The 144179-nt window shown below is 40.7% G+C and overlaps 2 protein-coding genes across 17 annotated transcripts; both read left to right on the forward strand.

Moving 5' to 3' along the window:
- The first annotated feature begins 17383 nt into the window (after positions 1–17383).
- FMR1 (FMRP translational regulator 1) lies at positions 17384–67923 on the forward strand. Of its 16 annotated transcripts, none has more exons than XM_042973833.1 (17): positions 17386–17534; positions 27516–27568; positions 30687–30780; positions 33310–33381; positions 33652–33800; positions 34480–34573; positions 34659–34775; positions 36991–37161; positions 37252–37330; positions 40933–41042; positions 42034–42168; positions 42704–42766; positions 45060–45146; positions 47650–47845; positions 49387–49569; positions 50279–50361; positions 63609–67916. In XM_042973833.1, exons 1-17 carry the CDS (start codon positions 17484–17486, stop codon positions 63645–63647), a joined length of 1776 nt encoding a protein of 591 aa, XP_042829767.1. In that variant the 5' UTR covers positions 17386–17483; the 3' UTR covers positions 63648–67916. The 16 variants fall into 16 exon arrangements, with proteins under 16 accessions (XP_042829774.1, XP_042829775.1, XP_042829761.1 ...); XM_042973825.1 differs by lacking the exon at positions 63609–67916 and adding an exon at positions 52965–54449 and having other exon boundaries at positions 17387–17534; XM_042973828.1 differs by lacking the exon at positions 63609–67916 and adding an exon at positions 53016–54449 and having other exon boundaries at positions 17387–17534.
- Positions 67924–77087: 9164 nt separating this feature from the next.
- Positions 77088–111511, forward strand: FMR1NB (FMR1 neighbor). The gene is made up of 6 exons (XM_042973980.1): positions 77088–77829; positions 91683–91802; positions 96299–96439; positions 97815–97911; positions 109721–109872; positions 111345–111511. The coding sequence occupies exons 1-5, from the start codon at positions 77088–77090 to the stop codon at positions 109836–109838; spliced, it is 1218 nt and encodes a 405-aa protein (XP_042829914.1). The 3' UTR covers positions 109839–109872; positions 111345–111511.
- The last annotated feature ends 32668 nt before the right edge of the window (positions 111512–144179 follow it).

The raw sequence follows: 144179 nt of genomic DNA on the forward strand, positions 1-144179 counted from the left end.
TTATTGATATCTGCTCCCTTGTCCCCAATCTCAGCTCTATCACAGTCCAGCAAGATCATCTTCCCTCATACAGAAAATTATGTCTGAAGTAAAGTAAGGTGCTTAATTTGTTAAAATTACAGTCATTTTAATCCTTTACATAAAGTACCTCAAGGCCATTTCAGTGCAGTACTCTTAGCACAGAACATCATGGAAATGTCAAAACTTAAGGCACCAATTGCTCAGATCCATTAAAAGTTGCAACATTTTCTGATTTACCTGCCCAAAATGCACGCATATACTCATCTTTTGAACGAAATGTCAGATAGAACATTGTTTTTTGGGCTATTAACCAATGGACATTTTATGTCATATTTACTTATACATTTCTGGGAGGAGGGTCAAATTCCGTGTAGAAAATGATTTCTGAATCCTGGTCCTTTGACCATCACTTAAGAGCAAAAGAATTCACTTACATAAATCACAGAGGTCAAAGATTCCAGCTGCCTTTTAAGGGGAAGGGTTTGGTACACATTTTACAAGAGTTACTTTTGACAACAACAAAAAGTTTTTTTTCACTTGAAGCCCATTTCCTCCTTAGGCAGTTTTCAGGGAAGGTTAATAAAAACAGGGCTTTTTCAACTTCACTGGTATCACGATTATCCATTCCCACATTTATTTAAATCCCCTGGTTTTGTACTCTCTGAATTTCAGGCCATTTCTACAAGGAGAGCAAAGTCCAGGAAAGTTAAAGTGTTTTCATCACTGCTGTCACCACTTCCCACTTCTGAAAGCCCTGGGTACTATCAAATCCCTGCCTGAAAAGTTAGCCACTGCTCATCTGTTGGGGTCTCAAGCTGGTCTTCAAGACACCCCTAATTTCCTATGTTAACCATCTGTAGTAAAAGGACCTGGAGCATCCATTTGATATACTTCATCAGGCCCCTGCTTGAAGGTCTAATCCCCCCCATTCAGGGTTCCAACTCCCTTGTTATTAAAAAATACAAACAAGAAGTAAAATAGGCTAAAACAAAACAAAAAAGACCACAGAACCCTTAAGCTACTACCAGTTTCGTCGAATGGGAGAGAACTAGAAATTTTGGGTAAACAGCACTAATGGCTCCCATAGTACGGGAGTATATGCAGTATAATTTTCCATGGCTTTTCTTTGGCTTCTAAGTTCAACCTGGGGGTGCAGCTTCCAGTGGCACTTTCCATGCAGGCAGGGTACCCCCAGATCAGAGAAAGTAGCCAAATTACTGCACACTGCTGCCCCTTTATTCTCCAACTCACATCACATTCTGGACAATCTGAATAATCTAGGTGCTTTCCTTTAAGGCAAGGTTTACGGACACTGAGCTCTCCTGATTCTCAACTGGGACTTGACCTCAGCCAGGGCAGGGAGCAGACTCTGTGCTGCAGTGCTCCTGGGCAGTACTTCATCTCCCCCCCACCCCCTACTTTGCAGTGTCCTAGAAAGCCCATTTCTCTTCAGCAACTTTTCCCACAACCCCGGTTGGGAACCTGGTGACCTCCTTCAACCCATAGACGCTGGTCTTTCTTCTCTCATGTCTTGACAGGTCAAGAATATGGAAGCAGATAGAGTGCCAGTCCCTGGCAAGAAGGCACTGAAAGTGTCTCCGTTTTGCTCCGACCACCAAGCTTTTCCTGGGATATTTAGCATTCTCCCCCTAAGCCCAGGGCTCCTGAATGCTGGTCACCAGGTGTTGCTGTAGCCCATGGAAGAGACAGTACCATAGCAGTTCTCTCCACTGGAGCTCATGCAGAGTCCAAGACTTTACCTATACTCAATAGCCGGAAGTGTCAGGATCTGTCTCAAGAGAGGGAGAGAGGTTGGAGTTGGAATCTATATGCTCAGTGTCTCCCTCTCCAGTTACGAGACATTGTAACTCGACTAAAATGAGGAAATCTTTTATTCCAAGCTATAAGTTGAGTTTCAATTTTAAACCTCTACCTGATTTTCCTCTAGGTTTATTGCAAGCATTTTCAGAAATTCATCATGGTAAAGAAGTTTCCGATTTAAAAAAATACATTTGTAACATTTTTTTGGTGGTCTTCATACAGTGTTCTTATGAGAAGACTTAACCGCCAGTGATTAGACTGACACCAGCCCCAAACCCTGAATTAAGAATTAATTTTTCCTGAATATTATTATTCATTGAAACTGACCAATTAGTTAATCTGTTTGAAATGTAGCTTATTTTCTTTCTTACAAGACAAGATCTTGAGGAAAGTAGCATTTTCAAATACACATCTTTTAAGCCAAACTGATTTTCATTTCCTTTTTTATCATTCTGTATTTTGGTCAGCATCCATGAGTCAGATTTCATGTACTAAAAGAACCCAGCAAGTAGCAATCAGTTCTAAAGTGACGTCTTGCAAAATGCATTCTCATATAAACTGTGATTCTCAGGTCATATCAACCTCGATGTAAAAGGAAAGTCACAACGGCAGTTACGTGTTAGTATTTCTCTGCCCCTGCTCCTGTACAGTGCCAAGGAAATGTTGGCCTCTTCAGTTTCTCAAGCATACTTCTGGTGAGTACCCTGGTCCTCCTAGAACCAGCCTTCTTGGCTCCTGTGGCATTTTATATTTCTCTCTTTCCCGATACTGATATGTCTTATCACTAAAACTATGCTACCACTGCCAACGAGAAGCATCCCTCCTGATACCTCTGCCCGCCCATGAGACCACTGATGCTTGGGTCCATTGCTAAAGGTCCTGCAATGGAAACATTAATGATGCACACGCCCATTACTGCAAAAACAGCCGGTGTCGTGTCTATTGCTTGGAGAAAATCATGGGCCTGATGCAGTTGACACCTTACATCCTCTGGAGGCAAGCTTTATGAGCTCTTTCACTGCTTCTCTTACATCTAGAATTCGGACATGATGCCAGGGGTTCTAGAACTAGGATACAATCTGAATGACTGATAGCACACTATGCTTAAAATTGGTCATCCTGTCCGGTGGTGGTCTCAGTTCTTGAACCACGTTTGCTTGATCTCTCCACTCCAAACGTAAGTTCTGTCATAATAGGCTTTTCATCCCTCATGAAAACCAGACTCACGGTGGGCCTTTGTCTCATCAATTTTCTGGACATGTCCAAATTCCAGCTGTGAAAATACCTTACGCTCATACTAGTACACATGGATCCCATTCACTCTAATTACAGTTGCTGGTAATTAAATGGAAACAGTTTGCCATGTTAACAGTTTTTCCTCCAACACTGACTTAATTTTTTAATAAAATTTTTACGTTGGAATCAGTTTCAGCTTATAGAAAAGTTACAAAGGACAATACAGAGTTCCTATAAGCCCTCACTCAGTTTCCCCTAGTGTTAACATACACATTACTTTGTTACATTTGTTGCAAGCAAGAAACCAACTTCTGTGCACTACTAACTAAACTATAGATTTTATTTGGATTTCACTAGTTTTTCTGCTACTTTCTTTCATCTCTTCCAGGATCCAATCTTGGATATCAAACTGCATTTTGTCATCATGTCTTTTTAGTCACCTTTGGTCTATTACTATTCCTCAGTCTGTCCTTGTGCCGTTAATTTAAAAAAAAAAAATTTAACGTTTGTTTATTTTGAGAGAGAGAGAGGGGGGGGAGGGGCAGAAAAAGAGGGAGACACACAATCCGAAACAGGCTCCAGGCTCCTAGCTGTCAGCACAGAGTCCGATGCGGGGCTTGAACTCACAAGCTGTGAGATCATGACCTGAGCTGAAGTCAGACGCTTAACCAACTGAGCCATCCAGCCGCCCCTCCTTGTCCCGTTAATTTTTAAATGGTTGAAATATTTTTATGTCAGTTCTCCAGGAAGAGTCTGAGCCCTGCTCTGCCTGGATTCTAAAGATTATGGAAAATACTTTTTCCCATTAATTCTGAAAAGGCAGGTTTTCCAATTAAGAGAGAACCAAGAAAGCTCTAGCACGCAGCTTTGCAATATAATAATTACACATTTCTGAGGTTGGGCTTTCCTTTACTCCTTCAAAAAAACAGGCAACCTTTTCATAGAGGCCAAGCACAAACATCTCTACATTTCACTGATACCCTCTGCTCTGTCAACTAGTTTGCAATTGTCAGCTCCTCAGCTATTATTGTTCCACAGTTGACACAGTGGATGCAGAGTGTGGCACTCACAGCCAGCTGCATACCCAAGACCATTCTCATCTTCTTCCAAAAAAAACCCCTCCAGTTTTGTTTAGGGCCGCAATGTGTCTGGCTAAAAGACGGCAATCCTCAGGCTTCCTTGCAGCTATGTGTGGCCATGTAACATCAACCTGGCCACTGAGAGGTAAGCAGACGTCTATTGGAGGAGCTTTGGAAAATCTAGTATTTGCCTGAGTTTTGTTTTTAAAAGGAGCAGCTGGCATGTGCATAAAATGTAAACTCAAGGCCTGGAGAAGAAGCAGCCACCCTGCAAGCATGGGGACATCACAAACAGTAAGTGGAAAGCAGAAGGAGGCCCCATACCAAGTCCACAGTGCCTGCCTCCAGGCTTCTCATTACATGAGAATAATACGTCAAATAATATTTTTAAAACCCTTTCATTAAGTCAATATTTGTCAGGTTTAAGCGATATGTAATCAAATGTAATCGTATTGATAAATGGAGCCACACGTGCGACATGTACCGTGCCAGTACTACTGTAGACGGTGACAGCTGGTAACCTCTTCAAATAACCTCTTAGGAATCACAGGCATGAGAAAAATACCAGGAGATAGAAGATGGACGATATTTCACACTTCAGTAAGGATGTACAGACCTCCAAGCTTAGTCAATTCCTGAAGGAACTCTAAACACGATTCTTACTAAACAATCGTATGCTTCTGAAGGACTTTACTTACTGGTCTCCAGGTTAAAGTTCACTTAATTTTGCCAGCTCAGTGAGCCCAACTAAATGATCAAATCAAGGTCTACTGTAATTTAGAAACATTTCCCTGGCATTAACAGCCCTTTTTGGAATACTCCTTGACGTGTGAAGAACAAGCCGGTTATGTGTGTTGCTCTCCAGAGTGAGACAACGTTCTGTGTGAGTTTGTGACTGGTGATGGCAATATAGGCAGAGGACTACGTCCACAGCCTAGTCCTAACATTGTTGATACAATACTCATGGTATGCACACACTAGTTAAGCTTTTCTTTTTTTTTTTTTTAATGTTTATTTATTTTTGAGACAGAGAGAGACAGAGCATGAACAGGGGAGGGGCAGAGAGAGAGGGAGACACAGAATCCGAAACAGGCTGCAGGCTCTGAGCCGTCAGCACAGAGCCCGACGCGGGGCTCGAACTCACGGACTGCGAGATCATGACCTGAGCTGAAGTCAGACACTTAACCAACCGAGCCACCCAGGTGCCCCTAGTTAAGCTTTTCACATAGGTTATCTCATTTAATGCTCACAGTGCCCCCAGTGAGGTACACACTATTATTATCCCCATTTTACAGATAAGGAAACTGAAGCACAGAGAGATCAAATAACTTGCCCAAGAAGACTGGCTAAGGAAAGTTCTCTTACCCCTAATTCAGATAGTTTGAGAAATCTATCTTTTGGTTAATTTCATCTGTGCATCACTGGGACACTACCATAGCCCCACCTCCTTGAAAGTTACCCTTTTCTCATGCTACTGGTCACTGGCACTTTGAACTTACACAGAATCAACATTCCCTCCACATCTCCCACAACGTATATGTATAACAAATGACAATCGCTATTTCAACATTAAGACTAATCCTTGCTTGGGATGCCTGGGTGGCTCAGTCAGTTAAGCACCCAACTCTTGATTTTGGCTCAGGTCACGATCTCATGGTTTATGAGTTCAAGCCCTGTGTCAGGCTCTGCGCTGACAGCATGGAGCCTGGTTGAGATTCTCTCTCCTCTCTCTCTGCCCCCCCCCCACTCACGTTCTCCCTCTCTCTCTCAAATAGACATTAAAAAAAAAAAACACTAATCCTTGCTTTAGTTCTTTGAATACGTGGGTGTCAGCATTACTCTTTCATTGTAGCCAAACTTACTCATGCTCTTCCTAGTGCTTATCTATTAAATGGCTCATTTCTTAGTTTTGTACCTCAGACTTCATATAGGTTAGGTGCTCCATGAGTTAGAAGTTCATATGTCTATAGGTTATAGAAAAGCCACCTTAAGAAGGCCCAACCAAATAGAGGTTTATTTTCCTAACACAAGAAATCTGGTGGTAGGTGGCTCCTGGCATTGGTTCACTGATGCTATCTGGCCCTCCCCTCATGGTTTCCCTAGCTTTAGGTAGCAAATCCACAATCAAGGCCGATATTATGGAAGAGTCCACACCAGCCAAATGTGTCCCCTTTTCTCAAAAAAGCTAATACTTTCTCAGAAACTTCCCAATAGTCTCATGTTTGCATCTTACTAAAAAAAAAGAAATATGTCATGTGGCCATTTCAGTCTTGGGGTGGCTGGAAACATGCATACGTAGGTTTTCTGGCCTCTGAGGTGGGGCAGACAAGGGAGAATAAGGCTGGGAATGGAAGTGGAGTTAGCCAACCCGGTGCCCGCCACACATTGCACGCTTATTTGTTCTTAATGGATAAAAAGAAAATAATATAATTATCTCATAATGAAGTAGATACTGAACTGACCTTGAAAACTAATAGTTGTACTTGTGCAGGCTTATTGGTGATGTTTGGGCTATGAAGAGGGCTCCTGACATTCAGCCTCAAGGTGCAAGAGAAATCCCAACTCAAATGTCTAATATTGAGCTCTGACATATACAGAGCTTATAAGTTGTCACTCCCAGCCTGACAGCAAGAAAGATGCTAAGCAAAAAGAGAAGCATTGACTGTTATTAGACCCAGAGAACTCAGGTCACAGGGCAAACCACCAGCCCAAAATGTGGAGAGGCAGGTGAATACGGAGAATCACAGCAGAGATTACCTAAGGCAGAAGCTGCTGGAGCCAATTATCGGTAGGAGCACTGAAAAGGTGGTTTAGATGAATTGCTTGAGGCTGGGTGTAGACTTGGTTGAGAGTTAAAAACTCCTGAGGCACCAATCTTGGGGGGACGCCTATATTTTCATGGGCTTTGCCTCCAGGAACCCACCAGGTTCTCACAGTGAAGATCAGAGAAAAATTCCCTCCTGTTTCCTGCAGAAGGTGGGGAAAAGCAATCATTCTAAAATACAGTCTGTGTTCTCCATGACAAAAGCCTGCCCTCCGAAGGAAATTACTTACCAGAGCCTGTCCTGACCTGAGAGAGGGGCTATATGCCAGTACCGGTCCCCTCTAGCCTTCCTGTATCACCTAAAGGGAGAAAAAAACTAAGAAGTGCTTCTGAAGAAGACACCCCAGGGACTCAGGCCCTACTAAAATATTGGGAGGTAATGATAAGATGATATAATGCTTCCCCTCCCTAACACCTTGCCACCACACCAACAGGGCTCCAGTGTAACAGTGCAGTAGAACTGAGAGAGCTGAGAGACAGACTATGTAAGAAGGAGTTCTTAGGGAAACCCAAAGATAACAAAGGTCACACATACAAAAAACAAGGACACTAGAGGAAACTAAAGCATCTGCCACCCACAGCTGGAACAAATAGTAAGCACAGCTCAGCTCCTACCCGAATTAACATAAAACCTCAACCTAAAATCCTAATTAACTCAGTTCCTATTACCCAATATATCAGGCCTGAATTCCAACGAAAAGTTGAGAGGCATGCTAAAAGGCAAGAAAAAGTCACGGTGTGAACAGTTAAAGCAAACACAGGAGTAAGACTTAAATATGACACTGGTTTTACAATTATCAGATAGGAAATTTAAAGTAACTATGATTAGTATGTTAAATATTTAATGGGAAAAAGGAGACAACATGCAAGAACAAATCAGTGGTCAAAATCAGATACCATATGCTCAACTGGTTTCCAGCTTACAATTATTGCAATTGTCTCTAATCCTGTTTTTCCTGCCCTTATACTTTAAAAGTTCCAGCATTACAGTTTTAGTGTAAATTTGAGGAGCAAAAATATTTTCATGAACATCAACAGTAATGTAACAAGCAGGAACGGAATGCAGTAAGAAAAACACAGCATCAGGGGGGCCTGGGTGGCTCAGTCAATTAAGCATCTGACTCTTGATTTTGGATCAGGCCATGGTCTCACGGTTGAGATTGAGCCCCATATTGGGCTCTGTGCTGGGCATGGAGTCTGCTTAAGATTCTCTCTCTCTCCCTCTCCCTCTCCCTCCCCTTCTCTCTCTCCCTCTGCCCCTGCTCCTGCCCCTGCTCAGTGTGAGCACACTCTTTCTCAAAAAAACATTTTTTAAAGGAAGAAAATATTGCAATCACTTCAATATTACTACCAAAGATGTATAAAACTAAATCTAATATTGGCAACATATAACATAAACTCAATTTGAGTAACACTGTACAAAACAAGTATCCTATAATCTTGAAATGTGTTAAAGGCATGAAAATCAAGGCAAAACCAAGTAACTATTGTAGATACACAGCAATTGAACGTAAAAATATTATTGTAGAACTGGACCCTTTGGCTATAAATAGCTTTACTGAGATAACTGGCCAAACTTGAAAAGAATACCAGGATTAGACAGTAGTATTTTTATTGTAGCATTTTATTCATATTTTATTATCAATGCTAATTCCTGATTTTGATGGTGGTATTCTCTATGTAAGTATTTGGAAGTAATGGGCATCAGCTCAGCAGCTTACCTCCTAATAGCTCAGGGAAAAAAGGACTCTGTATTGTACTCAGAATTTTTCTGTAAGTTTGATACTGCTTGATAATAGAAATAACTAAAAATGTATATGTATGAAGTATGAAAAAGAATGAATCAGTAGTGCAGAGGGATGAAATCTCTAAGCAAAAGAAAGAACCAAAAAAATGATAGAAATGAATAAAAACATATTGTCACAGAAATGAAGAATGCCTTTGATCGGCTCATTGGCAGACTGGGCGTGGCTGAGGAAACAGTCAGTGAGCTTGAAGATATGTAAACAAAAACTTCCCAAAAAGAAATGCAAAAAGAAAAAAAACTTCTGGAAGAAGGAAAAAAAACCAAAAGAGAATATCCAAGAATGGGGAACAACTGCAAAAGGTGTAACACTAGCATAATGTGAATAACAGGACAAAAAGGAGAAAAAAATATTTGAAGTAATAAAGGCTGAGAATTTTCCAAAATCAATGACAGACAATAAACCACAGCCCTGGAAAGCTCAGAGGACATCAAGCTTAATAAATACCAACAAAATCCACATGTAGGCACATCCTGTTCAAACTGAAGAAAACTAAAGACAATACTTGGAAGAAGTCAGTGGGGGGTTACCTATGGAGGTGTAAGGAGAGTTACCTCAGATTCCTCATCAGAAGCCATGCAAACAAAAATACAGTGCAGCAAAATACTTAAATTGTTGAAAGGGGAAAAAAAACCTAGAATTCTGCATACAGTGAAATTATCCTTCAAAAGTGAAGAAGAAATAAAAACGTTCTCAGCTAAAGACAGAGAATTTGTAACCAGTAGGTTTACCCTGCAAAAAACATTAAAACTTCTTTGGAGAAAAGGAAAGTGATGCAGGTCAGAAACTCAAACCTACATAAAGACAGGAAGAGCTTTTGAGAAGGAAAAAATGAAAGTAAAAAAAGAAACTCTTGTTTTTCTTAGTCTTAATTGATCTAATACATGTAACTGTTTTTTCAAACCAATAATAGCAACAGTGCACTACTGATTTTAGTATATGAATAAGTGAAATTAAATGACAAGGCAGAGAGAAGAAACGAATTGGAAATACTGTATAACAAGGTACCTGAACTACCCATGAAGCTATTTGGTGTCATTCGAAAGTAAACTTAAATTAGCTGTAAATATATATTGCAAATTCTAGGGAAACCACTAAAAAATGTTAAATAAGCATAATTGATATACTAAGAGAGGAGAGAACATAGAATCATATAAAATGCTGAATTAAACTCAGAGAAGGTGGAAAAAGAGGAAGATAAAAAAAGAAACAAAAAACAAGTACAATGGATAGAAAACAGTTACAAACATGGTAATTAACCAAATTATATCAGGGGCACCTGGGTGGCTCAGTCAGTTGAGTGTCTGACTTCGGTTCAGGTCATGATCTCACAGCTCATGGGTTCGAGCCCCACGTCGGGCTCTGTGCTGACAGCTCAGAGCCTGGAGCCTGCTTTGGATTCTGTGTCTCCCTCTCTCTCTGCCCCTAACCCACTTGCATTCTGTCTCTGTCTCTCTCAAAAATAAATAAACATTTAAAAAAATTTAACCAAATTATATCAATAATCACCTTAAATGTGAATAATCTACAAAAATGAATTAAAAGATGGAGACTGTCAGGCCACCTGCATGACTCAGTTAAACGTCTCACTCTTAATTGCAGCTCAGGTCATGATCTCATGGTCATGGGATGGAGCCCCGCATAGGATCCCCTGCATGGGATTCTCTCTTCCTCTCTCTCTACCCCTCCCCATCTTGCATATGCACGTGCTCTTCCTCAAAATAAATAAACATTTTTTAAATAAATAAAGAATGGAGACCATCAAAGATATAACCTCATGTTTTCTACACAACATCCACTTTAAATATAAACACAAATCAATTAAAAGTAAAGGGATGGAGAGAGATATACTAGACTAACACTAATCAAAAGAAACGTGGAGTAGCTATATTAATTTCAGATAAAGTAGACTTCAGAGCAAGGAACACTATCAAGGATAAAGAAGGGTATTATATAATGATAAAGAGGTCAATTCTCTGAGAAGACATGAAATTTCTCAAGGTCTGTGCAGCCAACAACAGAGTGTCAAAATATATGAGGCAAAAGCTGATAGAACTACAAGGAGAAATAGACCAATGTATTGTTATATTTGAAGACTTTAACACCCTTCTGTCAGTAATTGATAGATTGAGCAGGCAGAAAATCAGTAAGGATATACCTGAACTGAACAGCTCCATCAATCAACTCAATGTAATTGACATCGACAGACTACTTTATCCAACAGCAGGAGGATACACTTTCTTCTCAGGTTCACATGGAACATTTACCATGACAGTCCACCTTCTGGTCCATAAAACATACCTTGACAGATTTGAAAGAATAGAAATCATACAATGTCTGCTCTCAGATCACAATGCAATTAAAATAGCAATCAATAACAGAAAGATAACTGGAAAATCCCCAAATATTTGGAAATTAAACAACACACTTCTAAATAACACATGCGTAAAAGGAGAAGTTTAAGAGAAATTTAAAAATATTTTGAGCTAAATAAAAATACAGGACTTATCAAGATTTATGGGTTGTGGCAAAAGCAGTGATTGGAGGAAGATTTATATATGAGCAATGGACAACTGAAATTTGAAAACACAATACTATTTACTTCAGCACCAAAAAATGAGACACTTAGGCATAAATGTCACAAAATATATATAGTATCTATATGAGAAACACTACAAAACCTTGACGAAAGAAGTCAAAGAAGATCTAAATGGAGAGATATTCCATGTTCATGGATAGGAAGACTCAATATTGTTATCATTGCTTTCCAACTCGATCTATAAATAACACAATTGCTATCAAAATCCCAGCAAGTGGGGCACCTGGGTGGCTCAGTGGGTTGGGCATCTGACTTCAGCTCAGGTCATGATCTCATAGTCTGTGGGTTCAAGCCCTGAGTCGGGCTCTGTGCTGACAGCTCAGAGCCTGGAGCCTGCTTCAGATTCTGAGTCTCCCTCTCTCTCTTTCTGCCCCTCCCCTGCTTGTGCTCTGTCTCCCTCTGTCTCAAAAATAAATTTAAAAACATTAAAAAAATTTTTTTAAATCCCAGCAAGTTATTTTGTGGATATTGATAGATTGATTCTAGAATTTATATGGAAAGGCAAAAGACTCATACTAGCAAACAGAATATTGAAGGAGAACAAAGTCGCTGGACTGACAACACCCAACTGTGAGACTTACTTTAAAGCTATAGTAATACCATACAGTGAGTATGGCATTGTTAATGAAAAAATAGACAAATCAATGAATGCAAGAGAGAGACCAGAATTAGACCCATACAAATATAGCCAACTGATCTTTTCCAATGGAGCAAAGGCAATTCAACGGAGAAACAGTAGTCTTTTCAAAAAATGGTACTAGAAGAATTGAACATCCATATGCAAAAAAAAAAAAAATCTACACACAGACCTAACACCTTTCACAAAAATTAAGTCAAAATATATCATAGGCCTAAATGGAAACTGTAACACTATAAACATCTAAAAGATAACATGGGAAAAAATGTAGGTGAACTGAGCTTTGGCGATGACTTTTAGGATACAATGCCAAAAGCATGATCCATGAAGAAAAAAACTGCTAAGTTAGTTGTTTTTAAAATTAAAAACCTCTGCTCTGTGAAAGACACTGTTAAGTGAACGAAGAGAAGCCTCAGACTGGGAGAAAATATTTGCAAAACACAATCTGATAAAGGGCTGGTATCGAAAATATACAAAGAACTATTAAAACTCATCCATAAGAAAACAAGCCAATTAAAAAATGGGCAAAAGATCTGAACAGAGATCTTATCAGTGAAGATATACAGATGGCAAATACAGATATAAAAAGTTGCTCAACATCATACGTCATTAGGGAATTGCAATAAAACAAGATTCCTCTAGACACCTATCAGAACGGACAAAATTCAAAACACCGATAATACCAAAAGCCTGTGAGGTTGTGTAGCAACAGAAACTCTCCTTCGTTTCTGGTGGCAATACAAAATGACACAGTGTTTTTAGAAGACACTTAGCAGTTTCTCACAAAGCCCAACATAGTCACCATACAATCCAGCTATTGCACACGTAGGTATTTACCAGAATGAGTTGAACACTTACATCCACACAAACCTGCACATGAATGTTTAAGGCCGTGTTTTTCATCATCAGCAAAAACCGGAAGAAACCAAAATGTCCTTCGACAGGTGGATAAACAAGCATGTACATCAGAGGATAGAATATTATTTCTCAATAAAATGAAACATGCTATGAAGTCATGAGACGAGGTGCAGCAATCTTAACTGCATGTTGCCAAGTGAAAGAAGCCAATCTGAAAAGGCCCCGTACTGTATGACTCCAAGCACGTGACATTCTGGAAAAGGCAAATCTGTGGACACAGTAAAAAGATCAGTAGTTGCCAAGGGTTAGGGGGTTGAGCTGATGAATAAACAAGTGGAGCACAGGGATTTTTAGGGTGGTGGAATTATTTTATATGATACTGTAATGGTGGAGGCATGACATCACGCATTTGTCAAAACTCATACACCGTACAACACAAAGAGTGAACCTTAATGTCAACTATGGACTTCAGTTAACAACCATGTGTCAGTATTGGCTCATCAGTGACAACAAATGTATCACAATAATACAAGATATTAATAACAGAGGAAACTGAGAGGGGGTGTCAGGAAACTGATATGGGAACTCTCTCCTATTGCCTCAATTTTCCTGTAATTCTAAAACACAAAGATTATTAATTAAAAAAAACATTTTGTTTCTAATGTCTAGTTTGAAGGAGAGGTCAAAGTGAGGTGAAATTGTCAGAGAATGCGTCATGAAAGAAGGGAAGCTTTAGCTGGGTCCTAGAGGATACATAGGATTTCTAGAATTAGAAAGGACAAAGGGCATTTCAGCTGGGATTGAGGCATGAAAAAGACTCAGAGGGCTCAAATTGCGAAGGAGCAGGAAATAACACAGAATAAATCAATGCAAAGACAACAGGCAGCAATTTAATGGAAACTAGGGGCTAAGGCAAGGCTAGAAGTGCTGAAGCATCAATTCCAATATCAGATAAACACGGGCATGGGAGCAGACTTGATCTGAGCTGAGTCCTCAACACGTATTCATTCATTCATTCATTCACTCATTCATGCATTCATATGCATTCATTCATGCAGTCAATATTTAGTAAGCACCTCCTATGTTCCAAACACTGTAGTGTTTAGGCACTGGGGACAAGCCGTGAATAAAAGAAACAAAAATCTCTGTTCTCACCGAGCTTACATTCTAGTGAGAGGAGACAGAACTCACCTGGTGTTTTGAAGAAACAGCAAAGAAGCCAGTATGGCTGGAATGGAGTGAAGGAGGAGGTAGAAGGTGAGACAGATAAGACGCCAGAGTATGTAACGCACTGAGTCCAGAATAAATAAGCACTTTAGCTTTTACCCTGAGACACTTAGGGAAGAACTTGGAGGGGTCTTAAGTGGCAGAGTGGCTTGACAGACACCTGAATAGGGTCACGGTCTCTTCTGTGTTCAGAATAGACAAGAGGGTAAGAGTGGCTGCACGGAGACCAGAGAAGCTGTTACCCTCATCCAGGTAAGAGAAGATGGGGGCTTGGAACATGGTCTTAGTGGCACAAGTGGTGACAAATGGATTGTAGACTCCGAAAGGATTTGCTGATGGGACTAGGTGTGTGTGAGAAAGGGACAAAATGATTTGGCTTTAGGCCTGGGAAACTAACTTGAAGAAAGGGTTGCCAGTGACTGAGAGAGAGAGAGGATATGAGAGGAGCAGGCTCACAAACAGAACTGAGTCCGTGTCTGAATTCAGCTAAGCTGTCTTGAAACGGGGCGTTTCAAGAGCTAGAGATCAGAACAGGCTGAGACGGAGTTAAGCGGGCAAGACTAAGAGCACGTACAGGAAGTGAGGCTAGGCAGGTATTCAGGCATCAAACATTTCCTAAAATCAACCACTTCGTGTCAGGAATACAAAGAAAACTAAGACATCTTCCCTTCCTGGAAGGAACTCACAGTCCGGTGAGGGAAACTGAAATACAAATAGGTGATCATAGTACATCAAGCATCCCAGGAGAGGTATTTCAACATTTACCGAATGCCTGCAATGTGCCAAGCAGTGTGGTGAGGAAGCAGGAGATATGTACAAAGTTCTGCGAGAGCACAGACACACACAAATTCTTGCAAAGGTTCGTACACACATTCACAAGGGTTTTCACCACAGTGTGACAGCAGGGAGTCGGCAGTAACCAAGATGCCCGGCACTAGGGAGATGTATCAGTAAAATCTATCGAATACTCAGCAGCAGGAAGAAGCAAAAAACTAGGTGTACACACAGCAATGTGGATATAATTCGAGAACACAGGGTTGAGCGAAAGCAGTGAGAAAAACATTTCCAGTCCAATACCATCTCTGTAAATGTAAAAGCATTCACAAAACACTGCAGGTCTTAAACTATCAAGGAACTATACCAACACATTGCAGTTGGTATCTAGAGGAAGAATGAAAGTGGGTATTAAGATGAGGGAAAATAATAATATAAAATAATGTAAATGGGACAGGGGCCTGGCAGGGACTGATGATGATAATGTGCTGCGAATTGAGGAGCAAAGTTAACTGAATTCCCTGCACCTGAGGTAAAATAACTGGCTAATAGGAATCCATCTGAAAACCCTAAGGAGAAGGGTGGTTCTGGAAAAGCAGAAGTGTGTGAGTAGAGACATGGAGGCATGAAAGTGAATCATAGGTTCAGGGAACAGCACCAGGTTTAGCATGGCTGGTAGAGGTTGTGAAGAGCCGGTAGCATTTGAAACTCCTGGGTGAACTGAATAACACCCTACACGTGCAGGGTATGACCATTCTAATCAATCTGTCCCCTTTCACTACATCGGGGTGAAAGAGCATATGCTCTGCCCCCGTCCAGCCGTCCTGCGGTCTTCACATCTTGTGACTATTCCAATGGGTCACTCCTGTGTACTGTGGCCTCAAGGAATGTGGCCCTTGATCCGCTGCTGTAAAACTGGAGCTCCACCCCAGTGACACTGCTGCTCTGGCTAGGAGTGGGGTGCGAAGGGAACCGGAGGCCCAGGCGTGCCTCTAATTCTGGGGCATCTGCCTGGGGTCCGTTCACCCCACCTCCACCAGCTCAGGGCTGCCAGTTAACTCTCTCTGGTCACATTCTAGCTGGAGTCATTTCCCAGCTCTGACTACCCCTCCCCGACCCCAGACTGGGTCCTGTCCCACTATTCTAGGGGTATCTAGTTCTTCATAGCCCTTATCACAGTTGCAACTCGACATTTACTTTTCTGATAATTTAGTTATGTCCACCTATGCCTCTGGGTTCCCAGTTAAATGCTGGCAATCTTTTTTTGTTTTTCTCTTCACCAATTTCTCACTAGTACTTATCACAATGCCCGGTATGTGGTAGGGGCTCAATAAACTTCTCAGTTGGATAAAAGCCTTCCAAAAGAAACCTAGGTCAAAGTGGATACAAGGACAGTGCAGAAACAGAAATGAGAAAAAGCTGGGGTTTGTTGTACTGTGGGGTGGGGGGGCGGGTAAAAGGGGAGAGCTGCAAGGAAACAGGTGCGCTGTCCCTGGTAGACAGGTCACTTGACTGCTGTACAAACGCCCACCCCGCCGCCCTGTACAGGGTGGGTATACAGTAGGGGCAAAATAATAGGAAAATAAACTGTAAAGGAATTAACAAGTGCTTAAGACATTCTTTTTTTTTTTCTTTTTTAAACGTATGTCAAGTAAAAGTATGAAAGTGAATTGACGGAAGGGAAGCACGTGGGTCAGTGCCGGGTCTGAGGGAGGGCTAACATTTGCAGAGGTCCTGACACAATCCGCTGTGTCTCAGAGGACACAGGATGTCTCCACAGGACAGACCAAAATCTCTTGGGGGAGGGGGCGGCGTTATTCTCACCTTGCGCCTCTAAGGGCCACACAAGCCTGGGTCACCGTGGTTGCCACTGTAACTAGTTCAAAGTCGTCTTCGATCTAATTCTTCACCTTTAAGCTTGACCCGTACTCCACCTCCAGCTCAGACTGTGCCCCACTTAAAAAAAAAAAAAAAAAAAGCCTCCAACCCAAGCCAGCCGAGACTTCGAATAAGTGAATACACTTGATCACTACAGGAGGCTCTTTCCCACGCCTCCACCTGACCCTCTACAGGAATAGGCGCTCTGGCCCTCGCCAGGCGCCACGAAGCGGCGCGACCTCAGCCCGCGGTGCGACCTGTCACCGCCCTTCCCGCCTTCCCGCCTCCAACGAGCCCGCGCACGCCTAGCCCGCGCGCAGTACGTGTGGCCCGGCCCCCAGCCTGTTTCCAAGCAGCGCGCATGCGCGCGCTCCTGGGCCCGCGGGGAGAAAGAGGGCGGGGCCGAGGGGGGCCAAGCCCGCGGGGGGAGGGGCGGTGTCGGTCACGTGACGCTGTTTCACTGTTTACACGCGGAGCGGCCGGAGCTTTCGGCCTCAGTCAGGCGCTCGGCTCCGTTTCGGTTTCACTTCCGGTGAGGGGCCGCCTCCGAGCGGGCGGTGAGCCGACGGCGAGCGCGGGTGGCGGCGGTGACGGCGGCGCCGCTGCCGGGGGGCGTGCGGGAGCGCGGCGGCGGCGGCGGCGGCGGCGGCGGCGGCTGGGCCTCTTGCGCCCGCAGCCCACCTCTCGGGGGCGGGCTCCCGGCGCGAGCAGGGCTTTCGAGAAGATGGAGGAGCTGGTGGTGGAAGTGCGGGGCTCCAATGGCGCTTTCTACAAGGTACTTGGCTCCAGGGCAGGCCCCATCTTCGTCCTTCTTTCCCTCCCTTTTCTTCTCGGCCTCGGCGGGAGGCAGGCCTGGGGCCCTCTTCCCGAGCGCGGCGCCCGGGGGTCACGGTGCGCTCGTTGGGATGTTTGGGAGAGAAGAACCGGACTTGGGGCCTGTAGGAAGCCCCTCGAGCCCCGCTGCCTCTCCTATAAGAGGCCCCGGCGCCTATCGGAATGAGAGCGGGCAAGGAGAAGAGCGTGTCCTCTCGGGGGCCGAGGGAGAGCTGGGGATGGGCCAGGGCCGGCGGCAGGTACAAGATCCCGGCGGGAAGGGCCGGTATCCGCGCGAAGTGACGGCGACGGCTTATTTCCCTTTCCTAAATCTCCTCTCACCGTGGGATCCGGGCCTGACGTGTGGGTAGTTGCTGAGTAGCTGGGGGCGCTTCCGTCGAGCCGCCTCCTGCCTCTCACTGAGGGTTTGAGATCTCTTTTGGCTTGTCTTTTCCGGTGGTCCAGCGTTGGGACTTCGGAGAGCTCCACTGTTCTGGGCAAGGGGTGTGAAGAAAGAGGAGTAAGAAGCTGTAGTCGGTACCGAATCACAATGGCAACTGATTTTTAGTGGCCTCGCTTTGTGGATTTCAGAAGAGATTTTTGAGATCCAAAAGTTTCAGGAAGACCCTGACATATCCGAGTAATGCATTAGAGAAGTTTGTAATCTTGAATATTGGCGGCCCCCTCCCTTGTTATAAATGCGGCCAGATTCAGGAATACAGATGCTTCAGCGTCTGAAAACATTATTAGCAACTCTGCTACTTAAGGAAACAATTTTTAACCCTCCAAAGGCCTGAATATATGCCATGAAACTTCAGGAAATTAACTGAGAGTACATTATTACTAGAGAATTTCAATTCGCGAATAGAAATAATTGTTTTGTGCTCCAAATACTTGACTATCTTTTCTCAATGTGTAATGTTGCAGTGGACAGTATTGTTGAGGTTTTAAATAGGCATGCATAGTAGTAATGTGGGGTTTTCTCTTTTAAGTTACATCATTGCAGATCTAATATCTTACGTTTTCAAAAGGAGGATTTAAAACATTCTTAATGTATCAGTAGGGCATCTGTTGGTAGTAGTCACTGTAGATCTATAAATTCTTGTTTTCTCTTGAATGTTTCTCTATAACTCCTATAAGTAAAATTCCACTTTAGTATTTTGGCAATAGAAGGTACATATGGAAGGAAGTGTGGAAATTAGCTATTGTCATTGTCCAACACATTTCTTAAATTTATTATAGCATAACTGAAACATTTCAGAGAAGACTCAGTTGTCTATGGGAAAATTAACAAGTGACTTCATACGTGTGTATTTACCAATTCTGTGGAGATATTTGGGATCAACGTATTTCATAAGTGCATAAAGTATGTAGACACTTTTAGCCAAAAGATAAAGCCCAACTATGAAAGGAAAGGAAAAACCCAACATTTATATTGTTAGTCTCACCAATATAAAATTGTTTATGTTGACTCTGTAGTCAAAATGTTGGTCTGCATTTATTTTAGTGATCCATAATAATTTCTGCTAGTTAGTGTGGAATCAGTCTGGTTCCTAGATGGGTAGTTTTGCTCACCAGATTTGTGGTGCCGACTGTAGTCAATATAAGCCAGGGGTTAATGGTTGGGCAGTGTTCTAATAGATCTCTGATATTAGCTTAGATTGGACACCACTCTTTACCGTCTTTCAGTGGAGTTTGCCTGCTATGAGAAGGCAAGTAGCACATCCTGGTCTTGAAGGATTTATTGTTCCCTTCCAGCAACCTATCATTTGCTGCGGTGATTTTGCTTGCAAGCTGATTGGACTATAATAAGAAATGCCCTCTATCTTTGCTCTTAATCCTCCGTTTTAGTTGTGTGTTGTTTTTTTTTTTTTAACGAATTTGCTTAATATGAAGGTAAATAAAAAGAATGGATTGTCCCTTAGTTTCTTGAAGGGAAATGTGAAACATCAAATACGTGTAGAGAAATTGCTATTACGTTTACTTAATTAAAGTTTATTTTTAAGAAAACTTCAAATGGTCTGTGCTGGTACAAAAATAGTTTCTATAATGAAGAGGTTTAACTTTTCATAGGACTCAAAATATTGTCAAGAATTGTAAAGCAAAAAGTAAATCGAGTTGCTTGTCCAGTGAGATGGACAGAAAAGATGGGAAATAAAAGACCAATAAAAAATGAACTATTACGGAGAAACGTTACATTTATGAAAAAGATAGGAACCTGGTTCATCAAGAACAGCCTTTAAAAACTGAACAACTCCAACAACTTCAGTATAAGTGAATTCACACTTCTATTTGCCTAACACAACCACCATATTGCAAGGGATGATTCTCTATCTTCTGAGCACATGGTCCAAGTTTACAATATAAACTGGATAGAGTATAGCTGCAAATATTTGGATTCTTTTCTCTGCAAAACAACTAAAGTTCAAGATTCAGAATTAACAGTATCATGAAACCAAAACTCTAAGATTGGAGAATTCATTTCTATTTTTCCCTCTAGTGTTTATTCTTAAGAACTTGAAAGTTACATTTAGTAGTTGTCAGAGCCACTACTTTTATGCTTACTTATTCCTTTGACTTGGAAAAAGTCTCATGTACAACTTAGAGTCTTATGTTATTTAAGACATGAGGACACATGAACAAATGTCACAAAATCTTTCCAAAGCATCTCCTAAACAAATAATTTTGAAATAGGTTCTTTATTCTAGGGGCATCTACCTAAAATAGTGTAGTGGTGGCTTTTGTTTTGTTTTGATGTTAAGGGTTTCTTTGGGGGGGGGGGGGGATGAGAGTTCTAATGTATTGAGAATATAGAACGTATGTCATTCTGATATGAATGTACTAGTATATCCTAAAGTTCTTAGGTTTTGGGTACTAGTATGAATATTACTAAAGATGGATAAATCATGTGTTCGAAACATAAGATAGTTTTCTGAAACTATAGTGACATCTGATTCAATATTGTAATACGGTGTGAATATGCTAAATTGTATTCTTATTTTTAGATTTTAATTTAATACATCTTATGTTTTTAAGTTTGGTATCTGAGGACAGACTTTAATGTGGTAAGTAATACTGTTGAACTAGCAGCTATCTTATGACAAAATGTACAATCAGGAAGAGGTATTTTTAATGAAGACATTAGTGGCCCAACATGTCATGTTAGCTACATACATAGCCTGCTAGAAATCAGTGTTTTACTACAAATAAACTTGCAGAAGGCATTATTCATGTTTATTCTGAAGTCTCTACATCTAACTTTGCATTATAGGTGTTCTATACTTCAAGGAAGTGGGTTTTTCAGGTCAACCACATTTTTTTTCTTCCCCGAGTCTAGCCTTTTTAGGGTTTGATGTCTTTGTGGAAGCACCATTTTTCCCCTTTCGAAGTGTGCATTTTCCAACTTCATGCTCACACATTCTAGAAACCTCCAAATTATTACTTAAATACAAAACTCAGTAGTATAATAATTGGGTTTCTGGTTCCTGTCCACTGTGGGAATGTGTTTTCTGAGATGGCTGTGATCATGATCATGACTGTTGAGAGGTACTGAGAGCTTTCTAGGTGCCAGGCACTATTCTAGACACTTTACATCTGTGAATAATTTATTTAATCCTCTCCCACAATCCTGAGGTGCTATTGTTATTCCCATTTTGTAGATGAGGACAGAGATGTACAAAGAGGTTAGGTAAGTGATTTACTACTGAGCCTCATAGCTAGTAAGGGTTCTCAGGTTCGTGATCTGAGATCAGATAGCATCATTTCTGAAATGATGAAATTTAGCTTGAAGAAATGAACTGGACTTGATTTCCTGCCCTTTTTAAAATTTCATTATAACCTTCCGATTGTATCTTGTTAGTGTAACACCTCCTTAGTACCATTGTAAGAGTTGCAAGGTGATGTTACCACTTTTTACTGTTCATACAAAGATGCCATGACATATGCAGCTTCTGTATCAGCTTTTTATTAAATTACCTCTTGCATCTTGATATTTTACTATGTAATTCTTCCTGTGAATTCCTACTAAGGAAAGAGAAAGTTGGAAATCTTTGACCTCACTATGAAATTGCTTTTGTCGTATGGAGCATATAAGAACTGAAGCATTAAAAAGTTTGAATACATACGCACACAGGAAAGTTAATACTATTCTCTCTACCTGTGTGCTATCTTAGAGTCAAGATGAATCAGAAAGAGTGCATTTTTCTCAGAATTTGTGGTAAGTGCCCAAGTAAAGTCAAGTAATCCTGGACATGTGCTGTGGTTGGAGAAGGGTTGTTGATGAGGTTAATTGTGCTTTTCCCTTTCTGTTCATTCCTTTATGTTGTTAGGGCCCACATTCAAAGGGTGACAAAATGATAACCCCACTCTATATGTGAAGCCTTGGGTTTGAATTCTATATCCCTATGCTCTGGTCCTGTGGGCTTTCTTTAGGAGGGACATTTTGCCGTGCTCTACATTTTCTCTAACGAGAATTACCATCGCACTACATGTGTTGTCTTCAGTGATGGTGTAGTAGCTGTCTTCTGTGGGGGTCAGGGGCTAGCACTGAAGTACATACAGGTTGTCTATATGATAACCACTCTTCTGACTAGTGACTAGTGAGTTTACCAAGCGAAGACGTGTGAGTTGGAAGGTAAGAGTTCACCCAAATAGGGATGGACTTCTTAGCTTCATCAGTCCTGGTAGTGTAATGTTTGAATTGTCATTGCACACTTTTGGTAAGTATGATTTCTGTTACTGCTTCTTTGATCTAGTTGCCAGTTAAGTTGGGGATCCCATAATGACTTTTTGATTTCTTGTTTCTTCTCCTGATGAGGAGCCTGTGTCTGTCTTTAGCACTGCACTTTAGCATCTTTCTCAAACCCTAAAGGTTTTCATTACATCTTGTCTTCTCAGAGTCTAAATAACCTTTCAGTATTTAGTATCTTTGAGGAAATAGTCTTTTCTTTCTGTATCCCAATTTTTAAATCTTTTTTCTTTAGTGTGCTTTTGTTGAGATGTAACTTTCTGAACTGCAAGAGTATTTATGGTTCTGCATCTTTTTTTTTAATTTTTTTAACGTTTTATTTATTATTTTTTTTTGAGAGAGCACGAGCAGGGGAGGGGCAGAGAGAGAGGGAGACACAGAATTCAAAGCAGGCTCTAGGCTCCGAGCTGTCAGCACAGAGCCCGACGTGGGGCTTGAACCCACAAACCGTGAGATCATGACCAGAGCCGAAGTCGGACGCTTAACCGACTGAGCTACCCAGGCGCCCCTGTGGTTCTGCATCTTTCATAAAATACACCCCTCTCTGCTTTACCTCTCATTTATTTAGTGCCAACTGTCCAGGCAGGCATTGTGGTAGGCACTAGACATGTGCGATTTCATGACAACACCCTTATAAGGCAGATCCAGTTCCCCTGTATCCATTTGTTACTAGCAGTTGAGGAGTCTGAGGCACAGAGACCACTTGGAGACTTTCACAGCTTATCTGGTAGAACCAAAATTTGGAGCCTAGGTCTCCTTCACAGCAAAACTTTTTTTTAAATTTTTTTTTTTATGTTTTATTTAATTTTGAGAGAGAGAGAGAGAACACACAGGAGGGACAGAGAGAGAGAGAGGGAGACACAGAATCCGAAGCAGGCTCCAGGCTCCAAGCTGTCAGCACAGAGCCCGATGCGGGGCTCGAACTCGTGAGCTGTGACTGTGAGATCATGACCTGAGCCGAAGTCGGATGCTCAACCCACTGAGCTACCCAGGCGCGCCCCCTTCACGGCAAAACTCTTAACCACTAAGTTTCCTGAGTCCCGTAAGAGCCCTGGCTCTCAGTACAGTGCAGCTCCCTTTATGCATTCTATTCAAACCCCTTCCGTCTGTCGTCTTTGTAACCTCAGGGATCCCCCTGAACGTATCTTCTCCCCTGATACCAACTTTGTTTGGTGTAGATAGGTGGGGATTACTAGTTTTCCAGGTTGGTGGTGGGTAGGGTGGTAATGCTCCGGATGTGTCCACGGAACGAGGGTGTATGAGTGTTGGGGTAAGGGAAGGGTGGCCAAAAAAACGGTTACTGGAGAATGTTGAGCCGCAGGAAGATGGGACCCTGGTTGGACGTGAACAGGTTAGTAAAAGGCCTCAGAAGTCAAGGAGATGTTTCTCCTGGGTGTGAGAGCAGGCCAGATGCAACCAATAGTTTCTTCTATTCAGCTTGTTACAGCAGCAACAAGAAGGTATTCCGTGCCTTCTGTATTAATATGCAAACAATGACTAAAAATGACTGATTTTGGAATAATCCTACAAACATCCACATACAAATAAGCCTCATTAACTAGAAAGCCAAGGGCTAGTAGGCTGTGATGATTATTCAAATCATTTCTGACACTCTACATCCAGAATTGCTTTCAAAGCCTTTGAAAGCTTTTGGTTGTTAATAGTCACAACAGTTGCAGATCTTCCTGCTTTGAGGGAACGTTTGATTTTTAGGAACTAGGCACATGTGGTGAATGAGTATGATTAAACTGTGCAATAACTTTTTGGCAAAGAGAAAAATAAAAATAACAGCAATAAAGCAATGAGACTGACCTTTAGAGTCAGTAAGGTGGATTTGAAAACAGTCCCCAACATTTGTAAAAAAATGCTTTTAAATCAGTGCCATCCAGTGGAATTTTCTGCGATGTCGGAACTGATGTCTACCTGTGCCGCTCACTACAACAGACACTAAGGCATGTGTGGCAATTGAGCATTTGAAATGTGGCAAGTATGACTGGGAGACTGATTTTTTATTTTATTTAATTGTAATTAATTTAAATATAAATAGTCACATATGGCCTGTGGCTGCTATGGTAGACAGCATAGTTTTAGAATAGAGCAATGGTATTGGAAAGATGCCTAATTGAGAACAGTTTTTCATTCAGCTGTAACAAGGTTCTCTTGCCTGACTAAAGGACTTAACATTTTCTGCATAGTATACAGTAAGGAACTAATGTTAATTACTGCTGCGGCGACATGCAAACATAAAACTTGAGACAAGAATGAAAACAGAAGCAGGACACCTGGGTGGCTCAGTCAGTTGAATGTCTGAGTCTTTTTTCTTTTTGTAAGTTTATTTATTTGAGAGAATGAGCGAGCAGGAGAGGAGCAGAGAGAGGGAAAGAGGAATCCCAAGCAGGCCCCGTGCTGTCTGCGCAGAGCCGGAATCGGGGCTTGATCCCACGAACCACAGGATCATGACCTGAAACGAAATCAGTAGTCATAGGCTTAACTGACTGAGCCACCCAGGTGCCTGGAGCGTCCGACTCCTACTTTCGGCTCAGCTTATGATCCCAGGGTCATGGAATTGAGCCCCATATCGGGCTCCGCATGGAGCATCGAGCCTGTTTAAGAATCTCTTACTGTCCCTTTGCCCCTCTCCCCCAGCTCATGTGTGCTCATGCTCGCTTGCACATTCTGTCACAAATAAAAAAAACATTTTTTGTAAATGAAAACAAATCATGCCCCTTCTTGGTGAATAAGGGATCACCTCGTAATAAGAATCTTGATTTGAGTCTTTGATGGATTCCCTCCCCTCAAAAGTGGATTGTATTGACTATCAGGTAAAGAGAAAGCAGGAATGGGGGGGGGGTCTGCTATTCCCATTCTAAACTAAAACATCATGGTTAGTATTAAACTAGAGTTTTCAAAAGATGCTGTAGAAAGTGCTCATGATTTAAATATAGCTGAGGAAACATGATGGGAAGAAAATATGGCTTCCTCCCCACCTTTAAATCAGCATCTATAGAAATATATGTGCATGCTGAATTTAGAAATAATAACTTAGCCATGTTGGGTATAGCAGAACACTTGGATTCCATTTTATAGTCCCTTTTGATCTTATAAGGGAACTTTTTTTTAGCATAGCTTCGCTTTTATTCTTTTCAACATAATTGCAGAAGACTGGTGTCTCTGTTTATGTAGCTTCCATATAAAAGTTTTTTAGGGCCCTGCTTCACCTGCCATTGTTTTTCTTAAGAGCAACTAATTGATACTTGACTGATACATTTTAGTTTTGTATCTGGAGAAGTGTAAGTTTTTGATTAAGCCTTTAGCTTCAAGCCTTGGAAGACTTTTACCAAGACATTTGCCTTGGATCACTTGTTTGTTTATAGTTTTAGGTCTTACATTTTGGTCTCATACATTTTTAGTTTTTTGTATGTGGTCTAAGAGTCAAAAACTTCTTGTTCTGCACATGGATATCCAGTTGTCCTGGCAGCGTTTGTTGAAAACGCTATTCTTTTTCCCTATTAAGTTGTGTTTGCTTCCATGTCCACAGAGGATTTCTTTCTATCACACCCCACGCTGTTTCTCCAGCTCAGAGTCTTTGTTCCTATTTTCCGTTAGGCCTGGCATGCTTTTTCCATCTTCCGCTCCCTTTTGTGTTGCGGAGTCTTCCTCAGTCTTCCAAGTTTGATAAGAAAACTCACCTTTACTTTGTCTTCCCTGATGAACACAACACACACACACACACACACACACACACACACACACACACACAGTCTTTTCTCTATGGGTAGGATAGGAACACCTTGGGCAATGATCCATTTCATTGAGTTCTTAGTAGGTCCTCTGAAGTCTGAGAGTAAATAAAGTAAGACCTTAGGAAGCTTACCGTTAGTGGGGAGACGAGCAATAGTAATATAGTGGGGTGAGTTTATAGTAGGGGTGAGCATAGGATATGCTGTAAGAATGCAAGGACGGAATGTAACCTAGTCTGGGTTTGCGCATAAGCGGTGGCATCTGAACCAAGACCTAAGAGACTAATAGAGGTAGCTAGATGAAAAGAGGGGAAGGACAGTGGGTAAGAAGGAACAGCATTTACTGAGAAGCCCAACTAGTTTCGCACTGCTGGATCCGCAGCCTCCAGGGATGTGAAAGATGAAGCTTGGAGAGGTGAGGGGTGGGGCCAGGTCACGCAGGGCCTTTTACAGCCAAAAAAGGAGTTTGGCCATAATCCCACAGGCAGGGAGAAAGCATGGAAGGAGAGAAACGTGTACGGAACAAATTTGAGTAAGAAGCTTAAATCTCTCAAGCCATTATAAAATGAATTAAGATATAAAGCCCCTTTGGGTTTCTTTATGCTTTATCCTACTCCTCTAATGGTCAAAACAAAAACAAAAACCTTTCCTGCACCTATTAAAAACTTAATTTTATAGAATTATGGACAGCATGCTGCTTAAAGAATTCTTGATAATTAGTTAGCTATTACTTTAGTTATGTCATTTTATAGAATTAAAGAACAGGCATGCTGATTAAAGAATTCTTGATAATTAGTTAGCTATTACTTTTGTTATGTCTTTCTGCAGATTACTAGCAATTGCGTCATCAGATTTAAAAGATTTAAACCTCTGCTTTATATTACTGTGTTTCCCTCCAAGTGCCTATGAGATTGAGAATTTAATTAAACTCTGGTAATTGGACTTTTTAGTGGCATTAGCAGCATATTGCCGTTCAGGAAAATTTAGTGTGCTTGTATATACCTAGATTTGAGATTATACTTAGTCATTTGCTATTGTAGTCTCCTAAAATTGTATTAAAGAGAAGAAGATAGGTTACAAGAGATCTATACTGGCTGGCATGTGGTGCTGGATCAAATTTCTTAGTTTTCAATAATTTTAGCCTGAAGTGCACCTCGAGGTACGTACTCAGTACCTGCATTGTAATTTCCAATTACTTCACTCCTTAGATGCTGACCTCTGGAAGAAGCAGTTTTGTTTTCATGTTTTAACTAATCCATATTCCTAGGACCTAGCACATAGTAGGTGGCCAACTAATAGATGTGATCCATGAATGAGTCATCCTCACAAACTGAAGCTTTCATTTGAAGTTCCATTTTATTCTTAAACAGAAAATGTTTGGTGTCTCTATAAAATTTAACTAAAAACAAATGATCTTTAAGCTTATAAGTTAATGTAACTGGTGTCTTTCTTACAGGCTTTTGTAAAGGATGTTCATGAAGATTCAATAACAGTTGCATTTGAAAACAAGTAAGTGTCTTATTTTAAGGTTCAGGTTCCTTAATATTTCATACTAATTATTCTTTTTGCTCCTCATTTTAAAAAATTTGAGTCTAGTTTGAGTGTTTTTCAGGAATGGATCTTCATGTTACTCACCAGGAAGATCCTGAACAACTCAATATTAAAACCAATGGAATGACTGTTCCTGCTGTTAACCTCAAAGATCCCTTTTGTTTAACCTTGATCCCTACATCCCGGTCCCCTTGAATGTAAGGAAAGAAACCAGATTCTTCTGTATTAGTAACTTTGAGTTTGGATAGAAATATTTGTGATTGTTACAACATGAAAATGGATTCATGGGTATTGGTAAAATTGATGAGGGTTTTATAAAGTTAAATGTAAAATCGATGGTCTAATTGTCTAGTATATGTTATGAGGAATAATCATGTTTACTCATGAACTTATATCTGTTTCATTTATAATCAATAATAGCAGTGACCAATCTTTTCTGCTAGAAGAGTAAACAGAAATACTTAGGGGCCTAGGAACATTAGCTGTACGAAGGTAACTGTGGTATAGATGTTGGCATTTTATAGGAAGAGACAAGTCTCTTGACTGAGTTTTTTTTTAATACTAATAAAGCGTATTTTCAGAGTAGCCATTCAAGATTCTAAAGTACATATGAACTCTGTAGCCAGAGTGTAGATGTGGTCATGATTTTAGGATTTTGTTGCACTCTGAAGAATGGTCCACAATTACAACATTTTGGCTTCTGTGTGCCAAGAGAATTGATAGCATCTCAAAAGCAGTTTGTAGATCCATAGAGAAAAAGATGAGTGGTTGCTTAGGGCTGGAGGGGATGGGGAGTCCTAACTAAAGGGCATGGGATTACCTTTTGACGTGAAGAAAATACTGTAATATTGACTGGTAATGGTTGCACATACATGTGAATATACTGAAAACCGTTGAATTGTACATACACTTAAGTGGATGGATAATTTGGTATGTGAGTTATATCGGTAAATCTGTTAAAATGTATCTGACCCAGACATACTGCAATTTTATCGTTAGCAGATTCTTTGAGCTACCAACAGGACAAAGTAGTAGTAGTCTCAGATGCCTGCAACACATTTAGGGGGACAGGGATAAAAGGATTTAGAATATTGAACCCTATTCTCAGCTCTAGACACTAACCTCAGTCCAGAATATAAATTTGAATAACAGAGTAACTTTTTCTGAAGGCATAGAGCCAAAAGCTCCAGAATTTGCCTCTGCTGCTTCAAGTATCCATGGATTTGCATGGTTATACACTAGACAGCAGCATCACACTTTTAACAGAAGAATCTTTGATAACATGAGAGTAATTTTTTTGTAATTATACTCTTATCTGCTTGCTCCAATCACTAGACAAACACTGTTTCCCATAAAGGAAGAGTTATCTTTATTTGCCACTCTTTTAATTTCTCCTGTAGTCTTTAATCTAAGTGTTAAACAAACACTCGTTTCCTCTCTGCATTCAAGAATGTGTCTGGTTAATGCACTGTCTTATTAGATCAGTTCTCTTTTGTTTTTAATCAGATTTCTATTATAAATCTAAAGTTACTCTACATTTGGACCTCCTTATTTTCTTCTATACTATATAGCTGCATAAAAGTTTTTCTTCAAACTGTCATTCTGGGGATTTGAAATAAATCAGCTGTATTCTTTGTGTTCGTGGAATATGTTTGAGATTCACCGCTGGGTTTGAGCACATCACTAGGGTTTGATAGGTCCCTACCAAAGTAGTCTCTGCCCATCCTTGGGTGTTTCCTTTTTGTTTTTCTGTTTAAGAAAAACTAATGTTTTATAGAACTTCAGACTATATCTACTCTTTCTTTTCCTTTCAATCATAAAGAAAGTCCTATTGCCATAATACCAGCTTATTTTAGATGTTATGTTTTTACTTTCCGTATTTCACATTTTTGGATAAAGAATTTGAATTTTTATCTCGGTACATTTAGGATTTAAGATAATTCTTCCTTCTTTGGAACCAAGAAAACTATATTTTGTATTATATGTTTTTGAAAACACACTTAGCAATGAATTTGTGACATGTTAAAAGTCATTAATTTTCAGTATATATAAAAAGGCTTTTCTGAAGTAAAGACAGCGTTTTCTAAAGTGTCATAATTTTCAAATGTGTATGATTCAGAGAAAGGGTTCAGTCTAATATAGACCTAATCAGATTTCCATAAATTCTAACTTAATTACCTACCCTCCTATCTTCTATATGGCTCTTCTTTTTTTTTTTTTTTTTTTTAATTAGCACTTTTCTCAGTAGGATTTTACTAAGAAAGCTTAACAACAACAACAAAAAAACCAGAAATGACTGCAGCAGTTGAATCCCTCCAGTGTTTCTGCAAAGTTTGTCTTTTAATATTTTATATCATTTTGGATATAAAAGAATAACCTGGTGTTTTTCCAAATTGTTCCATATCATCTTAAATTTAAAGACATAGGCAAGTTACCAAACTCCTGTAGGCTGTCTTCATCGGGTTTCTGTGGTTTAGCAGACCTTACCAGGCCATGCTGATCAGCAGCCAGCTATCCATGGCAAGAATTGACCACCTCGTGGGATCTAAAATTTAAAGGGGGAAAAGTGAGTTGTGAATTGCTAATGTGCTGACTTCCCCATTTTGCTTGGGAATTAGAGGGCATTTAGGACCAGTTCCTGTGGTCCTTAGAATGTGGTTAAAATTCCTTTGCAAGTAGAAGTATGGTGATGATGTTATTAACACTTACGTATACTAACATTTAATTTAAGCATCAAAAGAAATTGCTGTTGTGGCCTTGCATTTAGCACTCTTAGAGGTTGAAATTACTGGAAGAAAGACTTGTTTGGAAAATTGTAATGTTGATCTGTTGTGTTTAGAGGAGTATTCCAAGTAGAACTACGAGGCTGCTGTGCTGCATGCAGACTTTGTTGAAATGTCTCTACGTTGCCATTAGGCCCTACTCAGCAAAATACTGACTATTTTAAAAGCATTTGCTTCTTTACACTAGAAAAACGGAGGTTCACGTTTGGCCGAGAGTTGATGGCAGTGTGGTGGTCATTGTTTCCATTAAACCAGAAAGCGTGTAAAATAATTATGTGTTTGCTTATTTGCAGCTGGCAGCCAGAGAGGCAGATTCCATTCCATGATGTGAGATTCCCACCACCCATAGGTTATAATAAAGATATAAATGAAAGTGACGAAGTTGAGGTAAGTTTTCCCTGCCTTTGAGGAGTGGGAGCGTTTAATTTGCCGGAGCCTTTTGCACCCCTTCTCTTTAACACTGTTTAAAACTACCTTGAAAATTACAGCTGCGATGGACATGTGCTTTTGACAGCCGAGTTGAAACACTATGTGCTGCTTAACTGGCTGCTTGAGCAGCATTCGGGGCGCATCTTTAGAAGTCACCACTAATTTCCTTTGCCTGCTGGTACTTCTTTTGTCCCTTCCTTCAATCTCTGAATCTTTATTAAAATAATACATTGTTAGCTGACAACTTTGTCTCCGTTTTAAGCAAAATGGATTAGGAAAATTAGTAGTACAAAGGAAAAAAAGTCATGCCTTGCCTTGTAGTAGAGCAGCATTCTAGAATTTCTTTAAGTAGCAGCGAATCCTCCCAGTGTATTATTAAAAGCCCATCTATGAGTTTTAGTATAAACACATATAGGGAAAAAATCTTTTCACTGAGCATGCTGTGAACCTTGTGTTCATGTGCCATTCATGTCTTTGACTAAAATGTGCTCTGGAGATATACCACATTAACAAAAACATTGTGTTTATAATTTCTCTAGCCACTGAAAATGCTTTTGGGACTTAACAGCACTTGGAGTCTGCTTTATGTTGTAGTTAGTCTGTGTTGTTTCCTTCCTCCCTCTCACACCATTTTAAGCTGCTTCTCTTCGTTCTCTACCATGCCTTGTTAATACTTGCAACTTCGTGAATATTTGTGGTATGAAGGCAGCGGCTAAATAGACATTTATATACAGGTAAGGTAAAGTGTACTAGGTCCTTGAATTCTTATTTCCTGTGCCAGGTACAGGTGGTACACGAAAACTGAAGAGTCTCCTGCCTTTGAGGTTGCATTCTAGTCAGAGTAGCTAATAATTATGGCAGATTAAGTTCTAGAGAAAAAATTAAGAGGATGGAAGGTGATATGGGGCAGTAATTTTACAGAATATTCAGGGAAGGTCTCTGGATGTCTAGGCCCGTGTTCTTTTCTCCTTCTAAAGTGGAAATAGAATCAAGTACTATTTATTTGCCAAAAATGTACTCAGTATCTACCAGGTATAAGGAGCTGAGCTTGGTTTTGTGAGGTGTCCTAGTAGGAAACACTAACACCATCAGTACCTGAGGACCTTTAGCTGTCCACTTCCCCAGGAGATTACAAGCTTCCTGAAGGCTAGGACATTTGGTATCTCTGTATCAGAAGTGCTCTAATAAAGTTTAGAGGGACAAAGGAGACTTTTTTTTTTCCAACTGAGTCACATGACAGGTGGTGACCAATAAGATACTGTAGCCTCATTGTGTTGCCCAACACTGATACATACCTGACTATATTGTATAACCATTAACTTAGGTTGTAAAAGGGACACAAGACCACTGGGTCTTTTCATGTGTGTGTATAAGGAATGCTTGAAATAGTGATGGATTAAGGGAACTTTTCTCCCCAACTTAGTCACATGGCTCGTGGGGACCAATGAGGTGCTGTTCTCAGGATGACCTCACTGCATTATATAACAATTAACTGAGGTTATTCCTCTGGCTAGAGCAGAACTGTGAAGAAGTGATGGGGGCAAAAGAGAAAGGTAGGTTGAGTTAACTTGTCACTGCATTGTGTCACTGTTAAATTCAGTTGCAAAAGGGAGACGAGTTGGAGCCTTGAGTTACTCATTAACCTTAGGCTCTATACCTCTCCTCACCTGTCCTCTCCTTCCTATCCCCCTCGTCCTCCCTGTTTGTTCCTTCTGCCTCTGAGTATTTGTCTTTCTCTCTTTTCATGTATACTGTGCTGTCTCTTTTCCTGTTAACCTTGATTTGCTAGTGTCATCACCAAAGCTTTCATGCTGCACATTGTAAGTGAACTTTGAGATCACTAGAGAGATGGGTTAGAAGAGCTATCCGGTATGTGAGAGCAGGAAAATGGTATCCAGAGGATTGCCAGCATGGAGTTGTCCAATTTTTGGAGTTCAGGGAGAGGGAGGGGACAGGAGACCAGAGAGTGACCCAGGTTCTGTTTGCTTCGGCCTCAGGAGACATGACTGCCAGGGTGGTATCCTTAGCGGGCTGAGTGGTCAGAGGCCTCACTCATTTAGTGACCATGCAGCCGGCAGCAGGCCAGGGCCAATAACTTCCAATCACTTAGGTACTTATTAGAGTAAAACACAAACAAGTTTGTACATTTTTAGATACGTTTTTGTAGCTCACAAAGTATCCAAGGAAAGCATGCCCGGGTTTATGAACAGCCAGCTTTTCTTGAGTATTCATATGCAGAGAACTGATGATTACTGCCATAGAACAAAGAAAATAGGAAGGCGCTTTGTACAGGGCTTTCCCCAGTTAATCAAGTAGTTTCTGATTATGTATCTATGTCTAGATGTAAGGTTGCAGTCTACTTTGAGGCATAAAACATACGGGTTTGAAAGACACCGGGCTCATTTTAATAATTTTTTTCATTGTCTGATAATCTGTAGATTTCTGAATGTTAATTATGAAATAATCTATGTTGTAATTTTTGTGTAGGTTTATTCCAGAGCAAATGAAAAAGAGCCTTGCTGTTGGTGGTTAGCTAAAGTGAGGATGATAAAGGGTGAGGTAGGAAAATGCATATTTAAAATTTTTTATACTATTTTCCTTTTCTCAACTCATGTATTCTATTTCAGTGTGGATTTCTATTTTAAAGTGATATGTAACTTGTCATTTCATTAAAATGTTTTCTCCACATGTTCAGTATGTTTCATGTGTGTTAGTTGATCAAATACAATTTTTTCCCTCTAGAGAGCTTAAAGATAACTGAATTAGGTATAGCCTATTGTTCTTACTTCAGACATTATGACCAAGCATGACTTTATCTATTTCTCTCAGTTTTATGTAATAGAATATGCAGCATGTGATGCTACATACAATGAAATTGTCACAATCGAACGTCTACGATCAGTTAATCCCAACAAACCTGCCACAAAAGATACTTTTCATAAAATCAAACTGGACGTGCCAGAAGACTTACGACAAATGTAAGTTGGTATGCAAGAAATGCTGAGGACTTACAGGTGATATGCAATTAATTTAAAAGAATATAAAGTTTAAAATAATAGAATTCAAGTTTTAAATTCAGTGAACTTGGGGAAAAAATGGCTTGCATTTGTGTGTAAATTTTTGTGCTTTCCGATTCATATACATTTCCTTCTCGCCTGTAAGTTGGTCAGCAGTTTTTCTTACAGAAAAGAAGCAACCAAACAAAATTGGGTACCCTGCAGCTATCCTCAAAAGTTTTCAACAGTTAACTCAAGAAAATTACTGACTAATCCTACATAACTGAAATAAGAAAGCTTGGCAGAGGAGAGTAACTCCCCTAAATAATGTCACCTTTGGTAATCTAAGACCACAATTAATCTCTTAAGAGCATAACTGGTGTTTTCCTTTCTCTAATCTCAAATGCTTGATTGGGCTGAGTATTACAGAGATGTACAGCAAAGGAACCTTTCTCTTTAATCTCAATTATTGGAGTGGACTAAGTATTTCAGAGATGTACGACAAAGGGGCTAAACTTTTAAATGGATACAGCATATTTTGCATGCATTATGTTTCCCATGATTTCACAGTTGTACTAGGTGCAAATCTCTGCTCGTATTTATGCTAGTAGTTGCTAATCCTACATCTTAGCTTCACAGTGGATATTCTTTTTATTTCTAGGTGTGCCAAAGAATCGGCACATAAGGACTTTAAAAAGGCAGTTGGTGCCTTTTCTGTAACTTACGATCCAGAGAATTATCAGCTTGTCATTTTGGTGAGTGTTTTTGACTTGGCTATTTTGGTATATTTCATTTGGAGTATTTGCTTTGATAATAATGGTATTGATTTATATCCGTTAGTCTATCAATGAAGTCACCTCAAAACGAGCACACATGCTAATTGACATGCACTTTCGGAGTCTGCGCACTAAGCTGTCTCTGATACTGAGGAATGAAGAAGCCAGTAAGCAGCTAGAGGTATGTGGCTTTCCCTAGCACTGCTTGTAAGGCTATCTAGAAATGATAACTGTGGAGTCATAAAACTTGAATATGGGCAGGTTGTCCTTTATTTACTGTTTCTTAGCAATTCCCTATATTTTATATTTGGAAAAATTAAATTCTACAAAGCCTAATCATACTAAAGTTTTTCATGCCTGAGGCTTCAGAGTTAAGTAGCAGTTGATGTATATTAAGGAACTTCTGGTCAACTCGCTTTGTCTAGAAGTTCATCAAAGCTGCTAATAAAATGAGGCAATGCTTCTTCCATATAACATGTTATCATATAAGTACTAGAGAGTATTTAAATATCTAATCATATTCCTTTCATTATGTATGTTTATCTCTGTTTAAAAGGGTATAGAACTTCTTCATTCTAATTGGTTGTCACTCTTTAAAACTCCTGTCTTCAGATTCCTGCCAGAGGCTATTTCCCTAACTTACTATTGCGTCTCTTCAGGTGCATTTTATCTACTTTTATTAATCCTCCAGTAATTTCCATCACCATACATTTATTTTCATTGATAACTATCTAGTATTTCCATTCATTACCATAGAAACTAAATGGATTTTAATGTCCCAATTCGAGGTATTGTCAGATTCCAGAGTTCCTCATCATTATTCATTTCATTAGAGGGAAAACACCATGCAGTTAAAACAATAAAGAAAAAGAGTTCCAAATTGCATTTTAAGAGAGAAGGTAGTTAAGGCTGTATTCTTGTAAATAGCCTGTGAAACTTGCCACCTTCCCACTTGATGCGTGATTGCTGAACTCTTACAGGAGAGGAGACGTTCCTGTCTCCTCTTGCTACTTTGTTGTCCTTACGGCCATGGAGGTCTGTTTAATTGGTTTTTACTCTCATTCTTTATTAATGTCCCTGTGTTCACCCATTTGTGGTTTCTTTAGCAATTCTCTCATAACTTTTAGGCAAGAAAAGCCTCCTTATTTTCATTGTGAGTATTATGGAAAACATACTCCTGCCTCTTCTTAAACATCTAATTCTTCTTAAATGATCTGTTACGATACCTTTGGCTTACCATTTATCAGAAAATTATCAGTGAAAAGAATGAACCAGGTGAATGAACCAGGACTCAGAAACAAGACTTCTTGAAAAGCCCTAGGAATATTTGATACATTTTGTTACTTTTAATCTACAAAATGGATATTATACTTTTAAAATTGTTTACAGTAGTTACACTCATACATTCAAGTTAGCAGGTACGTTGAATCCTGAGAAATTCGTGTGCATGCCTATCTTTCCTCACTACTAATATTAAAGAGATCCACATATTCAGATACGAAATTTCCATTTTTCAACATGAGCCACTAATATGTTTGGTTTTCATTAATGGCATGCTAGAAATAAACATTAAATTTTGATAATGCTGTTTAAAGAGAGCAATTATCCACAAGTTTGGGGTCTCCGTGTAAGTTCAGTCATGACTGAAGATTTGAAAGAATTCATCATACTTGTGGATCCAGATCACAAGGTCTTACAGACTCTGATCTCTTTTTAGGTTGCACGTGCATATTGCAAGATAAGTTGTAAATCTTTGACATTCTACAATCATTTGATACAATTTTTTATGATTCTTTTCCTCAGGTTGGGGAGGTGGGGGTAGGAGAGTATTGTTTTAATGTCATCGCTTCATCAGAGGGATATCTAGACCACAGTATTTAATGATAAGTTACAGAAATGGTGCAGTTGCCAGGGAAAAAAAAGAACAAAAAAATATGTATATGTACTGATATCCTTCAATAAAAATGAAGTGAATACAATTTTCTGAAAAGATGTTAAAACATCTTTTTTTACTTAAATAACATTGAGTCTGTCAGATCCAGTGAGCTGGTTTTTATTTGGGAACATTTGATCTGCTTCTTAAGTATAACATGGTTGATGTCATTGGTTAACTAAGGCAGCCCTGCAAAAGGTTTTCAAAAGTTACCTTGGAAACTTGTCAACAAGCCCTTTGCTATTAACAAAAATCTCTCAGATGGCATTGACCTTCAGTAACCCAAAAAGTATTTATGCTGTTGCGGGGAGGGCGGGGTGGTTCTCAAACCTTGAAAGTTTACAACTGAAAGTAATTTATAGGCCCCTGATACGTAGAGTCAAGATAATTTACATGGCTGACCTAAATACAGTTGTCTTAATAGTTGATAAAGCATATTAATCAAATGTGCATTTCTCTTCAGAGTTCAAGGCAACTTGCCTCGAGGTTTCATGAGCAGTTTATCGTACGAGAAGATTTGATGGGTCTGGCTATTGGTACTCATGGTGCTAATATTCAGCAAGCTAGAAAGGTACCCGGGGTCACTGCTATCGATTTAGATGAAGATACCTGCACATTTCACATTTATGGAGAGGTAAAATTTTACTAAGTAGTTTTTTTCTAAAATAAACAATATTTCATGTGGCTCATCTTTTGTCTTAAATCTGTTCCCCTTTGCTGTTAGGATCAGGATGCAGTGAAAAAGGCTAGAAGCTTTCTGGAATTTGCTGAAGATGTAATACAGGTTCCAAGGAACTTAGTTGGTGAGTCAGAAATTACGTTGACATACACTACAAAAGCAACAGTTAAACAATTTAGTTATACCGATAGAATTCCATGTTCACCCACTTGGAGAGTCATTTAATTGAAGCTTTATCTTTGAAGTATGATCTGTTGTTACAGTGTACAGAAAACATTTGATAAATATGCTCAAAACTGAGAAGGTGTACAAAAGATACTGCTTTGCTAATTCAAACCTACTAGTGCCTGGAAGGATAAATTTTGCACAGCCTCTTCGGTGTGTATCTTCTATATCTTAAATATATTTCCTTAAAACAAATGATATTTGAGGACTTTACAATTTGGAGGAGATTGGTATTTGATCTCTGATGGGCTATGAAATGATGGCATTCTTAATTATCTCTGGGTTGAAGATCTGAATGTAGGTTACTTAAATCTAGTAAGTTGCAAAGCTAAAAGTAACTCCGAAGGTCTCCGGGGCTTTTTGCAACATTAACAGTAATTCTCCATTTGGGGTTTGAGTGCTATTGTTTGATTACTATCACCATCACAAGTACCAGCAAATACCAGAAACTCTTCACCAGTGCTCTCAAATGCTGCAGATGTCTTTAGCAGAACATAATCAAAATAAGGTGCAGTTTTTATCTAGAGCACTACCTACGTTTTTAATTTATACGTAAAATTGGGACATACTGCCTATACATTTTTTATTTTCTGAACTTGATATCACAACCGATTATAAAAAGCAATGCCAGGTCTTTGGAAAGTTTAAAAAAGTAGAAAATAAGGATTTCCTATGTATTTTGTTCTCATAGTTTCAGTCCTGCTTAGCCTGCTTTTATTTTTTGTCAGCATAGAATTATAAACATCTTCCTATGCCATTAAAACCACTGGGAATAATATTCTTCTCCTGAAGAAAATTTGTTAAAGGATAAAGACTGGTAAAGTTAATGCAGAATTATTAATTCAACTGTGTTGGACAGACAGCTAAAGAATGTGATGTTATTGAGATAACTTGGACACCAGTTTTATGGATAGCACTGTCCTGATTTCCTAAGAATAAGTAGGGTTTTTAATGATACTTCTTTTCCTTTTGTTTACAGTTTTTCAAGCAATTGCATACCTTTTGTAATTAGAAAAGTTCTCTTAAATTTAGGAATTCTTATAAAATATAGCCAATAGACTGCTTTTTCAATAATTACCAAACAAAAACTTAGGTGTCAGATTCATTGAAGTTCATTTGGGGAATGGCATGATGCCTGTAGGGGAAAGTTCTCAGGTGTTGGATTTAGATTTCGGTCCCTCCTTCACTTTTTGGTACCTATTTAACCTTATAACTAATTCAGCCCCTTGACTCTTATTTTCCTTACCTCTAAAAATGTCATAATAGTGTCCACCTCACAGGGTTGCTTTGATAACTAAACAGGAAGTTGTAGGAAGAAAGCTAGAGATAGATATACATTACCTTATAAGGTCTGCACGTAGTAGGGAACTCTGTAAATATTACCTCTCATTGAGAACAATTCCATCCAGTTCAGTAGAGCAGAATTGTAGTAAGCTGTCAGTTGGTATTTGGAAATAACTGTGTGATGCAGAATTGCATTATCTGCTATTAAAAGTAGGTTCTACCTGTGGTCTTACCTAAAGAGAAGAGGGTCCCAGAACTGACCTTTCAACAGAAAGAAAGCCTGCTGAAGTATGATCAGCCTGGGTTTTGTTTAGTTTCTAGTGAGTACAATAAGACAGTTCTGTTTTAGAGATTGTCTACTACAATACTGGGAATGTTGAGAGTTTTCAGAAAGCATTTTTGTAAAAGATTTGGCCAGGCAGATCTTTAGGGAGATGTCTAATTAGTATTGAATGAGTTTTCTTGGGGTCACACTGTATATGATTTATGATCTCTATTTTTCACAAACTCTAGTATGTACACGGATTGTCAATTCTTTTCTGAAAATTTGCTTGTTTTTCACCCCACTTTGACAGTGAATTCGTTTAATTATTTTGTTAGCTATAGTTAACACACAATACTCAGGATGGTTAAGATATTAATAGCAACATGTGACAAACTCATTTTTCTTTCCTAACTCGTTTAGATATTTATTAAAATCAGCATTCATTCACGAAAATCCAAATTTTCTAGATTAAAAATGAACTGTGGGATGACTCCATACAACTTCTCTCTCCCCGCCCCCCCCCCCCACCTCTTTCATTTGAAGAGAAGAGAAGCAGAAATAATTGATGAAAGGACCTACCTATGTCAGGAATCCTGATTTAGTGTCAGTTTTGTTCCCTGACCACTGACCAATCAAAAGAGGTTATGAGGGTGAGTGAGGCTGCAAGATACGGCTAGAGGGCCAAGGTTATGCTGATCAGATGAACCACAAGATCCTACTGTGAGGCCTTTTCCCTAGGTTCTGATATCTAGGATTAACTCCAAGCAAATTTGGGCTTCCAGTTTTTCCCCTATTCCTGCCTTTGCTAAGGTGGTAGAGCAAGCACGTGATGGACCTGGCCAGTGTAGGGGTGCCTTAGGTGCCTTGGGAGGGCCGGCTCTTAGAATCCCAGGTAATTCACATGTCAAATTCTAAAACCAGTACTTCTTTTATTTGTAGTGTCTTGCTTTACACTAATGCATGCTGATGGCTATGAAAGCAGTCATTTCCCGGTTAAGGCTATGATTGATTCAGTTTTACAAAATGAGGGGAAGAGTGCCTGTTAATTACTGATATTTGACGTCTTTGGAGTTTTAACAGATGTTATTGAACAATAGTTAATCTCAAACTGGTTTAAGTTTTCTCATTGTGATTTTGAGTTATCTTAAAGTGCGACTTCCTAATCTTTCATTCTGTGACTAATAAAAGATTAAGAAATCGTACCTCACCTTTTAATATACTGATAAAATCTATGAGCGATGCACAGAAGTAATATCATGTTAACACATTGGCCTCAAGAATGTGCACTTCTTTTAGGTGTTTGTATAGCTGCTTAAATCACTTTGAGACTTGGAGTATCTTTTATAAATGTGCCATATGAAACTCTAAAAATATTTACCATGGGCAGAAAAGCAGGTTTAAATCAGGTACAGATAGAACTGAAATTGTTGAATGAATAAGCAAATGTATTTTCTAGTATGGGTCCTTTCCCTTAATTCCTTTCACAGAATTTTGCAGAGTGATACATGCCACTGTAGCAAGTTTCAAGTATACCCTTTTATGCAAAATAGGACCCTATCTTTGAACTTCCTTAAAGATTCAAAATTACCCCATCAGTTCATGAGATGTAAATACCTCTGACACTTTACCAAAATAGTTTAAACAGTGACAAGTTAACGAAACAAACCAGTTGAACTCTTTTTGAAAAGAGTTTCTGTTTTGGTTCGCTTTTGAAATCTTACACTTTTTTAAGTTTATTTATTTAGAGAGAGCCGACATGGGGCTTGGACCCACGAGCCGGGAGATCGTGACCTGAACCGAAATCCAGAGTTGGATGTTCAACTGACTGAGCCACCCAGGCGCCCTGAAATCTTACAGTTTTATATATAATGTGATAGTTTACAGGCGGAGAGTGCTTACTGGTTTGAGATCGATTGTAAAACCAAACATGAATTATTCACTTCTTCACTTAGGCAAAGTAATAGGAAAAAATGGAAAACTGATTCAGGAAATTGTGGACAAGTCAGGAGTCGTGAGGGTGAGAATTGAGGCTGAAAATGAGAAAAGTGTTCCCCAAGAAGAGGTATGTTGTAGTGCATGTGTTTCTAGTCTGTCTGATAAAAGGTTTCTTTTTAAGTGCATTTACTTTGAGAGAGAGAGAGAGAGAGAGAGAGAGAGAGAGAATGATCGGGGGAGGGGTAGAGAGAGAGTGAGAGTGAGAGAGAGAATCCCAAGCAGGCTTCTCACTGTCAGTACGGAGATCGACTCGGGGACTCAATCTCACAAACCACAAGACTATGACCTGAGCCAAAAGCAGGATGCTTAACTGACTGAGCCACCTAGGAGCGCTGTCTGATAAAAGTTTCTTAATGTTTTATTCAACATGTAAATTTGAGGCCTCTGTAATATGCACGTACTGGGAATGTAAGAATTCTGACAATTAACTATGCCAGTCATTGTCATAGTTGGAGAGTGACTTGGGACTAGTTACTTGAATCCCTTGAAATCTTCTTAATCTTTAAAATGGATGGTCATAAAATATGAAAAAAAAAAAAAGAATATGAGGCACTTTTCAAATATTACTTAATGTTGCTGACAGAGACCAAGCTGGGACACTGGTTAGGTTTTCTGGCTTTCATCCTTTGGCTTTTTGAGTTTGTGTGTATGTGTGTTTATTTTGTGTGCTTTAAATTTTTATCTGGGCGTAGCATCTCTTCCCAGTCTTTAAATGTTATAATCCTCACTTTTACCTTCATGAATATATGCTTTTTGGTAAAAGTACTTGTGTGGGTTGGGGGAGGCAAGGACATACTCTTCTGTACAACAATACTGTTTGAAATCCCCCCAGATTGCCATAATTTTCGCATATTGTCGAATCTTCTTTTGTGAAAGGTTCTTTTACCTGATGCTAAATCTTTTGGGCGTTTTACTGCATAATACTTGCATTCTGTAATTTTTTCTGCCAAAAGTGTTTATGATAATTTATATTTGTAAAACATGGTCATTGATACAAAAATGGAGCTAAATACAGTCTTTTAAATTGGTCATTTTTTCCTTTTGTGTTTTTTACCAAGGAAATTATGCCACCAAATTCCCTACCTTCCAGTAACTCAAGGGTTGGACCTACTCCCTCAGAAGAAAAAAAACATATAGATATAAAGGAAAACAGCACTCATTTTTCTCAGCCTAACAGTACAAAAGTCCAGAGGGTAAGAAATATTTATCACTTTGAATTATACTCAAAGTAATTTCTTTGACCCAGATGTCACAATTGGTGTTTTAGGTGTTTTCTCTGGTTAGGCTTATAAGGCTACGTCTGTTTTTTGTTTTTTTGTTTTTTGTTTTTTGTTTTGTTTTTGAAATCCAAGTGCCAGCTTATATGAGAGATTACAAACCAAAGTGTTACCTACTTCTCAGTTTATTCACAGTGACAAATGTGATGCTATAAACATAAAATATGGGGTTACATTTAGTGATCACATTTTTCTTTTGAGGGTGGTCTTTCATTTTTTCATGCTGTATCTCTTGAGATTTTACAGGTTGTGGTAGCTCAAAATGTACCTTCTGTTAGATGCATTAGTTACTACTTAGAGCCATATTTTAGAAACTGGTTTTCAATATTTGAACTAACCTAACTGTTTAGAAATGGGTTTAGAAGTCCTACAGTGAAAGTCCTGCGTTCAGGCTTCTGTGTATCATTTGTTATAGTTAATGACATCACTTGCATTCCTTATACTGCTTTAGGTGTTAGTGGTTTCATCAATTGTAGCAGGGGAATCCCAGAAACCTGAACTCAAGGCTTGGCAGGTAGGAAAACATTCCTTGAAAAATACATTTTAATTTTATATTTCAATGTTTATGCCCCTTGTTAAGAGAGACTACAAATGATCATCAGGGTTGGGGGATGGTGGAAGAGTGTTTGGGGGTATGTTCATCCATTGCCCTGGGGTGAGAGCTCAAATTCCTTCCTGTTGCTTGTAAGGCCTTGCTTTGATGCCCACCTGTCCACTGTCACCTCTTATCGTTCCTCCCATTTGCCCTCCAGAGCGGCTTGGGCCATACTGAAGTAGAGTTCTCTGAACACTGTTCTCTCTCTCTATGCATTTGTTTCCTCTGCCAGAGCGCTCTTTCCCCTTCCAACTCGCCACCTTGCTTTGACCTTTTTCCTTGTGCAGCTTTCTTTTGTGTACTTGCCACAGGTCCCCTCCCTCCAGAGCCTTGCCCCCTTCTGTGTTCCAGTGTGTTCATCCCTCTCGCAGCACATACTACATAGACATTGACTGGTGAATCTCTTTGGCCACATCATGAGTTCCTTGAGGATAGGGCTCCCTAAGTGGCCAGAGAGACCTGTTTATGGGGAAAATGTTATGACTTACCAGAGATTAAAAGCAAAAATGCCATTTTATAAAGGGACATATAACCACAAGTGGATCGGATATTCCTCTCTGCTGGGGAGCCCAGTTCTTACGCCAGTCAGGGAGTCCCTTTCTCCGGGTGTCTATATTGAAGGCCACCATTGTGCTCTTGCCCATCTTTGTTTTAATTTACTATTCTGGTCCACTAGTGATGTGCTCAAATTAGAGTGGCACTTGGGTACAACAGTTTGGACATGGGGAAAAGGGAAAACGTTGTAAAATTATTTGCTGCAAAGTTGATCAGACTAAATCTGTGGCATAAGGTTTTAAGGTTTATTTTGGTCATACATGATCCAGAGGGAAGAGTGTAGCATTTCATTATATGACATTTTGGAAAATAATAAGATTTAACTGCTTCTGTAACGACATCAGTCGGGGAAAAAAACAGTCAAAAGTGTTTGTGAGGAAAGGAGATCTGATTCATAGTCCTGATTATTTCAGTAGTCTATGTGTTACTCAATGCAAACAAAAACCCATATGAAGCCCATGGGTCTTCTGTGGCACCTGACTCTTAGGTGATCGTTGCTACTAGGAAGCGGTGCCTTGCCTACCAAATGAAGGTCATTCTACAAGCAGTATTTCCTAATTGTTCAGTTTTGTTCCCCGTCAACAGCCAGGTTCATGTGGAAGGGAAAAGAAAAAAACCTGTTCCAGCCTCACATACATTTAAGATGCTGTCTACTGAGCAGGCAAGCAAAAGCAGTCACACCTATCAAATGAATGCTCTTTTTCAAAGAGTGATACTTACTAAAGAGACAGCGTCTTGGCTTTTCATACTTAGAAACTTTGCCTAGAAAATTATATCCTCGTCAAAGCCACCGTATGGTTTACTATAGTCATGTGTGAATATCAGCAATCATATGTATTTCTTCAGTAGTAAAATGAAGTATCATCAAACTTTGAATGTCATAACTGCCAGGTATTAGTTTGCACGACACCTATAACTTGTGACTAGAAAAAATTTTTTTCTCATTTGTACTGATGGGCTAGCAGTATAAAATTTTAATATACTCCTTTTTAAAAATATATCTCTATATGAAAGTAGTACCATTGAGAAAAGATCAAATTTTCCATATGATTCTACCTTTTACTATTTTTAGAGTACAGTATTAAAATGGATCGAAATGCTAAAGTTTGTGCTCATCAATCTGCCTCTGCCCCTCCCCATCCCACACAGAATAATTAGTTCCTTTTAATTTATTCTAATTCTTTTTGTTTGTGTTTTGTTGGTACTCTTGACTTGGTTAGCAAGATTGATTTAGTTTTTACTTCTGTGCCCTAGTATTTAACTTTGAATTTCTCTTTAAAGAATCTGATCTAGATAAAACCTGTAGTATATTAATTATTTTATTTTATTTTAAAGTATCTGTTTTGTTTATGCATCTCCTGTCAGAGCTTGTATACTTTGGAATTACATAATTTGTGATTTTGCCAACATTTAATAGTAGTCTTTAAAACACAATAATCTGTTGCACTCAAGAGGTTGCCATATTGATTTATCATTACAGTAGATGTGTAAAATATACCGACTACTTTTGTTTCTAGATGTTGCTTTATATTTTCAACAAACATTTACGTGCCTACTGTTTGTCAGGCCCTGTGCTAGGAATTTAGTCATTATTTGCATTTTTTCAGATTAATCCATTATTAATATTATAGGATCATTGTTGCCATTTATTTTTCAGGGTATGGTACCATTTGTTTTTGTGGGAACAAAGGACAGCATTGCTAATGCCACTGTTCTTCTGGATTATCACCTGAACTATTTAAAGGTGAGAACAAGAAGAATTTTAACTTCTGATCCTTTTGTGCTAACATATAAAAACTCCACAGTCTATCTTTCATCAGTGAAGGTTCATTCTAGCCTATACATTACAATGAATGACCTGTAAAAGGTAATAGAGAAAATACTCGCTTTGTTTTGCTTATTATATTATATTCTTTCTGAAAACAAAAGTCAGTTTTCTGTCATCATAAATCTAAGGACCGGTATCCCAGTTCTCAATGAATTCCCTTATTTCCCATTATTCTTCTGTTTAACCCTTACACTCAATTTAGATACTCCTGTACATAGCCTTTTCATTCAGTTGATCCTTTCTAGCCTTTGTGACTTTTTTCCAGGCTAAATTTTGTGTCTGTAACACTTGGCTTTGTTTGTCCCTTTTATGTCATTTATCAAGGAAATCCCAGTGTTTTATGAAGTCCTATGTTTAAACGTTTACCCCCTTGTATTTTTCTCTATGCTCCGTTATACAGAATGTAAACAATTTGTGTCTTGTTGATGCTCGTTGTAGTTAGTATTTGTACAGTTATGCCTCCTAGATTGCCAACTGGAAATCAGGAAGTAGGAGGCCACAAGGTATAGTGGAAAGAGCACTTTAATTGGCAGTGTAGTGATTTGCTTCTAGTCTGTCTTCTGCCATGAACTAGCTTATGTGACTTTAGGCAAGTCACTTCTCCCTATACCTGATGGTTTTTAAAATTTCTTTTGGCCTGAATGTTCTATAATTCAATGAAATGGAGTCTTACCCATGTCACTGTTCTAATTTCTTCTTTATATCCATATACATCAAAATTACAAGTGACTGGTGGCACTAAATAGTATTTTAAAAATAATCTAACTTCCTATTTTATTTATGATGCTATCTTAACATTTTTGCTGATTTCTTGAAAGAAAGAAACAGTTTTGACTTGGATGCAAATAAGGATGGAAAAAGTGCAATAGCTAGGCATTGCATTCCTCCTTCTGGTGGTCAGTTACTAATTGAAAATGGGAAGGTTTCATCCAGCAAGGTTTGCATGGGTAGGGTACCCCGTTGGTTTGCTTCTTTGTTTTTGTTTTAAAGTGTGTTTTATTTGTAATCTGTTGTATGTGTTTCTTCATATTCTTAGCTTACAGAATTCCAATGACCTGGAGAGTTAGGGTTGCACTGTAACCAATCCCTTGTTCTTTTGACTAATGTTCTTTTTTAGATCTTTTTACTTACTCTTCACAATTGAATATCTTTGGTTATCAGCAGCTGTCCTGTTGCCATTCTTTCCATCACCAGATCTTCCCTTGATTGGGCCTGGCATCTCTCACCAAAAGGTGACTGCTTTGCCCCAGTGGGATAACCTGGACCACCATTCTGTTTTGCAAGATACACCCACCCATTCCATGAGCTATAACTATACTCTTGGAGTAAGCCACTCACGCAGTCTCTCCTTTGCTCAGGTCCTTCGTAAAACAGAAATTCTGATTCAGAGCACAGATCAAACTATCTGCCCTTTCCTTTCCAGAAGCTTCCACAAGCAAGATTAAGACCTTAGCTTAACACAGGGGCTTATCCAGTGACTGTCCACGTAGACAGTCCCTGTGATGGCCTGTGCTTTACTCAGACACCCGGTACCACTAGAGTTACAGATCCAGTTCCCTAAAGCCAGTAAAGGAGATGTGTATGGGTAGATTGAAGGACAAGGGTTAGAATTGGGACTTTATCTGGATATGACAGAACCCAGCATATCCGAAGCCCTGTGTGTAATGGTCTGTCAGTGGACCCCGGGTGTATATTTTGATCGACATCAATACTGTTCATTGTACTCGTTCTAGCAGGGCTGCAGTCTTTAAGAGGTTTCAAGGCATGATGTTAAGACCGAACTTGTTTGGTCAGCTCTTAAATAGTCGTCCCCCCGCCCACCATATAAGGCATGTGAGCATTTTTCAGTTCATTGGAAATAACTTTTCCTTAATTGTACAATTGCATCCAAAGATGTACCATAGGATATTTTCTTTGAAAGCAGACGATAGCTCAAACTCAGTGCTTCATAAATTAAGATATTAACTGGCAAATATATTTCAATTAAGATTATTTACAGTGTGTGATTTTTAAGGTTAGCTGGGTAAGCCTTAACTGTCATTTGCCTGTATTTTAGAGTTGCTTTATTCGATATCCTGTCATCAAGAAGTCCCCAAACTAGCGTATCTGTGCGTTAAGAGATTCTATTGGATTGTAGCGCCAAATCAAACAACGTCAAATTCTATTCAGTAGAATTTTAATGCTGAGTATTTTTGTTATATCTCTAATCATGGTCATCAATAATCTGTTATCTATAGTAATTTTTCTTTGTAAGGAGACCATTCAATTTCCTGATAATTCTGTGTAACAGTGTTTACTATAAATTTAGAGCTGAAATTGAAATATTTCCAGTATATTTTTTTATCTGATGAAAAGGAGAAAGGTATTATTAAGTAAAATGTCAAATTATTTTTACTGTTATCTTGTATATTTTAAATAGGAAGTAGACCAGTTGCGTTTGGAGAGATTACAAATTGATGAGCAGTTGCGACAGATTGGAGCTAGTTCTAGACCACCACCAAATCGTACAGATAAGGAAAAAGGCTATGTGACTGATGATGGTCAAGGAATGGGTCGAGGTAGTAGACCTTACAGAAATAGGGGGCACGGCAGACGCGGTCCTGGATATACTTCAGGTACAAACTAAGCATTTTACTCAGTAACTTTATCTGTTCCTAGACTTAATAGCTGCTAATCTCTAATATTCATTAGAACCCCATTATAACGGTTTCTCACTACATGGTTTCCAATTCACAGTGGGTCAAATTGTGTTGCAAGAGACCTAGACTTAAAAACTGATGATACCACACACAGTTTACAGGGCAGGTGTGAGTTCTGTCCATGTTCTGACTGGGGATAAATCTGCTTTAAGCCCTTGTGTGTTGATGACTTTCTTAAGGCCTTTCCTGATTTTATTACTGTATAGCCAAAATTTTTTTCATTTGTGTACTGTGGCTCATTTTTTGTCAGGCATGTGCTGGTCATACTTGCTGGATGGACTGTGTAAATCAGGGCTCTGCATCCTATGGCTCATAAGGGGATTTTGAGTGTCATGGCCAAAGTCAGCCCTAGGCACAGTCAAGAAGCAGGCAGAGTTTCTCTTTGCCTTCCCAGCTCTTCTGTCAGTGCTTCTTTCTTCTCTCCCAGTACCTTTCACTGAACAACACTGTCCCCACCTGCCAGTGCCTACTGTCTTTCTTGCTCAACTGTGTATCTACTATGTAACTTGCTAATAATGGTATAAGGTATAATCCATCTCACAAATATTTGCATTTCAAAAAGGAACTCTTTAAGATGGAAAAGCCTTCAAGATCCACAGGAAAGAAGCTATAATGGTGAAGCTATAATTGGTCATTAGCTCCAACAGAGGAAGAGAGAGAGGTAGTAGAGTTGATATTCTGGAGTGGGGGAGAGAGACACCTACTCCTAAGGCCAACCTTGAACCTAACCCCTAACCCCTCTCCCAACAGTGTGTTCTTTTTGCTGTTGGAGTCCCACCTCACCGTGGAGCTCTTTTCCCCCACTCCCATCCCCTGTATCATTAACCCACCCCTCACGCATAATGAGTTTATCTTAATAATGCCTTTATTAATGATAAATTATTCCAGTGGGAGTGGGAGGGAAGGTTGTGGACCAGGTGAGCACATCCCCCTTGAGCTAAGTTCAATCCCTGATTCCACAAAAGACCCTTCCCTGAGACAGTTGCCATGGTGGTCTTTGCCACCCTCTCAGAGGTGAGCAAAATGTATGCATTCCCCTCTGTCCCTGGGCCAAACCTTGTTAAAAGGAACTCTCTTTATAGAGGTTTTGCTTATCAAGGTATTGCATTTAACTGTTGTAGACAACTTTTCCTCCAGAGAGCGCAGATGTTTAAAGGAACACAGCTGTTTAATGATGTGGCATACTCAGGTTTGAACTTAGATGGTTAATAAAATACCTTTTATTCTTCTTAACGAGAACCAAAAATGTTTAAAACCAAAATTATGTCAAACATTGTGAAACCCTTCATTTTGAATTTAAGATAATTAGTTTTACAAAATGGAAGGTGATCATACTCTTTGGGCTTATAAATTTGGGAAGAGTATTGGATTACCCCTGAAACGTCTCTGGAAGCTTCTGTTAACCTAACTTTTTTTTTTAAGTCGGACAACGGTATATAACTTTTAACTCTCGATAGGAACTAATTCTGAAGCATCAAATGCTTCTGAAACAGAATCTGACCACAGAGATGAACTCAGTGATTGGTCATTAGCTCCAACAGAGGAAGAGAGGGAGAACTTTCTGCGCAGAGGAGACGGTCGACGGCGTGGTGGTGGAGGAAGAGGACAGGGAGGAAGAGGACGCGGAGGTGGCTTCAAAGGTACAGAGGTTTCCATTTCCTTTCTTGTAATTTTTTTTCATTTATTTATTTCGAGAGGGAGACGCGGCCAGGGTGGGGCAGAGAGAAAGAGGGAGAAAGGATCCCGGGCAGGCTCCACGGTGTCAGCACAGAGCCCGATGCGGAGCTCAACCCACGAACTACAAGATCATGACCTGAGCTGAAACCAAGTCAGACGCTCAACTGATGGAGCCACCCAGACTCCTCAGTTTTCATTTCTTAATAAATAAAGGTGAATTGTCACAACTGTCTGAAGTTCTGTGAGAAACCTTGCTGATTCAAGGACATGTCACTGAAACCCCATTTCTCCTGTTTTGTACTACTGGTCACCTGACGAAAGGCTCAGCAGTGATCGACAGAACATTAGACAGCCTTCCTATGGCTTGGGTGGCATAAATATATGAACAAACACTGGTAACTAGTTCAGCTTCTTTGGGGATTCTACACATAACATCTGATCGTTAGCACTGGTTGACCAATAACACAGTGGATGCAGAATTGTAATGCCTTTGAAATATCGTCTCTGGGTAGCATGCTAGATTTCTAAGCATTGTGTGGCTGGAATCACTAGGTTGTTGATTATATATTTTCGATTCCGGGGTCTGAATAAGTTGAGAACATAGGGATAAAGAACTTCCAATAAGCATGCCAAAGTCAGTAACTGTTGATCCTTTTGAAAATGACCCTATAGGAAACGACGATCACTCCCGAACCGATAATCGCCCGCGTAATCCAAGAGAGGCTAAAGGAAGAACAGGAGATGGATCCCTCCAGGTAAAGCTGTGCGTCTCTTTACCTCTAAATTATTTGAATTGCTGCAGTTTGACATGTAGAAGTTGGTTTTGCTTGATTTTTAAACATGTTCAAAAGTTGCAATACTGGTACACGTGAAGTATTTTCCTTTCAACATCACAACTGTGGGCAATCTTAGATCTTTGTGACAAGTGTTCAAAGAAGATTTCTCTAGAGAATATGCAGTCTTAAGCATTTGTGAAGACTTTGAGAGCCCATTAGGACCACATTACCACATTGGTGGTTCCTCCCAATTCCCCTGAGCAAAGGAACATCCTGGAATGTAATGAGAGAGAAACCCAGGCAAGCCCTGTGGATCCCTCCTCCCCTGAGGTGCAGGGCTAGGGGGTCCTCTCTAGAAAGTGAGGAAAAGAAGGTGTCTGTCTCCTAGGTAATAATCGTGACAGACAGGGCTGATCATGTTCAGCTAGTACATGCTGAATCTGTCAGCTGCTTGTTCATAGCCAGTCTCTATCCTGAGAATCCCACCTCAGTGGGTCATCACCTACGCTGAACCCATTGTTAAATAATTTTTAAAATTACCCGAGCTTGTCTGGCACCGTTCCTGAGTGCTTTGTGTGTGTGTTATCTCCTTTAATCTTACAGCAGCCCCCTGAGGTAGTTTCATTTGTCTATTCTATAGGCGAGTAAACTTGAAGCTTAGAAAGATTCGGTCCTTTGCCAAGAGGTGCCATAGTTAGCGTACAGTGGAGTGATATTTGAACCCTGGTGTCTGATTTCCAGAACCCATATTCTCCTCTACTTCTTTAACTCCTAATTCATCTTTTTTTTTTAAGTTTATTTATTTTGAGAGAGACTGAGACAGCACCCAGCAGGGTAAGGGCAGAGAGAGAGGGAGAGAGAAAACCCCAAGCAGGCTCTGCACTGTCAGCACAGAACCCGACGTCAGGCACGAACTCACGAACCGTGGGATCATGACCTGAGCCGAAACTGAGAGTCGGATGCTCAACTGACTGAGCCACTCAGATGCCCACTTTAACTCTTAATTCTTAATCCAAGTAGTTACGGTTCCTTACTGACTACGGATTGGTTTGGGAGCAACACCCAAAATTAGTGAGATGCTTTTTAACAGCAGAAACTTCATGACAGAATAAGACCTAAGTAGGTGTTAACTGTTGGCAAGTACTTAAGGAGCAGCATAGAAAAGACCTTAGGCCTAGATAAAGAGGTTGCTGGAATACTGTACATACATGGGCTTTACAAAGATGTAAGGCATTTATGTGCCAATCTTGTCATTACCCACTTAAAGTGACATGTTGGATGAAGTTGGCAATCTGATCGTATGAGTTGAAAAGGGTGCATATTCATAATTATACTTCAGAGTAAAACAGAGCATCAAATAAAAAGGTTGCATTTTTGTGTAGGGGAATAGATCCAAATCAAAGCACTAAACCCTTGACAACCAAACACTTCAAAATATACACTGAGGGGCGCCTGGGTGGTTCCGTCGGTTAAGCGTCTGACTTCGGCTCAGGTCATGATCTCACGGTTTGTGGGTTCGAGCCCGGAGTTGGGCTCTCTGCTGTCAGCACAGAGCTTGCTTGGGATGCTCTGTCTTCCTCGCTCTGCCCCTCCCCAATGCTCGAGTGTGCGCGTGTGCTCGCTCGCTCACGTGCACGCGCTCTTTCTCTCTCATAAATAAACATTAAAAAAATACACACCGTAACCAACAGTTAAATGCACTTTGAAATTACGGCAAGCCATTCTGACATATGTAGCATTTGCACTTGAAACAGATCGATATTTCTAGTTGTTTTAAGCCCATTGGTCAATATTATCTTCTTTTTATACAGCATCTGGAATTCTGTTAGCAGTGTTTTAAGTGTTCCGTGTTGCTACTTAAACTGTTATACAAATCTTAGAATATCATTTCTGAATTACCTTCCTCTTTACACGCATCTTGGGAGTCCAGTCCTTCCACGCGTTAGTGTTATCAGATTTCCCTGTACCGTTACTATTCTTCAGACAGAGTTCAAATTGTACGATCATCTGCCCTGCCTTACTGAACAAGCTATAAGAAACCAACACAGATTTTTCTACTGTAAGACAGTGGGAGCCTCAGTAGAGAAAGTTGATCAGACCCATGGTAGATAATTAAGGTGTAAACTAAGGCTAGTTACCACCTTCGTCGAGTTCTGCCCTTGGTAAAGGTGAAATAGGAAGGCATCACTTTGTGTCCCTCTTGGGTTCCACAAACCCATTCTTTTGAACTCTGGTATTATAAGTATGTATTATCGTAATTGGTAATAGTAATTCATTTTAATTATTTCTTTCTCACTGTTTTCTTCTGCTTAGAAGAAGACACGGTAGGATTGTGAGTTTTTGTCTAACTTTGGACGCAGTGAGATGACCAGTGTGTTCCAGTTAAAGAAGAAGAGTGTTTTAAAATCATAAACTAAATAAAGCTCCTACCTGACCTTAATTTCTTGCACTTCTTCTATTCTCACCCACATTTCCCCTTTTAACACGTGGAACTTACACTTCAGGCTTAAATTTCTTGTCAGGCCAATTACAGATTACAATAGGATATGGTCTGTGTATATAACAACTATAACTTGTTTTAGATCAGAGTTGACTGCAATAATGAAAGGAGTGTCCACACTAAAACATTACAGAATACCTCCAGTGAAGGTAATCGGCTGCGCACGGGTAAAGACCGTAACCAGAAGAAGGAAAAGCCAGACAACGTGGATGGTCAGCAACCGCTTGTGAATGGAGTACCCTAAACTGCATCATTCTGAAGTTACATTTCCTATACCATTTCCATAACTCTTATTCCATATTAGAAAACTTTGTTAGGCCAAAGACAAATAGTAGGCAAGATGGCACAGGGCATGAAATGAACACAAATTCTGTTAAGAATCTTATTATTTTTTTTTTTGGTATTGGCCATAAGCAACAATTTCCAGATTTGCACAAAAAGATACCTTGAAATTTTGAAATGTTGCTTTTAAGTATACTTCAGCACTTCAGGGCAGGATTTTAGTTTGGTTTATTTTTTAAAGTACTGAGCAGTGATTTTTTTTTTGTTAATTTGGACCATTTTCCTGCATTGGGTGAGAACTCGCCAGTACATTTCAGTTTTTCAGAATAAATAGCTTTTTTGGTAATCACTTCCGTTTTCAATCTCCTATAGAAGTCCATGAAATACTATGTCATTTCATGTCCTGTGTCAGTTTATGTTTGGTCCACTTTTCCAGTATTTTAGTGGACCCTGAGATGTGTGTGATGTGACGTTTGTCATTTTCATTAGCAAAAAAAAAAAAAAAAAAAAAAAAAAAGTTGTATGATCTGTGCCTTTTTTATATCTTGGCAGGTAGGAATATTATATTTGGATGCAGAGTTCAGGGAAGATAAGTTGGAAACACTAAATGTTAAAGATGTAGCAAACCCTGTCAAACATTAGTACTTTATAGAAGAATGCATGCTTTCCATATTTTTTTCCTTACAGAAACATCAGGTTAGGCAGTATAAAGAATAGAACTTGTTTCTGTTTTTGTTTTGTTGCACTGAAGTTTGACAAATAGTGTTATTGAGAGGGATGTGTAATTTTTCTGTATAGACAGGAGAAGAAATAACTATCTTTTCATTTGAGAGGCTAAAATGTTTTCAGCTAGGAACAAATCTTCCTGGTCGAAAGGTAGTAGGATATGCCTGCTCTTTGGCCTGATGACCAATTTTACCTTAGCCTTTTTATTTTGTCCTCCCCAAGTTTTGTGAAGTTTTTCATATTTTAATTTCAAGCTTATTTGGGGGAGAACAGGAAGGTCATTTTCGTGTGTGCATAATAATCCTGTGAAGTACAGGTACTTTGTCTAAGAAACATTGGAAGCAGGTTAAATGTTTGTAAACTTTGAGATATTAGGTCTAATGTATAAGAGGATTTGGAAAGCAGACTAGAATTGGTTAACAAATACTTTTCTTTAGTTTTTTTTTTTTCTTTTGTTTTTTGATGTGTTGGGTTTTGGTTGTTTTTGAGTCATTTTTATGAATGAAATTTACTGAGGAAAAATACGTGAAGGACCTTCACTCTTAAGATGTTATATTTTTCTTAAAAAATAACTCCAAGTAGGGGTACCACTGAATCTGTACAGAGCCGTGCAAACCGAAGTTCTGCCTCTGATGTCTTTTGTGAGTTTGTTTCTTTGAATTTTCATTTTACAGTTACTTTTCCTTGCATACAAATAAGCATATAAAATGGCAACAAACTGCACATGAGTTCAAGAATATTAAAAAGTCTTTTAAAAGTATTGCCAAACATTAATGTTGATTTTTAGTTATTTATTCTGGGAATGTATAGTATTTGAAAACAGAAATTGGTACCTTGCACACATCATCTGTAAGCTGTTTGGTTTAAAATACTGTAGATAATTAACCAAGGTAGAATGACCTTGTAATGTAACTGCTCTTGGGCAATATTCTCTGTACATATTAGCGACAACAGATTGGATTTTATGTTGACATTTGTTTGGTTATAGTGCAATATATTTTGTATGCAAGCAGTTTCAATAAAGTTTGATCTTCCTCTGCTAAATTGATGTTGATGCAATCCTTACAAATGATTGCTTTTAAAATTTTAAGATAGGAAAAGAAATCTATAGAAAGTGTTGTTACAAAATGTAACTGTTACCACTGGAAGTTTCACATGTCATAGGAAGTTAGCTGTTCTCTACCAACATTCAAGAACTTGATCTTGTTCAATAAGGTGGAAAAAAAATCAAAATGGTACAAAAGCACATTGTGCCATTACAATATGCACTAAGTCTCTTTTTTTACAAAGGCTGAATTCAGCAAGGCGCTAACTTGCTTAAATGTGAATTAACTAACTTCTATAACTGTAATTTGATTCACATGTTTTCAAATGGAGTTGGAGTTGATTCGTATTACAATATTTGTGTGCTAAACGTGTATGTTTTTCAGTTCTAAGTCCTGATGTTTTTAAAATCTTATTAAAGTTTCAAAAATCTGAAGATTGTTTATCTAGATGTAAATTTTTATTAAAAAGTTGCACTTATGAAAAAGCAAAAAATTAGTCTGACAGATGTTTGCTCCTGGTCTTAAATTTCTAAATATAACAAAACTTAGCACTGTCGGGGCGGGGGGAGTTATTTATCATGCAAAGCATATATGCCTTGCAAATAATGTTTTATGTGCCCTTAAAAGGCAGAAGCATGGCTATTGGAAAATGGTTCTCCATATTCCCAGTTAAAGATTTCAACACATTAATTACATAGGGTACCACCAAACCATATTAAACACATACTCCTGTCTGTGCACGCATAAATATATCCTTCCACTTGGGAAATACTAAATGTGTCTATGTCGTTTAAGAAAGAAAGCAAAACTTTGGATGTCAGTATCTCCATAATAAATGACAGGTTTGTAGGTAGAATGTGCCTGAATTGCCTATTATGGTCACTTCAAAAAACTGGCACAGCCTAGAAAATAGGGTAGAAATGGAGAGGTGATAGAGTCAAATCCAAAAATGATTTAATAATGCAGGACAGTGCCTACAGTGATGTCCTGCCTCTCCCCCTCACCCCCCGCTCCCCTCTGAAAAATCTTGGTTTTCTGCCTCTCTGGTTCTCTGCTACCTGTGCTGCCCAGTTCTGGGCTCTTCCAGGGCCAGAAGAGCTGAACACAGTACATTAGATGTGGTGTAGGCATAAACAATCCATGAGTGATTTCGTTGGGATTTTCTGGTTTCACCATGGTTTTCAGTGCTACCTTATGAATAGCCTGTTTACGGCATCAGCCTTGAGACTCAACTTGGCTCACTCAGGCATTTCTCCCATCTGGTCATGATCTTAGAGCTCCTGGTGGGTAGCAGTACAGTGCCCTTTAGAGTCAGTATATTGACTTGATCCCTGTTGAGTCCATTTGTCCCTCATGCCTCCGGTAACCAGTTATTTTGAAATCGCCATTAGCAGATGCTAGTCTTAATTGCTCAGAAGGCTTAACAGGTACCAGTATTTAAATCTTGAACATCTTTTCCACTGTATGTTTGTTTTGGACTGTTTAAAAATTTTATTTGGGGCTATTTAGAAATTTTCTCTGCCATTTCTTTCTGAGAACTTGCCATGAAGAAATGGGGAAATCCTTTTTTTTTATGCTAAGGAATTTTGTTCATGGGAGAGGCATTAAAACTTTGCAAGTTGCACCTGCTAAATGATTAAAGCGTAAGCTTCAAAATTTAGCGCTTGAAGGTTTTCCCACCAATTTGTGTATACCATACACTGGATTGCAGGGATAGGTTGAAAATTGGGAGGAAGACTGAGCGTCAACAGAATATGATTACACAGAATCCTGGGAATTGGGGCGTGTGATGATCATTCAGTGTAGTTTGGAACTTGGATGGCTTATGCAGAGAGGAAAAAAATTCCAGTGTTACTTCTTCAGGTATAAAGTCACTTTGGTAAATACTCAGGGCATCTTTGTCAGATTTCCCTGGAAATCAAAACCTGTAAGATACTGCATCAAAGAACAGAGTACGTGTACATGATAGAAATGGACATAGGCAGTTATTCTGTGGAAAAGGGAATTGCTGGATAGATTCCACACTTAATCAGGGCATAGACTAACTCTGTGATAACTGAGTAAGCCATTTCATCTTCATGTTTCAGTTTTTCCGTGGGCTAAATAAATGGTTGCTAAGGTATCCCAGCAGCAAAGTTGTACATGCATTAATAAGGATTCGTGTTTTATATGGAGAAAGCTACAGAGAGTCAGTGGTAATGAACCACCCACCAGATTTCATCTGGTTCTCATTAAATAGTTCCTGAGTAATTACTATATAGCAGGCATTTCACAGGCTTCTTGGGGATACAGGAATAATTTCTCGGACCTTCAAGAAGCTCACTGTCAAGTGGGAGAGCTTGAATGAATGGGCAGTTTCAGCATATGGTACATTAAGTGCTAAAATGCACAGCCCGAGGTGGGAGCACATAGGGGGACCTGCCCAAATTGGGGTGGTGTGGAGCCTTAGTAAAGAGCTTCTCGGGTGAAGTGAAATATTTTTATTTTTATTTTTTTTAATTTACATCCAAGTTAGCATCTAGTGCAACAATGATTTCAGGAGCAGATTCCTTAATGCCCCTGACCCATTTAGCCCATCCCCCCTCCCACAACCCCTCCAGTGTATATACTACATCTTCTTTATCCATTCATCCATCCATGGACATTTGGGCTCTTTCCATCCTTTGGCTCTTGTTGATAGTGCTGCATAAACATGGGGGTACATGTGTCCCTTCGAAACGGCACACCTGTATCCCTTGGATAAATACCTAGTAGTGTAATTGCTGGGTCATAGGGTAGTTCTATTTTTATTTTCTGAGGAACCTCCATCCTGTTTTCCAGAGTGGCTGCAGCAGCTTGCATTCCCACCAACAAGGCGAACGAGATCCTCTTTCTCCGCATCCTCGCCACACCTGTCGTTGCCTGAGTTGTTCACGTTAGCCATTCTGACGGGGGTGAGGTGTTTTCTCATTGCGGTTTTGATTTGTATTTCCCCGATGATGAGTGATGTGGAGCATTTTGAAGTGAAATCTTCCTTCAAACAGATCGGAGGAGGAGTTAGCCAGATATAAGGGTGCTGTGGGCATTAATGTAGGCATGAGAAAGTCTGTGTTCGGAAAGCTTCCAAGAGTTCTGTGTGGCTAGGACACAGAATTTGAGGGAGAGAGAGGTGAGACGAGGTATTGTCAGGGACGCTTGTGATGCCACGTTAGAGGTTGGACTCTAGGGAGCCTTGGAAGAGTCTTAAATGTTCAGATTTCCACTTGAAGTGTGGGACAGACAGGATTGCCCCATGACTCCGGGAGCCCCTGCCAAGTTACCTTGTAACCAGCTAGCGGGAGGGACTGGGCCCAAATAACTTCCAGGAGGCTCCTCTGCCCCACAGCCCAAATCCAGCTTCCCACAAGGTCACGGGCGCTAGCGGTGTGTGTTCCCAGACACCTCCCCTGACAGCTGGCAGTTTTAAGCCCCGATTTGATCCTCTGCGGACAAAGCCGTCGTTATCAGGCTCGCCCTGTGAAAGGGTAGACTCCCAGAGAAGAAATAACCTTCCCCCGGAGTACAGCCCCAAGGTGCAGCCAGCAACGCCGTGACCTTTACATGTCACTGCATCAGAAAATGGGCATCCGTGTGCCTCTTCTGGCTGGTAATTTTCCCTTCGTAAAACTTCTTCCTTCTGCGTGGTGTTGTGCCGTGTGCCTTCACCCGCTGTTTCACAGATGGTGCCCGGCATGAGGCAAACACCGCTTATTCCAGCTCTGGCTTTTTGGAAACTGCAAAAGGGATCATCTCAGCCGTACCCGGGTAGAGACAACCTTCCCAGGGCTAGCAGTGGGAAGCCTGGCTGAGCAGAAAGCACTGGTGAACGTGGCATTGCCGTGCTCACTTAGGCCGTTCCGTGTGCCTCACGGGCCCTGGAATGTCGTCCGTGCAAGGCGGGTTGAAACCATTTGGTCCCTCTGCATTCCCAAGGCCGCCAGCCCCGTGAGCCGGAAGAAGAAAGAAATCGGGGGGAAAGAGCCCTTGGCTCCATATGCCATTAGAATAGTTGGTGAGGCATCTGACTCTGGTTTCCACTCAGGTCGTGATCTCGCGGATCGTGGGTTCCAGCCCCATGTCCCGCTCCGTGCTGACAGTGCAGAACCTGCTTCGGGTTCTCTCTCTGCCCCTCCCCTGTGCATTCTCGTTTCTCTCTCTCCCTTATACTATTTTAACAAAAAGAATAGTAGATGCAATCTGACCTCCTAGACGTGACACCTGTCACTGTGCAGTGTACCACCCAGGGGCTTGTGGGGGGTGGGCCTGAGGTACACTGACAGGCAAATGGACTTGCGCCAACAGTCATCCCTTGAGGCTTGTGCCGCTTACATGGTGAAGAAGCTGCACCCATGCGGTAAGTGACACTGAGTGGCCGGCATTTGGGGTTTACCGCAGGATTCCCTTTTGCCGAGTGAATTGGCTGGTCTGACCGATGGGGAGAGAGCAAGCGTGCCTGCCCTGTGCTTGAATCGGATGCTCATAGAAATCAGTTTCACACAGCCACAAAGAGGAGACATTCCTGAGGCGCTAAATGCAAAGTGAGACGCCTGCTGAGGTCACAGGGCTTTGAGGCGCTTTGCTATCCTAGCATGGTTATATGAAAACCCTGGGCACCCGTGGTAACTGGTGACCAAATGACTTTAATCCAGGGAGTGCTGGAAAAGCTGGTGGCGTCTTACCCCAGGAAGACCTCCCTAATTTTACTCCTGCCAGGGATAGTCCTCTGGGGTCTGAAGTAGGCCCCATCCAAAGCGGGGGAGATGAGATAAGGGGCCCTGGAGGGGCCCCAGGTCTCAGCAAAAGTGGAAAGGCAGGAGAAGAGCACTCTTTTCGGAGGCTCCCTCAGGCCGCTTGTGATGGCTCTGGGTCTGGATCAAAGGGGTCGCTAGATAAGGACATAGATGGGAAAAGCAGAGGCTAGTGGGCTGATAAGTAACCCACATCACTCTGAGGAGGTTACAGAGAGAACCTGGGGAGGCGTGCAGCAAACAGTAACTGATCTGAGATGGGGCATTAAAGAGGACCCTATGGAGTAGAGAGCTGATGCAAGGAGGTCCTAGGTGGGGGGATTCCTTTTGGAGACGCAGGCCATTCGTTTTCCCCACTGGCTGGCTAGCAAATCTGCAAAGCCTCTCACGCGTGTCCTTGGAGAAGCCTCCAGAGGACGACGCTAAGTGGTGAGTCCCATCTTCATGCTGCTGAAAGAGACCCTCAAAGACTCCCCGTCTCCCACAGGCCTCTGTGCCACCCCAGAAACTGATTTCCTAGTCCAACTGCCCGAGGACCCTTCAAATCAGATTTGAGTTCATTCAAAAGCAAACTTGGCCCCGGGCCCGGTCCTCTGCCCTGTCTTCAAGGGGATTGTTGGATTTCTGTCCTGGTCCAGGTAGCGCGGAGCAGAGGTATGGGGAGGATTCAGCAGACAGGGACCTACCAGACACTGGAGGCCGAGGATAATTGTTTTGGGACCGGATAAGGGCACGGTAAATGAATTTCCCCGGCAGGATTTAAGATTGGTCGCACTTACAGCCAAGAGACTCGGCACAATCCCTGCAGATGCCACGGGTCCCTTTGTCACCCTGCATAATAGGTATGGGTATGCTGGTGCGCCGACCGGCGGAGTGGGTGTGAGTACTGCCATCTTTCCGCGTGAAGGCAGGGCCTCTCGTATCCCAAAGCCTGCCAGGATCGTGCAGTTGAAAGGGTATCACATATCACTAGGTGAGAAAGAAAACACAAGGCTTCTCCGTTGCCAGGAGGGAGCGGGAGGCCACACCGTCTTCCAATTCCCAGCCCTCTCTAGCCAGTGAGGAAATCCAGTGTCGGTGGCCGCTGATCGCAGATCGTTGTGGTCTTAATAGCGGCCACCGTGGCACTCAAAGCATCTGATATGCCAACGGGTGGCTGAACTGAGTGTGGCCGTTGCTGGCAATCGGTGTGTGGCCTTAGAGCTGCACTGTCCAGGTCTTTGGCCACTAGCCACATGTGGCAGCTTCGTTGAGTGCTTGAAACATTGCTGGTCTGAATTGAGAGGTTCTGTTCAGTGTAAAATATACAATGGATTTTGAAGACTTAGTCTGAAAATTATGTTACTAATTTTTTATATTTAAATACGGAATTGTTAATATTTTGGATCTATTGGGCTAACTAAACTATCTCCCTAACATTAGTTATACCTGTCTCTTTTTATTTTTATTTTATTTTATTTTTTGAGTTTATTTGTTTATTTTGAGAGAGAGAGCAAATGGCGTTGGGGCAGAGAGAGGAGAGACAATCCCAAGCAGGCTCCGCACTGGCAGCACAGAGCCTGACTCTGGGCTCCCAACTCACCAACTGTGAGATTATGACCTGAGCTGAAATCAAGAGTCCGATGCTTAGCCAACTGAGCCACCCAGGCACCCTTCTTTTTATTTTTAAAAATAGGACTACTAGAGGGGCGCCTGGGTGGCTCGGTTGGGTGTCCAACTCTTGATTTCAGTTCAGGTCACGATCTCACAGTTCATGGATTGGAGCCCCACATCAGACTCTCCCCTGGCAGTGCAAAGCCTGCTTGGGATTCTCCGTCTCCTTCTCTCTCTGCCCCTCCCCCACTTGTGTGCACATGCTGTCTCTCTCTCTCTCAAAATAAATATATAAACATTTCCAAAATAAATAAATAAAAATTAAAATAGGACTACTAGAAAACGTTAAATTACATATGTGGCTCATTATTTTTGGGCGGGATGCCTTAGACATTGCGAATATCCTCTTCTCCAGATCTCTCTAGGAAGAAGGGAAGTTATTTTGCTTTTACCTGGCAGAGCATGAAGTTTACCTTTACTGTCCTGCCTCAGGTATTTTGAACTTCCCCAGTAATACTTAAAAATTGCAATATATCAGTAATGAGTTGGGCAGGTCCGTTCCATTATATTGATGAGTTTTTTGCGGTGGCCCTCACAGCTCTCTATGCATGCTCTCTAAGCACAGCTGTTCACAGGTGGCAAGGCCTTAAGTGAGAACGGAGACCAGGACCAGGCCACTTGAGTGAGCAGCTTGGGGGCTTGAGCGGCTTTCCAAAGAGCTATTCCACAGCCTAATAAGGAACAACTGTTGGCCTTGCAAACACTAGCAACGCAAAAGGAGCCCTTATCACCTGTTTGGCCCCTTTGGGTATTAGAAACAGCACATCCTGCACCCAGGAATGGTATTTCAGAACCTGTACTAAGCCATCAGACTGGGAGCCAAATTACATTGGAGACCCCTTGCAGTAAAGCCACAGAAGCAATACAGGCAGCACTAAAACAGTACCTGCCCCTACCCCACCCCCAACTCATTCTGATTCCATAGAGTTTTAAGTATCTGTGGCCTGTCTCACATCTGATGCCCCTGGCAGTAAGACTCTGCCAATATATATAGACGGGTCATCTCTCCACTACTGAATGGTCCGTGCCTTTTGAATGACAGTTATTGGGTCTGGTGGAGACAAATTGTCTCACTGAAGAAAAAAAGTGTGATTCTAAGCTCCAACATTCCCATCCTGTGATGGGCTGTCACTACACCAAATTCCATCAGATTAGGGGCATCAGCGAAGGTCCAGTGGGAAAAATAGAAATCACAGCGGTGCTTTTAACAGAAAATTTAATACAGAGCATGGTTAAGCAGACATTAAAGGACTGAAAATTCAAAACAGTACCATTAAGGTGACACAGAGGTGGGGTCTGTAGGCCTGGGGGAAGGTGATGAGGCTCAAAGGAAAGGCCCACAGAATTGAAACCCAGACCTCTAGGAATGGGTGCTGTTGGTTGGTTCTGGTACCTTGGTAACTCACCGGAAGACCCCCATGGGGCTGGGACCTAGAGCACTGAGGAGGGAGTGCCAGCCAACTGGTTGACGCTGGTGTCTCTGAGGAGACGTGATGATACCGGTTCTGAGAGAGGAGGGAAATCTGGAAATGGAATTCAGCTGCTGCTAGTGGAGCAAGCCGTTCCTGCCAGAGGGAAGACCCATGAACCGTGGGCTTCCAGTCTCCCTCTAGAGCCTCTTATCGGCCGAACCTAATAGGCAGTACCGGCAACAGAGAAATGTGGTGTGCAGGGCCCCGGCCCCGACCCCAGCCCCAGGCTCATGGAGCAGAGCAGAGCAGAGAACGGAAGGATAGTTTGGAACTGAAAGACAGTAGCTCAATGATCGCTAAAGTACAACAAGCTGAAAAAATGTGAAATGGAAATGATACATCTGATTGGGGGTTAAACCAACTCAAGAAAAGGTGGCCACCCACTCGATAGGTACTGAGATGCCCCCATTATCTGCTTTGCCCGAGTTACTGGCTTCATAGAGACCTCCATTTTGAGACTTGGTACCATCCAAGGAGACGTGTTTTGCTGACGGCTGAACAAGTTCAGGAAAATACTAAGCCATCGGTTATAGTGACGGTAAGTGTGGACCACCCGTGGCATTAGTTGTTCTGCGCAATGGGTGGAACTGGAAAGCACTGCTTTCAATGAATTCTCCTCAATGAATGGAATATACCTTTTCATAGACTTACAGGCTGTGGCTCATGGCCTCACTCGAGTCAGGCCATTAGGCGACCCAGGATGAGACTGGTAAAGTCATACCCGATGAAAAATACAAATCACCCACAAGCTCAATAAGTCACATATGTATTTGTCTCCTAGGAAGGGCCACATCCCGAGAAAAGCAAAGCATCTGCATGAAGTACGTCAACTGAGCCCGTGAGACATCAGTCAAATCCGTGATGACCTACCAGATCTATGTCCAGACCCACCACAGTAACAAAACCACCATGAAGGGCTTTCACTTGCCTTACAAAGAAGCTACTGACACTCCCAGAGCCTGCACACCCTGGCAGCTTCGTAAGCATTTAATTCAGGGTGAACTCGGTCGTACTGCAGAAGACAGGACTGATTCATGCTGGAAGATACATCCCATAGGCCTCCTGCCCTTACATCGTTTGAACATGCTCTCTAGGTATAAGGTTGCATTTCACATCCTCCAGTCAGATAGCCCTCATGGATTTAAGGCTGTGACAGACTACCTTTGCCACATGCCAGAGAAGGTCAAGAGAGACTTCAGACCATGATGCAGATCTGACATTTAAGATAGAAGAGGAAGGAAGGAGGGTTGGGTAGGAAGGATCTTAGACTGTAATACAGTTCCAAACAAGCTTCAACCAGGCTGATGGGAAGTTCTTGAGCCAGAGTCACCTGTTCCGGGGATTCTTCCACTCGTAGGAATGGATCTGCATTAGTACCTCCACTGTGCTCAATTATTGGCTGGAAATTGTCTACAGGAAACATGACCTTGGCACAAACAGCAGTGGCTCCAGAAGGGTAGCAACTGGGGCTGTCAGGCAATTAAGCTCGCCACAACAGATTGAAGTGGCATACTTGTGGTGGCACCACACTACATAATAATAACCGCCCCCCTTGTTTCAGACCTGCATTGACCGTAGTGAGTAGCTGGAAAGTTTTTACTGAAGAGATCCTGGAAATGTCGATGAATACAAATTTGAAATGGGATCCGGTATCCTTTCCCACTGGGGAGACAGCTTTGACACTGGGTTTGTCACATACCTCTTCAAGCTCAGGACACTCCTGTGGTTCTTATCCTCATGCAATAAGTCCCCTTTGCACTGTAGCCATCTTCCTTGATTTCAAGAGATCGCCTTTGGTAAGGGAATCGTTAGCCCTGGGTCTGTCTGGAGCTTTTCACTCCAGGATGTAAAATAAGGCCTGGTTCTTTCCTGAGGGGAGTTCATGGACCCCAACTGGTTGGGCGTGGACAGGTCCAACCCTGGGAAGCAAGTAGAAGATCGAGGGGCAAAGGACTTCTCTTTTCCTAGTCCAGATATGGACAGACTACACCTGTCTGGGGCAGTGATCACAGCGCCAACTATCACAACCCTAGATATGTCACCCTCAATTTGATTTGGCTATGAGGGATCTTACCAGCCCCTCACTATCAAGCAAGGCCTCTGCTATTACTTCTACCGGGCAAGGGGACTCAGCCACTCTTTGCCTCAGCTTTCTATACACATGTGTCCATGGCCTGTGATGTCCGTGCTAAATGGGTGCAGAGATTCACCTTGGACCCAACTCAAAGCAGCGTTTGTGTTCTTCTCGCCCACTGTCGGGACTACTTTTTCTGTGTAGTAAGACAGCCTCCTGTTTGGATCCAGGGTTACCTGCTTCCTGACAATAGCCATGCAACCCTTCAGTAATCAAAGATCCACTGGGCACAGGCTATATATGCCCAGCTTCTGGTGCCATTAGCAGGATCTACCTGGGGGCTTTGGGGGGCACAGTTTATCACCACCTTACATGGGTTGTCCTCCCACCAAGAGGTGTTTCTAAGGCTCACCTGAGGAGATTACCAATGAGTTAGCTGGGGTTTCGCTCCTAAAGATATTCTTGATTCCCTACCTCTGCTTCTGTTGGATACCTGCATAACTTTGTGTTATTTACTGACTAGGCAGTGTGCACTGTGGCCGCCAGCTCCTGCTGTCTCTGGCTGAATACCTCACTGCAAGTGAAGCTGTCCAACATTAACTATAGGAGCTAGCCACAGGGCTCTAAACCACCGCCTCCCATCTAAGGCCTCCAGTTCTCATGCTGAACTTTGTATTATTATTTAGGACCCTCTTCATTTTACAACGTCTTCTTTGCCACTGCCACCAACTCCAGAAACCCCATTGACAAATCCAATTGGTTTCTGGGCCCAATGGGAAGGCAGGTTTCACTGTGGGATAATGACGGAACATGAGATCGCGTGCTCATCTTGCTAACACTTAGGCTCGTAAGTTATCCCAATCAAACCTATTCTTGTGCCCGTTGTACATGACTCGTGCTTTCTTTCACTCACCTTTCAAAGATGGATTAAAGGAAACAAGACTAGGGGCAGGGAGGCCAGGCTGTTGGAATAATGAGCCAATGCAGTGACAGTGAGAATGGAGAGGGTAGGATCCCTAGCATAGTTAGGAGATAGGATCAGTGAGACTTGGTGTTTATCATGTGTGGGGAAAGAGAAAGGGAGGAAACTAGGGTTATGATTCACACAGTTTGGGCTTAATAGTTTTCTTTTAGAGGAATGAGGATTTATTCATTCAACTAACGTTGTTTAAACATACGCCATGAGTCAAGCCGTGTATTTGATGCGGGAGATGCAGAAGAAAATGACACTGGGAAAAGAAAAATTAGCATAAAATAATAGATAATTACAGGAACAAATGGATATCGTGCCTCCTCATATGATGCACTGAGAAGGGCACAATTCACTCGATGGTGTTCCTATTTACAAAATTACTAAGCTTCGTCTAATAATGTGGAAACATCAGACAAGCTCAAACTGATGGACACGTTACAAAATAAAAGGCTCGTACTTGTCACCATTATTGAGGTCATAAAGGACAAAGAAATACTGAGGCACTGTTTCCAATCAAAGCATACTAAAAAGACATGACAGTTAAGTGCAACCTGTGGTCCGGCACTGGATCTTGAACCAGAAAATACCGTCATCTTCTGTTACAAAGGACATTATTGGGAAACTGGGCTATGAATAGGGTCTGCAGATTACGTAATAGGACAAGGCTACTTTCCCATTTCTTATCATTGTACTGTGATTGTATAAGAGAGTGTTCTTGTTTTTAGGAAATACAGGAAGTATTTAGAAGCAAAGGGGTAAGGTATGAACTGAAAGAAGTTTCAAGCAGCAGCACAGCGGCTAAGCACGCTTGGACTCTGAGGTCAGACTGCGGGAGTTCTAATTCCAGCACCGTTGTTTACTACCCATGAGGCTTTGGACAAGTTACTGAACATTCCTAGAGATGGCGTGAGAGTGGAAGGAGCACATGTAAAGCACTCAGACCTGTGTCTGGCACGTATGCGTAATCAATGCTGGCTGCATTTAAGCTATTTTGTCTCTGTCCTGTAACTACAGAGAGAAATGGGGCCTGGCTCCCTAGTTCAAGGAGCCACGGTCTAGTGGAAGAAATAAGAAGGTTAACAGATAAAAACAAATGCATGCAGTGCGTGCTCTGCTAGGGATTTGAGCGGAGGGTAACTGAGGCTGGGCAACGAATTCTGCAGGAGGAAGTCAGGAGAAGTTTCACAGGGGGGCTTGTGGTTTGAAACGGATCACCAGGGGCGAACAAAGAGTTTGGCAAGGATGCACTTTTCCCACTTTTGTCAGGCCAAGGGCCTCATCGGTGCAAAAGCACAGAGTTGTGGCAAGGGCATTATGTACTAGGGTGTAGTGTGGGTGATGCGGAAGGGCCAGCACTGACTGCCAGTCAGTTGACACAGGTTCAGATCCCAGCTTCAATAGCACCTGCAGCCTCGCACAAATCACACAATCTCTCTGAGCCTCAGTTGCCCCGAAATACGGAAATATTAACATTCACCTTGGGCCTGTTAGGAGGATTAATGTCATGTGCTTAGCACAGTACCCCGTACATAAAGGATAGCTGTTAGTATTAATGCTAGTGTTAGGCATTTCTAGGGTTACCACCTTTCCTGATTCCTCCTTCCCTCCGGGCACAGGCCTCCTCTGAGTGAAGGCCGGCCCTGTTACTTCCTTTGGCCGCTGAGGTGAAAGCAGAAAGATACGTGTCCTTTCTGGGCTGAAGCGTTGAAGAGCCAGGATGCTGTGATTCTCCACGCTCTGTTCCCCCGACACACTGTTACCCGTGTCGGGCACGTAGTGTGAGCAGGCAATAAACCTTTGTTCTTTAAGGTACCACGACTTTGGCATCTTGTTATCTCTAGCCACCCTCATAAACCTTGAAGAATCAGACTTTTCGAGACCCTTTGGTGTTCCGTGCCAATTCCAGTTAGGGGAGAACAGGCATTCTTGGTGCACCACCTTGGTGCCGGGATGATAAAAATGGATAGAAGATTCAGAAGCATGTGTGTTTAACAGGAGAACTGAAACTCAGTGTAAACAAAGAACACTCATCCTATCTTGCAAAAGCTCAAACAGTGAGTGGAGGAGGTGTTTCACATTCACGCACCATAGGATTAATGGCGTTGTGACCTGATCTTATAGGAAAGTTTCAGAAGGGGATATAAGCTGGTCCGTCAGGAAAAGTCTCATGAAGAAGTGATATTTAAGCCGAGGCGCAAAGGAAGAAGAGCACAGGACGGAAAAGCATGTGCAAAGGCGGCAGACAGCATCGGGCGTCTGGGCAAGTTAGGTGTGGTCCTAACGTGAAGGAAAAAAGTACAAGAGCTGAGGCTGGGGTGGCCAGCGAGGTGCGGAGCAGGTGAGCGCTCAGGAACCATGAACCAAGGAAAGGAATTTGGGTTGTCAGACAATAAGCAGCTGTTGAAAGGTTTACTAAGCAGGAGAGTGACACGATCCGCTTTCTGTCCCTACAAGTACGCAGTGGTCACAGTGTGGTGAATGGATCGGCGCGGGCAAGACTACAGGTAAGAGAGACGAGTTGAGACTCTCCAGGAGTCCAGAGGTGACGAGGGGGAAGCAGTGGAAACAAGAGCATTGTGGATCTGTCAGGGTCCCCAGAGAAACAAAAGCCATGAAAAATACGTACAAGGTGCAGATTTATTTTAAGGAATTGACTCATGTGATTACGGGAGCCGGCCAGTTCAAAATTCATAGGGCAAGGCCATCAGGGTGAAAATTCAGGCCGGAGTTGATGTTGCCATCTTGAGGCAGGATTTCTTCTTCAGAGACACTTCAAATTCGCTCTCGGTGTCTTCCAACTAACTGAATAAGGCTCACCCAGATTATTGAGGGTAATGTCCTTGACCAAAAGTCAATTGACTGTAGATGCTAACCCACAGTTATGAAGTACGTTCACAGGGACACCTAGAGTAGCGCTTGATGGGATAACTGGGTTCTATAGCCTGTGGCCAAGTTGACACAGAAAACTAACCGTCACGCATAGTTTCAGAGTTAGAGGAGAGAGCTTTTCTGGATCGAATGAATGGGGATTGAAAAATATGGAGGACTCAAAGAAGACTCCCAGATTTCCCACTTAAGCAACTGGATAGAAGGCAGTACTGCTGACTGAGACAGCACATAGCGGAGAAGGTGCAAGTTCGTGACGGATAATCATTCGGTTTTGGACGTGAGAAGTTTTAAGTGCTGTATGTTAGCCAGACAGAGATGCCTAAGTGGGATTCAGAGGAGAGATCTAAACTGTAGTTTTGTAAATAATCAGGACATGATGGCAAGTCAGTTGTAGGAGTGTATGTGATCATTGGGGGTGGGGTGGGGGTGGGCAGTGTAGAGTGAGGAAGGAAAGAGAAGGCCTAGCAGAGGGCTCTGAGGAGGGCCCAGAAGAGAAGGATCCAGCATAGTAAATGAAAAACAGCAGTCAGACAGGTAGGAAAATGAGGAGGCAGAAATCTGGGAGCTCCAGAGCTCCAGAGCCTGCTTCCTGAAGGAGGGAACCGACATATGGCCATCATTTATACTGTAGCCAGGTATCTCAGTAGGAAGAATCATTCGACTGCAGTGAGTTGTGGGTTAGAACCATGAGACCGTGTTGGTTGAGAGAACTCTTAGGAAACTTTTGCTGGTTAAGGGAACAAGTCATGCGGGTCAAAGCTAGGACTGTTTAAGTAGAAATAGAAGGGAGGAAAGGGACTGAGCAGTATTTGAAGCAAAATCAACAGGCCTCTCATCAGGACATGAGAAATAAAGAATCCAAGATAACCCAGAGACTGTAAATCGAAGGAATCGGAAGAAGGATGAGAACGTGCACAGGCAAAAGGAAGTCAGGTGGAGGCATTGGTTTGGGAGAAAAAGATCTAAAGGTCAGGTTTGTACATACTTCTAGGTGCGGCAGGATATTTATCCCGGACTCACAACATACTGTATCTCTCGTATTCGTCCATTCCTCGGAGCCTCTGTTTGGGCTCCTCCACGAAAACAATCTTTCACATCTTGTTTGCCTGAACATTTTCTATTCAATCTTCAAAACCTAAATTAAATGTCACTTTTCAGTTGCTTTCACTGACAACTTTAGGCTGAATTACTTGCCCTCTCTTCTGTGTTCCTATAACACTCTGTTCACACTTTGGTTTTTAAGAGCATTCATCGCATTGTGTTATACTTGTATTTTTCATGCCTGCTTCCCACGCTAGAGTGGGGCTCCCAGAGCCCAGGGCCTCTGACTTACCCCATCTGGTTGTCCTAGAAGCAACAACATTGAACTTGCTTTGTTGATCTCCACTTTGGAGCTTAGGACAGAGGTGAGGCTGGATATATAAAAGTTAAAACATCACTGACACAGAGTGATCACCAAAGAAATGAGAAGAAGCAGATCACTCAGGAAAAAAACCAGCACAAATAGGTAGCAGTGGGCTAAATCTCAGGGAATGCCTACATTTAGCCAATGGGATAAGGATTAGAAGGACATGAGAATTGTGCTTTGTCACGGCAATTATCCAGGAAAATATATTTATTCAGTGGATACTATGTGCCACGCACTGTTTAGGCACTAAAAATACATCAATAGACAAGATAAGCGAGATTCCTGCTCCCATAGAGCTTATTGTACCGTAGGGACACATGGCTTCCCTCAGAGAAGGAGGAAAGTTAACAGTTTCAAATGTTGCAAAGTGTTTGAGGAAGACAAATACTTCAATGGCCTTCGGAAGGCAAAGGAGCCATGTAGCCAGTTCCATTCCAAGGGTAATGGCCAAGAGTTGTGATGGAATGGAAGTCAGAGAAGTAGAGGAGAGAATTTTCTGAAATTTCGTAGGCCCCCGAGATGCAGAAAGTGAAACAGGTGGTATAATCAGATGATGGGCGCTCCAAAACAGAGGAGATTGACCACAAGCATTGAAACCGAGGTCTGAGGTAGCACAGGGATCTGAGGAGTTTACTGGCTCCTTCTCTTCACCCGGAAATGGAAGGAACAGTACCTACCACAGAGGGTTTCCAGGCCAGCGATGATCCCAGGAAGGCTTAATCAGTAGGAAGCCGAACTTCAGCTAATTCAAGGGGAAGGAAAGCAGTGAAAAGGAAAAGTGGGAGGATTCAGAGTAGTTTCTCTGTGTCAGGACGGAGGCGAGTGGAGAGGCGCAGGAGGGCCTACGTGCCGAGGCACAGCGGAAGGAGCTGGTAGCGTGCCGGTCGGCAGTGGGAAGTGCCTGGGTGCTGGAAGTCCCGATCGGCTGGATGTGAGGCCGTTGAAGGTGGTAGTGCCTTGATCAACATCCAACGTGTGCGGATGTGCCTTCCCACACGACAGAAACCAGAAAGCTAAAAACCACATTTCCCAGATTCCCTTGTAGACGGGGTTTTGGATGTGATTTAGGTATGACCGATTAGACAAAGTTATGTTGCGCTTGAATTCCGGACTGAGCCGGACGGGGAGCGAAGTGGCATGCAGGGCACCCGTTTTGCTGGTGAGGGTCTGGAGTCAACAGTTGTGGCAGCAAGTTCCTGATCCCCAGATCCCACCTAAAGTAGTGTTTTCCTAGAACCAACTGTTCTGGAAGAGACTTCCTGAGGCCCAATGTCTCAACTAGAGGAGAGGTAGCAGTTCCTTTCATTGGATGACAAACATATCTCACACCAGATATGCTGGAGTAGGTCACTTTTTTTCCCCTAACACTTCTCTCCTCTTTATTTTTTTAAATCTTTGTTTATTTATTTATTTTGAGAGAGAGAGAGAGAGAGAGCAGAGCAGAGCAGGGGAGGGGCAGAGAGAGAGGGAGAGAGAGAGAATGCCAAGCAGGCTCCGTGCTGTCAGCGCAGACCCCAATGTGGGGCTCGATCCCAGGAACTGTGAGATCACGACCTGAGCCAAAATCAAGAGTAGGACCGCTAACTGACTGAGCCCCCAGGTGCCCCAACACTTCTCTCTTCTATATGACACAATTACTTTCAGTAATAATCATTAAATGAAATGAAAACCACAAATGGCCAGGAAACAAATGCAGGAAGTGTGAAAAATTTCTTTTATTGAACTTCATATCTATAATCAGGCCAGAAAAATTAATAAACTATAAACTAAATATTAGAATTAGAGTGCAAAAAAGAGAGAAGAAAAAATAGGTTAATACCTCTTAATTACATTAATAACTTTTTTGGAGAAAAAGGGGAACAAGCTTACATATATATATTGGCCTGTTGCAGTAAGGAATAATAGCATTCTAGTTTAACAAAAATCGAGTAACAAGGAACAGCAATGCACAAAAAAGGATGCATGTCAATTGTAAAGATTTTCCAATTCAGTAAAGTCGTTCAAGAATGAAGTGTTATTTCATTTATGAGCTAACATTTCCACCTACTAAACAACCCCATTGTATCTCCCAGTTGATATTCTATTTCAGTATTATAAATTTTAAATACACTTAAAACTTCCAAGTAGTAGGGGCATCTGGGTGACTCAGTCTGTTAAGCGTCACACTCTTGATTTCCACTCAGGTCATGATCTGACGGTTCCTGGGATTGAGCCCTGCGCTGAGCTCTGCTCTGGCCGTGAGGAGCCTGGTTGGGATTCTCTCTCCCTCTCTCTTTCTCTATCCCTCCCCAGCTTTCTCTCTCTCTCAGAATAAATAAACATTAAAAAAAAAAAAAACACCTCCGAGTGGTATCACAAATGACAGAAACAAAAGAAACTCAACTTCTGTGTTCCTAAAACTTTTTTAAAAAAATGTTTTATTTACTTTTGAGAGAGTGCAAGTGGGGGAGGGGCAGAGAGAGAGAGAGGGACAGAGGATCTGAAGCAGACTCAGGGCTGACAGTGGGGAGCCCTATTTGGGGCTTGAACTCAGGAACCGCAAGATCATGACCTGAGCCAAAGTCAAACGCTCAACTGACCGAGCCACCTAGGCGCCCCTGTGTCTTTGTGTTTACAGTCACTGGGCTATCATTGCTTAAACACACAAGTATTGGAGACATGGACTGTACCTGAAGTGAACTTGAATGATTTTAAACTGTGATGAACTCATTCTCAAAAATGAGCATATGTTGTTGGGTCCAAGAGGTGTTAGGGATTGCCTAACTGAAAGTTCTCCAAATCAACTTCCGTGTAAATACAATGTTGATTAAAGGATATGTAATGAAAATGTGCCCAATTGAAGCTTACATATTCATTATTACAACTCAACAGTAGTCACAACAATTTGTTTAGAATATAGTCCAATAAGTGATTTTTTTTTCAGAAAATAAGCCAGACAGAGAAAGTAAATACTTTGTGGTATCATTTATATATGGAATCTCAAATTTCTAAAAAAAAAAAAAAAAAAAAAAAAAAAAAAAAAAAAAAAAAAAAAAAAGTCAAACTCATAGAAAAGAAACAGAGAGAGAAAAGTTATTGGCAGGAGCTGGGAGGCGGGGGAATTAGGGAGAGGTTGGTAAAAGGATATAAACTTTCAGCCATAAGATGAATAAAGTCTGAGGATCTAATGTAAAACATGGCAACTATACTTGATAACACTGTATCATCTAATTGAAATTTGCCAGGCGAGTAGAACTTAAATGTCCTCACCAAAAAAGAAGAGGAAAGAGAAGAGAAATATATAAGGTAATAGGTGTCTTAATTAACTAGATAGAGGGAATCCTCACAGAGTATATCAAATCACCATGCGTACATTTAAAATATCTTAAGTTTTATCAATTGTACCTTAATACAGCTGAAAAAGAAGAAGTTTGGCCTAATAGAACAATGAAATCATTTCCTGAAAACCCAGTATGACACCAGCTAGGAGAAAGCGCCCTGAAAGTTTGAGGTACTTACTGCCTTGAAGGATGTGTTGTACACTCTGAACTAGGGCCAGTGAGCAACATACTACAGTGTGGTTTCACCCGTAACCAGACGCGGGGGGCTAAGAACTAAGGGGTGGTGGCGAGACGTACCTAACGACCCACTTGCAAAAATTTTGCGCTTTGCTTCTCATTCCCACAATTCTGGTTTCAGCTCTTTTAGAAACTCGTTATCTAAGCGAGGGCTATTTCTTCCAGGGAACCCAATCGTGGTTCCACTGAACTAGAAGGTGGGGCTGCCACTTCATGCCACTAGGCAAAGCAGCAGAACAGGAGAAAGACTATGTTGGCTCAGGTGATTTATCCTGACCATCGGTAAGTACTATATACTAGTATACTATATACTAGTATACTCCATGCATAGTGTACAATGTATACTACGTTATAGGAATGAACCGCCCCGTGTTTCCATTTGCCTAGTGAGACATCGTTTACGTTGCTTTCACTGTAACAATGAACGTCTTTGTACATGTCTCCTTCTCCTTTTACACGTGAATGGCGGGACAGATACCTCAAAGTGGAATTTCCGCATCACAGACCATGCGGATACTTAACTGTACAAAGTGTGGTCAAATTGCACTCCAGTGTGGTTGTAACCCACTTACATCTCTGCCAGCAATGACCGAGTTTCTATTTCTGCATATTCTTATGAATATTTATTAATTTTGCCAATCTGATGAGCATAAAATGATACCTCATCGTTGATTCATTTGCATTCCCCTGATTGCCCGAGGTTGAGCATCTTTTCGTGTCTGTCTGTGGTGATATTTAAAAAATAGTGTCAATTCTCAATTTTCCGCAAGAACAGTAGCCACATTCTGAGCAGTGCTATGTACCATCTCATGAAGCAGTTCTTGTATTCATGCCCATGCAACAGATTTTCCTCCCTAATTAGGTCTGGGTTGACTAGTATCAAATTTAGCTCCCTTGAGATTATAGAATGAAAAAGGAAAGCCAGTGCAGAATTTTAAGTCTCCATCTGATAATCTTCAAAATGGACACTTCACATGGCTTTTTGTGTCCCCAATCTTGAATTAGTGTTATGTAATCCAGGGATCGCTCAGGCATAATCTTAGGGATTTTGTCCCTCTGAGTTCTTGTTAGTAATTTGGGTTCCTTTTTTTTTTTTTAATGTTTCTTTCTTTTTGAAGGGGGGAGGGGCAGAGAGAGGGAGAGGCAGAGGATCTGAAGCAAGCTCTGTGCTGACAGCAGAGAGCCCCACGTGGGGCTCAAACTCAGCAACCGTGAGATCATGACATAAGCCTAAATTGGACGCTTAACCGACTGGGCCACCCAGGCACCCCAGTAATTTGGGTTTCTAATGGTATAATGTGGCATGCTTAGGAGTATTGCCGTGTTGTAGAACTGCCACGTCTCCCCAAATGCTACTGTCAAGGACGAGTCACAGTAAGCCAGAGCCAGAAGGAATCTTCACGATCAGGCTGCCCATAGCCCATAATTTGCAGCCGGGGAAACCAAGGCACAACCTGTGACGCGGTCAAGAGCTGAGTGCCCAACCCGTATGCTCTAACCGAATCCCCTGAGCCCTCCGGGTGGCTGTGTGGTGCCCGGTCACACGGTCACTTTCCACATGTGCTGTGACGTGAACAGGGCTGCTGTGGGAAGCAACTGTTCATGGGTCTCTCCAGTTGCCGCATCTCAGGGAAGCCTTCGTCTTTTGTCTCTGACCCAGTTGTCTTGCACCTTCTGCCAGCGTCTATGAAACTGTAGCAGGCTACCTCGTTACTCCCAAGCAGGGTAAAAGCTCAGATACTTCACAGTTTCTCAGAGTTGCAAGCAGTAGTTTCAGAAGCTCTTCATCGTGTTGTGGGGGACAGGTGTCTTCTGGTTAAATTAGTTTGGAAAAGCTGAGGCCAAAAAAAAAAAATTATAAGAAATACAAGGAAGGAAAAGCAGGTTCTTTTCCTGTCAGATCCTTTAATAAACTAAAGAGCCTTAGAAGTCCCTCGTGGATGTGGGGGTGGGGTGGAGCAGGCTAAGTTTCAAGAATTATTTGCATAGAAACCTTCCTCCCTCTTTCCCCGTACGAAATGCCTATTAACATTGGAGAGAACAGTAAGAACAATAGAATAAAATCCGTAGAAAACCATTTGGAAAGCCCAAATAAAGTATTGTAAGAATAAGGGTGGAAATGCAGTTGAGAGGGGCAGTTTTCACATTGCTTGCAAACTCGAATGAGGCAAGCCAACAGGTACCAGCCTCAGCTACATGGTCCTTTTGCAGCTGGACCGAAACCTTGCAAGCCACTGGGATGTTGCCTGAGGGTGAGAGTTTGGCGTCAGAGGGGGGCTCAGAGGCCATGCTAACTCTCTCATTTGCACGTTGCAGCGCCGGCCGCCAGGAAGGCACTTAGGGCCACCCAATGCATTGGTGGCAAATGATGGGAATAAAATCTAAGTGCTCTGAGGCACTCTTTAGTGTTCCTCACACAGTCTTCGTTGTCATTTTGTCCCGTTCCATTTATTTGTAACTAAACCTTCAAGTCTCCGAAGGCAGATATCATTTTGTTCCACGTAAAAGCTCCTACTACAATGCAACAGCCTATGGAATGCCGACCACGTTCCCTATAGTCGCTATGCACAGCCCGCTCTGCCAGTCCAGCTTTCTGCCATGAAAGGAATGCTCCATATTGGCACTGTCCAATATGGTCACGAGAAGCTACGCGTGGTTACTGAGCGCCTGATACGTGTGTGACTGAGGAACGGGTTTCTTAATTCCACTTTTATTTTTTTTTATTTTTTTAGTGTTTATTTTTGAGACAGAGAGAGACAGAGCATGAACGGGGGAGGGTCAGAGAGAGACGGAGACGCAGAATCGGAAGCAGGCTCCAGGCTCCGAGCCGTCAGCCCAGAGCCCGACGCGGGGCTCGAACTCACGGACCGCGAGATCACGACCCGAGCCGAAGTCGGACGCTTCACCGACTGAACCACCCAGGCGCCCCTATTCCGCTTTTCTTAAAGAAATTTTATTTTGGGGGGGGGAGCCTGGGTGGTTCAGTTAAGCGCCAGACTTCAGTTCAGGTCATGATCTCACAGTTCGTGAGCTCGAGTCCCACGTCTGGCTCTGGGCTAACAGCACAGAGCCCGCTTCGGATCCTCTCTCTCTCTCTCTCTCTCTGAGAAATAAACACTAACAAGTTATAAAAAGTTAAAGCAAAAACAAAAAGAAATTTTATTTTTTAAAAGGTTTAGTGCACACACGCATGGGGGAGGGACAGAGAGGGAGGGGAGAGAGCATCCCAAGCAGGCTCCCCGCTGTCAGTGCAGAGGCAGCGCTCGAGCTCACCAACCCGTGAGATCAGGACCTGAGCTACCGCGGCCCCCCTGTTCGGTTTAATGTTAATGAATTAGAATTGACGTTTAAACGGCCACATGTGGCTAGTGGCTACCGTCTTGAGCCCCGCGGGGACTAACCGTAGGGACCGCAGAGCCCACAGCGCGTCACAGGGACTGAATCTGAGGGACAATCAGCAGCCAAGGCTGGAGCCGGAATCTCGCGAGGCGTTGTGCCGTCTGGGACGAGCGGACGCGCACGCGGCGCGGGCCTCGGGCCCCATTCGTTCGTCCCTTCGACGGCGTTCCACAAGCGCTAGCGGGCCGGGCCTTGATTGGGGGAGGGCCCCAGGCACCACCCCCGCCCCGCCCATAGCCGTCAGAAAGGGGCGGGGCCTGGGGACGACGGTTGGCACGCGCGGCCGAGGGGGTGCCACGCCAGCGTCACCGCCCGGGGGCTTGTGGGAGACGGGCCTGCCGTCCGGAGGCGTCGTCTCGGCGAGGCTGCCGTCCGGAGCCATGCCTTCTGACAGGCGGTCGCTGCGGAAGAGGACCAGGTCGAAGATCGGCTCGCTGAAGGGGCCGCACTCCAGGGTGATAAGCTGCGACGCGGGGTGCACCAGGGAGACCCCGGCCGACGAGTCGCACCCGGGAGGCAGCGTCCCCGGGCGCGAGGATGGCGCGACGGCCGCGCCTCAGGCGGGCTGGCGGGCGTCCCTGGGCGCCGTCGGGGCCTCGACGCGCGGCGCTCTGCTGAAGCTGTGGGCCCACCGGTGCCTCGGGCTGCTCTTGCTCGCCTCGTGCGCCCTGCTGCTCGGGCTGTGCTACTACGTGAGCGCCTGTGAGTCCCCCCCGCCCCCCGCGGGCCCCCTCACCCCCCGGCCCCCCGGCCGCCGCCCTGGCCGGCCGCGTCTGCGCGTGTACCTTCGGTGGGACGGGTCGTTCCCGCGGAACACGGAACCTGTGTCCTGGACCCGGCTTCTCCCGCTTCGCGTCGCGTTCTCGAGACTTACGCCCGTGCGAGCAGGCGTCGCCCCTTCTTTCTGTTCAGTGGCCGAACGATATGCTGGGGTGTGAATATTTCGCATTTCGTGTCTCCGTTTCTCACTTGGTGGGCGTTTGGCTCACTTCCGGGTGTTGGCTGTGGTGGCTAACAGTGCCGCGGATGTCCCCGTACAAGGTTTCGCGGTACCAGGTCTCTCGGGCCTGCCCCTGGGAGTAAAATTGCTGGGGCATGTGGGAATCCCGTGTTGAATTCTTTGAGGGAGTCCTAAACTGTTCTACAAAGCGATTGAACCGTTTTACGTGCCCACGAACGATGTGCGAGGGTCCCAAGTTCACCAGCATTTGGTATCCTCTCCCTCTTTGGTTATCACCGTCCTGGTTTGTATAAGTGATATCTTACTATGGATTTCGTTAGTATTCCTGTAAAGACTAATGATACTGAGCATCTTTTCACGTGCTTTTAGACATTTGTATGTTTGGAGAAATGTCTGTTCGTGTTCTTTGGCCATTTTTAACTGGATTGTTTGTGGTTTTGTTGTTGAGTTGTAAGAGTTCTTTATATATTCCGGATATGTGAATTGGAAATATTTTCTCCCACTCTGTAGGTTGGCTTTTTGCTTTCTTGTTAATGTGTGTGTTTGTTTGTTTGTTTGTTTGTTTGTTTGTTTTGGTGGACAAAAGTTTCTAATTTTGAGGAAGTCCAATTTGTTTTTTTAAATTATTTTGTCACTTGTGCTTTTGGTGTCATATCTAAGAATCCATTGCCAAATCGAAAGTCATAAAGATTTATTTCTATGATTTCTTTAAAGAGTTTTGTGGTTCTAGCCCTTCTAGGTAGGTTGTGGATCCATTTTGAATTAGTTTTTGTATATGGTGTGTGTTAGGGGCCCAGCATCATTCTTTCTATATGTGGATATCCAGCTGTCTCGGCACCATTTGTTGAAGAGACTAGTCATTCCCCGTTGAATGGTCTTGCCACCCTTGTTGAAAATCGGTTGACCATAGATTTATGGATTTATTTCTGGACTCTTAAGTTTTATTCTACTGGTCTGTGTATCTATCCCTATGCCAGTATCATCCTCTTTTGATTACTATAGCTTTGTAGCAAGTTGAGAAATTGGGACATGTGAGTTCCCCAATTTTGTTTTTTATTCGTAATGTTTTGAGCATTCAAGGCCCCTTGTAATTCCATGTGACTTTAAGGATCAGCTTTTCCATTTATGCAAAAAAGCCACTGAAGTTTGTTTTTCTTTTAATTTTTTTTATACATCCAAATTAGTTAGCATCTAGTGCAACAATGATTTCAGGAGTAGATTCCTTAATGCCTCTTCCCCATTTAGCCCATCCCCCCTCCCACACCCCCTCCAGGAACCCTCTGTTTGTTCTCCATATTTAAGAGTCTCTTAGGTTTTGTCCCCCTCCCTGTTTTTAGATTATTTTTGTTTCCCTTCCCTTATGTTCATCTGTTTTGGATCTTAAAGTCCTCATATGAGTGAAGTCATACAATATTTGTCTTTCTCTGACTGAATAATTTCGCTTAGCATAATCCCCTCCAGTTCCATCCATGTAGTTGCAAATGGCAAGATTTCCTTCTTTTTGATTGCCGAGTAGTACTCCATCGTATATATGTACCATCTCTTCTTTATCCATTCATCCATCCATGGACATTTGGGCTCTTTCCATACTTTGGCTATTGTTGGTAGTGCTGCCATAAACATGGGGGTGCACGTGTCCCTTCGAAACAGCACACCTGTATCCATTGGATAAATACCTAGTAGTGCAGTTGCTGGGTCGTAGGGTAGTTGTATTTTTAGTTTTTTGAGGAACCTCCATACTGTTTTCCAGAGTGGCTGCACCAGCTTGCATTCCCAAGGCCACTGAAGTTCTGATAGGGATTGCTACGAATCTGTAGATCACTTTGGGCAGTCTTGCCATCTTAACAATATTAAGTCTTTCAACCCATAAATATGAGATGTCTTCAGCGATGTTTTGTCGTTAACCTCATTGGGTACATTTTATTCCTAGATATTTAGTTCTTTTGAATGCTGCTGTAAACGGAATTGTTTTCTTAATTTCCTTTTTGGATTGTTCATTGCTGGTGTATAGAAGCACAATTGATTTTTTCATGTTGATCTTGCAAATTCAGCAGAGCTGCAGGGTATAAGATCAACATGCAAAAATCAAAGTACTAGCCTCCATTTTACCCTCCCTTAAAGCTCTTCCACCTCTAAACTCATCTTACTAACCCCCCTTACCTCACCTCTCAAATTCCTTTCTCCATCACCTCCCTTCACAGAGACCTTTCCTTGCTCACTTCCCCATACCAAGGCCTTCCCTTCTTTTATGGTTGCCTCCTCTGCCTCCTTTACTCTCATAATTGGCTTCCCTCTTTCACCCTTTTCCTTAAGGAAGTTCTTTTCTTTACTTACACTCCTAAAAGCTTTCTCTTCATCACCGCAGTTCACAAATGTCTTCCCTCCATCATTATAGCTCAAAAATTCTTCTCAACTTTCAATCAAGGTCCTTTCATTCTTCACCTCCCCACAGACTTTTCTTGGCTCACCTTACAGGCCTCCTCTTCCCTCATTCAAAAGCTGGTCTTCTTAATCTCACAAAGCCCTTTACTTCTCTCACACAAGGTCTTCCCTCCCTCCCCTCCCTTCGAAAACACCTTCATTCACATTGTCCTCTCTCTAACTTACCTTCACAAAGCCCTTCCTTCCCTCAGTCAAAATCCTTCTGTTACCTCCTCATTTACCCTCCTCCAGGCCTTCTTCACTCACTGTCCTCTTAGATGCCTCTTTCAGCCCTCCAAAGCCTCCCCCCGCATCTCCCCACTCACAGGTTTCTCCTCCTTCTCCACTCAAAGGCACTGTCTCCCTCTTCCCCCGAGTCTTCTTTTCCTTCATTTTACTCCGTGGTCTTGCTGCCTCACTCTCCTCGCTGAAAGTCTTTCTCAGTTCCTTCTCCAAATATTTCTTGCCCCCACTCGAATACTTTTCCTTTCCCCACAGCCTCTCTCCTTAGCTCCAAGTCGGCCTTCTCAAAAGGGCCTTCTCTACCTTACCTCCTGTGGCCTGCCCTCCCTCCCAACTCCCTCACAGTGGTACTCTGTCTCCTCATCTGTACAAAGGCCTTGGCGTTTCCACAGCCTTCCTCCCTCTCTCAAGCCCCAGCCTCAAGCCCAAAGCGCTTCTACCATCCCCACCTCTAATCTCAATGACTTCTCTCTCCCTGCCTGCTCCAGTGCCTTCCATCCCCCCAGCCAATGTTCTCCCACAGTCAAAGAAGGAGGCAAAAATTGGGCAGGGGCATTGTAAGTAAATGGAACAAAGGCTTCTGTATACTGTGTCATAAAGTTGTGGGTTTATAACTTTTGGTGAAGGATGAAATTCAAAGTTAAATAATGTATATCCTGTGCATTCTTTTATCAGCTATTTTACATAAGTTAGGAAAATATGATTTCTGTTCTTTGACAAATATCTTAAGGTACTTTTTAAATGATTGCTTGCAAATCATATTACTTCAAATTATTCATTTTTCCTACTATTCATCTAAAATACCAAAGTATTTCTGAATTACTTTTACTGTATTTGTAAATGTTAGTTACAAATACATTTGAGAGCCTTACAAACTGAGGGCTTTTTCATTCTCTGAAAAAGAAAGTTAAAAAACAAAACTATAAATTGTACATCATGTTTTTCTTAGTCCATGAGTTCTTCATTTTCTGTTTCTATTTTGAGTAGAACTCTTACAAAAAAAGAGTACTGTTATTCAGTGTGATTTCTTTATTTCCATGGGGACTTTTTCCAATATAGGTTTAACATGTTTTCTCCTAAAATAATCCATGATTCATTCTTTATATTGTCAGATTTCCCAGATTCTGAGGAGGTGATCTATGACTAGATGGATTAAGTATCATTTTGCATTTTGAATGATTTAACTTAATGAATGTGACTAAATGCACTGTGTTATGGGTGGAATTGTGTCCCTTCCTTCCATAAAAAAAAGTTGGAATTTTAACCCCAAGTACCTGAGAATGTGACCTTTTTAGAGAAGAGGTCTTTATAGAGTTAATCAAGTTAAAATGAAGTGAGCACTAATCCAATAGGACTGGTAGGTATCCGTATGAAACAGGGGAAATCTGGACACAGAGTTAGACATTCATAGAGGGAAAGACCAAATGAATAAACACAGGAAGAAGATAGGCATCTACAAGCCAAGGAGAGAGGCTTTTTCTTCCATGCCTCAGAAGTAACCAGTCCTGTTGACATCTTAATTTTGGACTTTTAGCCACCAGAACCGTGAGATAATAAGTTTCTGTTGTTTTAAGCCCCCTAGTTTATGGTGCTTTGTTACAACAACCCTAGCAAACTAATAAACACGGAAGGGTAAAATAATCTGGCCATAGGCTGGCGTTTAATGGTGAAAGCAGGGCATATGATCCTAGAGCTAAAATTTCCCTTCTCCTTTCTAGACAGACCCTTGTGAGTTCTCTTAGATTTAATGCCACAAATGGAAATTGAAGTTGAGGGACTTGAGGTAGCTCAAGTCTGGGATACCTCCAGTTTTGTATTGTCATTTGGGCTCCCAAGCCACTTTGCTTTTCAGGTTATATTTATGTAGAAGGCATATAGGCTAGTGGCATACAGGATGAGGAGACTAGCGGATTCGGGACTGGGAGTTTGATCCCCTCCTCCCCCACCAACTCTCTGTAACCTATTGGATCAGTCCTCACTGCACATCTTTTTCAGGGAGATTTAAAAAAAAAAAAAGATTGACTAATAGGTGGTATTTTCACAATGCTTTAGCTCCATGGACAAAACCATGGGACTGGTTTCTGTGTTATATTAGAATACTTCATTTATCTGCTATCCTTGGGGAGTGAATGAGGCAGTGCACATTGAGAGAGGGTCTGGCTACTGGCCATGTACCTCATTAAGCACCAAGCTTGCTCTTGCCTTAACCATTTCTGTACGTGGTGTGGTTGGAGGAGCTCTGAACTAAGAGCCAGGAAACCCAAGTGGTCTTGATTCTGACGTTGACTTGCTGTGTGACCTGTGATGAATCACTTTTACTCTTTAGGTTTCAGTTACCCTGTCTAAAAACTGAGATTTCACTAGATCAATGTTTCTCCTGCCTCAGTCACTTGTATAACACCTGCACAGCTCTTGGTTATCTTAACGTTACCAGTTTTTCATATTTTTTTAAACTGCCTCACTTTTTTACGTAAATATATTTATTTTATTTTATTTATTTATTTTTAAATATATTTATTTTAAAAGGACACACTAACTGCGTAGCACAATTATAATGGAAAGCTGGTCATATTTGCTATTAAGAGAATTATTTATAAAAATAAATATCCTGCAAACAAGATAATGTTATTAAATTTAAAATTATAAACAATAAAAATAAACAAAGGCACATAACAACATGTTTACTCATTTTACATTGTACTAAGCACTTTATTTATGACTTCATTTAATCCTTCTAATCCTTCAAAATAAATAGTATCCCCATTTTGCAGATGAATAAACTGAAGCATAGAGAGGTTTACTGACTTGAAGCTCACCAGCTAGTATGTGGCAGTGCCAGAATGCAAATTCAGGTCGTGGCCAAAGCCCAGAAAGACTGCAGCATAGGTAGACCCTCTACTTACTAAAGTCCCAGCAGAATCTTCTCCAGTGTGATACCATTAGCCATCAATATGCCATTAGCCACTGCTCCCATTCTGTCTCCTCACCATTTAATCCAGTTCCTCATCTGAGAGACCTCCCTGCAGAGCAGAGCTGGCAACATAATCTGCATAATGAAAAGGTGGGATCCCTTGTTCAAAACGTATTACACATTTCAAGAACATCGAACCAAGAGTAGGGTCCTTCTAAGAGCCAGACTGTAGATTACACAGGTCTCATAGCCATAGAGCCTGCAGCTTTGAGTTTGTTTGTTTTCTGAAATGTAGTTAGATTTTCAGTCTTTTATTTTTTAACAGGAAAATTAAAAATAAAATTCTTTGCGACTGGGAAACATAATTGGTTCTTTACCATTTCTTGCTGCCATTTAAGGAAGCTGGCTCCTAATCTTTTGTTTGCTGAGCATGTTAGTGAATGTACAGATGCAAATTAGAGGCAGAGAGGATGGAATTATTCTGCATATGAAAAGCAATTCAGGATGGGGAAAGAGTCTGGAGCCTAATAGGGTGGAAAGGAAGATCTGAGAAGACTTGGGTGAGGGCTGATGGGAGATTTTGGAGAGAGAAAAGGACAGTTGAGTTGCTCCCAGGGATGAAAGAACAGAGATGTTAAGGGGGATTTTATAAAGGTTTACCATGCAGTGAGTTATGTCAACCTTGTTTGGTGTCATGGTAGTTTTGATATGCTAGTCATATGGTAAGACAGAGAGAGAGAGACACACAATTGTATGTATTTCTTTCTACACTTTTAAAATAAATACATAAATAGTAAAAATAAATACATCCATAAATATACAACTGTGTTCCTCCTGAAATCAACTCATGTAATGCTGTTGGTACGGGATATACTGCTCAAAGCAACTTGTAAATAATTGTCTTTCAGAGTAGGGAAGAAACCAGTGGTAGAGGGCAGGTTAAACATGCTGCAGAATCTTGGTTCAGGCTGCCACTGATGGTGCCTACCTGCGTAAATGTTTAATTGCTTCCTCTATTTCAAATGCCCGTTGAAATGACTAAGAGATCTATAATGGTTGAAAACCAAGGGAACCAGGAAGGATGCCATCTGCCATCAATATGCCAGAAATTTGGAGGGATTTTTGAAAGATAGAGAGGAGGCCAGGCCAAATACTACTGAGAAAAGTTGCAGCGTCCTTCGTTTCACGTCAGGCTAAGGCCAAGCTTGTCTGGTAGGAGCTGGAGGCTAGGGTACTTTGAGTTGGGGATAATCTCTGTCCTGGAGGGACTCCAGAAAGCACACCACCTGTAGAAGATAACCTAGAGTGGAGACTCAGGCCACAGTATGCTATTACTGCCAGCCAACACTTCCTTCAGATGATGCTGGGACAGTCAGTTGGGGAAGGGGAGCGCCAAGTGAACAAATGGCGGTGTCTGGTCCTGTCAGAGCCACTTGCCATTGTAGTTCCTTTCCTATATGGTGTAGGACAATGAGCCCTCTACTCTGTTGAAGTATGCCTGGCAATACTAATCTCATTTTTTGTACCCTGTGCTGGAAGCACTCTTCCAAGACCTTTGTGTGCCCAGCTTCTTCTAATCCTTTTTTTAAGCTTAAATATTATCTCAGCTAGGCCATCCTCTAGTTAAAGTAGGTCCCCTACCTTATACTGTATTGATACGACTTTCTTTGTAGCACTCACTGCAATTTGTAATTATTTAATTTGTTAGTTTACTTATTTTTTGCCTGTTTTCTCCACAGTACTTTAAGCCCCATGAGGGCAGGGTTCTTTTTTTTTTTTTTCTCCTTTTTTTTTTTAATATGAAATTTACTGTCAAATTGGTTTCCATACAACACCCAGTACTCATCCCAACAGGTGCCCTCCTCAATACCCATCACCCACCCACCCCCTCCCTCCCACTCCCCCATCAACCCTCAGATTGTTCTCAGTTTTTCAGAGTCTCTTATGGTTTGGCTCCCTCCCTAACTTTTTTTTTCCATCCCCTCCCCCATGGTTTTCTGTTAAGTTTCAAGGGCAGGGTTCTTATCTGATTTGTTCACTAATGTATCCTCCAAACCTAGAATATAGTAGGCATTAAATGTGTATCTATTGAATGAGTAGGAGTTAGGAAAAACAAACAGAACAAAATCGGTTATTTTAAATATTGTTAAGATGTGTAATATACAGTGAAGATAAAACTGTCATGAATGAACGTTTATGCATAGTGTTAAAATACATAAAACAGATGGTTTTAGAAATTCAAGTAGAAATGGACAGAACCACACTTGTGGTGGGAGACTGTAATACATATCTTTTAGTTCTAGAAAAAAAAAAATAAGGATATTGAGCATTTGAATAATACACTGTAACTTGATTTAACATGTATAATAAAGCTCATATTCATATAATAAGGTTCATATCATAAGAAAGTACCCTACAGGCTGAGAATACTTACTCAAGTGTATGTGTATGGAAATTGCTCTCATTAAAATGAGAAAGAGAATATTATCATTGATGTAAAGGAGATTTAAAAATTATAAGTGAATATTCCTATAATTCCATCCTAATAATAATTTTGTAAGTGGATGATTTCCTAGGAAAATAAAAATCTAAATTGGCTCATGAGCACAAAGAAGTGAAATGTTATTAAGGCACTATTCCCTCCACAAAATACAGTCAGACTATTTATGGATGAGTTTTCACAAACTTTTAGTGGATCAAATATTTCCTATGCTGTTTAAATAATTTCAGTATAGAAAAAAGATGGGAAGCTTCCCATATTATTTTATGAAGTAAATATAAACCCCATGCCAAATCCTACATAGATAGCACAAAAGGAAAGGCAGACACACTTTACTTAGGAATGTTGATCCACAAATCCTACATAAAGCATTAGCATTTGTGGGCTTTATTTCAGGAATGCAAGAATATTTTTTTTTGTCTGTTCAGAATTTTTAATTTAATTTTTTTTTAATTTACATCCAAATTATTTAGCATGTAGTGCAGCAATGATTTCAGGAGTAGATTCCTTAATGCCCCTGACCCATTTAGCCCATCCCCCCTCCCACAACCCCTCCAGGAACCCTCTGTTCTCCATATTTAAGAGTCTGTTATGTGTTGTCCCCCTCCCTGTTTTTATATTATTTTTGTTTCCCTTCCCTTATGTTCATCTGTTTTGTCTCTTAAAGTCCTCATAGGAGTGAAGTCATATGATATTTGTCTTTCTCTGACTAATTTCGCTTAGCATAATACCCTCCAGTTCCATCCATGTAGTTGCAAATGGCAAGATTTCATTCTTTTTGATTGCCGAGTAACACTCCATTGTATATATATACCACATCTTCTTTATCCATTCATCCATCCATGGACATTTGGGCTCTTTCCATACTTTGGCTATTGTTGATCGTGCTGCCATAAACACGGGGGTGCACGTGTCCCTTCGAAACAGCACACCTGTATCCATTGGATAAATACCTAGTAGTGCAATTGCTGGGTCGTAGGGTAGTTCTATTTTTAGTTTTTTGAGGAACCTCCATACTGTTTTCCAGAGTGGCTGCACCAGCTTGCATTCCCACCAACAATGCAAAAGAGATCCTCTTTCTCCACATCCTCGCCAACATCTGTTGTTGCCTGATTTGTTAATGTTAGCCATTCTGTGAGGTGTAAGGTGGCATCTCATTGTGGTTTTGATTTGTATTTCCCTGATGATGAGTGATGTGGAGCATTTTTTCACGTGTCGGTTGGCCACCTGGATGTCTTCTTTGGAGAAGTGTCTATTCATGTCTTTTGCCCATTCCTTCACTGGATTATTTGTTTTTTGGGTGTTGAGTTTGATAAGTTCTTTATAGATTTTGGCTACTAACCCTTTATTGGATATGTCATTTGCAAATACATTCTCCCATTCTGTCAGTTGCCTTTTAGTTTTGTTGATTGTTCCCTTCAGCGTGCAGAAGATTTTTGTTTTGATGAGGTCCCAATAGTTCATTTTTGCTTTTGTTTCCCTTGCCTCCAGAGACGTGTTGAGTAAGGAGTTGCAGCAGCTGAGGTCTAAGAGGTTTTTGTCTGCTTTCTTCTCTAGGATTTTGATGACTTCCTGTCTTATGTTTAGGTCTTTCATCCATTTTGAGTTTATTTTTGTGTATGGTGTAAGAAAGTGGTCCAGGTTCATTCTTCTTCATGTCACTGTCCAGTTTTCCCAGCACCACTTGCTGAAGAGACTGTCTTTATTCCAATGGATATTCTTTCCTGCTTTGTCAAAGATTAGTTGGCCATACGTTTGTGGGTCCATTTCTGGGTTGTCTATTCTGTTCCATTGATCTGAGTGTCTGTTCTTGTGCCAGTACCATACTGTCTTGATGATTACAGCTTTGTAGTATAGCTTGACGTCCCAGATTGTGATACCTCCTGCTTTGGTTTTCTTTTTCAAGATTGCTTTGGCTATTCGGGGTCTTTTCTGGTCCCATACAAATTTTAGGATTATTTGTTCTAGTTCTGTGAAGAATGCTGGTGTTATTTTGATAGGGATTGCATTGAATATGTAGACTGCTTTGGGTAGTATCGACATTTTAACAATATTTGTTCTTCCTGTCCAAGACCATGGAATCTTTTCCCATTTTTTTGTGTCTTCTTCAATTTCTTTCATAAGCTTTCTATAGTTTTCAGTGTATAGCTTTTTCACCTCTTTGGTTAGATTTATTCCTAGGTATTTTATGGTTTTTGGTGCAATTGCAAATTGGATCGATTCCTTGATTTCTCTTTCTGTTGCTTCATTATTGGTGAATAGGAATGCAACTGATTTCTGTGCATTGATTTTATATCCTGCAACTTTGCTGAATTCATGAATCTAGCAGTTTTTTGGTGGAATATTTTGGGTTTTCCATATAGAGTATCATGTCATCTGTGAAGAGTGAAAGTTTGACCCCTCCTGGCCAATTTGGATGCCTTTTATTTCTTTGTGTTGTCTGATTGTGGAGGCTAAGACTTCCAAAACTGTGGTGAGTAACAGTGGCGAGAGTGGACATCCCTGTCTTGTTCCTGACCTTAGGGGGAAAGCTCTCAGTTTTTCCCCATTGAGGATGATATTAGCATTGGGTCATTCATATGTGGCTTTTATGATCTCGAGGTATGATCCTTCAATCCCTACTTTCTTGAGGATTTTTATCAAGAAAGAATGTTGTATTTTGTCAAATGCTTTCTCTGCATCTATTGAGAGGATCATATGGTTCTTGTCCTTTCTTTTATTGATGTGATGAATCATGTTAATTGTTTTGCACATATTGAACCAGCCCTGCATCCCGTATAAATCCCATTTGGTCGTGGTGAATAATTTTTTTTAATGTATTGTTGGATCCTGTTGGCTAATGTCTTGTTGAGGATTTTTGCATCTGTGTTCATCAGGGAAATTGTTCTATACTTCTCCTTTTTAGTGGGGTCTCTGTCTGGTTTTGGAAGGAATGCAAGAATATTTTAATATTGGGAGATATATTAATATTTAACAATTAATAGTCAGGGGGAAATATCGTGGCAGTAAGTATTAAAAACATTTGATAAAATCCCACTTCCATTCTTAAATTTTTTTAACATTTATTTATTTTTGAGAGAGAGAGAGAGAGAGAGAGAGAGAGAGACAGAGCGTAAGCAGGGGAGGAGCAGAGAGAGAGGGAGACACAGAATCCAAAGCAGGCTCCAGGCTGTGAGCTGTGAGCACAGACCCTGACGCGGGGCTTGAAATCATGGACCTTGATTGAGATCATGACCTGAGCCGAAGTCGGACCCTTAACCGACTGAGCCACCTTGGCACCCCCCCGCCTTTTAAAAAAATTTTGTTTCACATTAAAAAAATTTTTCCCCACTTCCGTTCTTGAATAAAAATGAAAAAAAAATAACGAGAACATTTGTAGTAAACTAGGACTAGAGCAGTGTACCCTTAATTTAATAAAAAATATCTATCCTAAGCCAGTAGCCAGAATTATACTTAATGATGAAACACTAGTGCTTTCACATTAAAGTCAGGATCAACTGTAGTGTGCCCATTATCATAGCCTTTTTTTTCTCACCATGGTTTCAGAAGTTCTAGGCAATGCAGTGAGAGAAAAAAAAGAAATGAGCTGTTAGTATTGGAAAGAAAGGAGGCATATATTTAGTGATATTTATATATGTATATGATATATATATATGCACTATATATATATATATCATATATATATATTATATCACTATATATCACTATATTTAGTGATAATATGATTATGAAGAAATGAAATGAACTTTCATTTTGAGAGAGAAGGAGAAGAGAGAGAGTGTGTGTGCACATGCAAGAGCAGAGGAATGGCAGAGAGAGAGGGAGAGAGAGAATCCCAAGCAGGCTCTGTGCTGTCACATTTGACATGGGGCTCAGTCTCACGAATGTGAGGTCATGGGCTGATCCAAAATCAAGAGTTAGAGGCTTACCTGACTGAGCCACCCAGGCACCTTGGAAATCTTAGAATTTAGAATGTTTTTCTAAACATGACCTGAAAGGCAGAAATGGGAAAGGAAGAGACTGATAGATTTGATTACATAAAACATTTATAATGTTTGAACTTCCCAAAACATCATAAAAAATATAAATGTAGCTGGTTACCTTGAAAAATATTTTTAACATATGTGGCAGACTGAAGGTAAATTTCTCTACCATACAACCAATTTATGGAAGATGTAAGCTCACCGATAACTTAAAGGTGCAAATTAAACCAAAGGAATACCATTATTTTGGCACCAAACTGGCAAAGAACAACAAAAAGTCTAGAGTGCAAGAATATTGGTACTTGCCTGCACTACTGGTAGAAATGTACCTTGGGGCAGCCTTGCTGGAGGGTAGTGTGGCCAAGATCAAGAGCCATTCCCTACCAATTTATCCTAAGGAAATTTTCATAGCTGTTTGCAAATATATGGTTCCAATGATAATCATTGCAGTTTTCTTTCTGTTTTTTGTTTTGATTCTTGAAGTATAATTGACATACAACATTATATTAGTTTTGGGTGTACAAGATAATGATGGGATATTTGTGTATATTGCAGAATGATCACGGTAACTATAGTTAACATCTGTCATCAGACATAGTTACAAAATGTTTTTTTCTTGTGATGAAAACTTTTAAGATCTACTTTCTTAGCAACTTTATGCAATACGGTTTTATTACCTGTAGTAAGCATGCTGTACATTTCATCCCCAGGACTTATTTATTTTGTAACTGGAAGTTTGTGCCTTTAATTCCCTTAATCCATTTCACCCACCCCCACTGCCTGCCTCTGGCAACCACCAGTCTCTTCTTTGTATCTATGAGTTCTATGCAGTGTTCTTTATAATATGAATATCTTGTGATTAACAAATGTCTTTCTATGGGGAGATGGTTAATTCAGTTGTAATAGAGCCACATAATGGAATACTGTGAAATTATTAAAGATAGTGTTGACAAATATTGAATGATATGGACAGATCCATGCTATGTGAACAAAGATAGATATACTTTCCTCTTATATAGGAAGGAATCGTGCAAAGAAAACTAAATGCAGTTTCTTTGAGGTATTGAGGAAGAAGGAAAGGAAAGTTTTACATTGTCCAAGGCCTTGATTTTTATCAGTAAATACAGAAGGCAACATATATGCCAAGAGGTTCTGTGATGGGGTCTGATTTAGTTGGGATACATACTGTTTCCAAGTTGTTAATTGATAGGGCCTCTGAATATCAATGCTGTTTGTCAGAGGCAACTTCACTATTGTAATTTAGTTTACAGCACAGCAATGGGATGTGTTGGTAGATGGCTTAAGAATGTTAAAATTAATTAATTTTTTAAATTTAATACTTAGTTTTTCAGTTTCACAGCAGAATCACATTCTGATTATTAATAGTACCTAAGCTGTTATGAGATTTAAGTATAATATCTTAGCTCTTAGGCTTTCCATAGTTAATTTAAGCAAAGGATAGTTACTGTTAAAGGACCATAGAGAGTGATCAATGCTTTATATATGTCGGGATTAATAATTTCACTTTTTCTTAAGGGTCCTCAAATTCTGTGTCTTCAAGTGAATATAATGTGTGGAGCAGTGAAAATGCTGATGGACAAACTCCAGAAAAAACTTCTGCATGGGAAGCTCTGTTCAATTTTTTCTTTCCAACAAGTAAGTTCTTTTTTTTCCCCTCCCAGTGTCCTCATTTTGTAAAGAGTAGTTAAATGGTTAGGAGGCAGTGTGGTCTATTGGCAATGGAGTGAGATAGACCTGGGTTTTAATCCTGACTCAACCCTTTGCCATAGGCAAGATAGCATCTGTGAACCTCAGTGTCCTCAGCTTTAATGAAAATATTTACCACAAAGAATTGTGAGGATGACCTGAGACAGTATTTTTAAGACATTTCATAAATGCAGGTTACTCTTTATAGAAATACATTTCCTTCACAAATATCTAAACCTTACACAACTTACCTTAATGGTATTGCCTGAAATTTAGTCACTGACCCAGTATTGTGAAATTAATGCCTTCTATATCATTAATCAGGGTACTGTGTGGCTCTGATGTTATGGAATATACCAGATGTTTTCCCATCTGTTTTAATGATAAAAAGTTCAGGTTTCAAGTCACATCATCTTTTTGTGATTCTGTATATAATGTGTTTATCAAGCACATGATGACCCCTGAGAATTATTAACCACAAATAAACATGTTTCATTTTCTGCAACATGTGGTACCCTTTCAAGGAGAAGCTTCAAATAAATTGACATATGTGAATTACAAAGATGAAGCTTTTATTAAAAATCATGTGGAATTTATTCTAACAGAATTTGATGTACATAAGTAAGCACAAAATTATATCCGTTTGTTTAATTTCAGATTCTGCCACTGAATTCTTCTGTGATCTTGCAGAAGTCTCCTCATTTTTCTCTATACTGGTTTCATCAAGTACAAAACAGGCATTATAATACCTACTACTAATGAGAATAGCAAAATAAATGAGCCCCTTAAGTAAATTTTAAAAACCACCATGTTCAAGTTGAGTGAAGAAAGAGAAATTTGAGGGCTGCCTAGCTGGCTCAGTCAGTAGAGCCTGTGACTGTTGATTTTGGGTCGTAAGTTTGAGCCCTACATTGGCCATAGAGTTTACTTAAAAAACATAAAAATAATAAAATCTTTAAAAAAGAAAGAAATTTGAGAAGGTGTTATGTTGTGAAGCTAAATGAATGGCTTAGTGAGAGTGCCAAAGTTGGTCATAAACAACAAATGATGACTTAAGCTTTTTTTTAGAAATGTTTATTTATTTTTGAGGAAGAGAGAGCACAAGCAGGGGAGGGGCAGAGAGAGAGAGGGAGACAGAATCTGAAGCAGACTCCAGGCTCTGAGCTGTCAGTGCAGAGCCTGACACAGGGCTCAAACTCACAAACTGTGAGATCATGACCCGAGCCAAAGTCGGATGCTTAATCAACTGAGCCACCCAGGTACCCTGATGATTTAAGCTTTAGAGCTAATGAAGATAACAGACATAAACTGTTCCATAATTACCTCTAATAACAACATTATACAAACAGTGAAGCCACCTTTTCACTCTTATGTGTATCCTAAGAAACTTAACAGAAGACCATGGGGGAGGGGAAGAAAAAAAAAGAAAGAAGAGATTAGAGAGGGAGGGAGCCAAAACATAAGAGACTCTTAAAAACAGAACAAACTGAAGGTTGATGGGAGGTGGGAGGGAGGGGAGGGTGGGTGATGGGTATTGAGGAGGGTGCCTGTTGGGATGAGCACTGGGTGTTGTATGGAAACCAATTTGACAATAAATTTCATATTTAGAAAAATCAAAATTAAAAAAGTAAATAAATGAAAACAGTCTAAATAAGAATATCTGCATTTCCAAAATATTCCTTCAACCTGGCACAGTAAATTGAGTCAAAATCAATTGTATGAGATACCCAACAAAATCAGACGGTTCCATTTTAAGAGAAACATCTGACCCAGGTTGATTCAAATCTTTAAAAAACAGTGATTAATTATTTATAAAATGTATATGCTGTTTCTTTGGAAAGAATAACTACAAGTTCATAAAATGGGAAATACTTTTAACCAATTTATTTCCTCTCCTGTATAATTGAAAAGGAACACTCTTCCCACTTAAGCACTAAAAAAAAGTCTGCTGTTTTGTCATTAGGCTGTTGTTCGTAAAAGATTTATCTCTTGCTCATTTAAGTGATAACCTTGAGATAGATTGACAGGGAAGCTTGAGAGGTCACACAGTCCTTCTCTCTTTGGACAAAATTATATACTTAACACCTGGTAAAAATTTTCTACCCTTTTTGTTCTTCAAAATACAATGTCTCAGTAATTTAAGTCTGAAAGTTAATTTTAGTATCTGGCATAAAGTCCATCAGATCCAACTGCAGTATAAAATAACAGAAGCTCAGGGGCACCTGGGTGACTCAGTCAGTTAAGCACCCAACTTTGGCTCAGGTGTTGATCTCACGGTTCATGGGTTCGAGGCCCGTGTTGGGCTCTGCGCTGACAGCTCAGAGCCTGGAGCCTTCCTCAGATTCTGTGTCTCATCTCTCTCTGCCCCTCCCCTGCTCACACTCTGTCTCTCTCTCTCTCAAAAATGAATAAACATTAAAAAATTTTTTTAACATTTATTATTTTTTTGAGACAGAGAGAGACAGAGCATGAACGGGGTGAACGGGGGAGGGGCAGAGAGAGAGAGGGAGACACAGAATCTGAAACAGGCTCCAGGCTCTGTCAGCACAGAGCCCTATGCGGGACTCGAACTCATGGACCGCAAGATCATGACCTGAGCCGAAGTTGGACGCTCAACCGACTGAGCCACCCAGGCGCCCCCCATTAAAAAAATTTTTAAATAACAGAAGCTCAGCATTAGATGAGATCTTAATCATCCAGTCCAGTCTCTTTTGTGATTTAAAATCTCTTCTATGATTTCCATTCCTGGAAAGTGATCTTTGAATGATGCCAATAGCAAAGAATTCTGCACATAGTAAGTCCATACCATCTCTGACCGGGCCCTGATCATGGTATTCCAGATGCACTCCAGCCTGGGGAGGGAAGTCACTGTGGGCCGGGTAGAATTGAGAATAGATTGCCTAGTGTATATAACGACAAAGTAGACCAAACTCTCACATGTCTAAAATGTTTGGGAAATGAATATGCAGGGCAACTGGTAATGCATTAAATTGGTGGCCTTGCACAGGTTACTTTGATCCTTCATTTCTTTATTTCCAGAATGGGGGTTGTAAAACTCATTTTGAGAGTTTGTTATAAAGATTAGAAATAACGTGTGTAAATCAAGGTACCTGGCCCAAGTAGGTGCCTAGTGAATGGTAGCTATTATTATTTTTACCTTAGTTTCGGGAACTGCAAATCTTTAAAAAAGAGGAATATAATAAAATATACCAAGAGATAAAAATGTGCTTGTAAACATCATACTGTTCTTTGCTGATGTTCAAGTGCTTGAGAGTGATTATAAAACATCAGTTATTACTTTTCTAAGTCTGTAGTTGTTGACAGTATTGAAGATTGAACTGAATCTATGCTGGCCGTAAGCCATACCGTAGAAGTTTTCTTTTTGAATAAAAATCTGGTATCTGCCGTTTTGGTTGTCATTTGTTTCTCTTACAAAGCAGGATGTCTAAAAGAATCAGCTGTTTGAGCTTGCAAGTCTTATTTATTTATTTATTTATTTATTTATTTATTTATTTATGAGCTTGCAAGTCTTATAGATTCTGATATGTATGAATTTATTGCAGTTGCATGAATCTTCTTGTTCATGCCATAAATCATTGCCTGTTCAGAATTATAGAGTCATAACTTAAGGTCAAAAGGAAGAATCTTAAAACATACCGTAGTGCCAATATGGTAAGTGTTCACAGAAAGTAGGTCAATACCAATAGTATCATTTACCTTACACTCTAACAGTAAACTGAATTTTACTTACATTCATTTTCATTGACACATTCAGTGAGTTTCTGTAGCTTAGTAGAATTGAGTGAGAGGATATTCATGGTATTATGTTATTAACAAGGCATTAGTTTTAAGGACATTTGGTATGTTCTTGTTATTTAGCTCCTTCTGTGTTATATTTGTATTACTACTACTCAGCTTATGATCTATAGTCCTTTTAAAACTACCTTACCAATGACCTGTTAACAATTTACATTTTTCTGCCATTCATCTAGAATTGAAAATGTGATGTTAAATAACTTTGTGGTAATTTTTAGCTTAACTCTTTTTTTTTCAACATTCATCACCATTTGTACATGTCATTCAGTCTTTAAATGTACCAGTTTGAGGGGCACCTGGGTAGCTCAGTCAGTTAAGTGTCCAACTTTGGCTCAGGTCATGATCTTGCAGTTCAAGCCCTGCATCAGGCTCTGTGCTGACAGCTCAGAGACTGCAGCCCACTTCGGATTCTGTCTCCCTCTCTCTCTGCCCCTCCCCAGCTCATGCTCTGTCTCTGTGTTTCTCTCTCTCTCTCTCTCTCTCTCTCAAAAATAAATGATAAAACATTGAAAAACATTTAAACGCACCAGTTTGAATATTTTTCTTTTTTGTCTTGCAGTAATTATTTAATTAAGGAAAGTGCTTATTAACCATACTGAATTATTTTTCTTGGATTTTGTTGGTAAAAGCATGCATTCCAAAGCAGAATCAGGTGGTGAAGGCTTGCAATGAGCAGCAAGATTACAACAAGACTGAATGTTTGGGATATAAATGCTGTTACTCATCCTTCAAGATCAGTAACATCAACTGTTTTGTCCCATTAAAGGATAGTAAGTTCATCCTCTTACATTTATTATATTTATGTTTTTAAAAATTGAAGAAATAGGTCACGATGGCATAAGTTTAAATTTGGATCTCTTAGCTTAACACCTAAAGGGGGATCCCAGCCCTCGAGCAACACTGTCTGTAAAAGTCCAGAGGTGGGCAGGCCTCAATTCATCAACAGTTTCGGCTTAGCCTTTGATATGACTTTGGCAGTTCAAAATTAGTCTCCTCTTTTCTTTTGCTTTAGTTGATCTCTGTCTTGTTCCAGAGATTCCAGGCTCTGTGAGATCTAACCTTCAGTGCTTGGAAGAAGATACCAGTTGAGCATGCCTTAGCTTATTTTTCTCTTCTCACCTTTTCTTCCTACTTGAGTAGAATTCTTCCCATTTATCTTGTCTTCAAACATAACGTTCAAAGTATGTAACGATAGACTTGCATGTTCCTTGTTAAGGTTTGTTTATTAGTTTCTCTTTGTTCTATTGTTTTTGAATCAGGTTCTTAAGATTTGTTTTTTCTTTAAAAAGTTTTGAGAACTAGACCATCTGTTTTTGCTCCTGCATTTGGATTGTGGGGACATATTACCAGTTGGTCCCATGATGGACATATTAGATATGATTAAACACTAACAAATACTACAAAAAGGATGCATGCAAAACAATGTCTTAGGTTAATATAGTCCCTATTCAATTTACAGGTCTTTGTTGAACATCTAGTATTAATAATGGAAACTGAAACCTGATCATGAATACAGTATTACAGTTTCAGCACTGTCACATGGTGTTTATAATTCATTCATCAGTTTAGTCTTTATATTACGTGTGAAGAAACATTCAGCCTTTGTGGAGGGAAAAATTGTACCGTGACTTATAATTCCCCAATCATATTAGAATGCATTTCCAAATGAATATAAGAATAAAATATGCTTATTCACCTGCAAAGTCTTGATTTCTTATTTAATGTTCTATAATTTGAAGTAAACATTTAAGAAGCCATTCCTTTAACAAGTCAACTATTCGTAGTTTAATTCCCTCCTTGAGTGCCCTAGGATGTATAACATATGGCCAAGAAAAAAAACACACTTTGGCCATAGGAAGAAATATATAGTATGAGTCATAATAGTCTGTTAAGAAAAACAGTAGGATCATTTTGTTAAGGCTTCCTTAGGGAGGCATGTATTTCAAGTGTAGCTTTTAGTTGTATTTCAAGATTTCATAAACTCCTGCTACTGATAGAGTAGCAAAGATATTTACCTGTCATATAAGAATACTTCTCTTTTTTGCTTCATTCACTGATAGTTGTTTATAAAGGCTTTATGAAAGAGCTCAGATTTTCTTCTCTTGCTTAAGTCATAAAAGTAACAGAATATAATTAAACCAACAGAGCCTACACAGATGTTCCGGATGTTTGGGCTTGGTGTGATCGGCATGATCATCCTGGGATGTGTGCCCATTTTTTGCTGCTCTCTTTGGCGGAGGAGGTAGGCAAACATAAACTTTTATTTGCTGATTGCTGAGTGTATTTGGATATTTCTGTGTAGACACATTTATTCATATGCACTAGAAACACGGGGATTATGTTTGGGTCCCTTTTGTTTAAAAGAAGGTAGCTTAGGAAAAACATAAAATAGAGTTACCATAATATTTTTAAATTTTTTTAAATGTTTATTTATTATTCTGAGAGAGAGAAAGAGTGAGCGCGAGCGAGCAGGGAAGGGGAAGAGAGAGAGGAGATACAGAATCCAAAACAGACTCCAGGCTCTGGGTTGTCAGCACAGAGCCCGATGCGTGGCTCGATCCCACGAGCTGTGAGATCGTGACCTGAGGTGAAGTCGGACACTTAACCGACTGAGCCACTCAGGCGCCCCAAGTTACCATAATATTTTTAAATACATGTTATTTTCTTTTTCCATAAATTTAGACATCCTCTTGGAAGGAAAAATACATTAGTGATCTGGGAGCCTGTGAGTGGAAGTGGTTATTAACTGCAAATCAGAAAGGTTCCTAGAAGTGTTATCACCATCTAGTAAATGGTCATCTACCATTGGGTCTTAAAAGCTTTGGTCTCTCTTCAAACCAATTTGCATCATGTTTCTTCTTAGCATCTTATATAAAATCCCTGTGGCCTGTCAGCGTGATACCTCTAAGGTTTTTTTTTTTAAATTTTTTAAAAATTTAATGTTTATTTTTATTTTGAGAGAGAGAGAGAGAGAGAGACAGAGACAGAGTGTGAGTAGGGGAGGGGCAGAGAGAGAGGGAGACACAGAATCTGAGGCAGGCTCCAGGCTCCAAGCTGTCAGCACAGAGCCTGACATGGGGCTCAAACCCACGAGCCGTGAGATCATGACCTGAGCTGAAGTCGGACGTTCAACTGACTGAGCCACCCAGGCGCCCCTATACATCTAAAGTTTTTTAAAAAAATAGCTCACTACCTCTTGGAACGGTGGGTGTGGAGACAGAGCAGGACCAGGACCAGGGTGGTGTGAGTGAGGCAATTAGAGCACAAAATTTAAGGAGGCACTCACTCTGAAGTTTGTGCAAGTGGAGGGTCAGCACTAGCATGACCCTGAGAGTATTTCCTTCAGTTCTCTGGTAAAGAAAAGCTACCAGTTGAAGAGTAAGCATCTTTGATGTTTTTATTTGAGTTAATAAGAAAGTAGTGGTATTTGAGTTACCAAAACGTTGGTTAGATTTCACAGGAAGATTGAGACTATACACAAGTTACCTTATTTTCCATAAAGATCATTAAGTCTTTTTTTTCTTTTTTGTACCTTTTCCTTGAGTTTGATGAATGTGTTATATTCATCACTGTATTTTCAATCCATAGCACAGTGCGTCATGTGTTAAGGTGCCTAATACATTTTTGTTGAATAAATTAATGGTTGAGCGAATACAGAAATATAGTGGATGGCATTGACTAGCCTGGAAGGCAGTCCTATAGTAATTTAAACTTCTCATCACTCACATCATTTTCTCAGACCATTTTGAAGATACAGTAGGGTCATAGCCTTTCAACTCCTCCCATTTGCTATATGACAGTTCTTCTGTCAGTTTTCACTTAGTTTTGTATACTGAGTGTGTAATCCCTGTTCTTAGGCCTCTCGCATTTTCTTTGTTCCCACAAGTAATTGAGAATAGGAGTGGAATTTTTTTACCCTTCCTTCTTCAGAGTCTGATTTCAGAAAAAAGATAACCATGAACAAAAATGAAATAATATTTGCTAGCAAATGGTGGCTAGGATTATGCCATGCAGTCTAGATGTCTGGTATAATAGGCCTGGTGTAATAATTTCGTTATGGCTCCTCCACTGTGTCTCTGCCAGGGAGTTTTAAAGGGATGTTCAGGTACGCTGGATTTTTCTTTAAAATTAATTTCAAAGAATTCTTCCCTGATAATATATTTTCTTCTTTATATATAGTAAAAACGGTTCGAGAGATTTGAACAGTGTGAATTGTGTATTTATTGAACACCAAAAATTTGGTTTTCTATAATTTATTTATTTATTTCTGAAATTTATTTGTTTCTTCAGACATCCTGGGTTGTTTTTTGCAACCCCAGAGTATGTGCTTAGTGCTTGCTGCTTAGCTTAATTTCCGGTAACAATGGGTGTGTGAGGGTGGATGGGGCACTGTCAAGATTTTCCTGGTAAGCTGATTTTAGAGGCAAGGAGAATGATTGTGTTCGAATAAAGACCCTATCCTTGATACCAAACAAGGAGCTTAAATGGAAGCCAAAGCCTGCTAACCACTCCTTTCTTTTTGGGGTCGAGATATCTCTTTAGAACTATCCCCTTAACTTGCTTCCTGTTCTTCATTTCCAAGAATAAAGAGATAGATAAAATATTACAGTAGGTAGAATAAATGACCCATAAAAGGGAAATAGATGCAGCAGTAAAATCAATATGTAGTGGTTTAAAAAAGAAAAGGAGGTAGCCAAACACAGTTGTTTATCTAAATCAACTAACTAGGGGCTAAAAGCCAGAAGCAGATCTGCAGTAACATGATCTGGGCCTGTTTGTTGGAAGAACTCTTGAGGCATTGGAAGAAACTATTAAGCTCCTCCTCCTGCTGGGTCCTGTCCTTTACATTAAATATACGTTCCTTCAGATGTTGTAGCTCTCCCCTCTCGGCCTCCAGTTGTAAGCCAAAACAAGTGATGTTTTGACGTTCCGTAGCTCCTACAATTTGGACGGTGTGTTTTATTCACAGATCGCCTCAGGAGCTAACAACTGGCAAGGGTTAGAGGGATGAAACATGAGAAGTAATATGAGCAGGTGGGAGAAATGAAAGCAGTTTGGGGGAAGAGGATAATCACTTTCCAGAGCCAAATGCATTTTATTCTTTTGGTGTCTAATTCGTGCTTTCTACAGTTGAGCATATTTAGTTATTGCTTGTGCTAGGCATTGTGGACGATACGGAAATGTCTGAGACACAGGCCCTACTTTCAAAGAGCTTAAACCTACCTTAAAATAAGCCCCAAGCATGACATGTTAAATAATAACATATGATGGAATATAATTAAGGATTAAGAGAGTGGTGGCAATAACTTACCAAAGTTTTGAGGCAGTGGGGATCAGGACGAATGGGAGAGGGCACAGTGGGCTCTGTGGTGGAGGTACTATTTGAGCTGAGTTTTGAAGGGAGGACAAGATTTGGAGGGGGGGCTCCCGCATAATTCATTACATCCAGATGGAATCTCCTCACTATAGACCCCTTAACTGCTTGTCATTTCTAAGCAGAAGTGGCTGAACTTTGCCCCTGGAATAATCTGTAACGTAATCTCTAGTTTACTTCTGCTTGACTCAAGTTCAGGTGAGGTGTGAACCAGGTACACCGAGAACTCAAGCCAGCTTGAATTGGTTGCACATGTACAGAAGAGAGCAGACAGCACTAGTGAAAGAAAGGCTTTCTAAGAATTTTCTACTAATAGCCTTATTAAACTTGCATATAAGATGCGTTTTGAAATTCATTACGTCTTCAAGGTTATGTAAGATCTATTTTTATTCTCATTAATAGGGATCAGAAACCTCGTTAGGTTTCAGTGTCACTGGCAGGCTTAAGACTTACATAGAGATGAAGGAAGGAGGAGATCAGGTGGATGAGGATGAAAGGAAGCAGGGGAGGGGGCTCTAGTGGGAGAGAAGAGAAGAGTGGTGGCTGAATTGTTCCCGTTACAGTAATAGAGTGCCAATAATTGTAGTCTCAAGTGCCACATTTAGTTTCTAATCTTTATCTGTTTTTAGATAAAGTTTAATCTTTATACATAGACCAGTTAAACATCTGTGTATTATATAGTGATATGATACTTGAGTGTGTACATAGCTTTGGTAAGGTGGAAAATTCAAATATTATAATACCATGCCCATTAAACTCAGATGGAGTGCATTTTCTTGTGTTTCTTTCTTCCTCAGATTGGATTTGCAACTTTGAATTAAGAAAAAATCCAGAACTCAGTCTGAAAATGACAAAACTCTGTTTTCTTTCAACTAATAAAAAGCCATGTTTTTTTAAGATTGTAGATCATCTGATACACAGATGATGTAAATAGCACATCCCCCATACACTTTCAATGTTGCTACTTGCCAGATGGCTGTTACTGAAAATTTCTACATTTAGACAAATCCTGCTGCGTGATTCTCTGTATTATAATGTGGTTTTCATTATGCAGATAGTCTTAATACCACTTACTTTTTAGAATGGGAGGTAAAGAACTGGGAATAAATGTGTCAAAGATTGCCTAAAAATCATCACCCATTGAATTTTAAAAATAGGCATTCACATTTTCAAATCTCCATGTTTGTGTGTTTCATTATACTGTACAACATAATTAGTAATGTTATTTTGAAAAGCTTTATGCAGTAATTAGCCAACTGCTGAAAGGTTTGAAGTTCCTAGGATTATATACATGTGAATTCAGAGAAAGGAAATAAAGTCTGTAAATTTTAAAAGTATGGCTAGTCTGTAAGAACTTTGATAAAATATGATCAGATGAGAATGTGAGCAAACTGGAACCCTGCTCTAACATGACTCACTATAGATTTGAAACTCACATAAAGCCAGTTCTTCTTGGACCCTGTTCAAGGTAATTTAGTTACTGAAATAATAAGAGAATCTCATTATATGCAGATTATATGTCTGAAATGTTCCCATAAGAGAAGTCTGGAGTAGTAGGTACTATTAAAAAGAACATTTTGTTGCCAAGTAACTAATAACCTCAATGCAAAATGCAGTGGCCTTTTCTCAGTTCCCATCCAACTTGACCTTTTGGTCACATAGAACACTGTTGATTGCTCCCTTCTTGAAACTTTCGTTCCTTGGATTTCATTGTTCCCTTTACCATTCTGATTCTTCTCGGTTTGCTTTTCTTTGTTGTCTCAACTGTGGTTATTTCCCAAAGTCTTATTCTCATCTACCAGAGAATATTACAGGTATGTAGCAGAAAGAACATGTAAAAAAAATCTATGTTCTAGTTCTGCCTTTTTTACCAGTTTTATACTGAGGTTAACTTCTTTTGGTATTGGTTTTCTCATAAAATTAGGGTAGAGAATTGAGTTAGATAATTTCTAAGGTTCTTTCTTTTTGGCGTTTAAAAAAAATTTATGGGTGGGGGGGGCAGAGAGAGAGAGAGAGAGAGAGAGAGAGAGAGAGAGAATCTTAAGCAGGATCCACGCTCAGCACAGAGCCCTATGCAGGGCTTGATCCCACGACTCTGGGATCATGACCTGAGCCAAAATCAGAAGTCAGACGCTCAACTGACAGAGCCACCCAGGCGCCCCTAAGGTCCTTTCTGATCATAATATTCTGGGCTTCTCTGAGTGAATGAGTCTTTTAAATCTGAATCCTGAAATCCTTACCTCTACCTATTCCATATTTCCAAATGCCCTCATGAATTAAATGTTCTGTTAGCACCTTAAATGCAACATGTACAAAAGCAAATTTATCTTTTTTTTTTCTCTCAAACCATCTCCCCTTGATAGCTGTCCATTTCTTTCAGTGATTTCTTTAGTCTCCCAGGCTAGAAACCTTAGAGTCATCTGTGACTATTTCCTTTTCGTTATTTTTAATATGTAATCTGTTCTCTTAGTCTACCTGTAATTTTTTGGTTTCCTTTGGAATGAGTCTGAGATTTGCCTCTTCTTAAATTTATTTATTGTTACATTTATTGTTACCTTAGTCCAGGTCTTATGGTGTCAATTTCTGTCCTGGATAAGTGGTTTTAGGAGAGGAGCAAAAACAAACAAACAAACAACAACAACCCCCCCCCCCACCAAGGTGTATTATTCTTCTAGGGCTGCCATAACAGAATTTCAGAGACCAGGCAACTTGAACAATAGACATTTATTTTCTCACTGTGAGAAATCATGTGTCCATGATCACAGTGCCAGCTGATTTGGTTTCTGGTGAGGACTCTCTTCCTGGTTTGCAGTTGGCCATCTTCTCACCGTGTACTCACATTGCCTTTCCTTGATGCATGTGAGAAGGAGAGAGAGAAAGAGTAAACTCTCTTGTTTTTAATTTAAAAAACTGAAAAATCAGTTTTTATAATGACATTAATTGTACTGATTGGGGCCCCACCCTTATGACCTCATTTAAACTTAATTACTTCCTTAGAGCCCCCTATCTGCAAATTTAAACACACTGGAAGTTCGGCCTTAAATATGTTGAGTTTTAGGGACACAGGCGTTCAGTCCTATAACACAAGGCTAGTTGGCATCCAAGGGCATAGAAAGGATTGAGAACTGCAGAGGACATTGGAATGAGGTGTTCAATCCAAAGAATTTATACAAGAGAGACTGTAAGTAACTAGGATGGGACTGCAAGTAGGGTTTGGAAGATGGCTAGGAACTGAGTCCCGGAGAAGGTTCCTGGTACTTTGATAGGAATATATGACTTTGCCCTTAAGAAGGAGGGAATTTGTACGGGTACTTGCCAAGCCAATTTGAACATATGCCTGGACTCCTAATCTACTCTCCTTCTAATCTATTATGTAATATCCTGCCAGATTCCTCTTCAAAAGATAGTATATTATTTCATTTCATTATATTATTCAGGAACTTCTAATCCATTCAAGAATATCTGGATTCCAGACCTTGTGTTAGGTGGTGTGAAGGACAAAATGGTGATTCAGATCATACTCTGCTCTCAAGGAGCACATAGTCTCATAAGGACTATATACAAATCCCCAAAGTAAAAAGTCACACTCCATAAAAAAGTTAAAGGTAAAAACAATTAGCATGTTGGCCTTTTCTGGTTTATGTAAATTTTTCAAATACATTGTCTTAATATGACCTTCAAAACAGAGGTGCAGGGAAGTTTGGTCTCTTGCTCAAGATTACATGATAGAGCAAGGATTACAATCTATCTTCTGAGTTCCTTGCTTTTTGTAGTATAGAAAACAGGAAGAAAAGAAATGCAGATAAAAACACAATGGCATTTTGTTGCTTCAAGCCCACTCAAAGGGCTGTGGCTTTCAAAGTTTTCTATTTTAGACTCACTCTATAATTCCAATACCATTTCTTATAACACTACATGTATCTTTTGCTCCATCCAGGTAGCTATATTTGTTTTTCTTGGTATACCCCAGGCTTTATTCTTGCCTCTGTTCTTTTGCCCACGTTGCTCCCAAATCTTAGGATTGTTCTTCTTCATCCTCTTCATTCATTTGAATTCTTTTTTTACCTTCATATTGCAATTGCCCCAACTCGTCCATGAAGTGTTCTGCAAAGGCTCCTGACCCCAACTTTTCTCTTTTCTCCCAGCCTAGCCTCCTTCTGGACTTGTGTTCTTAACCACATAGTCTAACACATAATTATCCTTTGTTTCCTGTTATTAGTTTTCTTTCTCTGGCTAAATTGTAACTTCTGTGAGGACAAGGGGCTAAGCTTCATACTTCTTTGAGTCTAGAGCTGTGGTTCCCCAAATGGGGTCCCTGTACTAGTCTCACTATCATCCCCTGGGAGCATGTCAGAAATACATGTTCTCAGGCCCTACCCCAGACCTACTGAATCAGAACTCTGGGGTTAAAGCCCCAAGATTTGGGTTTTAACAAGCCCAACAAGTTATTCTTATGTATACTCAGGTCTGAGAACCATAGGTCTCTAAGACTGTTTGGTAGGCAACTCAGTAAATAATGATTGGAGTAATCTAGTCAGTCGTTTTGGTGGATTTTCTATCTTTTTGATGTTGCAAATGATAAATTTTTTGTCTATAAAATTGATGTTATGTTCTTTAACTGTCTTAAAGAATTTGTATTTATATCAATGAATTAGAGTTTGTTAAGAAACATGGAAAAGCCAACCTATTACCAGTATTTATCATATTCTAGTCTGTAGATGGGTTCTATGGAAGTAACCTTGGAAATATTTAATAATATAGATTCCTAGGCTGTACTCACGAGAATCTGATATAATAAGTGGGGGATTTGGACCTGAAATGTGTATTTTCTAAAGCACCCCAAACGAATCTGATACATAGTCCATTTAGAACTACACTAGACTCTCCACTTCAATCCTTTTTACATTCATTCTTTCTGCAAACATTTATTGAGCTCCTACTTTGGTCTGGGAATTTGCTAGGTGTTGTGTTCTTCTTCTCTATCTGATCATCTCCCTGGGCAGCCTCGCTGTCCATGTTATGAGCCATCTGAGCCCATAGCTTCAGAGTTCTCTGATGTACTCAATTCTGAGTAATCTTTCCTGTATTCTGTATTGGCCAGCCACTTTCATGCCCATATCCTGAATCTTGTCATTCATCAAAAATTGAACCTCTGAGGAGGGCCTGGGTGGCAGTCGGTTAAGCTTCTGACTCTTGATTTTGGCTCAGGTCATGATCTCACGAGTTCATGGGTTTGAGCACCACATTGGGCTCCTTGCACTGACAGTGTGGAGCCTGCTTGTAATTCTCTCTCTCTTCCTCTCTCTCTGCCCCTCCTGACATGCTCTCTCTCACAAAATTGGTAAATTCCACAAAAAAATTAAAAAATTGAACCTCAGTGTCTGAAATTTTAAACTTCAAATCTCAAACTATTCTTTGACCATAGGTGCTTTGTCTTCTAGGTTTTTCCCTTCTTTTACTCTTGCTACACCTGTTCTCATTGAGACATCCAGGTTCTTTAATTCTCTGTTTTCCCCTGGTTTTCTGTCTTTTAGCATCGTCTGATTTCTTTATCCAGCCTGGATTCTATTGTCTGATACATGAATCCATTCTTTCCAGTTCCTTTGTTTCATTAAAATTGAATCCACACCATTTTTCTGTTTCTAGATCTAGGTTCCTGGGAATTCTTAGAGAAAAAAATCTCACAACTATATAGATATGCATCAGAAGAAATTCCCATTGTTTCCACTTAGTGTTTCCAGCCACACCACTCTGCTTGATGTTTACAAAGAACATGCTTCTTCACCACTCTGATATTTTCATACAATGTACCACCCACTGATTGGAATGCTCTTATATTATCTTCCCATCTCCACTCTTATTTATCTGGCTCACCCCACTCTGAATGCAGGCCTATGCTTAAAGTTCATCTCCTCTAGGAAGCTTACCCCAAACCTCCGCCCCAGACTGGGTCGATCTGTTTCCTGTTTGTTTCCTACCAATCTCTGCTTACCTCTATTTAGATTATCTCAATGTGATACAATTATCAGTTTATATATCTCTCTTCCATTCTAAATTTTAAGCTCCTTGAGGGCAGGACCCATATATTATTCATTTTTATGTCTCTAGTATTTAGAATGGTGTTTGTTTCAGGAATGAGCAAGTGTGTTAATGAGTGAATGCATATGAGATAAGTCGATCTGTACATTTCAAGTGTGAGTATGCTGGCCACAGTATGACATTTTATATAAAAAGAAGAAAATCACCTCTAGGACTCTGGACAAATCATTTCAACCCTACTTTACCCCTTGGGCATTCTCATTAGATATTGAGTAGAATATCTAACTTTGGATCTCAGTAACAAATGTTAGAAGGCTGAACCTAAAACCTAGTTCTCTGCAACCTAGACTAGTACAGTACATTTTGAAATAATAAGGTCGTGTTGCATTTTTCTTTGTCAGTTAAGGTGAAATTTAGGCCATTAAATTTAAAATAAAATATTTGTATAAAGAAAACATAGTCACTTTATTTATGTGAAATAAAATATATTGAAGTCACAACATTAGAAAAAAGTGTAAGTCCCCAATTTCTTATCTAAAATTCTGAAATCCAAAAGGTCTGCAAACCTAAAGCTTTTTTCGTCTTTTGGCAGCAAAACCTGAGCTGACCTGACCTGACCTGAGACATTTTTAGTCCTTGCTTGATGCTTAAAATGAATATTCATATATTTTGTTGTAGAAATATTACTCTGTTTGATCATGAGATGTTGCCCCAGCCTTCATGGGAGTATCATGTAATGTTCAGTATGTCATGTCATATTGCCTTTCTAAAACCCCAAATATTCTGCATTCTGAAACACATCTGGCCCCAAGAGACTGAGAGCTACAGAGTTGTTTCAGCTATTATTATTTTTTTGATACTGAAGTTAATAGCTCTACCAAGAGGCCATAGGTAAATCATAAATACATTTTTGGCCTTCACCCACTATTTCATTTATGCCTGGATATTTTTTTTATGATTTAGAAAAAAGTATTTATTTGCTCCATATCTATTCTTACCTAGTAGAGCTCAGTGACAACCTAGTAATGCAATTTGAGGGGAGAAAAGTGAATATTACCTTCAAAGTCATCATTTCAGGGGCAGGCTTAGCAATCTCTGGGCCCCACATGCTAAGAACCTGGTTGCTCTGTATAGCTAAGTAGCACCATCTGGAGCCAGGTGTCCTCTTCTGTACACTACCTAGCTTTGAGCTGAGGATAGGACTATGTATCTGTCATTCCCTGTTGGTAATATCATTTGCAAATGTTTCTTTCTCTTTTGGGTTTCCATCCATACTTTTGCTTTGAGCATTTTCTAGTTTTTCTCCTTGGCTTGTGCTTAGGTCTTTAGAAAGTGAAAGCTCTTGGGGCACCTGGCTGGCTCAGTCAATACAGCATGCACCTCTTGATCTTGTGGTTGTAAGTTCGAGTCCCACATTGGGTGTAGAGATTACTTAAAAATAAAATCTTTTAAAAAAAGAAAGTGGAAGCTCTTATAAATATCAACTAACATTTCCAGAACCCTCATTGGGTACCAGGCTCTCTGGGATATATAAAGTTACAAGGTAAAGCTCTAGCCTGAAGTTATTTCCAAGCTCTGAGGGGAGAAAAGGACAGGTTTGCATAGTGAATGAGAGATTGTTTTTTAGATTTAGGAAGGTCTGGATTTGAATCCTGGCACCACCAAAGAGCATTCTGATGACCTCATGCAAGTTACTTCCCTTCTCAGTGCCTCAGTTTCCCCACCTGAAAAATGGAAATGCCTCATCAGGTCATCATGAAGATTAAATAAGATCCTGCACATGAAGTGCTTATACACAGGTCTTGGCACATGGAGAAGTCTATCACACTTGTTGTTATTAGTCATTATCTGCTAATGCTGCAGTGGTCTAATGGAAAGAGTGCATTTTAGAGTCAAACAGACCTTAGTTCAAATGCTAGCATCTCCATTTACTATCTGTGTGTGACCTTGGGTGAATTATCTTACTTCTCCAAGCCTCAGCTTAATTATTTGGAAAGCAGGAAACACAATATCCATCTTACAGGGTTGTTGTGAGGATTAAGTGAGATCAAGTATGTAAAACACCTGGCCAAGTTCTTAGCCTGTGATATATCGGCTCTCTGGCACCCCCAACCCTGGCTGTACAAATTCAAGGAAGTACAAGATTGAATTCCAAATGATCGCAATAGTGAGTAAAAGTGCAAACTTGTAAAGTTGTAGAAGATAATATAATATGAGCTATTACTATTTAGTTTTGATATTCGTAGGAGGGAAGAATCCCTATAAGCTAGGAATAAAAGGGAAGGCTACCTAGGCAAATAACATAGAAGCTAGGTCTTGAAGGGTGAGTAACATTGATGTCAGCAGAGGGAAGGTAGGACAGCATTCCTGTTGTGGAGGATCAAATGATCAAAATGACGCTATACAGAGTGATAGTAATGGTGACAATGATAAATATGAGTGAGCCAGGTACAATGTTTTCTATCAGATTTGCTGAATATGGTGAGTTAAGCAGTCAGGTGGGAATGTGTAAAAAGAGTTATGTGGGTAACTAGCCTTTTCCCTGTACCCCATCATTGTTTTCTTTTATAACCCACCATTGTTATTGTTCTATCACTGTTGAGGAACAAGGTTTCACTTTGAACTTTTAATTTTACAGCAAATGGGCCAATCCTTTAGGAAGGAAAGTCAACAAAATTGTAAAGGGTGTGAAGAAACAAAAAAAGAAACTAAAGAAGGATGCTGAGATGTTAGGGACAGCAGCAGAAGATGAGTAAAGTTTAGGTGGTGGAAAGCAGTGAGAGAACAAAGGTAACTGGCGGTAGGATATAAAATTGAAGTGTTTAATATTTGATTATTGTTGCCACCATCTTGGTTCAATGATGTATATATTTTTTTTACCCTACAAATGTTTAGACCACAGGATTATCAGGTTCTGAAACCATATTATCACTAGGGATATTTGGATGCAGGAAGGTGGGCAAGAAGTGTGCCAAGTTGTTTGGGTACAACATTATTTGGTTCAGCCCTTCAGAAGAAACAAATGGAATCTTCTTGCTTTGACTCTGAGGATCCATGAAAGATACCTTTGCTAAATAACAATGGTTATAGTTCCCCATATGTATTGACCATGGTACATATCCGGGGGAAGGAGGTTCAGGAATCTGACAGATCTGCAATTGAATCCTGGATTCTAGCTGTTAGTTTCAGCTCCCTGTTTCTCAAACTTAAATAATTCAGTATCATAAGTGATTGAGAGAGTGGATCCCAGAATCATACGCCAGGGACTACCTGGCCCTCAGGCTTACAGATCCCCCAGGCTTGGCCTGTGTTTCCACCTCCCAAAGTAATTATGAAGATCCAACTAAAAATAAAATGGTTGGTAAGAAAAGAGGTATACTTTGGGGAATAGAATATTGGAATGGGGGTCAGGAGACTCAGGCCACTAACTAGTGGCATTTTCATGGGCAAGTAAGTTAACCTATCAGCAACTTGATACCATCAGCTGAAATTTTTTGTGTAGCTTAAACAATATAATGTATGTGAAGATGCTTTGAAAATTATAATACAATACTCAAATTTAAATTGTTAATTTCTAGCCTCAGTTGCAGAGGAGAGGAGTGGAATAATAGACTGTTGATCTTAGTGTCAGGAGACTCTCGTTTTACTCTCAATTCTGTCATTTTGTACCATGGGAGCTTGAGCAACTCCCTTAGCTTTCCTGGGCTTCAGTTCACCAAGCTGCAAAATGAGAAGTTTGGACTAGATGAATAGGAAATGTGACTTATCTAAAAAGAATTGAAATCCTTACAACAAGGTAGTTGTGTATACATATATATATATATATATATATATATATATAAAATGATTTATGTAAGGTAATACATAAGTATATATAATAATAATCATACATGTATATGATTATACATACCTATATATTACTGCTTTGTACAAGTTTAATGCAGCACATGCATGTGCATATGTATGCACACACAGACACACATATATGACATAAATAGACTAACAAAACAATCTCTGTGTGCTATTTACTGGGGCATGGAAGTTCACTTTGTTATTCAGAAATTGTCATTGTATTTGCCACAGTGTATTTTGTCTTTACACCTCACAGATAGTACACTGGCAAACTGAAAATACATAAGTTAAACATAACATTGAATACAGTTTGAGAACTCTGTTGCAGTCATTTCCTGTTCTAACAAAGTGTGATGTATGTATACTAGTCCTTTCGAGTTGTTTAACTCTACTTTACTTTTCTCCTGTAGCATTATTTTCCCACTGAGAAGAATACAAACCATTCCAAGCAGAAGAGACTGTCCCAGTCATCTCAACCCGATGGAGCATTTTAGAAGGACAAAAATTTGTTCTTATTTTTGTCATGTTTACTTACAAATATGAAATAAAGTTGATAGTTCTGTTTTTGTGCATCAAACCAGGATCTGAATTCTTCTTATTAAAACTAGTTTCTACAGAATTAAAAAAAAATGTATGAAAAGCACCGGTGGCACTTCAGGTCCTATGTAGTGATTTTTGCAACTTGGGTTGTGTTATCAAGATATACTTCTGTTGGTGTTAAATAAGGCAGAGATTTCATGTTGTTATTCACCTTCTATTCAGTGAGGTGGGACAATGAGAGGAAGGGCAGGTTTGGCAGGGGAAGATGAATGATTTTGGGATAGGCTGTTTGAAGTGCTTATGGACCATCAAGGTACAGATGACTAGTAGGCAGTTATATATAGTTTATATATAACTAGTAGCCAGTTATATATAAATCTATGGGTCTGGAGCTCAGGGAAAAGGTCTGGCTGGATATAAAAGGTTAGGAACCATCAATATAAAGATGATAATTGAAATCATGATTTCAACCAAGAAGAATAAAAAAAGAAAGGACTGGAATAAACTGTAGAGGACCATAAGCATTTAAAAGATTATCAGAGAGACCTGAGAAGTATGAAGAAAAGCAGGAGAGTGCTGTTGGGAGGAAAAGTTTTTCTATACTTTTCAAAATTCTTTTGGCTGGTCTAAATTAAATTGACATGAGACAAATTAACAGGAGAAATAAAATTTAATTATATACATACAGAGGCTCCATAAAGAATTTGAGGCCTATAGATAGTCAGACAATTGAGGCTTATATGCCATTCAGAGCTACGGAGAAATGTGGTAGGAGTCTGGGACTTCAAAGGGAAGAAGATAATTGACAGGTAGATGAAAAAGAATAAACGTTGGGTCAACAAATGTTTTCTGGGCCGTACAAAAACAATGGGATATGGAGAGAAATTTTAACAAACAGATTTTGCTAGGATCCTCTCTGGCTGCCACACCTAGTTCATATTATACTATAGTTATCTATGGTAATAGCTCCCTTTCTGGAGCAGGTCCTCTATCTAAATTCTTTTAGGCAGTTAGCAGGAAGGCAAAACAAACAAACAAACAAAAAAACAACAACAAAAAAAACGAGCCTTCTGTTTCTTAAAAATAATCAGCCTAAAATAATCCACATGCCAAAGAGACACATTTTGGGGTGCCAAATTTTGCTCCCCTACAGAGCAGTATAATGAATTCCAAGAGGCTGGCATGTTTCAAGGAAGAGGGAATGATCAACAGTATCAAAATTCTGATTCATTTCCACTGGATTTGGCAACATGGAAATCATTGGTGACTTTGGCAATAGCAGTTTCAGTGATGAGGTAGGAGCAGAAACTAGATAAGTTTGAGTTGCATAGTGACTGGGAAGTGAGAAAGTGAAAGTGTGGACAGCTTGTTGAAGAAATTTGGCTGTGAAGGGAGTCAGAGAAACAGTGGTATAGTAATGGTAGTTTAGGATAGGGAGAAAATCTTCAAGATAGGGGAGTAGGAGAACATGGAATGTAAAGGCTGGGGGTGTGGGGAAGTTTCAACCTGTCCTTCTGACCCCCAATTTATCCTGTTCTGTTTTTTCCATTGCGTTTATCACCTGTGAACACACCATATAATTTAGTTATTTATTATGCTTCTCATTTATTACGCTTCCCCTGCCAGAATATAAGCTCTCCTAGGGCAGGGAGTTTTATGTGTTCAGTTCAGGGATACATCCCAAGTGCCTAGGACAGTGTCTGGCACATATTAGGTGCTCAAGAAATAAAATACCTATTGTATGATTGTATTGAAAACAAAATATTTTTGTGGTATTCTTCACTTTTGCTATGATTATGGGTGCTTCCAAGGCAAACGGAAGTCTTAGGAAAAAAGCCAAGCTAAACTGTACAACAAATGATGACTAGAGTTTAGTAAACAAGCGGTTGCTTTTAAAGCCATTCCCCAAGAATCCGGTACTGCTGCTCTAAAATTTAAGAGCTGCATTTAGGGAAAACTAAATGAAAAAGACCAACCAAAGAAGTTCTCTGGGTAGAAATAGGAAGTAATAAAACAACTCATAAGGAAACAAATAATTTAGAATGTAAGATTGAAATTTTAGTAAAAGCAGTGGCAATCTGTGAATACAAGCATAGTCTGATGCAGTACTTTGAAAGCTATAGATAGGAATGTCTGCAACTATTCTCTGACAGATTAGAAACTGGGTTGCAGGGGACACTGACAGAGATTACCATTAAGCGGTAATGTGAGGGGAAAGAATGTGAGCTTAGAGTGGCGGTCAAACAACTAGATACGCAGAATAAATGCTGGCCCCGAGATGAGAAGTTGAAGCGATTGTGGGTTGTTGTTATTAAAGATTAAAAGCCAAAAGGATCCTCACAAGAGTAGGAAGGAAATAAGGTTGTTCAGAATGCTATCTCCAACACCAGTGCCTGATACACTACTAAATCATGTCTGACATGGGTGACCAGGTCCTATAAGAGGTAGATTGGTAGGTCATAAGTGTGTGACTAACATGCAGACTTTAATAGTCGCAGAGTCCTTTCCCTTAAGCCATTACCGTATCTGTTCCAAATGAAAAGACACTAGCTACAGAAGAAGTACTTCTGATGCAGAGCCTAAACTTAAACTGATTAGGGTGACTGCTTTAAAATCAGAGGTGATACACTTTCTCCCCAACTCCACAGAGACATTGAGACTTTAAACCAAGAATGACCAGATGGTCAAAAACAAAGCTCTTTCTCCTTAGCCCGTGGCCAACCAGACATTGGTAGAGATCTGGATAGATGTAAAGTTCAGTAGTTTGGAAAATGAGGAAAAGATCTCTCTTAGATATCAGCATCATGGACAATGGAAGACATAAAATGTCTTCTTTATAAGAATACATGTTTTATTCATTATGGAATTTTGTAAATATTTCTTGGCTATGGTCTAAATGATGCACAACTTTCCCTTGGGACGACTAGGAAAACTGATAATACTTACTATGGGATTGCCAGGCTGAATTTAAAGCCTCACACTACGCTGTAATATGTGGGTTAGCTCCTGCCTGCCTCAGATTTCAGCCAGAGGGCTTGCCAAAAAAATGTAGCTGTACATGGGTTATAACTTCAGGGTAGAAAGAGCAGAGGGAGGTGAAACTTACTTGGAAAATATTTAGGACTTAATGGAAAATTGTTTAGGAATAGCAAGACTAGCTCTAAAATGTGTGGGGCCTAGTACAAAATGAAAATACAGGGCTTCATGTTTACAGTTCTTAAGAATTTCAAGAAGGTGGGATGCCTGGCTGGCTCAGTCTGAAGAGCACCAGCTTTTTTTTTTTGCAATTATTATTTTTTAATTTTTTAAAATGTTTATTTTTGAGAGACGGAGAGAGAGAGTGTGAGTGAGGAAGGGGCAGAGAGAGAGGGAGGCAGAGAATCTGAGGCAGGCTCTGTCTGCACTCACAGCAGAGAGCCCAGTGCGGGGCTTGAACCCACAAACTGTGAGATCGTGACCTGAGCCAAAATCAAGAGTCAGACGCTTAACCAACTGAGCCACCCACGTGCCTCAGAAAAGCACCAACTCTTGATCTCGGGTTCATGAGTTCAAGCCCCACATTGGGTGTAGAGATTAATAATAATAATAATAATATATAATAATAATAAATAATTTCAAAATGGTGACAGCAGAACATTAACCGAGCACAGGGCCTTTTTAAGAGCTGGGCCTGTGTATGACTGCACAAGTTGTATGCCCATGAAACCGGCCTTCAGGAATAGTTGTCATATATGGCAAATTGAGTTGTCATATATGGATCCCTCCCCAACCTTCACCCCTACCAATGCCCAAAAAGTGATAGAGAAGTTAATGGAACTCAGTGTCAAACTTAGCAACTAAAAATCTATCTTTAAAAGCTTTATGGCAAGGTCAGTACCTGAAGGGAAATGTAGGCAATGGCCAGGGCCTACAGATGGCAGAATGATTAGGGTAAGGGTTTGCACTCTTTAGTTTCCCCTCATTGTTCCCAGAGTCAACAATGGGGAGTCAACAATTTTTAAAGATGAATATTACTGAAATTTCAAGAACACATAATCCCAATCGTACACAAATTGATCCATAAAGTAGAATAACATAAAAAGCTGCCCATCACTTTTATGAAGCTAGTATGCTATGGATACCATGACCAGAAGAAGATAGTGCAAGAATATATTAGAGAATACAAGAGACCAATTTAACTTAAGGACATAGATACAAAAATCCTACAAGTTGTGTGTGTGTGTGTGTGTGTGTGTGTGAGCGCGCGCGCGTATGAAAACCAATGGTGTATTTGTTCCAGGAGTACAAGGATGTTCCAATCCTCAAATGCATAAGAATATAATTACATTAATGAACTGAAGGAGAAAAATTACATGATTTTCTGAAAAAGTACAGAAGAAAGCAATTGACAAATATCAACACCCATTTATGATTTAAAGAAACCTTAGAAAACTAGAAATAGAAGGAAACTCCCTTAACCTTTTAAAAGTAAATACAATAAACAGTAAGTATTGATGAAGACAACTTAGAGGTGTTCCCTTTAAGGTCAGGAACAGGGCAACGAAGCCTGGTGTCACAGCCACTATTTTGTTTTGTTTTTGTTTTGTTTAAGTAAACTCTACCCCCTACATGGGGCTTAAACCCATGACCCCAAGATCAAGAGTCGTACCACACGCTCCAGGAACTGAGCCAGCCTGCCCCCCACCCCATAAAGCTGCTATTTAGTATAATACTAGAGGATCTAGCCAAGGAAATCATTTCATAGAAACAAATCTCTTTTAGGGGAGCTTAGGTGGCTCAGTCAGTTAAGCCATTCGGCTCTTCATTTCAGCTCAGGTCATGATCTCCTGGTCATCAGATGGAACCCCCTGCGTCAGGCTTCAGGCTGAGTGTGGAGCCTGCTTGGGATTCTGTCTCTCCTCTCTCTCTCTCTCTCTCTCTCTCTGTCCCTTCCCTGTGTCTCTCTCTTTCAAAATAAATAAATAAATATTAAAACATTTTCTTTAATAAAAAAAGAAACATATCTTTTAAAGACTAGATGAGGAAATCTGTCATTTGCATACAGTGTCATCATTTACATAGAAAATACAAGAGAATTAACAAACAATTGGGACTAGTAAAACAGTTAAGAGTGCTATATCCAGCACCTAGAGTCCATAACAAGTCCATTGCATATCAGTTTCCCTTTACTTATTGCTTCGAGCAAGGATAACCACTGTTCTGATTGTCCAGAACTGAGGGGTTTTCTTGGATGCAAGACTTTCCATGCTAAACCCAAGACAGTCACCTTAGCTATGGCTCTCATTTCTTCTTTCCCCTTATAACCCCTGGAAATTTACTTTGCTTTCAAGCTAGTCTATGTACTAAAATTTGTTTGGGTATTATATTTTATCCAATATTCCTAGATATTTTTAGCATAAGGTATGGATCTACATCAGCTCAATCTGCTCTTTTGTCAGAATTCTCCTTATTGAACCTTTAAGAATAATGAAATGTTTAATGACATGGGAAAATGTTCATGTGTAGAGTGAAAAAGATTACATAACTGTATAGTTGAGTACTGTTTTTATTACAAAATATGTCATGTATTCATGTCTTTGAAAATTTTGAGACAGCTAATAGAATTTCTACAGACATAAATGACTTCAGTGTCTTTTGAAGGTGGATTATTGTGGGTAGGGGAGAAAAATCTGAGGTTGAGCAGTTTGGAAAAGGGGAAGGATGGTAGGGTAGGAAAAGCAAACTGGTGAAGATTGGGACAAGTAGCACAGAGGGAATGTTTCCATTGTAGTGAGAGGGTTTGTATTTTAAACATTTATGACCCATATCTCTTTCTCTTTTTTCACGTCGTATGACTTCTCTCACACTGGAGAGAGAAAGTGATCAACTGTTATTCCTCAGAGCCTTGGATCCAGATTGCATTGTCTTATTGAGCATGCAACTACGTCCTTGGAGCAGGCATTTTAAACAATCGCTTACTAAGGGGATTTTGTAAAATCTATGCTTCAACCAGGACAAGTTAACTAAAATATATTTGAATGTTAAATATTCTTAGAAAGGCTCTGATATATGTCGGGGTTTTTTTTCTTTTTATGGTAATAAAGCAAATAAATAGCTGTGAGTCCAGACTCAAAACAGCTTTGATGAGTTGTCAGGGATTTCTTGGTCATGAAAATGATGGAGATCTGCTCTTGGAATTTTTAGGTATATATGTGTCACAATAGGGAAATCCCGTCTGAGGCAGTTTAGTCTTTTAAGAGTTAAACACAGGTTACATAGAGAGGAGTGGGTGTGTATAACTATAAAGGAGTAGCACTAGGGAGATCTTTGAAGTGATGGAATAGTTCTGTATCTGGATTGCAGTGATGGTAACAGTGAACCAACACATGTGAAAAAATGAAAGAACTATGCACACACATTGTACCAATGTTAATTTCCTGGTTTTGATATTGCACTGTAGCCATATGAGATGTACCCACTGGGGAAAACTAGGTGATGGATATGTGGGAATCCTCTGTTCTATCCTTGCAACTTCCTGTGAATCTATAATTATTTCAAAATAAAAGTTTTAAAAATTAGGTCTTATAGACTAGCATCACCCAGGAAAAGCCAACAGGACTCCCAGATATTCTGTCTACTTTGTCTTAGTTGAACCCCATGGTTGGGAGAAGAGGTTTGGCTGACACATCTGTGTGTCTTCCTGAGTAATGTGTTAGACAATGAAAAGGTAAATATAGCCTGAAAATCCTCGTTCATCTTCACTGTTATATAGGCCAAAGTGTCTTGCTGCAGTTAGAGAAATGACATTCCAAAACATTCTTCTACAACAGGTTTATTTTGACAGTTTAGTCAACGACCAGTTGATTCACTGAAGGGTAGAAAAAATCACCTAATGAACTGAATGATTGATCAGTCAGAATGTTAAGCCCTTCACTCTGTATAGACAGACATGGGATGCATATTCATGATAAAATTGGTTACAGAACAGCTTTTAGACAATTTGACTTACAATTTTTTAAAATAGAGGGTCATACTTGGAATAAGCATTAAAAATGACTAGTTCATTGGAAAATGGACTTTAACTGTCTAAGCTAAGTTTAAATGTAATAACATTTAGAATTAGAAAAGACGAAAAATTGTCTAATCCAACCACTTTGTTTATTTATTTATTTATTTATTTATTTATTTAATTTTGAGAGAGAAAGAGTGTGTGAGCAGGGGAGGGGTGGAGAGAGAGAGAGGAAGAGAAAGAATCCCAAGCAGGCTCCACTCTCAGCATGGATCCTGATGCAGGGCTCAGTCCCATGACTGCAAGATCACGACCTGAGCCATTATCAAGGGTTGGATGCTTAACCAACTGAGCCACCTAAGCACCCCCAGTCACCTCATTTTATATGTAGCAGTTTTTATCTGAGTGAAAACTAAGATTTAGACATATCTAGACAGCCATTTTCATTGGTTCATTACATCAGGCCTGGGGCCTGGTTAGGTGTGTGTCTGGCCACTGGGGGCAGAATCTTAGTGATGGACCGGTGAGTAGAGTGTCTGTTCCTCTGATTGGCCCCATAGACTAGGCCAGAGTCCTATGGAGGGAAGAGCATTCTTTCCATTTCTCCTTGGAACATAGCATGTGTTAAAAAGAGAAGAAATAATAGGCATAATAAGTAAAATATGTGGTATGTTAGAATGTAATAAATACTATAGAAAAAGGTAAAAAGTAGAGCAGAAGAGGAGGGGTTCAGGGTGGCACTGACAGGAGGCACAGGTTGTGCTACTGAACAGTCAGGATAGAATTCATTAAGCAGGGACAATTTGAGGAAAGATTTGAAGGACTTAACTGACCTGGTATCTAATGGAAGTGGATTCCAACAGAGGGACAGCTACAGCAAAGGCCACAAGACAGGAATGTGCCTGGCATGTTAGTGGAACAGCAAAAAGGCCTGTGTAGCTCATTCAGAGAGCAAGGCGAGGGGTATGAGGTGAGGAGGTGAGAGTGGTGGTCAGGGCCAGAAGATAGATGGGGTCTTGTTGGCCGTGATGAGGACTTGGGTTCTCTGTATGAGATGGGAACTGGTGTGGGGCTTTGAGCAGAGGAGAGATGGGACATGGCTTGTGTTTTAGTAACATCACTTAGGCTGTTGTGTTGAGAATAGACTGTAGAATGGCAAGAGGGGAAGCAGGGATGCCAGTGGTGAGCCTGTTGGAGCCATTCAGGTAGCTCAAACCACAGTGGAAGCAGGTGAGAAGTGGTGTTAAGAAGGTCTGATTCTGGGGATATTTTGCAGGAAGCGTTGATAGGATTTCCTGACAGATCGGATGTGAGGTGTAAGAGAAAGAGTAATCCAGGAAGAACTGAAAGGATGGAGTTGCTGTCAGTACTGATCTGGGGAAGGCTGCAGGAGGAGCAGGTTTGAGGGGGATGATCAGGAATTAGCCATGTTGAATTTGAGGTGATTATTATATATTCAAGTGGAGATGTTGACTAGGTCATTCGATAATAGCAGTCAGGAATTCAGGGCTGCAAGTTAACCATTTGGGAAGTGTCAGCCTGTAGATGGTATCTAAAGCCACAGGAGAGAATGAATAAGATAAAGAAAAGGACCAAGGACTAAGTCTTGGTACATATCACAGTTGATGTGGGGAAAAAGAGGAGAATCAGCAGACAGGGAGTATCAAGTGAGGTGAGAGGGAAACCCAGAGTGTATGGTGTTTTAGAAGTCAAGGGAGGGAAAAGAGGAAGATGTGATCCACGGCCAAATGCTGCGAATAGGTCAAGATGAGAGCTTACACTTGAAGGCTTGTCAATTCCGAGGTCATTGTAGAATTTGATGAGGGCAGTGTGGTGGAATGGATGGAGTGAAAGCCTGCTTCAAATGAGTTTAAGAAAGACTAAGTAGAGGAATTAGAGATAGCAGATATAGGCAACTCTTTGGAGAGGTTTTGTTTCAGAGAGGAACAAAGAAATCAAGCAGTGGTTGGTAGGTGGTGGGGACTGAGATAAAGTGTGGTTTTCTTAAGGTAATGTATTTCATAATTGGAAAAAAAGGTATTTCCCCATTTGAAGTTTATTGACAAAGGCACAATTAATGCAGATCGTGTTGAATGAAGACATGACGTGTCAAATGGAAAAAGAGGAAGTAAAGCAGCGGTTTTGAAAGTGAGGTTTTGAACAGCAAGATCAGTATCACTTGGGAGATATGTTAGAAATGCCAGTGTTAGCACCCCCCCCCCAAGACGTACAGAGTCAGAAATCTGTGCTTTAACAAGTCCTTCAGTGTGATTCTGCTGCGCACTAAAATTTGAGAGCCACTGGTGAAAGCATTATTATCAGGTGAATGTACTTCAAAATCATTAACAGAGAATGTTTCCATTTCTTCATTAAGAGCAGAAGGTATACTTTTTGCCTCCCCCTTCCCATCTCTATGTTGTTCAAGTGTCTTTGCCCTAAAAGAAGTCTTTGTCTCTCATGGGAGAAATAAGAGCATATTTGTATGCTGAGGGGAATGATCCAGTACAGAGTAAAACATCGATGATATAGGAGAGAGGTTGTAAAATTGTCAGGGTCATGTGCTTCAGCAGATGAGAGTGGAGGGACCTGATGCAGAAGTGGCGTTAGACACGGGCAAGCAAGACTCATCTACAATAAAAGGCAAGGAGGCAGAGAGACAGCAAAGGCCGTGGCAGTGGGAGTCTCTGGAAGTTCTTATTGCTCTGGTTTTCTCAGTTACGTAGGAAGCAACATCATTAGTTGAGAGTGAGGACGGAGGAGTTTTGGCAAGCTTGGCATCATATTCTGTGAGCAGCACTCTGTAGAAACAGCTGCTCTCAAACATTGCTTGTGGGAGTATGGAATCATTATCAAATGACTCCTGTGGAGAAAGGTTTAGCAAGATTTTTATCCCTTGACACAGAAGTCTCACTTCTAGGAATTTAGCCTGAAGATATCCCTCCACAAATGCAAAACAACATAGGTACGAGGTTATTTATTGCAGCGTTATTTGTAGTAGCAATATATTGGAAACAACCTCACTGACCATTCACAAGGGACCAGTCGATGCACTACCGTGCATCTGTAGAAAGAGTAAGGGAGATCCCTACAAGCTGATGTACAGTGATTTCCTGGCTATATTATTAAGTGAAAAATGCAAGGTACAAGAGAGTTTATATAATATGCTACCTTTTGTGTAAGAAAGAAAAGGGAATGAGAATATATACTTATTTTTACAAAAAGACACATAAGGATAAACTGGAAACTAAGAAAAATGATTATATAGAAAGGGTGGGTAGAAATAGGGTAAAGGAAACATGGATGAGGGTAAGAATTCTCTGAGTATCTCTTAGCATGGTATTCTTAAATAGCCTTACTGAGATATAATTCAATACATAAAGTTCACCCTTTTAAAGTGTACAATTCAATGGTTTTTAGTACATTCACAAAGTTTTTCATAATAACCACCATCTAACCCAGAATATTTTCATCAACCCCAGAAGAAACCCCATACCTATTAACACTTACCCTCTTGACTTACCTTCCCCAGCCCCTGGCAACAACTGATATACTTTCCGTGTCTATGAATTTGCCTATCCTGGATACTTCCTATAAATGCAAGTCTTTTGTGTCTGGCTTCTTTCACTGAGTATATTCAAGGTTCATCCGGGTTGTAGCATATGTCAGTACTTCATGCCTTTTAATAGTTCAATAATATTCCACTGTATGGATATACCACATTTTGTTTATCCATTCATTAGTTTCGTGGCCATTTGAGTTGCTTCCAATTTGGGGCTATTATGAACAATGAACTTACAAACTTTTATGTACAACTTTTTCATCTCTCTTGAGTATGTATCTAGTATATACCTGGAATTGCTGAGTCATATGGTACTACTGTTGAAGAACTGCCAGACTAGCAATGCATAAGGGTTCCAGTGTCTCCAAATTCTCACCAACATTTGTCATTTTCTGTCTTTTTGACTGTAACCGTTCTAGTGCGTATGAAGTGGTAATGCACCGTGGTTTTGACTTGCATTTCCCATGTGGTTGTTGAGGTTGAGCATCTTCTTAGGTGTTTTTGGTCAATGCTAGATCCTCTTTGGAGAAAAGCCTATTCAGATGCTTTGCCAAGTTTTTAATTGGGTTATTTGTCTTTTCACTCTTGACTTATAAGACTTCTTTATGTATTCTGGATAAAAGTCTCTAATCAGGTACATGGTTTGCAAATATTTTCTCCTCTTAAGGAAAGGTTCCATAAGGTTGTCTTTTCACTGTCTTGATAGTATCCTTTGAGGCACAAAAGTTTTTCATTTTGACAATGTCTAATTTGTTGATTTTTATTTGGTTGCTTGTACTTTTGGTGTCATATTTAAGAATGCATTACCTAACCCAATGTCAAAAAATGTACTCGTAAGTTTTCTTGTAAGGCTTTTATACTTTTACCCCTTACATTTAGGTATATGATCCATTTTGAGATTATTGTTCTATATGGTATGAGGCGGGGGTTCAATTCAAATTCATTGTTTTGCATGTGGGTATGCAGTTGTCCCAGCACCGTTTTTTGAAAAGACTATCCTTTCCCAATTTGACTGTCTTGTCACTCTTGTTGAAAATCAATTGACCATGAATGTATTTATTTCTAGGCTCTCAATTCTATTCCATTAATCTTTTATTTCTATCCTTATGTCTATACCACACTGTCTTTTTAAAAAATATCAAAGTGGATGGAACTGGAGGGTATTATGCTAAGTGAAGTAAGTCAGTCAGAGAAAGGCAGATACCATGTTTTCACTCATGTGGAACTTGAGAAATTTAACAGAAGACCATGGGGGAAGTGAAGGGGAAAAAAATAGCTCCAAACAGAGAGGGAGGGAAGCAAACCGTAAGAGGCTCTGAAATACAGAGAACAAGCTGAGGGTTGATGGGGGATGGGAGATAGGGGAAAATGGGTGATGGGCATTGAGGAGGGCACTTGTTAGGATGAGCCCTGGGTGTTGTATGTAAGCAATGAACCACGGGAATGTACCCCAAAAACCAAGAGCACACTGTACACACTGTAGGTTAGCCAATTTGACCATAAATTATATTTTAAAAAAATAATAAACTTAAAAAATTTTTTAATTAAAAAAATTTAAAAAATACTAATCTATTTATTTTTGAGAGCCACCCAGGCGCCCCTGTGATTTCTTCTTTGACCTTATGGTTATGAAGGAGTGTATTGTTTAATTTGTACTCTTTTAATATAATTTTGACTTTTGAACCATGTAAATATCTAACATATCCAAAGGTAGAGTCAAAAGATATTTAAGAAAAGCAAATCTTAAGTTGAATGCATATAAAAACAAATGTTCCTAATTTTATCAGGTTGATAACTTAATCACAGAAGACAGAATTCAAGTAGATTTTGATTCTGACCAATCTCAGTTGGATATATCCTAAGGATATAAAAATCAGGTGATTATATAATTATGGTTTGTTCCCATACTTTTTATTTTTTTATAATTTAGTTTTTAATGTTTATTTTTGAGAGAGAGAGAGCAAGTAGGGGAGGGGCAGACAGAGAGGGAGACAGAGGAGCCAAAGCAGTCTCCATGCTGAGAGTGGAGAGCACGATGTGGGGCTTAAACTCACAAACAGTAAGATCATGACCTGAGCTGAAGTCAGATACTCAACCAACTGAGCCACCCAGGTGCCCCTCCCCATACTTTTAATTTTGTTTCATATATTTGTCTATATATTTAATTTTGTTTCATATCTATTTGCTGTCCCCAATACCATACTATCTCATTATAGCTGAATAGTGGGTCTTGATATATGATTGTGTAAGTTCCTCCAGCTTTGTTCTTTAAGGTTGCTTTGGACTTTTGCATTTCCATATAAATTTAAATATCAGCTTGTCAGTTTTCATAACAAACCTGCTGCAGTTATTTAAAAAATGTTTTAGTTTATTTATTTATTTTGAGAGAGAGAGAGCACGAGTGTGAGCAGGGGAGGGGGAGAGGCAGAGAGAGAGAGGGAGAGAAAAAATCCCAAGCAGGCTCTGCACTGTCAGCACAGAGTCCAACATGGGGCTTGAGCCCACAAACTATGAGATCATGCCCTGAGCCAAAACCAAGAGTCGGTCACCTAACCGACTGAGCCACCCAGGTGCCCCAAATCGGCTGTAGTTTTTATTGGGATTTCATTGACTCTATAAATCAAGGATGAATTGACATATTAACAGTGTTTCTCATGGGGGCCCAGTGTGCAATGGCTGCAAACAGTAGCCTCCTTGGTAGTGATGTCTGACCTCACGCTATCACCAATTTAGGCTCCAGACAGGTATGAGGTGTGCCAGGGTCCACATTAGCCAAATCATCATGTCCTTCTGTACCAAGCTACAGAACAAGAAGCATGTGATTGAGGCCCTACACAGGGCCAAGTTCAAGTTCCCTGGCTGCCAGAAGATCCACTTTCCAAGAAGTGGGGCTTTACTAAGTTTAATATAGATGAATTTGAAGACATGGTGGCTGAAAAGTGTCTCATCCAAGATGGCTTTGGGGTCATATACATCCCTAATTGTGGCCCCTTGGACAAATGGTGGGCTCTACACTCATGAGAACCTCGGCACTGCCCCCCTCCCTGTTCATGCCACCAATAAATCCTACTTCCTGTCAAAAAAAGTGTTAACAATATTGAGACTCTAACCTATGAATATAGTATATTTATACATTTACATAGGTTTCCTTTAATTTTCTGTCAACAATATTTTCTAGTTTTCAGTGTAAAGATCTTACATATCTTTTGTTAAATTTACTCTTAGGTATTTGATTGTTTTTAAGTGGTACTGTATATTAAACATTTTTTTTTTTTACTTATCCTGATCTATATAAATTAAATTGGTTTTTAAACTTTGGCTTTATATCAACATTGTTAAATACACTTATTAATTCATTGTTTTAGATTCTTTTGGATTTCCTATGTAAACAATCATGCCTCATGTCAATGATAGTTTTTTATTTCTTCATTTCGACTCCTTATGCCTTTTATATGTTTTCCTTGCTTGATTTAACTGTCTAGGACCTCCAGGACAGTGTTAAATAGAAGTGTTGCTAGCAGATATCGTTGTCTTATTCTTGACCTCAGGAAAAATTTAAAAAGTAACAATTCAAATAAAAAACAATTTTTTTGGTAGTTACTATTTATTCAGACTAAAAAAAGTTGCTTTTTCTTCCAAGTTTGCTGTGAGTTATTTTTAAAGTCAAGTGGGAGCACAATTTTATTAAATGCCTTTTCTGCATCTATTGAAATGATCATATAATTTTCTAGCTTTTTCTTGTTAATATGCTAAATTCCACTAATTGATTTTCTCATAAACTTCACATGGTACAGATGTATTATCATTGCTAAATATCACTGGATTAGATTTATACATATATATTATTGTTTACAATTTTCATTTCTTTCTTAAACCACTTTATTAAGTTATATTTGACATGTTGAAAGCTGTACATATTTAATGTATATGACTTGATGAGTTTGGGGATAAGTATGTACCTGTGAAACCATCACCACCATTAAGACCATAGACATACCCATCACCTTCCAAAGTTCCTTCCTGCCCCCTTCATTATTATGGTTCTGTGATTTTCATTTCTTGTAATTTCCCACAAGTTTTGGTTTATGCTGGCTTCATAAAACATGTTGGCAGATATCCCTTTTTTCTGATCTCTGGAAGTGTTTGTGTAAGATCAATGTTATTTCTTCTTTGAGTGTTTGAAAGAACTTATCAGTGAAGCCATTTAGGTATGAGGTTTAACTTTGTTAAGAGGTTTTTGGGGGGAGGATTTTTTTTTAAGTTTTTGAAAATATAATTTATTGTCAAATTGGCTTACATACAACACCCAGTGCTCATCCCAACAAGTGCCCTCCTCAATACCCATCATCCATTTCCCCTCTCCCCCACCCCCCCATCCACCCTCAATTTGTTCTCTGTATTTAAGAGTCTCTTATGGTTTACTTCCCTCCCCTTCTGTTTGTAACTATTTTTCCCCCTTCCCTTCCCCCATGGACTTCTGTTAAGTTTCTCAAGATCCACATATGAGTGAAAATGTATGATATCTGCCCTTCTCTGACTGACATATTTCACACAGCATAATACCTTCCAGTTCCATCCACGTTGCTGCAAATGGCATGATTTCATTGTTTGGCTGGGGGATTTTAATAAGAAGTTTCATTTCTTACACACATATAGGAGTCTTTCTTCTTGTGTCACTTTTTTAAATTTTTTAATTTTTTATTTTTTAAAATGTATATCCAAATTAGTTAGCATATAGTGCAACAGTGATTTCAGGTGTAGATTCCTTAGTGCCCCTTACCCAGTTAGCCCATCCCCCCTCCCACAACCCCTCCAGTAACCCTCAATTTGTTCTCCATATTTAAGAGTCTCTTCTGTTTTGTCCGCCTCCCGGTTTTTATATTATTTTTGTTTCCCTTCCCTTACATTAATCTGTTTTGTCTCTTCAAGTCCTCGTATGAGTGAAGTCATATGATTTTTGTCTTTCTCTGACTGACTAATTTCACTTAGCATAATACCCTCCAGTTCCATCCATGTAGTTACAAATGGCAAGATTTCCTTCTTTCTGATTGCTGAGTAATACTCCATTATATATATCTATATATGTATATATATATATATATATATACACACACACACACATTGTGTATATATACACATACATTGTGTGTGTGTGTGTGTGTGTGTGTGTATACACATACATCGATGGATGAATGGATAAAGAAGACATGGTATGTATATATATATATATATATATATATATATATATACACACACACACATTTGGGCTCTTCCCATACTTCGGCTATTGTCGACAGTGCTGTTATAAACATGGGGGTGCATGTGTCCCTCTGAAACCGCACACCTGCATCCCTTGGATAAATACCTAGTAGTGCAGTTGCTCTACTGGTTGTAGGGTCGTAGGGTAGGTCTATTTTTAGTTTTTTGAGGAACCTCCATACTGTTTTCCAGAGTGGCTGCACCAGCTTGCATTCCCATTCTTGTGTCATTTTTTATTGAATTGTGTTTCTCAAGAAATTTGTCTGCTTCTGTGAGCACTGCTTCTGACCCCTTCTCTCACTTTTGTTTTCCTGGGTCACCCAAGTACACTTCCTACCATGTCTCATTTCCATCCTTTCTGCTCTCCATTCTTCTTTCTAGCTATTATCTATCGACCTATCTTTTTTTTTTTTTTAATTTTTTTTTTCAACGTTTTTTATTTATTTTTGGGACAGAGAGAGAGACAGAGCATGAACGGGGGAGGGGCAGAGAGAGAGGGAGACACAGAATCGGAAACAGGCTCCAGGCTCCGAGCCATCAGCCCAGAGCCTGACGCGGGGCTCGAACTCACGGACCGCGAGATCGTGACCTGGCTGAAGTCGGACGCTCAACCGACTGCGCCACCCAGGCGCCCCAATCGACCTATCTTTTAATGCACTAATCCTGTTTTCAACTTTACCCAACCTGCTGTTAAATCCATCTGTTGAGGTCTTAGTTTTAGTTATTTTATTTTCTGTTGCAGGCTTCCCATTTGGCTTTTTATTATAGGTTCCGGTTCTCTGGGGAAAATTTCTCTCTTGCCATGTATTTTCTTGAACCTCTTCATCACAGTTCTTTCAGAGTGTGTGTGTGTGATGACTCCAGTATCACCCGTGTTTCTGTTTCTATCTTCTCTCTATTGCTCCTGGTCTTTATTTGTATGACAGTAAATTTTGATTGAGTGCCCAAAATTATGTATGAAAAATTGTAGCGGCTCCAGATCATGTTATCCTCCTCCAGAGAGGATTACCCCTCTCCTCTGGGCAGGAAACAGAGATTCAGATCGGCTTACTTCAACTAGAGACTTTGCTGACTCAAGGCTAGTTTGCAGTTTTTATATGTCCAGGTTTGCCTCTGGTTCACCCCCACTTCTAGGGTGTAGGCCTCTAGGAATTCCGCGTAAGAATCAGGGTTGTTTGCTACAGCTCTTTCTTCTTGACGGGTAATAACCTCCTCTTTTTCTCTCCCCAACACTGTGAGCTTGTTATAAAAATGCTCTGCCTTGCCGATGTTTTCTGCCTGACTTCTTAGCCTCATTCTGTCTGCGCAACTTAAACTGTAAATGCCTCTAGAAGAAAACCGGTTCCAAGTGTTAGATTCTATTCTGTGTCCTATCTCTCTAGGATCTTGGTCTCTCAACAGTCTTGGCAACTCCAAACTTTATTGTTGGTCTTCCTAACCCCACGAGTTAACCTAAAGTTGATCTGCCGGCTTCTTTGTTTCATGATCTCTGCCGAAAAGATCTTGAGGGAAAAGTAATGTGCAGAAAGTAAGGCTTATCTTAAAGAGCCTCTCTTTTTTCTTGATCTGGTCTCTCAAGTCTTGGCTGCCTCAGTAGTCCCTTGATTCCTTCCCAAAAGATTTTTTTTTAAACCCAACTTTTCTAGCTTTTCTTATTGGAATATTGATCTGCTAGAAGGCTGCTCTACCACAGAAGTCTTCTGAACTCATGATTAAAATGTGTGTGTATGTGTATTCATGCATTTCCCTCTATCTCTGTACATTGATCAAAAGGATATAGGAGCGGGGTGCCTGGGTGGCTCAGTCGGTTGAGCATCCGGCTTCGGCTCAGGTCATGGTCTCACAGTTTGTGAGTTCAAGCCCAGCTTCAGGCTCTGTGCTGACAGCTCAGAGCCTGGAGCCTGCTTCAGATTCTGTGTCTCCCTTTTGCTCTGCCCCTCCCCTGCTCGTGCTCTGTCTCTCTGTGTCTCTCAAAGATAAATAAACATTAAAAAAAAAAAAAAGAGGATAGGAGCAAAAACTCTCCAGTAGCAGTGAGCACACCTACCACTCAGATCTTGGCTTCTATACATCATTTCCAACTAAGATGAATCAGGTTTCCTTGAAAAAATAGCTAATTTCAAGGAAAGTACAAGATGAGCCTGAGTATCTTGCTGGACCAGAAATTAAGAAAAAGATCAGAGGGGCGCCTGGGTGGTCTCAGTTGATTAAGTGTCCACCTCTTGATTTTGGCTCAGGTCATGATCTCACGGTTCGTAAGTTCAAGCCCTGCATCAGGCTCTGTGTGCACAGTGTGGAGCCTTCTTGGGGTTCTCTCTCTCTCTCTGTTCCTCTCCCTGCTTGTGCTTTCTCTCTCTCAAAATAAAAAACTTAAAAACAAGAAAAAGAAAAAGATCAGAGAATGATGGGAACATGTCATAAGGACACAGAAGCCAAACTGAAGGGACACCAACTAGCTAAGCCTGGAATAATTTGAACATCAAAAATTATGATGGTAGGGGTACCTGACTGACTCAGTTGGAAGAGCATGCAACTCTTGATCCTGGAGTCATGGGTTCAGGCCCCATGTTGAGTGTAGAGATTACTTAAATAAATAAATAAATAAATAAACTTAAAAAAATAATGATGGTAATACCTTATAATACATTGAGTTATGAAAATTCATGAATCCATGATAATATTTAAAATCAGAGAATAAAAGAGGAAAGCTCTGTTTTTGTTTTTATTTTTACAGAAGGATGCCAGCTATTAAATGTAAAAGGAATGGTTTAATTAGAAAATTGCTGTTGTCCGACTTCGACTCAGGTGGTGATCTCATGGATGGTGGGTTTGAGCCCCAAGTCCGGCTCTGTGCTGACAGCTCAGAGCCTGGAGCCTGCTCCTGATTCTGTGTCTCCCTCTCTCTCTGCCCCTCCCCTGCTTGTTCTCTGTCTCTCTCTGTCTCTCAAAAATACACATTTAAAAACTATAAAATAGATATATATTTAAAAAGTGAAAATTGCTGTTTTATAACCCTCAAAATATTGAGGGTTATAACCCTCAAAATAATTGGTTGAGGTAAAGATCATCAGATGATGCAAATATGACTGGGTAAAATGTTCCTGGGAAGTCTCAAATTATCACTCCACAGATTACTTTTAATAAAGGGGAGAATGTGCTCTTGCAATGGGAAATTCCAGTGGTCACCACCTTAACCAAGGAGTTAAGCCCGGCAGTGCCAGTATTGGTTTGGCCTGACACCGAGTGCCTTCAGTATGACCCAGTGGGAGGTACACGATGTCATTTGTGTGATGTTCCTGCTGGAAATGTTTTACCTGAATCTCATCATGAGGAAACAGACAATTCTGTAATGTGGGGAATGATGAAGGACAACTGAGCTGGAGTCTTCAAAGGATTTGATGTCATGAAGGACAGAAGGAGTCAGGAGGATTGTTCTGGATTGTAGGACCATAAAGAGATACAAACTAAATGATCTGAATGTCTTGAGTGTATCCTGGATTGTAAAAACAGAAGCCACAAAGGGCGTTTTGGGGACAATAGAAGAAATTTTAGTAAAGGCTAAATGCTGAATACTGAATTTCTGCTGATTTTTTTGGAGTGTGCAAATGTAGTTAAATGAAGGGATCTTATTCTTGGGAAATGGATACTGAACTATTTCATGGGGAAGTGTCATGATGAAAGTAACCTACTTTTCTATGATTTGAAAAAAAAAGGAAATGTGGGTGTGTAGCCAGATGGACTGGGTGTAGCAAGATGTTAACAGTTGGTGAACACAGGTGAGGGGTATTTGGGGTTGAAAATGAAAAGAAAACCCTTGTAGCTTTTTACTGGTTTTTTTTTCCAACAAAAATCCACAAGATGGCAGTAGAGGAACACTCTTAAAATGTGTTTCTCTGCAGCCTTCTATAAGGTGACCTTATTATCTGAAAAGCAAGATGTGAAATGCAACAAAGGATTGTTTTTGCTTTGTGAACACATTTATATGAAAAATTATACATAAGTATGAACACAAAATGCTATTTGGCTGTGTCATTCTATGAATTGTTTTTATTCAAATACCATTTTGTTAAATTTGGTCCAAACTGTATCTGAAATGCTGTGTGTATGGGCATTTCTTTCTGGTGAGAATATCCGCAACTTTCACCACGTCTCAGAGTAGTCAGTTACCACCCCCAAACAGAGAAGGTTGAGGGGTTCAAGAAAGTGGCACTATGTCAATGCCTCAATGACATTAGAGTTGGTGGTAGTTTAAACCATTTTTTCTGTAACAAGTTCTCTGAAAGTGTTTGAGTTTAATGCAGTGCCTTGGCAATGAGTATTTGTTAAATGGATTGATGTAGGAATGAACGGATATGGATGGATGCAAGTCAGAAGACCTAGGTGTGACAAAAATAAACTCAAAATGGATGAAAGACCTCAATGTAAGACAGAAAGCCATCAAAATCCTCGAGGGGAAAACAGGCAAAAACCTCTTTGATCTTGGCTGCAGCAACTTCTTACTCAACACATCTCCAGAGGCAAGGAAAACAAAAGCATAAATGATCTATTGGGACCTCATCAAAATAAAAAGCTTCTGCACAGCTAAGGAAACAATCAGCAAAACTAAAGACAACTAATGGAATGGGAGAAGATATTTGCAAACGACATATCAGATAAAGGTTAGTATCCAAAATCTATAAAGAACTTATCAAACTCAACACCCAAAAACCAAATAATCCAGTGAAGAAATGGGCAAAAGATATGAACAGACACTTCTCCAAAGAAGACATCCAGATGGCCAACCGACACATGGAAAGATGCTCAACATCACTCATCAGCAGGGAAATACAAATCAAAACCACCATGAGATACCACCTCACACCTGTCAGAATGGCTAACATGAACAACTCAGGCAACAACAGGTGTTGGTGAGGATGTAGAGAAAGAGGATCTCTTTTGCCCTGCTGGTGGGAATGCAAGCTGGTGCGGCCACTCCGGAAAACAGGATGGAGGTTCCTCAAAAAATTAAAAGTAGAACTACCTTATGACCCAGCAATTGCACTACTAAGTATTTATCCAATGATACAGGTGTGCTGTTTTGAAGAGACACGTGCACCCTAATGTTTATAGCAGCTCTATCAACAACAGCCAAAGTATGGAAAGAGCCCAAATGTCCATCGATCAATGAATGGATAAAGAAGATGTGGTATACATATACAATGGAGTCTTACTTGGCGATCAAAAAGAACAAAATCTTGCCATTTGCAACTACATGGATGGAACTGGAGGGTATTATGCTAGGTGAAATTAGTCAGAGAAAGACGAACATCATATGACTTCACTCATATGAGGACTGTAAGACACAGAACAGATGAACACAAGGGAAGAGAAGCAAAAATCATATAAAAACAGGGAGGCGCCAAAACATAAGAGAGTCTTAAATATGGAGAACAAACAGAGGGTTACTGGACGGGTTGTGGGAGGGGTGATGGGCTAAATGGGTAAGGGGCATTAAGGAATCTACTCCTGAAATCATTGTTGTACTATATGCTAACTAACTTGGATGTAAAATAAAGAAATAAAATTAAAAAATTAAAAAAAGAAGACCTAGGTGTGAATATGACACTACATGTCCCTCCGCCCTACCCTACTCCCCAAACCCACATACCAAAATCACGTGTATTTAGCAAAATATTTGTGGTCACATAAAGCAATTCCATGCCAAACAGAATCTGTTGTTTGCATCTGTTTATTGTTTTACTTCCCAAAGAAAAATAGTTTATTGGTCAATGGAGATGCTAGCCATATAAAACTTTCTCTTTATAAACAATTATCAAAGGAGTTCATTTTTAATTTTTAAAATATTTATCCCCCCCCCCACATATATATACATGAGAGGGGAGGGGCATGGAGAGAGAAAATCACAAGCCCGGTCCGTGCTGTCAGTGCAGAGCCCAATGGGGGGCTCGAACTCATACACCGAGAGATCATGACCTGAGCTGAAATCAAGAGTCAGATGCTTAACTGACTGAGCCACCCAGAGACCCTCAGGAGTTCACTTTTTCATGACAACATAAACCAAGCTTCTTGTGACTACAGAAAGCTTCTACTGTCTGGTGAGTGTCACCTGTGCCTCTTGGTTTTCTTCTAAAGTTCCTGGTTTGGATCAGGACTCAGTTTCCACAGATTGCAATATGAGCCACATAACACTCTTCTTTTGATTAACTAACCAAAGAGCAGGCTTTGTTTTCAGTGGAATTGAAAAACAACCTGGCAGATAGCTGTCTTCAAAACTTGCATATTGACTTGATTGTAGAAGAAAATCCCTGCTAAACATCTTGATCTGGCTATCTGGGTGGTATGCGTTTTTTTGTTTTGTTTTGTTTTGTTTTTACTATCTGGGTGGTATGGATTTTTTTTTAAAGACTCATGTATTAGAATCAACCAAAGGAAAATAAAATGCCCATTTGAGCTGTGTTGGCAGTGTGCAGTTGGTTTAAAGTATCATTTACTGAATTCTTATCATGTTTTTGCTCTCTCAACTTCATTAATGTTAGAGGATTCTTCGTTGAGGATTATGAACTAACAGTAGTTAGCAATGTGACTGCAAGTGAGAGACGAAATAGTAAAATAGGTATATCTTTAGAAAGGAACTTTTAACTTCTTTCCCCCTGCACTTTCAAAGATGTTTTTTTTTTTTTTTATGAGAACATAGTCTGAATAACTAACGATATAAAGGGAGCATATGTTGGCACAATCCTCTGAGACCTACATATGCTGAATATAATTGTTGCTCAGTATAATCAATTCTGTCATTCATCTTGAACAGACCCCAAACCAAAGAATGCCAATTAATTAACTTATAAATTATATCCTTTCTACATTCAAAGCTATTTACAATATTAAAAGACCTGAAATGGAACAATAAAAATAAACGTATAAATTTAAAAAGACAAATTGTTTAGAAGGAATGAGATAACTGTACGAGGAATATGGAATGACTTCTCCACAGCAGAGAGCAGAGTTAGCTCTGAGCTTTCTGGTTCCCAAGCCAAAAAGGCAAGCAGGTTGGCTCTGTTGTTTGTATTTATGCTTGTATTTATACTAAAGGAAGAGTATTACAAGAAATTTATTGTATGGTATCTTGGGTAAGCAACATTGAGTGACATATTGGACAACGTTATTGATTAGACGTTTACAAAAGACACAGAAACCTTTGAGTATTTTCTCCATTTACCATCTCTAGAAACACAGACAAAATATCCAGTTACAATTCAATCACTGAAAAACTTTCTTTGGAGAAACTGAGGGTATACAGTGCAGGAGTGCATATTTTCCTGAAGATCCAAACCAATTGTTTTCAAATCTGGCTGCACATCAGAATCAACGGGGAAGCTCTTAGAAATTCAGATTCCATGGTCCATCATGCATCTCCAAAGATTCTCATTCTGAAAGTCCGGGTTTGGGTCCAAGAGCCTATAGTTATTGACGTATCCACTCATGCACATCCTGGTTTGGGGACTACTGATCTATGATACACAGTCGGCATAGTGTGTTTTCCTCTAGCATCTATTTTATTTGAAGGTACAAAATTAAAACCAAAATGTCCTATGAAAACAAGCAGATGAATTATGAATCAGAATTCCAATTTTGCCTTCATTTCTGAAATCAAACATGAGCCTGAGACCTTTAATGCTTGCGACGGTCATTTGGGGCTGTGTTCCCAGACCCTGAGGAGACGGAGTTCATGCCTCAGTACTGTTGAAGTATTTACGGTGTTTAGAGCACCTAGGGAATTGCATCAGTCAGGGCTCAGTGCCTAGAAAATCCTTGGAAGGACTCAAAGATTGAGGATCCGGAGGCACCACTGTAACTGGGACCCAGAGGCCAGAAGATGCTGCTCCAGCCCCTGCCGACAGTGCTGCTGCCTCCACTACTTCTCAGTGACACGCGACCAGCAGTGACGACGGCAGCAGGAAGGTGGTCTTCGCCTCGCTTCCACCTTCCCAATCTTGTGCAAGTGCATCTCAGTGGCTGTATGGAATTCGCATCGAGAATCCTGGATGTAAGAGAGCCTGGGAAATTGACTTTTTTGTTTTTCCATCCCCGTGGTCTGTAGGCAGGTACATGGAAGAGGGCAGGAATGGAAACTGTCCAAGGACAGTGTCACACACAACCATGAGTCAAAAGTGCTTAGCGGCTGGATGTAACCGGCTAGGGAAGGCCCTGAGAGTTACAACAATGGAGATATTGCCGTCCATTTGTAAAGCCGAGTGAGGTAGTCTTTTTAGACACTGGCTAAAATGGGAATTAATTTTTCACTTTTATGGAAGACATTCTATAGATGACTCTGTCCCCCAAATGGCATTTGTCATTGGCACTGGCATCTGAGCCAAATAACTACAAGCGAGAATTTATAAATCACATTTTTTCCCCAAATAATAAGTTGTTTATGAAAAACTTTTCCTTGGGGGTGTCTGGGTGGCTCAGTCGGTTGAGCATCTGACTCTTGGTTTCGGCTCAGGTCATGATCTCACAGTTCGTGGGTTTGAGTCCCACATCAGGTTCTGCACTGATAGTGTGGAGCCTGCTTGGGATTCTCTCTCTCTCTCTCTCTCTCTCTCTCTGTCAAAACAAGTAAACTTAAAAAAAAGAAAGGCTTTTTCCTTCAGTATGTATGTGATTGAATCTGAGTTATATGTGAATTGCTATCCTGTTACTTTGCTTCGCGTGCATGTGTACGAGTGTGTGCGTGCTTCCTGGAAGGCTTTACTGAGGTGGGAGATAGGCTGGCGATTCCCCTAGGATTGTCCAGACATGGGCTATTCAAGGCTGACTTTAGCCTGAGTGTATTTGTGTTGGTGTGGTGTCACAAGGGAAACTTCTCTGAGAGGATGTCTTTAAACAATAAATATTGAGCACTTGTTCTCTGCCTAGCATTGTGCTAAATGCTTGCCATATATTATTTCTCTAATCCTTACAGCTCCTCAAGGTATGTGTTACTACCCTCATTTTACAGATGAGAAGACAAGCACGAGGAGGTTAAATGACTTTCCAAGGTGACAGAGCTAGTAAATGGCAGAGCCAGAATTTGAACCCAGGTGTCTAAGGCCAAAGCATCACTGCCTTACGTGACACCGAGGAGAACTGCTGAGATCTCTTTCCTATTTTACTCGTATTATCCCCTTAGTTCCCCCATTTTGGCCCAATGTATGACCAGACTCTGCAATGGTGAGGGTAATAGTGCATTTAAGGGGGGAAGGGAACATTTTTAGTATGAGTTAAGATACCCACCCAAGGATTCAGGCAGGCCAAAAGTCTCCGGTTTTTATTCTGAGATTGTTCCAGCACAGATGTAAGACAAGAATCCTCTTATTTCCCCCTCCTTTCATGCAATTTGCAGTATCTGATTATGGGGTGAGGCTATATAGTACCTCCTGTGTATTCCTATGATGCTTGGGATTTAGTGAAATATATTGGGGAAAATAATAACAAGGTAGAGAAATAACATGCATTTGTCCAGTGTCTTGTCTGAACAAATTCTGAGTTAAAGAACTTTCTCTCAGAAAACCATGAGTATTGAGGAATGGCAATTTGTTGCTTGTCATTGGAGTGATGGCAACAGAATTGGAGTGATTTCTGCTCATTCTCTCACTTGTTATCCCATAATTTCACCATCCCAGTTTTGTTTGTGGCAAAGGACCATACATGGTCAAAGAGAGCAATTTCTATCCATGAAAACACATCCAACTCAACAATACAATAAGTACAGTTGCCCTTATCCCACAAGCATCTGGTAAAGTGCTTCTCAAATGAGGCACCGTTTGTTTGAAGAGAGATTTTTTTTAATGTTTTTTATTTATTTTTAAGACAGAGACAGAGCATGAGTGGGGATGGGGCAGAGAGAGAGGGAGTCACAGAATCCGAAGCAGGCTCCAGGCTCCGAGCTGTCAGCACAGAGCCCGACGTGGGGCTCGAACTCACGCACTGAGAGATCATGACCTGAGCTGAAGTTGGACGCTCAACCTACTGAGCCACCCGGGTGCCCCCGAGGCACCATTTGTACTTTGGGAGGGACCGTTCTTCTTTGGGAAAGGCTACAAGTAGGTTGTTTAAGCGTTTCTGACTTCAGGGCACTAAGTGTCTAGAAGCCCGGACTCCGTTCTGGAGAGGCAGAATGGGCCAGGGCTCCGCCTCATCCATGCTGTGACTCAGAATAGGGAAGGCTGATTTTCTGTGGGACATTTCTCCAGGGAAAACTGCCTGAATCACAGAGAACTAGTTTGCTTAAAATAGAATCACCAGATAAAATATGGGATGCCCAGTAAAATATTAATTGCAGATAAACAATGAACAATTTTTTTGTGTAAATATGCCTGCTAAATTTAACTTGAGCGCCTTGTATTTTTATTTGCTGAAACTGGCAAATAATCAGGCCACCCAAACACAAGGTCAGTTGCAGGTCCATTGACTCGATGAGTGGTAGATCTGCGACTTGAAGGCAGGCCTGTTTTTTTTTTTTTCTTTTAATTTTTTACAATGTCATCTCTATGCCCAGCGTGGGGCCTGAACTCACGACCCCAAGATCAAGAGCCCCACGCTCTACCCACTGAGCCAGCCAGGTGCCTCAAAGGCAGGCCTGTTTAGAGTAACTTCAGCTTGCATGTTTTCCACTGCTCTGTATTCCGTTATATCTTTATTAAGCAGCTTGTATGTGCAAAAACCATGCCCTGCAGGATGCAAAGATAGAGGCATCATTCCTGCCTTTAAAATATTTGGCTTCTCCATAATGCGAGAAGACAGCTGGGAAGAACTGTGTATCAGGGTTACCTTCTCTAGGGCCTACGGTGTGATAAAGCTGTATCAGTTTATGTTCTAGAAGAATTTTGAAAGCTTAAACAAGGAACTATTTCATGCCTGCCTCTGATGAAGCTTGTAGAAACATTCAAGTTATTTTAGGGAGTGAGCTATCCGTAGAGGCAGTACCTTCCTGGGAGTGAGTTCCCGCTCTTCTTTGGTTCCAGGGATAGCTGATTAGGAGGCTCGACCAAGGTCTGAAGCTTATGTTTGTTAATGGGTTACACATGTTGGGCAGGGCGGTACTGCAGATGAGAATACAACCCATCCAAGTAGCTTTCTCAAGCTAACCAAGTCTTTGCTAACGATTCTCAGGATTTCAAAAACTGAAGAAGCACTTTTTAACATTTAAGCCTTCATCTTCGCATTTGCCTTTTTTTAATGAGGCTGTGTATATGAAAGTGCTTTGCAAGTTGGGAAAGATATTTAAATGAAATAACTATAAATACTATTTTGAGATCTGTATTTTATTTTTTTTTAATTTTTTAAATGTTCATTTTTTTATTTTTTTGAGAGAGAGACACACACAGAGCACAAGCTAGGAGGGGCAGAGAGAGAGGGAGACACAGAATCCGAAGCAGGCTCCAGGCTCTGAGCTGTCGGCACAGACCCCGACATGGGGCTCGAACTCACAAACTGTGAGATCGTGACCTGAGCTGGGCTTAACCGATTGAGCCACCCAGGCGCCCCTGAGATCTGTATTTTTTTTTAATTTTTTTTTTAACATTTATTTATTTTTGAGACAGAGAGAGACAGAGCATGAACAGGGGAGGGTCAGAGAGAGAGGGAGACACAGAATCCGAAATAGGCTCCAGGCTCTGAGCGGTCAGCACACAGCCCGATGCGGGGCTTGAACTCACGGACCAGACCGTGAGATCATGACCTGAGCTGAAGTCGGACGCTTAACGGACTGAGCCACCCAGGCGCCCCATGAGATCTGTACTTTAAATGTGAAGGGATAGGCATCACAGAAATTAAAGTTACAGAGGAGTTAAACAGGTGAGTAGTTGGTATCATTCTGCATGTATGATTTTGTAACTTGCTTTATTCACTCAGCATCATTTTTGAGATTTATTTGTGTTGATACATGTAGATCTAGTCCATTAATTTTAACTGTAGCGTAGTATTCCACTGTATGCATAAAACACAGTTCTATTTATCTGTTCCCCTACTGGTGGATGATTAGGTTGTATTCACTTTCTGTTTTGCTGTTGCAAACAGTACTACAATGAATATACTATAATGTACATGTCTCCTTGTGCACGTGCATGAAAGGTTTCCTAGGACTGAAACCTACAAGTGGTCAGTTTGATGCTAGCTGTGCAAATTAAAAATCACACACATATAGAGACCAGAATGAGAACATTCATGGGGATATTTACTGTTGGACCCATTGCTTCAATAAACTGGAAGACAAGTAATTGTATATGGGTTAATAAAAAGCATGAACTTAAAAAAAATAAAAAGAACATTCATGGGAAAAATACAAACCAACTTCAAGAAAGTGGTTATGGGGCACTTGGCTGACTCAGTCGGTAGAGCATCTAGCTCTTGATCCCAGGGTTGTGAGTTCAAGCCCCATGTGGGGCGTGGAGCCTACTTATAAGGAAAAAAGAGAGAAAAGGGGCACGCGGGTGACTCCGTCAGTTAAGCGTCTGACTCCTGATTTCGGTTCAGGTCATGATCTCACGGTCATGAGATGAAGCCCCGCCATGGGCTGTGTGCTGGGCGTGGAACCTGCTTAAGATTCTGTCTCTCCCTCTGCCTCTCCCCTACTCATGCTCTCTCTCTCTCTGTCAACAACAACAACACAGAGTGGGTTACTCTGGAAAAGCAAAAGGAGGGAAGACATGGGAGGGGGTTGGAGCTGGAGCTATAACATTTTATATCTTAAAAAACAGAAAGTTCAGAAGCGTATGTGGCAAAATGTTAACTTCTGTTAAATCTGGGTGGCGAGTACCTGAATGATGTCTAATTTTGCTTACTATAAATATTTAATAAATGATAATGAGAAATGAAGTTATAAAACTGAAATGATAAGTTGAAGGAATTCGGGACATCATCCTCCGTATCTGATGAAGAGTAGAGAATTCTCCTTCCCTTTGCCCAGCATAGGGTCACTTCCTGACGTTCCAGACTCCCGGAAACAGGGTCATGCTTGTTCAAACCGAAGCAAAATATACCAAAATAAAAAAGATGTGCAGAGCTTTCCTAAACGCATCCCTGGTCAGTCATATTTCATGCTCTCTGATGGAGATCAGGATCCAGTCGCAGATCTTCTGGGCTGAGTGGTTTAAAATGGAGGCGTGGCATGGTAAAACCGAAAGAGCTGGATTTTTCCATTGGCAGTTTCTTAACAAGTGTAGTGACAAATCACACGGGGGAGCTCTGGGCCAAGGGAACGAGGAGAAGGTGCTAAGGGAGGAGGGATATTCTGCCCTAGAAACAGACACGAGCCCTGTCTGAAAGCGGTGTCTAACTAGCTTTCTTAAGCCACTTGCTTTTTGAGCAAAGGCTGAGCGTTCTCTTGCAATTGCACAGCTGATCTGAAAATAAAAACGCAATAGGAATGTTTTAGCAATTCCTCGATCCCAAAGCCAAACCGGATCAAAACAATAGGTAACGAGGGCCCAAATGCTAAATCTCGAGAATAGACATTTTCCCCCCTAATTAAATACAAGGCTATGTCCCTATTTGATGTTACCGGCCAGGAGTTGTAGGGGAAATTACTGAACGCTGGCACATAGATATTTGATTAAGAAATGTAATAACGTTAAGAGACAAGAATAGAGGAGTCAGATCATTTTTGTTTAATGCTTTTGTTTAAGGAGTCAAAACATTTTGTTTAATGTTGTATTTATTTAACAAAAAATAAATAAAACTTGCTTTTTGGTCTTCCAGTAAATTAAAAGGATTTTCATTGAGGGGCACCTGGGTGGCTCAGTCAGTTACGCGTCCGACTTCGGCTCAGGTAATGATCTCATGGTTCTTGAGTCCAAGCCCCGCGTCGGGCTCTGTGCTGACAGCTCGGAGCCTGGAGCCTGCTTTGGATTCTGTGTCTCCCTCTGTCTGCCTCTCTCCCATTCACACTCTGTCTCTCTCTGTGCCTGTGTCTCTGTCTCTCTCTCAAAAATAAATAAAACCAAAAAATGTAAAAAAAGAGACAGGAATAGAAAGCCAAGGCCTCTATAAGCAGGGAACAAAAATCACATTGGTGCCCAATCATAAGGTGATTTAACATTAATCAGCGGTCACTAAGTAATTAATGTAACCTAGCAAACCAGGCAGTAGTTTATTATGGTTTGCTGATCAATGCTTAATCAATGCAGAAGCCATTTTACTTTAGATAAAACCACATTCACGTGGAAATTTTCTGCTTTATACTTTACTGCCACACAAACTCATCCCCCACTGCGTTTCACAGATCAGCTTAATCTACCAATATTAATAACAGAGGTGAAATCAAACACGAGATCCCAGCCAGTCATGCAAACTACTTAACCAGCACAGAATTAAGAAGGAGCCCCGTGTTTTCCTCTCCCTGGAACCCACACACAGCAGAGGGCCTTGTTCTGGTTGCTGATCTGACCACCTAGGAGAAATTTGCTAAAGCGGCTTTTGTGCAGCGGTGGCATCATCGGGGCCTGCCGCTGCTGTGCTTCTTTGCCAACAACTGCTACTGAGCATTTGCCCCCTTCCCTGCTGCTGCCGGGGCCCGGATTAGACGCGGGGAAGCCAGCAGCCCTGACAAGTTCATCTGTTGGCGCGGCAGGCAGGCCGGAGCCACGCAGCACGGCAGAGGGAGGAACCTTAGAAATCATGTTTGAAGTCGGAAGGGGAAGGGGAGGAAATGGGACCCGAAGTCAAAGCGCTGGACCGCTCCGGAGAGGGAGCCCTTTCTGAGCAGGCTGGGGAGAGAGGGCCACTCTTCCCATGGGGACAGTGTGGGAGGCAGACAAGGTTTTTGGTTTTTTGCTTTTTTTTTTTTTTTTTTTACTGTGACATAAGGGTTCTCCACCTGGCACTGTGGGCCGATTTCTCCTTGTTGCGGGGGGCTGTCCTGTGCTCTGTAGGAGGTTCACAGCATCCCCGGCCCTTCCCCTCTGGATGCCAGTCACACCTTCCCCCACTCCACCAGATGAGACAACCAAGATGTCTCCAGACATTGCCAGCTGTTCCCTCCCCCCACCCCGCCCCGCTGGTGTAGCACACGATGGCCTTGACAGCAGTCTGCATTGTGGGTTTGGGTGAGGCACACGTGGGCTAATTCACATCTATTACGAGTTGACTTGTGTCTCCCCCCAAAAGATATATTGAAATCCGAACCCTCGGTACCTCAACATGTGACCTTATTTGGAAAGAGGGTTCTAGAGACGCAGGGTTGAGATGAGGGAGGTCCTGTTAGTGTAGGGTGGGCCCTGATCCATGACCGATGGATGTCCTTATAGGAAGACAGCCCGGTGAAGACAGAGACGCGCACAGGGAGAAGGCCACGCGAAGATGGCCACAGACCGGGGTGAACCCAGGGAAGGCCAGCAGCGCGGAAGCTAAGAGAAAGGCGTGCTAAGATAGGGTGCCCCGCCGACACCTGGATCTTGGATTTCTAGCCTCCAGAAGTGTGAGACAATAAATTTCTCTTGTTTAAGCCATCTGGTTTGTGGTACCTTTTTTATGGCCGCTGTAGCAGAGAAATACAACATCCTTGCTAACGTGGGTCTGTTCATGAAATTGCGTCGCAGGGAGGATGTTTTCAGGCAGGGGTGTCACAGGCTTGCTAGCTCTCTCCGGGCCCACGTCTGCTTCCTTGCGCTGTGTCTCATCCCCCCCTTCTATCCCTCTCCTGTATCTTCCTCTCCCATTATTTCATCCAAACGCGACACTCGCCAGAGGGTTATGCTAGGCAAAATAAGTCGGGCAGAGAAAGACAGATACCATATGATTTCACTCATATGTGGAATTTAGGGAAAAAAACAGATGAGCATAGGGGGAAAAAGAGAGGCAAACCGGGAAACGGACTCTTAAAGATAGAGAACAAACTGAGGGCTGCTAGGTGGGTGACAGGCACGAAGGAGGGCACTTGTTGGGATGAGCACCGGGCGTCGCACCTAAGTGATGAGCCACTGGGTTCTACTCCTGAAACCAATATTGCACTGAATGTCACCTCGCCGGAATCTGGATAAAAACCTGGGGCGGGGGAGAAAACCTCAGAAGCCGTAGAGTAAGCATTTTTCTTATTTCCCTGACAACGGCATTAGTCTAGGGGAACCTCCAATCCAACCAGTCTTCCGTGCTTGTGGTCAAACAGTGGCAAAATTAGTTCGGATCTCAAGTGCCCGGCACTGCTTCTTTCCGCCCCCCTCCCGAAAAACTGTGGCTCGGCCCCAAAATTGGCTTCAAGTGAGGTTGTGCTCACTTAAGAGACAGAGGAGAGATGATTGCAAGGGCACTGGGCGAGGGGTTGACAGTATAGATTTTCTTGCTTTTAGAATTTGAAGTCTAGGGTCTTTTGCATGTTCGGAACTACCCTGGCCCTTGGCTTCAGGGTCTCCCCAGGTTGGTGTCCTTTGCAGCTTTCAGTCCCAAGACCAGGGAAGACGGGCAGACAAAAGGGAGAAGCCAGGATGGGAGGCTGTGGGCCCCTGGAGTGGTCCCTGCCCCCACCTGGCCTGGGGCCTCTTCGTTTAGCTCTTCCCGTGCCTTGGTAGGGCCAGCTGGTCACACAGAAAAATTTGCTGTTTCAAAGTAGAATAGAAGTGTCAGTGAGAATAATTATGTGGAACAAAGTTCTACTTTCTTTCTCAAAAGTTGGGGTGTAGGGACACGTGATAGCAGCTCCCACATCACGTGTGCTCTCCAGACCTGCCTCATGGCATCGTGGCATCTACCCTTGGGAACTGGAGCTGAGGAGACCCGTTTCGAGACGACATAACCGAGACGCAGGGAGGCGAAAGGGTTTGCTCTAAGCGTGTACAATTGCGAGGAGTAGGGATCGATTTGAGTCTACTCTGGCGAGGGAAGGACTCTTTTCACGTCACCACACTGGTCCTTGCTGGCTGGCCCTGG

Source organism: Panthera tigris, chromosome X (assembly GCF_018350195.1).
Source record: "Panthera tigris isolate Pti1 chromosome X, P.tigris_Pti1_mat1.1, whole genome shotgun sequence".
Taxonomy (NCBI): domain Eukaryota; kingdom Metazoa; phylum Chordata; class Mammalia; order Carnivora; family Felidae; genus Panthera; species Panthera tigris.

Excerpts from the sequence above, each read along its gene's own strand:
- FMR1 (XM_042973825.1), top strand. The coding sequence starts at position 17,484 with ATGGAGGAGCTGGTGGTGGAAGTGCGGGGCTCCAATGGCGCTTTCTAC. Across the intron at positions 37,331-40,932 it reads GGTTCCAAGGAACTTAGTTG|GCAAAGTAATAGGAAAAAAT; the intron begins GTGAGTCAGAAA and ends TTCTTCACTTAG. Across the intron at positions 49,570-50,278 it reads ACGCGGAGGTGGCTTCAAAG|GAAACGACGATCACTCCCGA; the intron begins GTACAGAGGTTT and ends ATGACCCTATAG.
- FMR1NB (XM_042973980.1), top strand. The coding sequence starts at position 77,088 with ATGTGGCTAGTGGCTACCGTCTTGAGCCCCGCGGGGACTAACCGTAGG. Across the intron at positions 77,830-91,682 it reads GTGCTACTACGTGAGCGCCT|GGTCCTCAAATTCTGTGTCT; the intron begins GTGAGTCCCCCC and ends CTTTTTCTTAAG. Across the intron at positions 91,803-96,298 it reads CAATTTTTTCTTTCCAACAA|CATGCATTCCAAAGCAGAAT; the intron begins GTAAGTTCTTTT and ends TGTTGGTAAAAG.